The 109,598-nt window shown below is 38.5% G+C and overlaps 1 protein-coding gene across 1 annotated transcript; it reads left to right on the plus strand.

Moving 5' to 3' along the window:
* Positions 1-4,311: 4,311 nt before the first annotated feature.
* Positions 4,312-106,836, plus strand: LAMA1 (laminin subunit alpha 1). The gene is made up of 63 exons (XM_065668024.1): positions 4,312-4,404; positions 25,428-25,598; positions 25,982-26,094; positions 35,308-35,550; positions 40,195-40,374; positions 42,065-42,154; positions 42,600-42,717; positions 43,866-44,044; positions 45,548-45,653; positions 46,148-46,308; positions 48,273-48,413; positions 48,827-49,000; positions 50,579-50,680; positions 51,411-51,622; positions 52,899-53,010; positions 53,905-54,015; positions 54,825-54,952; positions 55,543-55,629; positions 55,875-56,086; positions 56,587-56,693; positions 57,687-57,867; positions 59,136-59,272; positions 61,869-62,105; positions 62,652-62,795; positions 63,170-63,349; positions 63,904-64,089; positions 64,367-64,494; positions 65,564-65,684; positions 65,823-65,960; positions 67,654-67,775; positions 68,657-68,743; positions 69,208-69,401; positions 70,363-70,505; positions 71,796-71,894; positions 72,614-72,725; positions 72,892-73,054; positions 75,305-75,515; positions 75,736-75,852; positions 75,950-76,113; positions 77,249-77,387; positions 80,814-80,907; positions 82,072-82,188; positions 84,055-84,237; positions 84,553-84,707; positions 87,196-87,339; positions 88,135-88,268; positions 88,400-88,550; positions 89,120-89,244; positions 90,189-90,339; positions 91,220-91,364; positions 92,611-92,752; positions 94,018-94,132; positions 94,309-94,479; positions 95,123-95,274; positions 95,786-95,971; positions 96,430-96,589; positions 97,702-97,814; positions 98,866-99,055; positions 101,006-101,164; positions 102,331-102,484; positions 103,078-103,211; positions 104,306-104,528; positions 106,325-106,836. Exons 1-63 carry the CDS (start codon positions 4,323-4,325, stop codon positions 106,483-106,485), a joined length of 9,291 nt encoding a protein of 3,096 aa, XP_065524096.1. The 5' UTR covers positions 4,312-4,322; the 3' UTR covers positions 106,486-106,836.
* Positions 106,837-109,598: the final 2,762 nt, after the last annotated feature.

A 109,598-nucleotide genomic window follows, 5' to 3' on the forward strand; every position in this document is an offset into this window, starting at 1 on the left:
CATGGAAATGCATGAAGGTGGAGACATATACCAGGTATGGGCAATAGCCCAAGGAGTAGGAATTCAGTTTTCCATTTTCTTCTGCTCACACATTTTTGCGTACAAACTGTCCTAAAGTGCCCGCTTCTCCCCAGAACCTGCCCTCCTCTTTGGTGAGCACTTAAGTCCGGGCAGCTTCTGAGGTCAGCCAAACTTGTACCATGAAGCAGGCAAACCCTTGAGGGACCTAACACATCCAGGGGCACCTCACGCGGTGCTTTTGCCAGCCTGGCAGGAGGGATTAAATCAGCTTCTGCCTTTTCTCTACTCCGTGACATCTCCGTGCAGTCTCCTGGAGCAGCTGTTTCCCAGGTTCCTCCAAAACATCAGATTGTCTTTAATACTCCTGGAAGCCTTTCTCATCTAACAGCCAAGCTGCCATAACATATATTCCAAGTTACAGCTGGAAATTACTTTCACGATTAGAAAGGGCAAAGACTTTTGCTGCTGATGCTGAGTGTTAGGCTACCAGCTGAGGAATACCAAGAGGGACCTGGAAGATGCCCTTGTATACACCTCTTTCCTTGGGTTGAATTTCCAGTCCATCAAGCTGTGGAGATGGTGTCTCTGCTGAGAGGAAGTTGTGCACAGGTTGTGCTGTGAAGGGGCTTTTGCTTTGAATTTACTCCTCTCTTCGGTCTGTCACAGCTCAGATTTAGGAATTTCTGGACATACTTCTCCGAGGGAGGGAGAAAAGCACTTGAAAGGTTCTGGGGAACAACTGAAGAGTTACCTAAACCAGCTTTTAGTAGCGGCTGAATGTTTATTAGAAGCAGACCAGCAGTTTATTGTATTGTTTTTTTCCTCCCATTACAAGAGATAATTATTTCCAGAATGCTTTTTCAGAACACTTTGGTGGTGCTCATGAGATAATGGGATAGAAAGGAAGACTGGATAACAGGTGTGTGTAAAAGAGCCCAAAAAAAATCAGCTAAAAATTAGAGACCCTCTGTTGTGCAGTATAACTATGGATAAAAAAAACCCCTCACTTTGCCATTAAATGTAGTTCTGGGTGGGATTAGTAACTGGTTGCATCAGTGTGCCTTCTTCTGCAAACTGTTTCAAATTCCCTACCCAAATTCCAGCACATATTGTGTCAATGTATTGTGTTGCTGGTGTTCGCAGTGTAGACATCATGGAACCATAGAATGGTTTGGGTTGGAATACACCTTAAAGCTCATCCAGTTTCAACTCCTCTGTCATGGGCAGGGACACATTCCACTAGACCAGGTTGCTGAAAGCCATGTCCAACCTGGCCTGAACACTGCCAGAGATGGGGCAGCCACAGCTTCTCTGGGCAACCTGTGCCAGTGCCTGACCACTGGAATTTTTCCCCCAGTATACCCCGATATCTGGTGAGGAGAAAGGATTAGTTGAGAGTGGGCTGGGTGGTAAGGTGGGATAGCGGAATGTGAGGTTATTAAATACTATGGATGAGGAAAAGCCCAGCACTGCTGACAGCTACGGGTGCCCCCACTGCCCTCTGGGGTCAGGAGGTGACCTCATGCTCCTGAGGGGCCTGAAGGGAACCTGCCATTAACACAATAGTTCAGCCTTAAGCTCAGCAACATAGACAAAAGCTGAAAAAACATATTTGGTGTTCACTTCGAGTTTACTTAGGTGCAGGATAGCAGAGCAGTTCCATTCAGACTCTGTGTATTTGGGCTTTCTCTAGTTTAAATTTTCCCAAATCTCCTCTTTTTGCCAAAGGCAACTCTTTTATCCATAGGTTGCTATCCACAGATAGCTAGATTAACATACTCATTTTGTGCTACATCAGCCTAAATATTAGGATTTTCCATTCCTTTGTAACTGAAACACTTAACCCTTTCCTAATTCATGAAAATTGGTGAGAGAGAAAACAAGATTTTAAGAAGTTCCTTATAACTGCTTCTCCAAGTATTCTCTGCATATTTACAAATAGCTTTTTCCTTGTCTTAGCAGTGCTCAGTTTTTGTTTATGCAGATGGTTTTCGGGGACTTTATAAACATGCACGAAAGTGCAGTGCCCTAAAATGCTTCCATTCTCACACATATTTCTTGACTCAAGGTCTTGATTCAAGGTCTTACCTGTACCATGGCATTCTATTTTTTCATTGGATATGTTTGTAACAGACTAAGAAATTTCTAATCTTCAATTTGTAATACCCAGTGCACCTATGCTTGGTGCAAATGTGTAGTGGAGTTATACTTAAGAAGCTGAGATTCTCATCTAATGTCATAATCATTCATTAGAAACGCGGGTTAGGAAAGAATTACATTAATAGTGCCATGTCATGAACCAGGGGACATTATGATTGCCTGATACATTGTAATTCCAACAGTGAACTGTGGAAAAGGGACCACAGTAATCCTCTTCTCCAAGAAGGTATGTACTCGAAATTTGATAAGAGCCTGTTTTCTCTGGGAATGATTATAATGAACATTGAAAAACAACGATGTAGTCCTGCAGAGTAATTCAATGTGTATATTTGAGTTACGAGTTGTACACAGAGATGTTTAGTTAAACTGTAATAATTGAGTCAGGCAATAAAGTCCAGAGCTGGATCTCAAGATTTGTTCTCTAGCTCTTGTGGAATATTCTGATAGGCATAAATGAATGTAATAATAAACTGGCACTTATCACTGCATGGATGTCAGCATTCTTCAGCATGCTGCAATTTGAAGAAATGGTTAAATGCTGTTATAAAGCTGGAAGCTGGCAGGATTTTATGTTGCACAGATGCTCCCTCTTTGCCTTTCCTTTGTACTTGGCTCCCAACTGGTACTTGTAATCCTGCACAGAGGATTCCTTAACCTGACCTCTACGATTTTAGAACAAATGACACTCTTGCTCTTGAAATTTGTTGACTTTTCCCTCCACAGATGTTTTGCTTTCCTCCTCCTTGCCTGTCCTGAAATTTAAGAAGTGCCTGGTGTGAGCAAACGACAGATCTGTTGGAAGGTACAGATGTGGAATGTTATTTATTTGCAGTCTCGAAGGCCTTTGATAAGGTTTTATGGCAGAAATTACTCATTTTTTTTATCTTCTTGACCCACAGTTTTTTCCTGTTTGCCTATGTTTTGAATATAAATTGCTATGCCTTCTCAAGTATAACTCGTAACTCTGAGTTATACGATAAGAAATAACTTTATATGAGTATGGAAATTTCTATTATTTCCCTGCATTTCTTTACCCCAATCTACAGAAGCAACCAGCCAATCAAGCTGAAGTCTGAACTCGGCAAGCAGCTGCCTCAGATTTGAAGAACATACTTGCAGCTTAACTCTGCTCATGCAACTCACAGCTACTACTGTATCTTAAAACACAGTTTCACATGCAATTCAATGCAGAGAAGCACGTTTTCCTAAAACATAAGCAGCGTGCCTTGCAAGCGGGGAATTTGCATTTGAGAGACACTTCTGACTGAAATTTCCCCACCTCAACCAACTTATTTTGGTTCTTTTCCCAGGAAAACCCTGTTCCTTGCTGCAACCTACTTGAAATATTCGTTAAGGAGCATTGTAGATAGGAGCTCTGCAACCTGACAAACTTTGAAACAGGAAAGCCCAATGGGGATGCACTTTCCTGAGGTATTAAAGAAACGTTTTTATCTTGAGGAATTTCTACAACCCATTTGTTGTAGTTTAAGCTAGTTTCAAGAGGTAGCTGAGCATTAAAAAGGTGGAAAGGCTTCCTGCAGGACAAAAGTAGTCAATCTCTTAGTTTACCTTCCAAGGAGGGAACTCGTTTCATTTACAGACATGGCTGATTTGCTGTGTTTATGTGGAGTGGAAGCTCGAAAAACATCAGCACGGGCATGAAGTTTCAAAGTTGGGGATGACGAATGCCCAAGGAAAGCCTCAGCAGCCGATTTTTTTTTTTAAAGCACATGAAAATATCAACCGCACAGGAAAGCTGCGTGTTGAATTAGCTTAGTAACACTTTCTCCCCCACGCACTTTTACCTTGTTATTTCGGACACTCACCTTTCCCTTCTCCCTTTCCTTACAAGTCTCAGTTCACTAATTACACCTTTACATAACGTTTTAAGACACTGGAGTGGGGGCTCGCCGAGCGCTGCGCACCAAGCGCAACGCGCGGCCGGGGCCGCCGGTGCTTCGCGGCCGGCTTTGCAGGAACGGACACGTGTGACTGAGGTCCCCAAGCGTAAGTGTGCGAGGGGGGTGTGTGCCTGCGACCGAGCCCCGGCGGTGCGGACGCGGGGCGGGGCGGGCGGGCAGGCTATAAGGCGGGCGCGCTCGGCGGGGCTGGCAGCGTCCCTCCCGGCGGCAGCGGTAACGATGGGCAGCGGCGACGGGCTGCTGCTGACGGTGCTGGCGGCGGCTTCACTGCTCTGGGTGTCGGGGCAGGGCCAGCCCCGAGGTGAGCGGGCGGGAGTGCGCGGCTCTCGGGGTACTTAGTGCGGTGCAGTGCAATGCAATGGAGTGCAGTGCAGTGCCGTGCCGTGCGTACAGAGTTTGCCTGCAGTCCCGAGGCAGGCTTTCGTCCCCGCGGGGCAGGGGGAGCTTTGGCGGCGTGTCCTGGGTAGAGCCAGTACGGGCGGCTGTACTGTGCGGCCAGGGGAGACCCACGAGAGGAGGCGGGCTTGGGTCCTGCGGTGCTGGCCGCCTCGCTGCCACGCTCTTTCCCCTCTTTTATCCCTCCTCTCCCCCTATCTCCGCACTTCGCAGCCGCCCTCCCCCCCCTTCCTGGAGCCCTTTCTTCTCCCTCGGCGGCGGGGACCACTGCGCCCTGCCGCCTCCGGGGCCGCCCACTCCCTTTGTGGGAGCCGAGGGCCGCTGCGGAGCAGCAGGAGCCCGGGGAAGGGGCGGCCCGGCGGGGAACCGGCGGCAGGACCTGTTCCCCACAGCAGCGCGTCCCAGCCAGCCGGACCCCCCAGCACAGCCCCTCTCCTGGCGGGAGACGGGGCCGCAGCCGCGGGGATCCCGCTCCGGGGAGGGAGAGGGCAGGCAGGCACGAAGGAAACCTCACGCTGCCGCTAATGTAACCCAGATCAAGCTTTGATGGAAGGAGTGAGAGGATCAAAACCACTTTGCAAGCGTGAGGCAGGGATAGCGTGAGGATGCGATGGCGATAATTCAGGAAAGTTTTCTCTGCTTTTGCACGTGGGGCGGGGCGGTGCATTGCCTCCGGGATGCCTGAGCGCTCCGCGGCGAGGTCTTGGTTTGCGAGTAACTTCATCGGAGGCATCCTCTTTGTTCAGAGTGCAGTAGCCTGTATTTTCTTACCGAGGCTGAAGGCAGGGAGCAACAGCAGTTCGCTCCCTGTTCCTGGGTAACAGTTGACTTCGGTATGCTCGGTTAGGAGAGGAAGCGCTGGTAGGCAGCAGATGCTTTTACCTTTGGCTTGATTCAGCTCCTGCTAGAGTCAACATCAGAATTTCTGCCGATCTCTACTCCCTGCACACTACTTCCCAGCTGCATTTGTTCTCTATTAAAAAAAAAAAAGAGTGGAAAATGGTTGGAAGGCATATGTTGTGCAGATGCATGACTTAGACTTCTTTATGGTGAAGCGTGGTGTTCAAGATGGATACAGTGTGGGAGATTAGCATCTGGAAGGTTACACACTGCAGTATGTTTATTAGTATCATTGTGTGTACAAACCGTCATCATCCAGGTAAGGACACGAAATCAAGCCCAAGTAATTTGCACAGTCTGTATATTTCAGCTGGTAAATACATACACCTCGGTTATGAAAATTCAATCTTAGAAACAAATGAAATGCCAGACAAAACGATGCACAACTTACTTTTGGTGGTTTTTTTTTTTTTTTGGTTTTTTTTTGGAAGGTACCATTATGCACACCAAAATATCTTTTACTATTAACTCATGTTTGAATATGCATGTTAGCACACAGTTTTAAGAGGTAAGAATTTTCTTAAAGCTTGTCAAAGACAATTAAGAAGAGTCCATACCTTTTTTGCAGAAATTTAGTGATCTTCTGCAGCTTTCGCAAATAGTTTAGTGCTGATATTCCAGCTTTTAAGTAGCAGGTCACATTGTTAGAGGCATCTTGATAAAATGCATATTTTTATATTAGTGATGGAAGATGCCAGTATCTTTGATTGCTCCTAAGCCACCAACCTGGGGCTATTTAAGTTCATAATTACATTTTTGAAGTTGAAAGATCAGGTCAGGAGACCATTATTCCCATTTGATTAGGTTGATAGAATTTTTTCTTTCTCAGCATGAGAGCACAGATCATCCAGGGAAGCAGTGAGTATCAAACCCTGCTGGTGGATAATTGCCTTACAAAGACCAGAATTCAAGATAACTGATCCTAAAACAATGTGAAGAATGCAATGCAGATTAGAATAACCCTGTTGCTTCTACAGAAAGTAAACAACTGAAGCTCAAACTTGTAAGCATTGTAGTGATGTGAAAATACAGTTTGTGGTGAGGCTGGAAAAATTTCTCAGAGCAATTGTAAGAGCATTGGAGAAGTTTTGGGGAAAGGCATTTTGGCATGACCATGGAGAGTACCTTGATAGCACTTCCAGCATTTCTTGGGATTTTTTGCCCAGTCAGCAGATGAGGAAACGAGTGTACGATGGTTGCAGGAGTCTGTTAGAAAGTTCTGAAGTCCAATCTAACAGAGAGTATTGCAGAATAGTAGTTACTGCACTGAACGGCTCTGAAGATTAATAGTTGGTTCTTACAGCCTAAAGATGAATATCTACATACCTGTAAAATGTAGTTGGTGTTTTAATTGCAGGTGTTTTGTTAAAGTGGCCCTATCATGTTGAAAAGTTGAATTTGTATTTTCAGTTATGTCTTTTGTTTCCACTTACTGAGTAACTGTTCCTGAAGCATTTATCACTATGATTTGGATCTAGATGAGAGTAATTTTACAACCTCAGAAGCAAACAGCTATTTCAGAGGCTTATGTGCAGCTTTGCTCTGCTGGAATGCATTCTTAATTATACTGGAGGTAGCAGTTACACAGACCTACGAAGTAGAAAGGGAAATCAGTTAATGGTTTTGCACACTATTGCCTATATTTCAATAAATTTGATTCTGTCCCTGTTGGGTGATTTTTCTATAATTAAGAAAAACATCCTACTGTAAATGTGTAGAAAGGGTAACTTTCAAGGCTGTAGCGTTAGACTAAACATTTCCTCAGCTGCACTCATCTCAGCTTGTTTTTGTTAACAGGTATGCTGTAGTAGCCTGCCCAGTTGTTCCTGCCTGGAGGTTTGGAAACAATAGTCTTTAAGTGCTGATGCTGAGGGGATTGAATGGCCCCAGGAAGATGTCTCGGGTGTCATCTGGACAGAGCTGGACACATGTATTTCTCATACTTCTCATCATTTGGGTTTTAAACCTACCTTGCTTACAGAATCTGGTTTGGTAGTTTAAGTATGCTTAGGCTATGACTAATACACAAATAATGACATTATAGTCAGCAGACACATTTTTTTGATGAAACAAGTGATATGGTTTGCATGTAAATCAGATTGTTGGAGCGCTTGCCCAGGAAGTGGGAGATTCAGGTTAATCTCCTTAGTTTGAGATAGTTTGAACCCACATCTCCAATTTCTGAATATACGCCCAAGTTGGTATAACAGGTAATGAAGGGGAGGAGGAAGCGTGTATGAAATCCCTCCAAACTGAGCTACTGTGCAGCCAAGAATGCAAGTTTAATGTGTGCAGAGAATGGGCAAGGAAAAAAACTGATGCTGTAGTTGGATCATAAGGGCACTGAAAGGGTGGAAGGAGAATCCAATTGCAGGCCCTACTTTCTTTTGTTTACTCGCTGCAAGCAGTAATCAATCAGATGTCTGAATTCAGGATAAGAACTTTTTTTATTGTACCCGTGTCTGCTGTATGTTTACTGGGTCACTCAAGCCTGGCACCACTCAGCAGGATGACTGTGCATCCCACCTGGTGGAGAAAGACCTAATGGAGGATGGCGAATTAGTTCCTCAGAGGTGATGTGCCTAGGCAGGTAGATCTTGGTTGTCTTGCTACAGCCTTCTACAGTCAAAGATGTTCTGTACATTGATATGGTTTCCTCTGACACTTCCAAAACCAGAAGTCAGACTTCCAGAGTGTATTTGGATGGCCATAAAACTCTGAAGAAAAGTCTTCTTCCACTTTCAAAATGAGCTGGATTTTGCATTCCTAAATGTTTTTTGTATGAGATGAAAAAAATATGCCACAGGTACTTTATGGTATTGCAGGTTTGCGTATGCTAATGGCCTGAATAGAGCTTGTTTCCATCAGTCTTAAATACCATTTTCTTCATGAAATCTGCAGCAGAAACATGAAGTACCTTGAGACTTGTAGGAAACTTCAAGGCTCTGCTGTTTGTAACTGCAGTGTGAGGCAGGAGCTAAAAATATGATGGGAGTCTGAGGCAGAATCACTTAACATTGTGGTAAGCCAAAACCTTTTATTTTTTGCAAAATTGGGCAGAATGATATACTTGGGTTAAGTTCTCACTTTTTCCTTCTGTCAGAAACCTCAGATACAGAGAACCTACACACCCCTTGTGTCTTCATGCGGGTTAAGTAGTAGAACCACAAGATATTTATTAACTGTCCACGCTCTATTTAACCTGTTAGATTATTTGATAAGTTCCATATCCACACACACAAAGGAGCACAGAGGAGCAAGGTGGGGCAACCTAGTAGTGAGCCTACAGAAATGAGCTACTGGAGGGAACATTAGATCCAAGGCAACTGCTGGCTAGACCATGGGATCTAGGAGCCAACCAAGAGACCCATCTGCATGTTTGTATCTGCCTCAGACAACTGGAGATGAGAAGATCCAGGGCCAGCTGCAAGGCAGACTGAACATATTGGCCAGTAACTAGAGGGATCTGTAGTGAGTGTGTTTTGGTGTGTTGGCTGTGATGAGGTGATGGTGCTGTGTGTGAGGAAGTCTATGAATCAGTGGCTGGAGTGGGGCTACAGGCATCAGGGGCTTACATGTGCAGATATCAGCAACGGGAGAGACCCCTAGCATACTAAGAAGGGGCAGCTACTGGCCAGACTGAGAGTCCAAGTCAGGCTACTGAAGGAATCCGCATTGCATATATATCTTTACATGAATATATGTTTTCTGCTTTCCTCCAACCTGATCAGTGGGAGCAGTGAACAGGATGAGACTTGTTGATGGTTGCATTTGTGTGTTTATGTTTTGTCTTTGCTTATCTTTGTGGCTGGGCATATGTATATACATGCATGTGTTGCATTATGTGTGTGCCTGCTGGGAATACATGTTCAGCTTTGCTACTGGCTGGATCTGGGAGCATGTAGCTGCAGCATCTGCCTCTGTGCTCTGTTTGCACATCACAGCAAAACTTTGTAGAAGAAGAGATGTAATTCTGGAGCTTATGTTTTCTCTGATGCATTTTAGATGTTGAAGCCTTTGTGTAGTGGACTTCATTCTACATAGTACTCTACAGAAATCAATTTTAGATGAGCTGTCTATGAAGTCACCTCCAAGGCCACGTTGCACATCCCCAGGAATGATGAATTTGGGGGTACCATTGCATTAAAATGATAAGGTTCCCTATATTCATAGAAAGCAGCACAAATATATTTTCAAACTTTTATTAAATAGAAATGGAGCTCAATCATATTAAAAGGAATCTCTAGTGTAAAAAGAGTAATGTAAAGGGTAATGGATCTCAACTAAGTGCACACTTCGCTAACTGGGGTAGGAGAAAGCATCAGCAAGCCACAGACTTTCTTCTTTTCTCAGGGTACAAAGGTATGTGACAGAAAAATCCCATGAAAGCATTCTAAGTAGACTGAAGATTAAGATAAAAATAAAAAATTGTCTGTCATAAATATTTTCTCCATTCCCTGAGGGCCTAGAGAATGCATCTCTGGAAATTCAGGACTATCAGTGTGTGTTGATCAGTTGTTGGTATTTACAGCAGTCTCACACAGGATCTTCAAGTGGGGTTTGCTGCCTTCTCCTAGATATATTTTTTCTGTCCTTCAGGTATCCTTTTCTGACCAAATGGAGGAATGGTGCATCGGAGAAGTTTTGCAAGATGAGATTGGTTGGGTCAGCTTGCAGGAATTGTGATTTGTTAATTGGCATAAACCTTATATGCACATCAATCAAACTTCCCATTTATATATGCTTTTAGGTACTTGAATGATATCTCGGAGGCTGTTTAACTGCCTCTGCAAACTAGGATATAGGTACAGCTCTCTCTGACTTCGACATTTGAGGCAGCTGCTTCATCTGCTTGTGGGTCAGAGGAAAAGATTAGGTGTAGCTGCGCTCCTTTTTTCTTAGTTACTTCTGATATTTAAGGGCTTTAATGATTTGTCAGTCATTCTGCTTTTTACAGGGGAAAAAAACCTGCTTTTTTCCTGAGATGTAATTATTTTATACCCATTTTTTTGAGTATTAAAAGCTGTATACATCACAGTTTTACAGGAAAACTAGAGGACTTATTTTGTGGGTACAGTACCTAAAAATAACACTCTAAAAATTAGAAAGCATAGAAGTGTAAGACTAAAAATACTTTCAAAGTGTAAACCTTCAGTATCCTCATTACAAAGACAGGTAGATGCACATAATTTAGATTTCCCCTGCTGATTGTGAAACAGCAGTGACCGTTCCTTAGTTTTCCCTTGTGTTTCCAGCAGAGCAAAATGGGTTTATAGGATTCTTTGGTTTTACCCCAAAACGTGATTATTTTATTTTATTTTATTTTATTTTATTTTATTTTATTTTATTTTATTTTATTTTATTTTATTTTATTTTATTTTATTTTATTTTATTTTATTTTATTTTAAGATCTCCCTGGAAAATTGCTGTGAGCATGTGAGCTCAGAAGGCTGTTGGAAGGGTGTGGAATACATGGCAGACAGTCTCACCTGCTGTGCCCTTTCCACAAATGGTCCAACCTTGCAGGCTGTTTAAAGCACCAGTTAGTGGGGATTGATGCACTGAGTTGTTTCTTCTTGTCTTTTCTGGTCTTTTCCTACCAGGCAAGGCCATGAAGATCCCACTGCTGCTTTGTGTAGGCAGAGTAGATTTCAGCCTTCAGCAATTCTTTCTGTTTTATCATCTTTAACTTGTTAGCTTTTGATGATTTTTTTCTAAACTGTCATTTAATACAGTACCAACTCCACCAGAGATATTCCCTAACCAATTCTTTTAGGTTGAAGTTTCAGATTTGAAAGTTGTTTTGGAAACAGAATGTAATTCCTTTCTGTGAACTCACTTATTGTGCACTGAGATCCAGCCAACTCTCTTAACTCCCGCATGAGAATAAAGGTTAAAAAGCTGTTTAAGAAATGGTCTTCCCAAAGTGGAATCTTTTTACTGCTATTTTGTTCCAAAATGACCATAAAGATAGGTCCATGTCCATTGCTTCTTTTATCATATACCTATAAGCTTTTATTTGCTGAAAGACTTGAGAGGACAGTTCACAAAAACAATTTCTATAGCTTTGATTTGATCACCGGATTTTATTTCCTTGTGGATCTGATGAAGCAGAAGTTTTCAATAGCAAATTACTAGCTCTTCACAAATCAGTGGCACAAGTCATAATAAACCTTGGAATTCAACCACTGAACATAAATGCAGACTGGTGCTTGCTTAGGTTCGTATTGATAGCTTATTCAGTTTTCTGAAAGCACAACTGGCATTTTGCCTTCTGTCACAAAACTCATCTGATCATAGAAGCATGTAAAGAAATGCTTGTGTGTGACAAAGAGAAGAAAACCTAGTAGTGACTGGTGCTTCCAGTGCAGTTTGATTTTGGCTGGGTGCTGCCCTTCCAGGGAGGCCTGGAGGAGGGTCTAGGTTGTCCCCCTCACTTTATATCCATGGGTGCCAGCAGAATGAGCTCTGCAGCCATGGCAAGTGGTTGTGGGCAGGCTGGATGCCTGGGAGGATGTCAAGCTGGGGAGCCTGGTTGCACCTAGTGCTCCTCCTGGCCAGTCACTGCTGACTTCTCAGGGCTGTTCCAGATCCATCAGGGTGTATCTAGGCAGTTATTGAATCCATTTGAGTCTAGCACCAGCGGCAGGCTTGTGCTTGAAAAACCTATTAATCAAATTATGCCCTCCCCATTTCTGGTTGTTGCTTTACAGAAGTGAGAAAACCAGCTCCTGAAGGTGCTTTGCTACTAATAGAACTGCATAAGGAAGTCCAGTGTGTTTTCTTGTCTAGTTTTCTCTTACAAACATAGAGCCAATTTCTCATTCAAATGCATGAATAGCTAATACGTGTTTTGTTATTCTCCATGCCACACCATTGATTTATTTCACTTGCCTTTGCAGTGCTGCCTTTTGTGTCTTATCTTGTACTGTTGTAAGAGGGGGACAGCAAGATAGGCTTATAAGTGTGTGCTAATGCCTCTGATGATTAGATTGTTTCTATTTTATTGGCTGAGAAGGGCTAGTTAACAGAAGCTTGAAGTGAAATTCCTTTGAATAGTCAGGATCTATGTAAACCCTGGTTAAATTAGGGTTGTGAAATGCATGCTGTTGAAATTTTTAGGATTCCTTTTATTTACTCTAACTTGAAAAGCCTCTAAAATATGTACTCAATTACTTCTACTAGAAAGCACCCTTTAAAATATTCTGAAGAGATAAAAATTTGGATGGGAAAATGAAGGCTCAAATAAACTCCACTCACTTTGGGAGAACTGCTGTAAATTTAAATTTATCTACTCACAATTGTTCATTTATTCCTTCAGTAGTTGCTAACTAATGCATTGGTTTGGCAAGGGCCTTATTTAATTGCTCGACTAATCCAATTTGCTTTTATGGGGTAATATTTCTCATTTGCAGAACTAAGAAAAACATTTTTACAAATAGAAAGCAAAGCTAACTTAAAAAAACCCCAAACAAAACCAAAACAACCCAACCTAACAAAACCAACCAACCCTGGGTATTTTTTAGGGTTATTTTGGATATTAATGATTAATCTGTCTAAAAGTTGATCAGAATTTTAGGAGCCATAATTTTTTTTGCTAATGTAAGAATGTGAGCTTGTTACTGAAATGGTCTTTGGAAGTAAGCTGAATTTTAAGCTAAAACTTAAAGGAATAAGGCATTGCAAGCCTTATCCCAATTTAGCTTCCTTGAAGAAGGTTTAGAGTGTGTTTGCCAGCATTGTACAGAGCAAGTTTATGATAGCTAAAGGATTCCAGCAGATGCTAATACTAGAGTCAAATGGATGACCACTCTTTACTTGAGTGGTTACACAAGGGACAGCTTAGTTCCTTGCATTTTTGATAATACTGTAATGGGGACTTTTCTAACTGAAGAAATGATTCTACAGAGTACAGCACAGGTTTTCTATGAGGTGGAGGAGGCTGCTTTTTGCAAATAATGAGAAGGGGATGTATGTAGCAGGGCAGGGAACTTCAAGATTAATTGTATGATGAATAAGGGAGAATAGATCTTTCCAATGTGATGAGTGATAGTATATGGTGTGAAGGCAGCAATGAAGCAGTAGGTACAAAGCATGACTGCTAGTGGACAGCTGTGTTCAGTGTGTATCTTAATTTGGGTCAGAGATTGCCACACTGATCTTTAGCTCCAGGGACATGTGAAGTTGCTCAGGCTTTTTACTGTGAGCTCTTGGTATAAGGATCTGCTGTTGCTGTGCTGCCATAGCTAATAGTGGCAACGGATAAATCCAAGTTTGGGTATCTCTGGTAAGCTGAAAATCCTGCTGTATTGATAGGAAAAGAGGGCAAGAAGGGGCTTCTCAGTGGTGCAGTGGCATGGAAGATGTCAGGATATTTGTCCCAAAGAAGTACTGTGTACCACATAGCACCAACTGATGATACAATCGCTCTCTAACTTGAGCAGTCTTCCTCAGCTTTTCTATTCTTAAGGACAACAAGAAACAAGGTGCCCAACCTGCAGCCCTACCTATATGATCACTGCATTTCCCACAGTAATCAGCAAAACTATGTGTTTCAGGGTAGGATCTAAAATATGCTTTGCAACTTTTTTTAGCGTCAGTGTAGCATTGCTGAATTTTAAATGGAACTGCTTGAACACTCAGTTGTGGTCTTCAGGTTTTTAGAATTTTCTATAAAAATTGCCCTGTGGGTTGAAATGCATCATTCTTGTTTTCAGGCCAAAGGCAAAATGCTTTCAGGACACTTGATTAAAATTCCATGTGGCTGGCTGAGTTATCAAGCATTGATGGCAGTACAGAAGAGAACTTTTTAAGAAGTTTGCAATATTAATTGTTATTTTCCCCTTTTTATTTTTGTGTCCTTAAAATCACACTTTTTCCAGGATTTATCCTGTGTGACACAAATGCCTTTGGTTTTCATGAAGGCATTTACTGTAAAAACAATAAAATGAGGGTTTGAATGTGGTGAGGGTTTGAAACACAGAAAATGTGCAACAGATGACTTGCTATTCATATTTTTAAAAGAGTTGCAGTATGTGCCCTGTACATTTGTTAACCTGTGTGCCTGGAGACCAGCAGATGTAAGAAGGCATTGTGATTTAGAGTTTTACTTTATTGCTTGGACTAAAATACCTAGGAAAAAAGTGGCAGGATATGGTTTTTTTGCAAAAAGTAGAATGTGTTCTGCAGCATACTGAACAGCTGGTTATAACTGAAAAAAACCAAAACCCAAACCCAAAACAAACCCTACCGAAGTTATTTTCCAATTAACTATTTAAATCAGAGATTGCAAAATCTCATCAGTAGAGATAAGGGAATGATCAAGTTTTGCATGCCTTCAGTGCTTCTCAGTTGCAAATCCTTTCAGTTCCTTTTAACCTGGAGGAACTGTGCTTCCTTCTACCCAAGAAGATCTGGCAGTGATAGAGATCTTATGTGCCTGGGTAATGGCTTTGTGCCTGCTGGAGTGAAAACATTTTTCTTCCATGTCTAAAAAAACATGTCCTTGTAAAACCGGAGTGCTGGTAGTTCTGAAGTGCTGAAAACTCTTCTACTTGAAATAGCTTTTGTTCATTAATGTAAAAATTTCACTTATTTTAAATAGAAATTTAACTTCATCTAAGGCAGCTGCAATTCATAATATTAAGATAATGCATTCATATTGAATGCACTAATGAAAAAAAGTGAAATAAATTTTGTTTTTACATATGGCTGGTGAATAACAAGCTTAAATGAACTAAGTGAAAAATACATTTCAGAGTTCCTTTGTAGTGCACCTTCTTACTGTAATACTTAATTTATGATCACAAGAAGCCAGCTGCCTCAAGGGGTCCTTTATGTTTACATGGGAAAAGAAGTAGTAACATTTTGTTTGGTTGTGATACTGAGTCACTGTACAAAAGTGACTGGGATCACCAAACCTTTAAAATTCTTCTCAAGCTCAGATCTCTTAGGCTTTGCAAAGTCTAAATATAAATTCAGAATCAGGAAAGAGCTAATACACACTTGGGTCATAACTTTCTATTTATTATAATAAATGATTCAGTGTGAAGCCTAAAGCTGCACATTTAAGCATGCAGATTTAATTTGGATTAAACACAGACAAGATTTCCATTTACGAGGAAGACTGTTGCCTCAGGTTGAAAACAGGTTATAGGAAAGAAGTGCAGGGTGAGCATCTATGGAGGTAGTCATAGTAAAAGGTGGGAGGGGTGGAAAAAGGCTGCTTTAGACCCAATGTTAGAAAGACTAGAAATATTCTGTCTTGTTGATACTAGGGCATATGAATGACAAATGACTAAGGTCCCTAGTCTTTGACATGCCAAGCACACTGCCAGTACTACTGTCACATTGATCTAAGCTAATACTGTGTCTTAGGCTGCATGTAAGCAAAGCTGACAAGACACTGAAGTATTTAGTAGCTGTGGTTTGTATTTACTTCAGGTTTGGGTGAAAATTATTCCCAGGATTAAAGGTGACTTCAGGAAAAAAAGCTAGTGTAATGTTAAAAGAAATAACAACCCCCAAAACAACAAACACAGCGATGTAGATTCCTCAGTGTGTGGAAAAAGCTTTGCATGAACAAGAAAGAACTAATTTCATGGTCTAGCAGGTTTGTTGTTCCCTGGCAGCCTGCCCATCTCTCAACTTTTGCCTCTTTTGCTTTGGTTTAAATGCTGTGACAATTTCTAGGCAGATTCTTGAACAGGTCAACACCATACAAAAAAGAGTACTTGCAAGACGTGACTTGATGGAAGAAATATTGATTATGCTTTGAAAAAGCTTGATAGTGCTCAGAAATTACCCACCTTTTATATCAAAAAGTTTACTGTCTGATGCTGAAAACTAACATGAAAGCTAGCTTTCTTCGCTTTTCCGACTGCCCCTTAGTTGTTCTGTTTGAAAGAAAGCAGCAAGTTACTGCCAATATTGAAGGCATTAGAAATTGCTCTGATAAAATTTTTTGATGTTCTTATTCTTTATCCCTAAGAACTGTAACTTTTTCTTTTTTGCCTCAGATCCCTGACATTTGTGAAGGTCTGATCCATACTACTAGAAACCACATTCAGAACTGTAATGTGAGCTATTAAACCTATTGTATTTACCAATGTTTTTCTGTTCTTTTAAAACATTCAGCTGAAGGCTGTCAAGGGTGAGGTGCACTCCTTTGGGAAACAAGGTAGCTCATTTGGAGTAATCTCAGGATGGGACTGAAAACCAGTTGCTCAAACTCCTTCAGTGTTAAGCATTTGCACACTGACCCATGTCTTTGCATCCTTATCCTCTCTACTTCCAATCTGAGTACATGTGTTGTGAAATAGTCTATATACATTCTACACCTACATTTGCAAGCTCTGGGCATGAGAGGGACTGAGAAGGTAGGACATTGTAAAGTTTGCATTAGTTAACTTATTAACACTTAGCTTCATAATCTAAAGGATTAGATTTAGTATCAGTAGTCAGTCTAAACTAGTACTTACCTAGTATCTAAACTAGTGGTATTAAAAACCTTAATATTTTGTGTAAGAAAATATTACTGTGTAACTAACAGAGGTGACAAGCTTCAGTTTATTGTACAGATGTATTTTTTTTTACCTTATTTTCCTGCTAAATATTTAATCTGGGTTTTTCTTTATAGATATCTTTCAGTGAGTTTGAGAATTCCCTGCTTTTAACTCTATCTTTCCAGTACTGCATATTGGGAAACTTAGCATTTTGCAGTTAAGTCTTACTTGGTATGTAATGTTTTCCTCCCTTAGTTTTGTAATGTTTTCCTTGATTACTTTTCCATTGCCTTTTACATATAGCATTCTGTTCCTTACACTCTGAAATTTAAAATCCTATTAGGGTTCAGTTTTTCTATCCCTTTTCTGGAAAAAACATTTTGCCTTGCTCAGATTCTCTGCTACATTCTGGCTAGCAACCTGGCTGTATGTGCTAGTGTTTGAAACTTTCAAGAAGTCATGCAAGTTATCCCAGACTTTTGCTCTTTAACCCTCAAAAACTACATGGAGGAAACTAGTGGGGGGAGAATAGTACAGCTGATGCTCATTACTGAGTGAGCAAACTTTTGCCTTCTATGTATGCAGTCTGAATTTAACAGAATGTTATTAATTTAGTGTTATACTTCTTTCCAATACATTTCTGAGTACTGAATGTTAATTAGCACATCACCTAGCCCAAGCAGACCACAGTAGGGAGATGCCTGTTGCTGCAGTACCCTGTCACCATCAAAGCTCTCATTAATAATGCTGAATGCACATAAGCAACAGCAGAAAATGTTTGGCAGAGAAACCTTTTGCCGTTTGGATGGCGAAAGGGGAAGGGTTTGGTTTTCTCCAGCTTGTTTGTGCTCTAACAGCTTGCAGGGTTCAAGCAGAATATTTTGGTTCATATTGACCGCTGTAATGGATTTTTTTGTTGTTCTTTCTTCTGGTCTCCAGTTGGATTATTTAAGTATGATTTCCAAAAGTTTGGCAGAATCAGAGCTGTAAAATAATCAGCAAATTGTTCTGAAAGGAAGTATTTATAAATGTTCAGCATAGCAATCCATTTTTACAGATAACCTGAGCTCGTTCCAGGGCCTGATGTGGCGTGTGATTCTCTTTCATGACTAAAAGAGAAGGAGACTGATAGGAGGCTGGAAAGGATGTTTTATTTACCTTGGTGCGCAAAGCAAACTAAACTGTAGTACCTCAAAAAGAAAGCGAAACTTATTCTTGGATGTGTTAAAACTGACAAGAATTTAAGAAATTAGTCTACTCCAGTTGGTGCTGATGGGGTCTGAGGAGCTGCACTGTTGGAGAGATGCAAACTGCCAAGAGTTCAGAAGGGTAAGAGATTTAAAAGATCGACTGTACAAAGATTGAAAGGGTTGTTTACTTAGTCTGGAAAAGAGAAAAGAGTGTGTGATAACAGCCTTTCAGGTAATCAAAAGCTGTAATCAAGATAATGAAAGATCATGCATGCAGCAAAGAGGACTAAAAAGTAACTGATAAAACACTAGAGTAGACTTGTCAGGGATGTTGAGGAAAAACCCTCACTGAAAGCTCTTGAGAATAGACAAACTTAGTATGTTATATGGAAAACTGGTCAAGTTAAATAAATGTAATCTTCCCCAGCTAGTGTTTCTATGATTGACTGATTAATTAGTTTTGCTCTACAGTATGAGAAGACATAGGAAACAGGTTTTAGGAGAAGATATTGGTCTGTCATGGTGGTGAGGTTTCACTTTAATCTGAAGTGGTTTGATCTAAACATAGCAAATTAAAGTTTGCAGGGATTCTGGTAATAAAACTATACCCATTAGTTAGCTCCTGTAAACTTTGTATTGTGCTAACAAATTCTCCTCTCCACAGGGCTACAGGAAAACAAGTGATCAGTTTTTGAATTAACTTCTAAGAAGTGCCTTTCTACCTAAGCCTATTGTCTAAGTTGTAGTGAAGCTTTCAGCTTTTCGAATGCATCAATGCTGCAACTAATGCATGTTTTTAGGAAAGCTTTCCACAAAATGGATTATAAGGCATGTTGAATGTTACACCCCAGATTTCTTGCTGACTAAGAACCAGGAATAGTGCCTTAATCCCTGCAATTAGAAGTTAGCTATTTCAGCCCTTTTGTTTTAAGGAAATCAGCCTGGATTTTTCATTATGATTACAGGATAGGATTCTGATGAAAGTGTATAGAAAAGGTTAAGGGGACATTAAGGGACATTTGCTAGTAGAATATAATGAGGGTAAATCTATTGAGCAGGCAAGGAATGTGAACCCAAGCCAGATAGTTCCAGGGCTTTTATTTAGTAAACTCATTTAATTCAAAACTTGAATAAGACAGAAAAACTAAATCAAATCTGTGGTATTGAAAACTGTCTGAGATTGTTATAAAAAAATGTGATCTCAACTTCTGGAGTATAACACTATTACATACTTTAGACATTCTAATACTCTGTGACATTCTATTACATTTTGTCCTTACCCCTTTGTTTTCCAGAAGTGCATCAAACTATTCTGAACAACTGTCACTGTGTCCTCTATAAATGTTTTCAGCAATCTTCAACATTGCCTGCTTGTTATGACCCACTGATTGCTTTAACATTTTTAAAAATGCTAACTTGCAAATGAGAGTAGACCCCTTCAAGTATTTCTGTGTTCTGAGAAATTACACAAAAGGCTTATTGTTACCACACACATCAGCTCTTTATGTTTTTTAAATCACATCTACTTTGTTCACTTGCAGATTACTGCTTTATTATGCTCAGCACAGAAAACCCAAAATACTTGGGGAAAAATCGGGCTGTTGCTTTGCTGAGTGCCCTTAAGAGGTGCTCACTGAAGTCTAGTTGGGAGTCTTCATTGCATACACTGATGAACAATCCAGGAAATATTATGTTGTTTTCTGGACTCAGTTCTTTGCTTCCTTCAGATAATCTTTTGCCTTCATTTCCCATCGTTTTTGTCTTCTGATTTCTTAAAAAGAACCTCGACAGACACCACCCTACTTTATTCAGCTTTCAGGTGATATCAGGCAGATTAGCAAATCTGGATTCAAAGGGAAGCTGTCTTTAATGTGGCCTTCCTGTAAGTTCTGCCATCCTCAATGTGTTAATCAGGATAGCAAAAAGTATTATCTTCTTTATTGAGTTTATTGAACATGTTTCCTGACACAAGGAAGCCTATGTAAAGCAGAACACTTATAGGTATCCTTCTGTTTGTACAACTGTGTTTGTAACAGAAAGAATTTAATAGCTCTGCCTCTGTTAAGAAGATTGTTGTCTGGTGACTCTATCTCCATGTGCCACTGTTAAAAGTGAAGAAGTACTGTTTTACCCTGTATGTCAGTCAAATTGTGAGAATCCATACAGTCAAGCATGTTCAAAAACACAGAGAGAGTGTGGATTTTTCCAAAATGCACAAATCCACTTTCTTTCCACCTGTAACAGAACACTGATTAAATATTATTAATTTCCTGAGTGAAAAAAAACCCCAAACATTAGTCAGCAGTGGAACTGGGATTTCATTCAGATCTAGCTATACAGAATACAGCCAAGGGTCCTGCGAGTACTTTTTAAAGAGAAGGAAGGGAATAAGTATGTCCAAAATGCCTTTGATAAATGGCACACGACTGCATGTGGTTTCCATGTTTCCATTAACAATGCGTATGGGCTGTGTTCTAAGCATGGCGAATGAGCCTAATGTCTTTGAAGTGCTTTAGTGCTTCTGTATGTGGGCAGGCTGGCTGAACTAGGCAAAAGATTCAAGTCTAGGATACATCAGATCCACTGTGCAAATACTATGAAATTGATCTACTCGTGCAGTAAATCACGCATATCCAGAATGTATCAACAGATATGCATTGGTCACAATTGGAGTTGCCGGAAGCTTGGAAATGCTCCAAATCCCCCAAATTCTTTTCTGTAAAAACTCCCAGGGTGCTTGGTAGTCTAGATCTGTAACAAAATCAAAATTTATAAAACCACAAAGAATTAAATTGAGTCTCGAGGGAAGATGATGGTACTTATATCTGCAACAAGGAGCTTGTGAGGACTTCTGCAGACCCTGGTTTCAGGTAGAATAATTCCCAAGGAAATGTAGGCCACATGATTCATCTGTTATTCTTTCTTAATGTCAAATTAGCATTTATACACTACTCATTTTCTAGTATTGGGTGGTGTGTGGTTCTCTGGTTTGGGGAAAATGGGTAGCTGACTAGCATGAAAAAAATCAAGGTAAAGAGTTTTCCTTACAATGAAGAGAGCTGGGAAGCAGTTAGAAGTAAATGAGCTGAATCTGAAAGTTCTTCCAGCTTTTCTCAGAGCCACTGTAGCCTCTTCTAAAATGCTGAGCAGTTATTCCCAAACAAAGATGGGCTTGATGGTGAAAAGATGAAGGAGCAAGTACTTAACGTGCAAAGCTGACTGCAAGGTATTTGAAGGAGCAAGTACTTAACGTGCAAAGCTGACTGCAAGGTATTTTAACAAATAGGTATAGTCAACCAAACTAGATTAGCAAGCTGAGAAATCTACTACCGAATTCTGTCAAGTCCATATGGATCTGCTGGCATCCATACAGAGATCTCTCAAGGCTAGTTCAAAAATATGATTGTCTAATGGTATAATGGAGCCTGACAGCTCTGCAATGAAACAGTGAGGATTTTGTATGTAACATTTGCCTTCCTTTCTAGTGGGAATAAGTATGATAAATAAAATTTGATCAGTCATTTGTGTTTGACTTTAGGTGGTGAACTGTAAAAGTCTCATCAATGTCTTCAAGAATGCACAAATCATGTGCTAAAATTTCAGTTTAATGAAACGTGGCATTTTCTATTGGTTTTATATTTGTTATGGCCACTGTCATCCCTTATATCAGGGTGTGGTGACAGTCACCTGCTTATCTGTAACCGGCTCATTTAAGTGACTGATTTTGTGCTCATCTTAATCATACCTACTTTTTACATATATTTAAATATATTTTACCAGATGGTTTTATTAGTCTCTTCTTTCATTATTATTATTATTTTTTGCGGGGGTGAGGGGAAGGGAGGATGACAGAGGAGCATCTAAGAGCTCTTCACAATTCTGGGTACCCACATTTTCTTGAAAGAGTGAATAGGATCAATATTGTTTAAAGGTACAATTCATTTGTCTTTTCCACATACCTATTGTTTCTTAATAAATCAGCTCCTGTGCTAGTCTCATTGTCCTGTGAAATCTATGGCTTCACCTTTGCAGATTGCCTTAAAATATGATTGCGTTGAGGAGAATCAAATTAAGTGAATATAATCAGCTAGGATCACAGAGTTTAGAGCTGGAAGGGACTTTAAACATAGAATCATAGAACAGTTAGGGTTGGAAAGGACCTTAAGATCATCATGTTCCAACCCCCAGGGACACCTCCCACTAGACCACATTGATCAAAGCCCTGTCCCTGGCCTTCAACACTGCCAAGGATGAGGCATCCACAGCTTCTTTGGGCAACCTGTTTCAGTGTCTCATTGAGCTCAAATAATTTCTTCCTAATGTCTGATCTAAATCTCCTCTCTTTCAGTTTGAAACCGTTTCCCCTTGTCCTATTTGTATCTGCCCTTGCAAAAAGTCCCTCACCAGATTTCTTGTAGGCCCCACTTAGGTATTGGAAGGCTGCTATAAGGTTTCCCCTGATCCCTTTCTTCTCCAGCCTGTCTATAGGAGAGATGCTCCAGCCTTCTGATCACCTTTATGGCCCTCCTCTAGACTCGCTCAAGCAGGTCCACATCCCTCTTGTCTCCCCCAGTTAGGATATCATCTATATATTGATATATGTGGACACCTGCTGGCACCTCCGCAGTATCGAGGCGCTTAGCTAAAGAGCTGTGGGCAGTAGTGGGTGAGTGTTTATAACCTGCAGGAGTTGGTTAGAGGTATACTGCATCCCCTCCCAAGTGAAAGCAAACTGAGGTTTGTCTTCTTTCTTTAGGGGACCATAAAAAGCATATCCAGTGCCTGTTGTTTTTTATTTGGATCCTGGGGCAAAATTCCAGTGCAGCTCAGATGGGTTGAAGCGTTCATTCTTCTTATTTCTGTGGGACCCAGAAAACTCATCATGAGACCTTAATGTTGCCATACACTTATTCACTTCATTTTCAGTTGACAAATATATTAGAAGTCAGTGAGGTCCTTGATGTTGAGCAGACAAAAGGGCTGAGTCCAGGGTGAATGTTACAGTGGCTTGAGCTTGGGGTTTTGGAATGAAGCTTGGGTAGCACAGCACTTGTCATCATCACTTTTTCTTCAGAGCTTTGGCACAAGTCCGGTGACTGAAGGTTACTATAGGCAAATTATGTCACTGTAACAAATGACTCTTGAAAGAAATGGCAGGGCTGCTGTGTAACATGAGTGAGGGTAATGAATGGCCTGGGAAGTAATGGGTAGCTCTGAAGACTAGCTGATAGACACATGCATGAAGAGTAGTGAATATTGAATAAGGAAGATTTTTATATCATTAAAGAGTAATGTAAAAAAAGGACACCCTCTTCAACCACTGAGCTTTATTGTTTGTTAGAAAAATGGAGGGCAGCCTTTCTACTTTGATTTCAGCTTTAGGTCTGGAGCAATAGTGCACCCATACTGCATGAGATGAGAGAAGACTGTGCAGAAAGCATGTTACTGGCAGAAGAGCCTCACCAAAGTGGCCAGTAGGATGTCTTCAGCATCCTCATCTGAATCAGATTTGGGTATAATGAGAATAAGGCAGCTGACTAGGTCTGGAAATGAGTTCAAAATAAAAAAACCCAAACCAACAAAAAAACAACTCCATCTCCTTTATGTTTTGAGTACAGCACAATTGAAAACACACAGTTATTCATACTCTGGTGCAGAGGGTTAATATTTATCCACATTTTCAATAGCTGAAGTCAAGGTTTAAATAACACTAAAACTTTTCTCCAGGATTTCCAGTGCAATGCAATTACTGGGCAGGCAAAGAAAATTGAAAGGAATATGTAAAGTTGCCTTGTTGAGATAAACATCTAGTTGAGCTGTTGAGATGAACCCTCTATGTTCAGAGACTTTTTAAGAAACGAAAAATGTTGATGATAAAATCTTATTTGATGTATGTTTTAGATTAATGAAGCAAAATAATTCATATAGCTTTAGTGGTGAAAAGGCATATATTTTCACAAATATGACTGGATTTTTTTTCCCACAGTATTCCTTTCAATGGAAGAAAATACTTCAGTAGCAATTCTTGCAGCACTGTTAATATGCCATACCAAGGCTCTAGCTTTGATTTCAGCCCTTTGTGTTTAATCTCTAAAGACAGGACTCTCTTTTCCCACTATAGTTTCTCTTTTTTGTAATTGCTTCTGAGTGAAAATGGAGTATCTCTCTTATACCATAAACATGAAAGAATAAAAGATTTTAGCTCAGGACAGAAGGCTGGAAACTGATAACAATGTTGCTGAAAAGCTGTCCTTAACTTCTTTCTGTGGCATGCAGTAGTCTTTAAATTTTGTAAGTAGATTTCAAGCCAAAGTACAACTTTATTCCTTTTATAAAGTACTAAGGATTCCCAGTCTGGTAGCAGTAATCTTGAAATGCTTAGTCTGTCGTTTCATTATTCCAGTGCACAAGAGCGCTTTAACTGCAGTGCACTTAACTACAGTAAAGTGTTTGGGTAAAGATTAATAAGTGGCAAGCAAAAAATCCCTTAGACTTTACACAGGCTGCAGAAAAGCCTGGAGCAAAAGTTTAAAGTGCAGTCTTTAAAACTTGTGAGCCCAGAGTGTGTTGTTTGGGGCGGTCGTATTACTGCTGTGGAGAGCTCCTGTTAAATGCCTTTTTCTACACTGGCCAAGTGTGTGCTGCACAGCTCCTCCTTGCTTCTGGCAGTGGGCCAGTTGTCCTGTTTTTGATCAATGCAAAGACAAGGTTTAGTAACTGGAGGAGTTAATTTACTAACTAACTCTTGTGTTATTCAGCAATAAAACATCCAAAGTTGGAGTGAAATAACAAGGTTATTGAGGTCAGGGTGCCATGAGGACCAGGGGCTCCTTGAGGGCCATGGGGACTCTCTGTAGGGTCTGTCAAGGCAGGACAACCAGTGCCCATCCCACCACCCCATCCAGGAGCAGAGCAGCTGGGGTCACTGGGGACAGGCTGTAACGGGGTTGGGATGTGGGCCCCTGGCTAATCCCAGCTTGACAGGCTCCATGGCTGGGCTTTGGGGTGCTGAAGGCTGGTTTTGCTGCAGTTTTGCTTGGGCAGCGGTTGATGGCCCTGCAGAGGCTGAAATGGAGGCATAAGCAGGGTGAGAGGAGCCCTGTGAAGCTGAAACTGGGCTGTAGGCCCTAGGTGTATGATGACTGATGTGCTGGTGTCAGTGCGGTGTGATAATATTTTGACAAAATTAATTGTTTTCATTGTATTTTTCTGTATCGCTGAACTCTAAGCTAGAAGTTTGTTATGAAACCCTCTATGTTCAGAGGCTTTTCCCATACCCATGTCTGTATCATGCTTGCCTTATGGTGTGGCTGGTAACTATTACTTCTTTCCAGGCCTGTTCCCTGCCATCTTGAACCTGGCCAGCAATGCTCACATATCCACCAATGCTACCTGTGGGGAGAAGGGACCAGAGATGTTCTGCAAACTGGTGGAGCATGTCCCAGGACGGCCCCTACGCAACGCCCAGTGCCGAGTCTGCGACCACCACAGTACCAATCCCAAAGGCAAATTTCATATGTTTAGGCTTTTTCTGTTTGTTTTTTGTTTTGTTTTTTTTGGGTTTCTATCATTCTTTTCTGTCATTCTTTTTGACTCTTCCCTATGAATGCAGGGTGTATTAGGGTCAAGCACTTTTTACTTTTAGCCTCTCTACTATGTGAGTGAAGCTACCTTTGAGCAAAGGGCTGAGAAGTAGGCTGGAACATCTTAATCACTGTTAAGCACTCTGGAGTCCAACGACAGCCTTTCTGTCAGGGAGTAGTTTTCAGTTTTTACTTGTTTATGACAGAAAGAAGCTGTGCTCCATGTGAAATAAATGTGCTGGTTTGGAGAAAATGCAGCGACATGTAGTTTCAAGAGATGTTCAAATTTTTTTGCCTTAAAACAGAACAGCACCCAATTTCCAGTGCAATCGATGGTACCAATAACTGGTGGCAAAGTCCAAGCATTCAGAATGGGAGGCAATACCACTGGGTCACTATCACCTTGGATTTAAGACAGGTGAGTAATATTTAGGTAAGCATCATTTATTGTATGTAGGATATAAGCCAGTGCAACTGATTGTGTTTTCCCATGTTTAGATTATGGGTTATTTAGCAATTGGTCATTTAGTAGCACATAGCTAAAGCTCACATGAACTGAGTTTAAGATTTACCAATTATTGTTCTAGAGCACCTTGGAGATTTCATTCCTGTCAGACTGGAGTGGAAGTGACTATGTTTGTAAGCGTATAGGTCACAGTTTGTTGTAATTTGTGACACAGTAACAACTGTGTATGTGTGGATGGGAGTGCTTATACAGGCCTTCCTTCTGCCTTGGTAACCTTCTTCTACCTGACCTTACTGTATTTTCCCCAACATTCCTCTAATTTTTTTCCCCCACTTTTGATTTCATGCAGGTTACTTGAAACTGTGTTATCAAAGGCTGATATTCAAACAGCAAGCAGTGTTTTCAGGGTACTGTCATAAGCACAGATTTTATGTGTGAAGATGTATCTCTTTCTGTTTATTAACTTTATCAATCTGTCACCCGATCACTGTGCAGTTTCTTAGTAAAAAAGTAAATGATTTGGAGTAGGACATGGGAGAAACATTTGATGTTTACTGTAAGAAAACAGAACAACATACTTCCAAATACGAACTCTAGATCCATAGGTGTTGTAACTCAGATACTGAGTTTCAGAGAAAGAGAGAAAGGTGACTTGAGGATTATTGTATTCACATCTATTATCTTACAGTAGATTTCAAGTTAAACTCTTCTGTTTAAATTGCTCAGTATTTTGCATATTTACATTAAATCTGTAAACCTGTTAATGCAATGTAATAGTCAGACTGAAGTGTAAAAATATCAGAAAGTTCAACTGCAGGATCTCCGGAACCCTGGAAATACAAACTCTCCTCAGTTGAGAGATATTCTTCAGGACTAGAAAGTGAAACATGCATAAAATGGGGCAAAGTTAGTGTTGCTGAAAGAAAAGTTGTTTTCTCAGTTTCTGTGCTTCTCTTCTGACTGATTCTCATCACCGTCTTGTTGGAAGAAGCACTGGGAAGGAATGTTCTATGTTATATTTTCTGTGAACTTTTGCTAACAATTGTTCTGAGTTGCTGTGGATTATGTCTCTAAAAAGTGATTTCTGACCCTTGGGAAGCTGTAACTGTCTGGGCAGAATTTGTTTCCTCTTTTTGGCACTTTATGGCAAAACTTGGAGAGATTCATCATTCTTAGGCAGGAGTCTGCTAAACTGGACAGAGCATTTGTTAATTTATTAGTTTGTCTGTTAAATAGGGAAGAATCAGAAGTCTGTCTCCTACCCTGCTCCAAGAAAAGACAAAGTGATTTCTGAAGAACAGGTATTTTTCTTGGATTTTGCTTGTTGTTTTGCTTTGAACAGGTCTGTGCATTGACCTAAGCTGTTTGAAAATCAACAATCCATTATTAATAGGGGGATGCTTCCAAACTCTGGAAGAAGCTTTGCTACTAAGAAATGCATACTTGAGTGTACAGTTGGTAACAAGCTTTTGCAAGATCTGTAGACCTTGCATGAAAGTTATTTTAAAGATTAAAACAAACTTTGATGTTTTAAAATGAAGCGTAGATTAAACAAGTGTCTAGTTTGCTCTTTAATTAGAAAGCAGAACTGTTAAGAAATCCGGGTATCTTTTGTCAGTAACAGGAGGTTTGGATAGGACTTTCTTGTTGTTTGAAGATTTGCCTTTGTGTTTGGTTTGTAAATGGACAAACAGGATGGAAAAATGAAGGAGGAGGGAATGCCTTTTTCCTCATAGAACATTTTTTCCTCATAGAACATTTTCTACTTTGGAAACAGACCAGCTGAACAGCCTTAATGCTGTTGATTTTTCACCAAATACATATCTTCCCTCTCCTGACCCACGCTCAGTTTCACTAATTCGATTTGAAAAGTTTCCCCCAAGGGGCCTTTCTTCTGTGTTTTCCTTAGAGAGTTTGAGAGAGAGAAGGCATCTAAGGCTATGCAAACTGAATGTAAATTACTGCTCTGTGAGAAAGGATTTGGTTAATAGAGATCGCTTGAAGTCAATGAGTTATTAGAGCTGACTTGGTGTGCTTACTTTAAGCAAGTCAGCACAAGCAAAGAAAACAAAAAGAAAAAGAGTTTGAAAAACCTTAGTGATTTTAGTAACTGATTACTTCATAAATTTGCTTGAGAATGAGTTAAAATGCTCTCTTTAAAAGTATTCCTGAAAGTCAGTATCTGTATGTTGCAGTATGTCTTTAGCATTGGTACTTTTTTATACATTTCAAGCTTTGCATTCACCAAGTACTCTTTTCAAGTAATGTATCAAAGTAAAGGTCCTTTAACTTTCCTTACCACAGTATAGAATATGTTCTCACCCTTTTATGATATGAAGAATGACCATCTGGTCATTATTTATGGTTTTTTTAGTAGAAGTTCTAGCAGTAAGAGTACGGATTTTTTCTTGAGATCATTAACAATGTACAGTCTAGAGATATAATCCAAGCAGTCAGGTTGGTAAATGCCGAACATAGCCTTGGCTAGCAGATACGAGGAAGATTCCCTGGTGAAAATTGGCTCCAATCCAGTTTACCCTAGGTGAAGTTCTGGACACAGTCTGTGTTCTGTATTTGACTGCATTCATCTCTCTGCTCAGAGTTGAAGGGAGTAGAGGATATTCTTTCACCTAATAGTCTAGCTTGCACTTAGTTTATTTATTCTAAAAACAGCTGGACTGAAGAGCAGTTCAACGCAATCTTATTAAGAAAAGAGGGCTAATAAAATCAGTATTGAAATTGCTGTTTAGATCTTTTTCCTTTGCAGAGTCTGTGCAATTTGTAACTAATGCTAATAATTTTTTAAGGGTAGTCAGTGGGTACATCATGTTTTTTAGCTCACATGGATCATAACAACTAGGTACCTGTATTCTGATACTCTTCGGTTTTTCCAGGACCCAGATGTATGATAGTCTTGCCTGCCCTTCACCTTCCATTAAATGTGCGGCAGAGGTCCATAACTGGGGAAAGAGTTCTTTGGCAATGAAGTGTAATATTGATACCAAGATTTTATTTATGACTTTGAGCTTCCTAGGCTGGCAATTCTACGGAAACAAAATTTTAGATAAAACCAGCATTTTTGCCTGGGTTTGACTCCTCTGGACAGCTAATTTGTGAAATTTCAATGAATTGAAATGAATGCTGCCTATTCTAAGGGCCAGCAGCATGCTTGGGCCAGCTGTAAAGTATTCCTCAGTCACACCATTAAATGAAGAACACTTCCTCAGTTTTATGACCATGCATCAGACATTTAAAGATATTCAAGGGTATTTTGTATTAGGCATAACAGAAAGGCACAAGTTTGTATATCACAAAGTTCTTGAATTATAAAGCAAGAACAGTTGTTCTTGGAAGACCCATAATATCAAGTTGAGAAAATACCCCCACTCCTGATTAATTCATAGATCATGTATATTTCATGAGTACTGGATTACCTCTTGGGGGCTGATGTAAGACCAATTTGTAGTTTCTGCTATTAAAGAGTGGAAAAGAATGTAAATATCCTAATATGATTTGTACAGAGCTTTTATCTTGAAATCAGTTGGCAAGAAAGTATTTCTCTGAGGACAAATTTTTTGCTGATGCAAAAAGTTATTATTCTGTTGACTTCACTGAACCAATGATAATTTATTGTATGTGGCAAGCTTCCTTAAACGCTTTTTGTGGCTTTGCAAAACTGATGGTGGAAGATTCAGGGTGCTCATCTGTACATTCTTACAATGCAGTTCTTAAGTAAAATGAATTTTTCTTCTATTCCAAAACAACAGTTGCAAATAATGAATCAATATCAACTAGAATGTAATTTAGGAGACGAGAAATTCTGCTGGATTTAGTTTATTTTGCACTTTTAACATCACAGACCCCTCAGAGCAAAGTGTCACAAGGAATTGCTAGGCCTCACAGTCTCTGTTAAGAACCTGGAGCCATCTTTGTCCCTTAAGAAGGTATTTCTGTGAACAGTATAGGCTGACACTCAGAATGTCATTGAGTTGTTTAGGGTAGAAAAGACCTTTGGGATCATCGAATCCAGCCACTTCCTTAGCAATGCTAAGTCCACCACTAAACCATGTCCCTATGTGCCACTTCTACGTATATTTTAAATACCTCCAGGGATAGTAACTGTACCACTTCCCTGGGCAGCCTGTTCCAATACTTGACAACCCTTTTGGCAGAGAAATTTTTCCTAATATCCAATGTAAACCTCCCCTGGTACAACTTGAGGCTGTTTCCTCTTTTGCTATTGTTATGTGGAGAAGAAACCAGCACCCACCTCTCTGCAACCTCTTTTCACCTAGTTGTAGAGGCCCCATTTCATGAAACTTGTTCTCTAGGTCTTTCACTAGCTTTGTTGCACTCTAGCACCTCAATGTCTTTCTTGTACTGAGGGGCCCAGAACTGAACACAGGATTTTAGGCACAGCCTCACCCTCACCAGTGTCAAGTACAGGTGGGTTATTACTTCCCTAGTCCTGTTGGCCACCTGCTACTGGCCTTCTTGGCCCCCTGGGCATGCCACTGGCTCATGTTCAGCTGTTGTTGACCAACACTGCCCAGGTCCTGTTCCTCTCTTCATGTAGTCTTCTATTCTTTGAGAGTTTGCACAGATTAATTTTAGACTTTTCGGACTGTAAATCAAAATCTGAGATAAAGAGGCTTTTCTGGTAACCAGGTTTGTATGTATTCACAGCACTGAACAGAATGGATTTTGCAGTTCCACTTAAAATGTGGAGTAATGTTAGCTGTAATAAACATTTTCACCACAAGACTTGTCGTGCTATTTTGACAAACGGCTGTTTTGTAGATTCCCTTTCTGCACTTATCTTTAAGGAAAGATTTAGCTGAATTTATGAAACTTCAGGAACCAGTCTGCCAAGAGCCTTGCATTCCTCCATGGTTGTTCATTTTTTGGTCTTCTGCATCACGTGGTTTATGTTATACCAGTGTGATTTCAGTAAGGTATGCAGTAGGACACTAAAAGTGATCCCGAGGTCCTAAAATTGTATCCTTCTCTCAGGTAGCGTTTGGATTTGAACTGGGGTGTAGATTTGAAGTAGCAGTTGGTGCCTCTATTCTCAAGAGGTTAAATATTTCTGCAATGTGGAGGGAGGAAAAAATGTGTTTGGACTCATCTTTCCCTTTAATTTTCACTTCTGGAGTCTGGGGCTCAAATACTCATAGCTATGATCATAAAGGCAGAATCTTCCCTTATTGTTGCCTGCATTTGTGTAAATTGAAAATTACAACTGGGAGTCTGTATCCAAAAAGACTACCAAGAAAACTGCTTAACAGGGCATGTACCTGTGTGGGTTGTAGAGCACTGGCCATATCCTTGGAAATGGGGGCTTTTGGCTAGTATCTGCTGTATGGCCACTGCTGGCTGAGTTTACAGTCTTGAGAATAAAAATGTGGAAAATTTGCTGATGAATGGGCAGAAGGTTTCATTCATAAATGTGCTTAAAGAACAATGCACTTGTTGTTGCTGGATCTGCATTCAGGGAAACAAGGTCGTTACAAAAGCTAAATGAAGCAGGAATGACTTGCTGTGTTGGTATTGCTGGTGCAAAGAAGAAGTTTTTCAGTGCTAGTTTATTTGGCTGGTCTTGACAGTGAGGTCTGAAATGCCTGTAAAATGACATTTTTAATCTATGGCCGCTTGGGAATTGGTAACTTGCTTAGGCTTGCCCTTTTTTACCCTTGTAGCTCAGTAAGGAAATGAGTTCTGGGAAAGCTATACAGTCAAATTAAAGCATACAAATCATTAGCTCTTGGCACACAGGTCAAGATTGTCACATGGCTGGTTGGGGGCACTGGGTGTGCAAAATGGTAAGAAACTTCCTTTGGTGATGTTGAAACCTGAAAAACTTATAAAAATAAAATATGCGAAGAAGTGCTTTAAGGATGTTGGAAAATCAACTTGCATTACATGGAATTCCTGCCTCAGATTCATTTGGGGTTGAAGAAGCTGTGGGATATGAGGCCTGCGAAACCGCTACCTGCTGACATTCCCTAAAACAACTTCATCTGCAAATACTGGGAACACCTTAATCCCTTCTGCCAGTGTAATTCCCTTGCTAGGGAACAGAATCCCTGAGAATGTTACTCCTACTAATAGTTTTTCTTATGATTTCTTGGCTGCGGGAGCATTTATACAAAATCCTTTGATTTCTATTTAACCTATATTACTTCAAGGACTTACTAATTTTCCTGGTGTTTCTGGTATTCATTATATTGTGAACTTACCTATGAAATATTTTTGGGAACCCATGGGCTATGTGTGTAAATGGGCAAGAGTTGAGAGGACTGGGGGAAAGGAAGGCAGTGGTTTGCTACATTTTGCATATGCAAATGTTTATGTGGAACCATTTGCTGATTTTTGAATAAGTCTTTTGGGTTTATAGTGTCAAATACCTTCATTTCAGCTGTTGATAAACTATAGGAATGTGGGAAAAGTCAATTCCTAGATGTATTGAGTACCAAACATGGCTGTATGTTTTCTGGGAAAGCATTGACTTGAAGAGATTTAACTTAGTGAACTGTGCATTGAATATGTGCACAGTTGCTGTGGAAGTTTTTATCTTTAACTGGCTTTTCCCTTCACTCCCCGCCCACCAAGCAAATTGATATTTAAAATAAATTTAACTTGCATACTCTTGTGAATATCTTTTATTTCTGTAGCAGTGGCTGCAGTTAGTTTCTGATGAAGCATAGCTCATTGTTACTGGTTGGAACTGGATTTAAAACTAGCTACATCAGCTGCAGACTATAATGGGTCTTGAAAAATCTCACTGTAATCAAAAGTTGATCATTTGTTGTTCAGCCGACTGTGTAATAAGTAGGGAAGTAGTTTAATTGATGACAGCAAGCAGAGAGGAATAGTAAATAAATAAAAGATGTCACAGAAGAGTTTTTCAGGAAAAATTTCTACCATAGCACTGGAAAAAAATGCGACTCCAGTCTTGCATCTTTTATGCAGTTGAGAGAAATGATTGACTTCAAAGGAGCTCAGCCAAAGAAAGTTTCCTAGTTTTAATAGTTTTTGGCAGTTCTCTGCTGTGATGGAGAAAATACCCGTACAAGTGACTTGTGTCACACACAAGTGTCTTCAGGTTAGGTGTACCAAAATGATAATATGACTCAGTGTGAAACAAGTGTATAACTCAACTGTCACTGACTGAATCAAGGAATATATGTAAGGAATACTGTTGCTTGACTTGGAGTCTGCCTGAGTTCTGTTCTTTTCCCTTTAAAAGCATCTACTTTAGATTTATTTTTTTTTTTTAGTTGGAGCTTGTTAGCATGATGTAAGTTTTATGTAAAAGACACTCTTTCCATGGCAGCTGGATTATCATTCTTGGTATTCACTTAACCTTGAAATTTTAAGGTTGTGCTGGACAGCAGAGGATTCACAGACCTCAGAGAAATTTTATTTCTAAGACTGTGAGGCTGTGACTAAACAGTGAGCAGACTTATTTTTTTTTTCTCTTCTTGCATTGTTGAAATGTCATAAAAGTCAGGGGACAAAATCCTCAGTTTGTGTAAATTTTTTTTGGTTTTATTGAAACAACTGGAAATGTTCTGTTTGTATATGCTTGTTGTCTCAAAGGATAAAACTGGAGTGCCTGAAAGGAAAAGCAGACTAAGTGAATATCACGTTTTAAGTTACATCTGATTTTAATCAGAACTGAGATGATTTAATTTTTTTTAAGGTATTAAAGCTAATAAGTCATTCGAAGATAAGTATCACCATTTTTTTTTCCCTTCTCATGTCTGCAAGATCTCCTAAGCAAATTTCTGTTCACTTAAAGAATGTTTTGTTTCAGAAGTAGTTTCCTGAATTGCATACACAATGAAGTTACTACTTACCTCTGTGTGTTTATTTCCCCTTTGACAAAATCAAAATCTGCTCTTATGTGGCAAGTGCTGTTCTTGCTCTGGTTTTAATCAGTATTGCAAAAAGTAAGAAAACTCTAAAAAAAATTAAATTTAAAATGTCTCAGATTGCTGATTGTGTCCAAATTGGAGCTCAACATAGTATTAATACTGCACATGCACACAGGAGTTATGATTATACCAGCTGACCAGGCAGTCTGCTCAATGGTGGGAATACATACCTCTGAGATGGTTGAATGATACAGCATTTTTCAATCACGTAAATATGCCCTGATACTATAATGTACGTAAGACATTAAAGTCCTCAAATAGAAGACACAGCCTTTTTAAATGAGGGGATGTCATAGGTATTGGGTAAAGAAGAAGATACAGCTTTGCAGTAAGTGCACTTCAGTGTGAGTGTCTAATGCTGTGGCTGGCTGAAGGCCAGTGTGGGTTATCTGTCTGCCATGACAAGGTCATTTAAAAGGTGATATAAACATAATTACTGCCCTGGCTACTCACACGAGTGCTGAACAGTGCTGTTCACTTTGGACTCAGGATTGTTAAAAAAGTAGTTGATACCTGTATAGCTTAGAAAGTACACATCTTAAAGAAGCTACTATTCATAAATAAGGTTATCATGCTTATACTTGTCACATTAATCTTATTTGTCTCTGCGTGTTTTCAGCAGTGTCTGTAAATAGTCTTCTGCTTAAATAACTTTAACACAAAATGAAAATGGAATGCACAGAGAGCTTTAATATAGGGTATAAAAATCTTATCAGAAATGCTATTACTGAGAGGATTAAACTCCCAGCTAAAATCTGAAACAAAGAGCTGTTTGGGTTGCAGCTGTTCTGAAAATAAAAAAAAACAACCCCAACAACCTAGCTCTTTGAAGCCCTCAGTGGTGCAGTGAAGCTAAATAGCAATTTCCCATAGAAAGAATGTTAGACCCAAGTAGTGCTGAAATGTACAGTGTACATGCAGATTTCAGCTGTTACACAGAATGTTGTACGGAATACATTGTCTTTTTTAGTCACATAAACAAATGTTTTGGTGTAATGTTCAGAATTTGGGCAAAAAAATGATAGATGTTTCTGTTAATAAAAGATTAGACTGGCCTTTTGTCAAAACTTTGTGCAAAAATTCATCCAGTCACTGCACCAAATTTTACCCACTTCCCAGGCAAACTATATACTGCTTCTAATATTAGAATTTATTACCCACTTGGCTTCTAGCAGTCTTCTACAGCATAATGAAGTGTTAAAATTTCCTTCTTGCATTTTTTTAGGTCTTTCAAGTTGCATATGTCATTATCAAAGCTGCTAATGCTCCACGACCTGGAAACTGGATTTTGGAACGCTCCATAGATGGCACAGAGTTCAGACCATGGCAGTACTATGCAATTAGTGATACTGAATGTTTAACTCGTTATAATATTACACCAAGAATTGGGCCACCAACTTATAAGAGAGATGATGAAGTGATCTGCACTTCCTATTACTCCAGACTAGTTCCTCTGGAACATGGAGAGGTATGTTTGTTTTTGAGCTTGCTATTTGTGAGTAAAAACACGGACTGATAGCAGTTTGAAGGTATTTGGGTTACAGCTACAGAGTTCATTGCCTTCCGCACTACCAGATAGCCTGTTATACTTCTTTAATAATACTGTGTTTACACCATACACCAGTATAGCGAACTTTCAATTGTCAGGATGAAACATGTCTCTGGCTCTGCGTATTCCCATTACTAAACATTTTTGTTCTCCCCAGATGATTTAATGGTAGCTATTATCTGTGAATTATTAGTTGCTTTATCCTGAAAGACTATAACAGAAGTTCTATGTTTTGTCAGGTTTTTCATTTAATAAAGAAAACCCCTGTGTTAGGAGCACCTGGTTGTGTGAGATAAAGCTGCAGACACTGTTGAAGTGCTTGGCACAGCTGGAACTCCTAAACAAGTGTTGGCATTGTTTCAGGGATGTAGCATAATTAAAAGAGCTACGAGTTGTGCAACCTCGCTGTTGATTGTTCTTGCTTTTAGCAAACTATTCATCGTACTTGTGTAATTTATTACATGGTGTCAGCCACATAATGAAATGATACATTAAGCCCAGCGGTTACTCCATTGTGTATGCTATAATATAAGGCCGCGATAATAAATGCAGTGTTATCCCATGGAGAATGCTAGTAACTCTTAGCATAACAGAAGCAAAAATGTTTTGATTTCTTGGTTAAAAAAAGGAGTGTATTCAGCTAAAGGCTAAAGTGTGTCAAACTTTCACATAAACTTAAAACGATGTTTCAGCAAGAAAAAAAAAGAAACCAAAACAATGAAATTTGGTTACATCAAGTCCCATTCACTTTAATCAAATGTTTATTGCAATGATGTAAGCATATACCCCATAGATCAGAAGGATCTAAATATCTAAGTGTAGATGTCACTTACTAATAGCATTTTTTTGCCATATCAGACATTTTGTTAGTTTGGCTGCTAGATTTTTCACAGATTTGAAGAGGCATAGCTGCTCTACTGTAAGCTCTCCTGTCTACATCATTTATACTGCTTGGTGATCTGCTTCTAGAACTCCATGTAATGAAGTCAGTGCTCATGATGAATTCCAAGGCTTAAAGTACAGTTGTTTGGAAATGGTCTCGAATTATGGAGGACAAGTAAGCCAAAAATATACAGTGCAAATATATCCATATATGTAAGCCATATGTAAGCAATATATTAGAGTGCAGCAGTGTACATGGAGAAAAAGTATTTTTCTTCCTTAGTGTCTTAGTTCCTATACCAACTGTTTCTTTCTTTTCCTGCTGGGAAAGATTCCTTTTTTGTCTCTGTAGAATTATAGTGCAGTATTACAGAATTTACCCTGATCAAGCCAGTAGATAACTTTGAAGTTAAAATGTAAATAATGTTTCATATTTCATCATTTGAAGGCACTACTCATGAGTAGAGAGAATATATATTACCAGAGAATTGGAGGTTTAGTTAGGCAAGACTAAGGAAAATGCAATGGCATATGTCACACAGGAGGTAAGGCCAGCTGGTTTTAAGAGGCCTTTCTGGATCTTTAAATCTCTAGAGTCTAAGTGATAAAGAGGAAGCACAACATGCTAGAACTCCCAACGCTGTGGCTAGGTCCTCCACTTTTTTGTTGTAAAAATAGCACTCAGCCCAGAAAATTCTACATCTGTAGTTAAGGTTTAATAAGACCAGGATGTGGTGTTCTGTAATAAAGTTGCATTTGTCTATAGTGAGTGTATATATATATATAATATTTTTCCAGTAGAAGTAGTGTGGTGATACTTGAATATTTGGCCAACAATTCTGTCTTGTAGTTCCCAGCAGAATATGACTTCTGAATGAATATTTTGTACCTGGTATGCCTAGAGAGGACAGATTGAGACAGCGTATGCATGTTCAATCTTCAGTTGGATAAAACATGGGTAGAAGGAGGAATAATCTGTTCTGAATGTCTGATGGGATGGAAGAAGTGGTCTGAAATTGCAACAAGGAAAACATTGTTTAGAGGTTAGGAGATTTCTGACAATAAAGCCAGAAAGGACTAGGATAGATTGCCTTGGAGGACTGTAGATTCACCACCAACAGTGGTCTTCAAGAACAGATTGGTCAAACATCTAACAAAAGCCTACTAAATTCTGCTTTAAAGTAGGAAATGGACTAGAATAATTCCCTTTGTTTTTATGAGAGCTGAAAATTACATAAGGTGGTGTTAATTTGTAGGTTCAGACCTGGAAAAAGTTGTGTGTCTCATAACTATTATTCTGCAGTTGGAAAATTGGTGATGGGTAGTTTCTGAATGGACCATTAGAGAAGTGGCATTCTTTGAACACGGTATAGAATACTTTGAACACAATATTAGAATAGTTAGAAGGAATGGTAATAGCCCATAAATGGCAAAATTATAATGTTGGGAGTGTGCACACCATTACTACTCTCTGTATGTCTTTGAAACAACACAGTTACTGTCTAGGAAGCGCCTAGTTCCACTACAAAATTAAGATTTAAAATAATAATAAAATTATGTAATATTTAGAAACATTTTCAGAGGAACAATTTAGAAACAATTTCAGAGGAACAACTGAACAAAGTTGAAACTATAAAGAGTAGCATATGAGACAAAATTACTCTTCATAACTGAAGGTATGTCATGCACTCTAAAACACGGCTGACAAGCCAAAAGCATGATTCCTTATTTGCTGTGATACCGAGTGAACTGTCTTAACATTTGTGTGAGTCCTTTATGGTCTTATTTTTCAGTTTCTTCCATTAAGCAGTGCAGGAACTGCATGGTCATGTAAGACTAAATCCTTGTGTGTTCCTAAGTTGCTTTGGAGAGAAGAAAGGCAAAAGCATTTTGACACTGCAAAGCGTTTGACTGTCCCACACGACATCCTTGTCTCTAAATTGGAGAGGTATCAGTTTGATGGATGGACCACTCGGTGGATAAAGAACTGGCTGGATGGCCACACACAAAGAGTTGTGGTCAATAGCTCCATGTCCGGCTGGAGACCAGTAACGAGTGGTGACCCTCAGGGATTGGTGTTGAGACCGGTCTTGTTTAACATCTTCATCGCTGACATGGACAGTGGGATTGAGTTCGCCCTCAGCAAGTTTGCCGATGACACCAAGCTGTCTGGTCCGGTTGATACGCTGGAGGGAAGGGATGCCATCCAGAGGGACCTTGACACGCTTGTGAGGTGGGCTGATGCCAACCTTATGAAGTTCAACCATGCCAAGTGCAAGGTCCTACACCTGTGTCAGAGCAATCCCAGGCATGGCTACAGATTGGGCAAAGAAGAGATTCAGAGCGGCCCTGCAGAGAAGGACTTGGGGGTGTTGGTCGATGAGAAAATGAACATGAGCTGGCTTCAGTGTCCGCTCGCAGCCCAGAAAGCCAACCGTATCCTGGGCTGCATCAAAAGGAGTGTGACCAACAGGTCGAAGGAGGTGATCCTGCCCCTCTACTCTGCTCTTGTGAGACCTCACCTGGAGTATTGTGTGCAGTTCTGGTGTCCTCAATATAAAAAGGACATGATACTGCTGGAACAAGTCCAGAGGAGGGCCATGAGGATGATCATGGGATCGGAGCACCTCCTGTATGAAGATAGGTTGAGGAAGTTGGAGCTGTTCAGCCTGGAGAAGAGAAGGCTGCGTGGAGACCTCACAGCAGCCTTCCAGTACCTGAAGGGGGCCTATAGGGATGCTGGGGAGGGACTCTTCGTCAGGGACTGTAGTGACAGAACAAGGGGTAATGGGTTAAAACTTAAACAGGGGAAGTTTAGATTGGATATAAGGAGGAAATTCTTTCCTGTTAGAGTGGTGAGGCACTGGAATGGGTTGCCCAGGGATGCTGTGAGTGCTCCATCCCTGGCAGTGTTCAAGGCCAGGTTGGATGAAGCCTTGGGTGAGATGGTTTAGTGTGAGGTGTCCCTGCCCATGGCAGGGGGGTTGGAACTAGATGATCTTGAGGTCCTTTCCAACCCTAACTCTTCTATGATTCTATTCTATGATAAGGAGCTGTTGCCAGAATAAGTTGTGCAGATCGATACCAGAAGTCATCACACTGGGACCAGTTAGGACTGTGGGAGAAATATGGAGGCTAGATGGGTTGGTTTGTGATGGCAACACTTTGATTTCAGTTATCTGTGTTGTGTTTCCCACTGTGCGCTCATATCACTTGTGTAGTCCTTGATGATTGGGCAGCCCTGTCCCCACAAAGCAGAGGATTAATGACCCAGATTGGGCATGTGCACCTTACCAGGTTTTGTGATGTGATCTTTACAAATTGCAGAGGAGAAATCTGGAAAGACAGAACTGCTTATGACCAGAGGTACATGTTCCATCTCAATAAGGAAGAAGAAGGAAACCCATGGACTAGTTTTTACCTTTATGCTATCTCCATGAAAGTCCAGGAGACTTGAGGCTGTGATCAGCTGAGAGCAGTGGTTTTGGAACTACATGAGTTAGGAAGCAGGAATTCTACCTGCGAGTAGAGGGTAGGGAAAAAAAAAAGAATTCCAGGTAGCTTAACATCACACCATCTTGAGTTGCTGGAAAACAAGCTTACATTCTGTGTTTTTAATTCTCACACTAAGATGTTCATTGTTGCAGTTATGTTTATGATTGAGCCAGTCTCTCTTTCTAGATTCACACGTCACTGATCAACGGTAGGCCTAGTGCTGATGATCCTTCACAAAAGCTTTTGGAGTTTACTTCTGCACGATACATTCGCCTGCGACTGCAGCGCATTCGAACTCTTAATGCTGATCTCATGACTCTCAGCCATAATGATCCTAAAGAACTAGACCCCATTGTTACCAGAAGGGTAAGCTGATTCTTCATAAATGGTATTCGGTATGACTTGATGGGAAAGCCTTTTCTGCTCTATTTGAGCTGGAGACAGTACTTGAGCCTTGACATTCACAGAGCTGTTTTGATAGGTTATTAAATAATTCTTGCCTTCCCTTTGACATTATTAACAACAATACTTCGTCAGTTTTTGGAACAACAACAGCTTTCGAAATATGCTTTTTAGAGATGGTTTTTTATTTGTTTGCTTTTTGGTTTATTTGCTTGTGTATCTGATTTATGCTAGGAACATTTTTATAATGCTTTATCATTAAAATAAAAAGTTGGTTTGGCTGATGGAAATGTCACTTGAGGTTGCTTTTGATGCAAATGCAGTACCTTTTCTTCTTCAATTGTGTTTAGTTTCTTCTACATAGTTTTGTAAAAGGGCTGATGCAGCTCTTTTCTAAGTGCTCAGCAGCACCTTTATTTTGTATTACATTTAGATGTTTATTTCTGTCTGTAGCATTTGGTTAGCATTGGTCTCATTCAACTTCAAGCTGAACACAGCTGCTGTGAGCCATACACTGTGAGTTTTAAGAAAACAGACATAAAAGCAGATGAAGCAGGGAATTCAGTGAGAAACACAGTTATGCTTTTGTCATCCTACTTTTCTCAGCCTCGACCTTCTTCTCTTCTGTGAAGTTAAAGACTTCACAATTCATGATGAGTCCCTGAATGTTTTTTTTGCAATTCAAGCCCATAACATGAAAAAAACCAACCATAAAATACTAAACATAATAAAAAATTTAAAAGCATAAAAAATTAAGTATGAAATCAAAGAAGCTAGTTTGCTCCAGCTTCAAGATCCTTCAAAGAAATAACAGTCCAGGAGTCAGCATGTATGACCACCCAGGGCTGCCTTTTCTTCCTGAAGCAGATGACTGTAGGGTTGTTAGGTCTGGGAGTCTTGAACTCTTTCCTTAGAAGTATCCTCAAAAAGTGTTTCTTTTTCATTCCCCGTGAGTACATGTTTCCCAGGATATAAACTGGCCAGTCATGCTGATACTGCAGCTGTAACTGAACCCAGATGGTCATTTCCTGCCTCTTCTTTGCCTTGAAAATTAAATCCTTTCCTTATGTATGTTGCTTTTGCTCACCACCTGGCAATATTGACGGACTGTACTCTGCTGTATCACCGATTTTTAAGCTAAGAATTTGGATAGAGTAATACTCTGCCTACACACTAGTAGCAAAGAGCTGGTCAGGAAGTGAGTGCACAGACTGGTTTTAAGGGAAGTCAAAAGTTCCCATTTTAAGAAAGCATACTCCACAGATTAAATTAAAATATAGCAATTTGTTATGCTTTGTGGCTTCTTACAGGGTGAAAAATGTTGGGTTTTTTTACAAGTAAATTTTTGCTGAGGTTATATTTGGTGGCCTTCCCTGAAGCTGAGGAATTGTGCATATTTATTTAAAGTTAAAAGTCAGTTAGTGTTTTGTACCAATGAGGAAAAATAATAGTGTGTGTGGCGATGAATCACAAAATGTCAGATTTTCAAAACTGGCAAAAATTCAAAACTTCTATAATTTTCAAGGATTTCTTTGATTTTTCGAGTTGCAGAATAGTCGAATGCTGGTATTTTGTTTTCCAGAGTAGGGTGGAAGATGCAAATACAAACAAATGTCTTTTATTCATCCCTTTTTCAACTTTTTTTTTTTTTTAGTACTACTATTCAATAAAGGACATCTCTGTTGGTGGTATGTGTATTTGTTATGGCCATGCTCGGAGCTGCCCTCTGGATGAAATCACAAAGGTATTCTTTAATCTCATTAATTTATTTTCAAAAAACAACTTTTCCAATTTTTTAAAAAAAGGACTTTGCCTAAGGAAACCGAGAAAGGGGAAGCTAAAAGAGATCTTACGATATGGTGTACACAAATTATTTGCTGTAATTTTCTTCATGTTCTGTGCAAACATATCTGGGTTTCTGGTGATGTAACTTTCTCAAAATAAGCTCTTTGGCATTAAATTTAAACAGTTTAAGGGGCACAACAGGAAATAATCTCTCTTGCAACACAGGAGATTTGTCCTTCCTGTTCTAGAAAGACTATTCCTGGCTAGATGATACAGCATGGTCCAATGTTAATTCTGGGTCTTGACATTTTTTTGGTAAATCTGATATTAGACAGACTTTTGGCACCATTGATTAAATTATCAATTAGAAAAATATTTCAAGAAAGCAAACTTTTTATTCTTAGAAATTGCAGTGCCAGTGTGAACACAACACATGTGGAGAGAGCTGTAACAAGTGTTGTCCGGGCTATCATCAGAAACCGTGGAGACCAGGAACCATTTCTGCTGGGAACAAATGTGAGAGTAAGTATGCACAGAGATTTAGATTGCTTCATCAAGGTTTATTATTTTCTCGCTTGAGGTTGCTTTTCATACATATTCATACTAATTCACAAGAAAAATCCAAAACTATTAACTGCTTTCATGGGATCATTTAAAAGTAGAGAACCTACTTCTAATTTTAACTGTTAAGATTGTTTTAAATATTCTGTCCAGTGTGAGTCCCTGTCTAGTGAAGTTGCCATGTAGTAAAGGTTTCAAAATCTCTTTCTTTTAAAGAGACTTGGGAATTTATTGCGTTCCTGTAAAAATGAGCAGATTTACATGATTTTGCTAGGCGCTTGAAATGCACATTATGTTGGTCATAATTTTGTCAGATAAACAACTTTGTTCTGATAACAGATGTTTTGAAAGAAATTGCTTATCGGCCAATTGCATTTCAGGTTGTCTGATGGATTGACTTAAGTTGTACCAGTGTGACTGAACGTGTTGCTAGTTAGTGCATCTTCTCTTTTCACATAGCTAACACACAGTATGAGCTGCAGACAGTTAAGAACCTATTAGATAAAATTTACAGTTGCATATGGAAAAGTGGTCTCTTGAGGAAGTAACTTTTTTGTAAAGTAAGTGTTTATGACTGGACTGAAGTATCTGCTAACCTAAGTTGAGTTTATACTTGTTTACTGGCAGTGTTGACTTCTCAGACTTTTGTCTGCAATGCAAATAAGAGAAAAATTAGGCACATTTTCTTCTGTAATGCAGAGGATAGAAAATGAAAAAAAATAGTTATAACTATATAATTACTAATAGTTATTATGTAACTATAAATAGTATATATAAATAGTTATAACTATATAGTAACTATAGCTATTAGCACACATCACTATAGACATCAGTCCTGACAGGATTGTCTTAATGGGATCTACAGAATATTGTTAAAAACAGTGCTATTAAAGCAGTGACAGTGGTTTTGAAATGTGCTTACTTGCTACGAAAGACAGTGTATCAAGACAGCTGAAGCTTATACCATGGTTAAGCAGAAAAAAACCCCACATTTTTGACATGGATTGATATGCTTTTGTGCTTATACTTTCCCCTTTGTAAATGTCAGTTATAGGAACTGTTATATAATGTAAATAAACCCCCCATATTTCTTTTCCATTCTTTCTCAGAGTGTAACTGCCATAACAAAGCAGAAGACTGTTATTACAGTCAGAGTATTGCAGATCAGAAAAGAAGCATGAATGTTCATGGCCAATACATAGGAGGTGGCGTATGTTTAAACTGTACTCAACATACTACTGGAATCAACTGTGAAATGTGTGCTGATGGATATTTTAGACCAAACAAAGTAAGATTTGGAAAAGTACCATTCTAATGTTTTGGTGAATTACAGCATGACATGATGATGTGCATTTTTTCTGATTGTAAATAATATATATATTTTTATCAGTTGCAGAACAGCAAAGAAATATAGAGGTTGGTTGGGGTTTTATATCTGATATGCCACCAAAACCTTCAGAGCGAAACAAAATGCTTGAAAAAATGTGTGGGAGGGCAAGGTCAAACTGTTGGAGAAGAGAAGAATAAGTGAAGATAAAACTTGAAGTCCTAGTGTGGAAATGTAGATGTTTTGATAGTAAACCCATTTCTCCTGTGGATAAAGCTCTAAAAAGTGACAGTATTGGAGTTTCAGTGTCTTAAGAAGTGCCAAAATTGTGTACCATCCTATATTAACCACTTTCAAACAGTATTAAAAAGGACCATTACATGGTACTAAGATCAGACTTGTCTCATGAGATGTAACAAATACTCTTCTTGATATGATTATTGTAGAGTATGTGCTTCCTGAGCCTGTGTACTTTCCATTTTATTGACAAGTGTCATTCTTTGGAAAAATGACCTAAACTCCACAAAAGACATTTGTTAAGGTGTGACTAACAGAGATAAACATATGAACTTCTTGCAATTTTAGAGGTCTCCGTATAACAAGACATGCTGAACTATATTTCTGCTCCACAAGGTCTTGCTTTTTCAGGTTCATGCATATTTTAAAAACCCATGCTTTAGAAATCCAGTATAAATTGGTGCAGAGAGCAAGGCTGAGTCTGTAGGTGTATGGTTAGACAGCAGGTACAGATCATCCAAAGAAGTAAACCGGAGCTGAGGATTCTCTGATTCACTAGCTGTAAGAAGCATTGAAGAAAAGTCTTGAATCAGGTAGACAATAAATGTGTATCTAGAGGTCATTACTGATTTGCTTTACATCTGAAGCACCTCAAAGGAAATTTTTCCCTGAAAGAAAATTCAAAAAACTTCCCTTGTCATATGAGTTGTATTGTCTTGTATTTCAAAACCTATAGATCATGAATCAGAATGAATCTTCATGAGTAGATGATCTGTCCTCCTATTGAACACAGAGCCAAGGATTTCTTTCATTTCCTTCCTCTTTGAACCAGAGTATCTTTGCAAAAGGCATCCATTCTTGTCTTAAACATTTCCATAATCTTTGGCAAACCATCACAGAGGTTAATTGCTGTTACATTTAAAAAAATATATGCTGAATGTGTTAGGCTTCATCTTCCAACCAGTAGCAGTTACTATACTTCTGTGCTATTGAAGACCAAATTTTGTTCTCACATTTTAAGTTTTCTTTAGGCTGCAATCCCTTGATTTTCTGTTTACTAAAATTAAATTAGTCCCTTGATCTGCTGCTGCATATTAGGTTTTCCAGTCTTTGTTCATACTAGTTCCAGTGATCTAGTTCCAGACTAGTACCAGACAAGAAACAGATGTAACTTTACTTTTCCCAGTGAATATTGTGAGAATTTGACAGAGAACGTTCGTTTTGTAGGTTTCTCCTTATGAGGATCACCCCTGCTATCCCTGTAATTGCGACCCCTTTGGCTCTCTGAGTTCTGACTGCATTAAAGATGAGCACCATTCTGACTCACAGCGTGGTAAGGAAGCAGGGAGCGCCTTTTCTCTGAACTTTAAATCTGGCTATGTTCCTGGATGTTGAAGTTTGAGGAAACACTAATTACTTGTGAAGGGCTGCCAGTTAGGTACAAATTCAAAACAATAGCAAATATTCAGGAAGGAGAGGTGAGGCATAACATCGTCCCTTTAGGATTTATGGTATGTCAGGTCCTTGAACGTGTTCTTTTGTGGGGATGGCAGCCTCTCACTGTGTAAGACAATGTGACGGTCTGTGATCTAACACTGTTCATGAATGCTGTTATAGCTGTCACAAAATCCATTTTGCTGCATTTTCTATGCATCTGGTATTCTAAATATGAAAAGTAGATGGTGAGACGGAGTTTATATCAAGTCTGAAATGTAATATAGAGTGTAATAAAAAAGAAATGTTAAGTTACTTGCACCCTCTGAAACATCTTGAATGCAATCTACTTCCTGCTCTTATTTGTTTGTTTCTCCACTTTTGCTTTTCAAGGCACTTGGCCAGGTCAGTGTCAATGCAGAGAAGGTTACACAGGAGAAAAATGTGATCATTGTGCATTCGGGTATCGGGGATATCCAAACTGCCAGCGTTGTAACTGCAGCCTGATTGGTAGCATTAACGAAGATCCATGCACAGAACCTTGTCTTTGCAAAGTGAGTATTAAACTGTCATTTTTGTTTCAAAGAGAATCTGTGGATTGACTTGTTTTTTAATAAGGAAAATTATAAGGAAAATTACTTAATTAACTGGGAAGATCACTGTTTATAAGAAGCAACCTGGTGTAACTGTACACCTGACAACCTAAAACTTAATTACTAACTATTGTATGGGCTGAAAAATGTGATAACTTATGTTGAATAGTTATGTATATTGCTGATAAACCATCTATAATAACAGGCTAAATGGATGTTAAAATCAAATAACTGCACATGTGAGTGTGCACAGAATGATTGCATGCCTAGCTGGGTTTGATTTAGGGATGAGGTGGTATTTCTTTGCAAAGTCACAGATTTCTTGTAAAGAAAGAACATGTTCATAACATCTGGTTTATGTGAAGAAACAGCATGCATTTGGAAAGAACTATTGGAACAATTACAATAGGTGTATGCATGAAATATGATTTAATTATTTGATTACAAAATATAAACCATAAAAAAGGCTAAAAAAAAAAAAATCCAAAACAAAACCAGAGAGCAGTTTTGCAGCCTTCTTTAGTTTTTGGTAAATATCCAAACCCCTTGAATATCCTGCAGCTGTAGATTCTGCTGAACCTTATTACAAAGCTGTGTGTCAATATTTACAGAAGTTACACTTAATTTTCTGAATCAAATGTTAGCTAGTAGTTTATGTATTTGTTGCCAAGTATGACAGTGAAGAGGAGCCAAATACTCGTGGTTTGTTTGACAATTTTTCTGAAACTTCTTACTCCTTTTGCATAATACATCTGATCCAAAATGTTGAACATATAAATAGCCAGAGTCTGGAACAAAGAAATAGCTCCATCAGCCAATTAAAATATGAAGAAGGAAATACAGCCATTTGACTAATTTTGACCTAGAGTAACGCTACATCAGCTAATGCAGCTAACTGGTGAAGCTTTTGTAGAAACTGGATGAGAAACTGACCCCTTTAAGTGCTGTCATGGGCATGAGCCTGATGTCCAGGATGTTTAGGTCAGATCACAGAGAGTGTCACCAGCTAGCAGCCCACCTATAGAGGTAAAAGGAAAGAAGAAAAGTTGTGTACTCAAATATCAAATCAAGGAGACAAGACTTCTAAGCCTATGCAGCCTTTGTGAACATAGTAGTACTAGCTATTCCTTTTTATACTCTAGTTTCATATTATTTGATCTTTAGTGAAACGTAGTTCTTGAGGTCTAGTCATTGAATAAGGTTTTCAGTTTTCATTAAGGAATGCAAAATAATTTGTCTAATAATGTTACTAACAAAGTGAAATGTGTGATCCAAGTGCATCTTGAAGACTGAGAAATAAAAGTTTGAGAAGAGCATACAAATATTATTTCTGTAAAAATACAAGATTTAAAAATGTCTTTATGTCAGGAGGCTCTTTCCTGAGATTTTTCCCCAAGTTTGGATATTAACAAGTAGAAAGCAGTCACCTTCAGCCTTTGAATTGGAGCTTGGACCATACATTTCTTCGCATGGTTTGAAAAAAAGCAGTTTGTACTCTGCTGACAAAAGCACATAGCCTACCTCTTTAGAGAAGTCTTATGTAAACCTGACATTCCAAACACTGGTCCAGAAGAAGAGACAGTTAGTAGTGTTGCCACCAAAGGTCTCAGATTTCTTTCTGGTGGAATTTGCTCGATAAGTAGTCTGGCAAACTGGCAGAAGCTTTACAAACCCTTCTATGTGCTGAAATTTCACCACAATAGAGCCCTTCCCAGGGCATGTTTAGATTTTGATGAACTGTCAAATTCTGATTAATTTTTCAAATCAGTTTTAGTTTTAATCTCTGAGTCTTATTCAATAATCCTGCTGTGCTGAAATCTCTTTTCTTTTACAACCTTCTGAATGCTGTTATGCCTGAATCCCATCTAATTCACTGTGTTTGTTCCAATAATATTGCTGATGTGAAACAAATATGCCATTTACAGGAAAATGTAGAAGGTGAAAACTGTGATCTCTGTAAACCAGGATTCTACAATCTGCAAGAAAGAAATCCTCAGGGCTGCACAGAGTGTTTCTGCTTTGGGGTTTCTGATGTCTGCGACAGCCTAACATGGCCTATCAGTCAGGTATTTATATCTTATGTCCATGACCTAATATTCTTTCCTCAGGCAGGTGCAAAATGTGCTGTATTTCTCTTTGACATGTGCCCAAGTTAACTCCAAATTCTGGCATGTGTCTCCTTACAGAGGAATGGATCTTCAGTGTCATTTGGCAGCTGAGGTAATCAGCATCTCTCAAGGAATTACATAAGTATAATGATAATTTCATTAAGAGGATGAAAATCACACTCATTCAGTATTTGTTCCTGTGTAATAGAGAGGTAGAGACAATCCTCATCTGAAGCGGCATATTTGCGTGTATTGGATGTCATCCTGGGCTAATGAAAGCATTAGAGATCTGTCAGTTTGGTTGGCTTTAGTGACTGCATTCTCAGTGATACCAAGCCTGACTCCATTAACGTCACTATTCTTTCTTTCAGATATCAGACATGACTGGATGGCTTGTTACTGATCTGTATAACACAATGAGAGTGCAACCTCAGCGAAGCCAATTTGATGGACCCCGTCAAATAAGTATTAACAATACTGAGGTTGTGAAAGTACTGAAACACACTTATTATTGGTCAGCACCTGAGGCATATCTAGGAAATAAAGTAAGTTCTCAGAGTCAAAACTCCTTCATAGTTTCTGCCTTTTAATCATAACCTATTGATCTAACTATATAGGTTTTGTAACTAAAAATTACACATAAACCACAATATTACCAGACTTCTCAATCTATCTTTGCTCTTCAAATCATAGTGTTCCTAGCCAGACATTCCCAGTACTCTCTTCTTGCTCTTTGAGCTTTTTATGTCGCCCCTTTCCTCTCTGCCTGTTCTTGATACAATATAATCTTTCTTTTTTCTCTTGACTGTTACTAACTTACATGCTCACATTCTCCATACTCTTGGTTCTTATCCAAAGCTTACACCCTTCACAACTTGTCTAAAACGGTAGACAAGACCGTTAAATTCTTCTTACCTGCCTCTTAGCCACCTTTCATTTCACGTTTATTAGTTTCTAACAAGCTAGTCTTTAATTTTTTCCCTGGTTACTACTTAAAGCTCTGGGTCTGGCATTTTTGCAGCAGAATCACAGAATAGTAGAGTTTGGAAGGGAATTCTGGAGGTCATCTTGCCCGACCTCTCTGCTCAAGCAGTGTCACTGAGAGCAGGTTGCTCAGCACTATGTCCAGAGACCTGCTCCCGAGTATCTGCAAGAGCATAGTCTCCACAACCTTCCAGGACAGCATGTGCTGGTGTTTGATCGCAATCACAATAAAAAACTGTTAACTGGATGTTCAGAGGGAATCTCCTGTGTTTCCATTTGTGTCTGTTTCCTCTTGTCCTGTCACTGGGCACCACTGAAAAGTGCCTGTGTCTGTGCTATTTTCATCTTCCTCTCAGGTTTTTTTACACTTTGGTGAGATCTCCCTGAGACTTCTCTAAGCTGGTCAGTCCTGTAACTCTCAGTCCTCATATGAAAAATGCTTTGGGCTCTTACATTGTCTTAGTGGCCCTTTGCTGGGCTCTTTCCAGGATGAGAAGCCTATAACTGGATTCAGAACTCTAGCTGTGGCCTCACCGGTGCTAAGTGCAGGGAACCTTGCAACCTCATCTTTAATTTAGTCCAGCATCTTTGCCTGTGCAGCCCCATTTCTTAGTGTGGTGACACAGTAATTGAAAACAAGTCTCAGAAATGTATCATTAAGTGTTAGTTTTGCACAGGGCAACATTCACTCAAGTTCTGATCTCTTTTTCATTTCATATAGGTCTAGCTGTTGGTACTACTCTTTATCTTACTTTGAAGTAGTCACCAGCAGTTGTGGGACTAAGAAGCCTGAAAGGTGGAATATGGAATGTGAATAATTCCGACATGCTGTGCCCTGTGGCTAGGACGGTAGCTTAAACCTCTGCTGTTTGTCGAAAGTACTGTAGGTGTTTCACTGAATGAGGACACTTATCTGAATTATCTCTAGAGCCTTCAGCTACCTTTCCCCACCTGCACAGCAACAAGCCAGTGCTTGTCCTTGTGCTGATACATACAGCATGTTAAATTTTCCCTGGAAAGTGGTGTTTGGAAGCCATGTACTCCTATAATTAGGAGCTGTACTCTCCCAGGTCACTTCTTTGTGTTGGTTGAGGGTTATGTTTCTAAGACTTTGCTTTTTTTTTTTTTTTTTATTTCAGCTCACAGCTTTTGGTGGAGACTTGAAGTATACGGTATCTTATGACATTCCAATGGAAAGTGTGGACAGTGATATAGTCTCTAGTGTGGATGTCATCATTCAGGTGGGGTTTTTTTTTCACCTTGTTGCTATTCAGACATTATTAAGACTCTATGAAGGGGTTAAAAAAAGACAAATAAAATAATGTTTTTTATAGTAGTAGTTTTGTCAGTTTTAATTTTACTACTCATTTTTCCAGTTTTGATCCATTTGTCTGAAACTGTAGGTATACAATACTAGTTTAAATGATGAATACCTAGATTTTAGTTTACGTGCAAACAAGTAAGGTGTTCATTAACAAATGTACAAGCTCTGTTTAGAAAAGGAACTACAATAAGCTGGAAGCACTTGTATTTATGAAACAGATGACTGCTCTTAGTGATTGCTTACTTTTCTAGATTTATGTTGCAGTAAAAAATAAGGCTCTATATTGAATCCTGGCACCTCCATAAAAGCATAATTTTGTAAAATATATACTTAACAGTAAGACAAAGGAGAAAAGACATTCTGTTTTGTAGAGGAGGGCTGTGTTTTATTGTGGTTTTTTGTATTTTTTTTAATAATCTAATTATTTTTCCAAAAGAACATCAAGTATTTCTGAAGTCTCTGAGCCAAAACGGAATGGGACTGTAGTCTTCCTGAAGCTATAGAAAAATGCAGACCTTTTGGAGTATTTTTCCAGTGCAAGAAATCTAGTTTGCCTCTTTTCAATGATACCCGGATGTGTATCTGACACTTGCTTAATATTATTTGTATACAAATACAGAAAATTTTTCTCTGTCTTTCAATTTCAGGGTAATGGGCAGATTTTGAGTACAAGAGCAGCAGGCTTGTCATTACAGCCATATGAGGAATACTCTAATGCAGTGAGATTTGTAGCAGAGAATTTCATAGAGTTCAATACAAAAAAAGCTATAGACCGGGAAAAGTTGATGACTGTGCTGGTAAACATGACCCATCTTCTGATTAGGGCCAACTACAACATTGCCAAAAAAGCTGTGTACAGGTGAGGGAGAGAAAATATTCAAGTTCATCTATGTACTTGTACTGGTTTTGTGCATCTGTATAGTCATAGTGGCAGTATTCCTAAAGTTTTACATTAATAATTTCTGGGAAAAAAAAATTCTATTGAATTTTCTCAAAACAGATCTTGTCCCAAAAATATATTCATGTGGAATGTGTGGAAAAGGGCATTTAGTCGTTTTAAAGATATCTGATAACAGAAACATTGTTTTCTACTTAAAAGGAATACTGCATAAAAGTCCTGTTACAATGACTGCTTTGTTAGAGGGAAATACCTCTGAAACTCTCAACAGTATGCTTATTTTGGTATGTGGCAAGTTAATCCATCACTGGCTATTGAAAACCTTCCAGTAAAGATGCTGGCTGTAGTTTCTTTTAATGTCTGTTTGTAGATGTTACAGGCACTCATGTCTAAGGCGGTGTGTAATGGGAAAATTGGGCTGGAATTGATTAACTGGTCACTGTACAGTCTCAAGCCAGCTTTAGCAGTATCTACATCAGACCTTACAGGTCTTAAGATAAAGGGAAAAAGTCTCATCACTTTCAAGGGAATCGATTCCAGTGCTTCGTCACTATTTACTTTCTTAGCCTTACTTCATTTCCTAATTCCTTCTTCCTCATTTCCTGATTTGGTAGCATTTCATGTCAGTAACATTGGACTCGATACCAGGTTTGCCTTGTGCCCTGTTTTGCCCTTGAGTATCGATGATATTTATGTCCATTTAGAGATAGTGTGTCCATCTTTCACAAATATTTTTAAAGATTTGATTAAATTATTTTACCTGTGGCTGAGAAGATCATCTGTGCTGCAAAATGCCATTGCTTATAGTAAAAGGGTTTGCTTTGTTCTGTTGTGCGTAGCAACAATGAACTGGTGCTGTTTCTCACAACTAACTCATCTGAAATATGTGTCTATTTTACACATGGTACAGTTAAGCTATCTTATTTCAGGACAGCAATAAAAGGCTGCCCTACTGTATGTCTAATACCATGACAGAGCGGACAGATTTTGTTTAAACTTCTCTGTGGGAGAAGAGAAAATGGTAGTAAAACCAATGGTAACAGCAGGAGCGCACATCTACTCCTCAAATTGCAAATACAGTTGATAAAACACTATGATCACAGTCCTTTCACGGCAGGGATCTATGCGTATTCCTTAGCTGTCCCTGCCAGGGAGCAGCTCTCAGCAGTATTACTGCCCTAGAAGCAAACTATCCTGTTCAAACTCAAGTGATGTGATGTTTTCATGCTTGATCTAGGCTGGACTCTGTGACCCTGGATACTGCAAATGAAAATGTTATAGATCTTTCTTCAGCACCAGATGTGGAATTCTGTGAATGTCCTCAAAGTTACACAGGAATATCCTGTGAGGTAACCTCTTACGGTGTTTTATGTATGCAAAATTATCTCCTACCTGAAAGGAGCTAGGTTTCAAAGGCTGCCTTTAATTATATTGCCATAAAAGTATATGTTCTGTGGTAAAGTGCTGTCTACTATACTGTACACAGTGTTGTAGATATTTCTTTCAGATAAAAAGGGGATTTTAACTTATTTCTTGAATTCTATTTGGTGGCATTAAAATATGATGATACACTTTAGAACATCAGTGTTGCAGAGGGAACAGCTGTAAAAGCTCTGTAAAGTTGTTTTGATCTTACCTTACTCAGTAAAAGCACTTTTTCTGGATCTGAATTTTGTGCAGTTTATTTCTGTTTTATGTCATTAAGTTTATGGAAGCAATAAGGGATCTTAGCAGGGAGGAAGGCTAGCCTTTGGAAGATCCCACAAGGGTCAAATGTGTCACACCAGGTGGTGTCTTATATATCTGTGAATAGAAGATTAGGGAGGCAGAACACCATCTGCAGAGAAGCAGAAATTATTTTTACAAATAATTTTAGTATGAAACCTTGTGCCATAGTGTCATTAATGATTCTGCAGAGGAGGTAGAACATCTGGTTTTTATTGTCCCATAATAAAGAACTTTGCATATTCAACTGCACAAAACTTAGCTCACATGCCTTTAGGGGACAAAGGGCTGAATCAAAGTTTCATGGAGTTGATTGTTATACCCTTTATTCAGTGCAAGTGAAAAACAACCACCAGAAAAAAGCTGCAGTGACATCAATAGTGTTGAAAGAGCATTCAGGTACCACAATGTGAATGAGTCAGATGGTGGGTGGTCGGAAGCGGGCTCTTCGAAAATGTTTTCATGTGTACTTTTAACATACATATTGCTACTGCTTTTTCCTCCTGGTTTCTTTTCAGTCCTGCCTCCCTGGGTACTATCGTGTAGACGGAATACTCTTTGGAGGTATCTGTCAACCCTGCAAATGCAATGGGCATGCAACTGAGTGTGATATTCATGGTGTTTGCTTTGTAAGTCGTCCTTCAAAGTGTTTTGTGTTTTAAGCACCTATTTAGGATAGCATTTTGGCTGTGGGAGACAAGTTTAGAGTGTATGTAAATTTCAATCTATGGGTACCAAGTGTTTCATTTTTTTGGTTTGTTTTTTATTGTTTATTTCAGAATATGTTCAGGGGGGTCGATTAAAGTGTTCTCCAGTAAAGAGTTTCTTTCAGTTTATCATCTCACGTGGCGAATAATCAGAACTAAAATAAACATGTCACCATATACTGGCTGATAAAAATCTTAACTCTGCTTGCTGCATGTAACAATAAAACCTTTCCTGCAAGGAATGAAACTAAGCAGTGTTTTGGGGGAATACTGGTTTTGTGATATATGTTCATCCTCCATGACTGACATCAGTGGAAATTACACATTAGCTTCTGAAGAGAGAATTTAGCTCTCAAGATCTCTTCTGAAATTTAAAGGACACAGAAATAAAGTAGCTAAATACTAGTAAGAAATATATAAGAAGTTTGTTACTCTAAATGTGTGCAATATGCAAAATATATTTAAGCTTGTGTATAAGTAATGTGGCTGATTTCATAGCTTAAAGTTTATTCTAAGCAATTCAGATTTACTGTTACAACTCAAAAAAAAAAAAAAAACCAAACCAAAAAAACCCCACTTAATTTCAAAGTTCTACTCCATTCTTCATGTCTTGAAGAATGGCTTCCTCGAACATTATACTGCATGCAGAAGCAGACTCCTGCAGGAATCCCTCAGGGGGTGGAAAAACATCAAGGGTAAGTAAGAGAAGATTTTTTTTCCATGTCTCACAGGCTTGTCAACACAACACGACAGGACCTTTCTGTGATCAGTGCTTGCCTGGCTTCTATGGAAATCCATCTCAAGGAACTTCTGAGGACTGCCATCCCTGTGCGTGTCCTCTGAGTTCTGCTGCGAACAAGTAAGCTGCTTATGTGAGATTTTCTTTCGCATCTTCAGCAAAATCAGAAAGTGAGATAAAGAAAAAACGGCATGAATTCTGATGGAGAGAAGACTTTTCCTCTCTTCATTTGAGCATACCTTCTTGAAAGAGCTTTTTCCAGGTAGACAAATGTATAGACTAAGCTAAGACGGGCTGAGTGAACTTGTGCAATTTGTACAAGAAATAATACTTTGAGCTATCCTTGAGCCTGGCAGAAAAATTGCTGTTATCTTTCATGTTGTTTCTGAAAACAACAGGACAGAAGTGTTGCATGTGAAAAAGAGTTGATTACAGAAATTGGACAGATTTGCTAGAAAGAGGGACAGGTTTTTAGGAAATTTTCAAGTCTTGCTTTCCTTTAAAAGAAAAAGCCCTCAAGAATCTTGAGGTTTTAAAATGATAAATTTATTTTTACATATTCTGATGTTTATAGCATTCATGTTAATTTAGAAAAATCTGCAGTTACATGGTTAAATAGGTAGGTGCATGGACTCGAATTGTGGATAGTGAATGTTTGTGGAAGTCTTGTGATTCTGTGTATTGATATTGACTGCCATAACTGTTGATAGTTTCAGTCCTACTTGCCAACTGAGTGAAGGAGGCGGAATTGTCTGTGACAACTGTCTTCCAGGTTATACTGGTTCTCAGTGTGAAAGGTAGGTACACTAGCTTAGGGTAAAATATCTCTATTATTAACATCACTAACTGTTCATCATCCTACTTGCCTTGAGCTGTTCATACCACATGTACAGAATATTCCTAATAAAATTTTCCTTCCGTTTTGTCTTTGCTTGTAATACAGAGGTATTTTAGATAAAAATTTGTTAGGAAATGCTCCATTGGGTGGGCAGTGTTTTGCATGACTTCGTTACAGCTGATAAAGTTTTTAATCTCGGTGCAGGTGTGCTAATGGTTACTATGGAAATCCACTCATGCCTGGACAATTGTGTGCTCCTTGTGAATGCAATGGCAATGTAAACCCTCAGGAAGATGGCCACTGTGATACCTTCACAGGGCAATGCTTGAAATGTCTGGGGAACACAGCAGGTCACCACTGTGAAAAGTGTGCTGATGGGTATTATGGGGATGCAGTGATTGAGAAAAACTGTCATGGTAAGCTATTATTATTATTACTCTCAAAATTTAAAGAAAACAAAAATGGGATGTACATGTAGAATAGATGAGGTGATATGCAGCTTTACTGAAAACATTAACATTCAAGTTGTGAGTTGCAAGTGCAGGTTGAAAACGGGTTAGGTTAGCCTCAGGAAGGAATATTTTGTGCTAGAGACTGACACTTCATATTCCTCAAACATACTGGCTTGCTTGACACTGCCTTTCCAGTGACCTGTAGACAATTCCTACTACTGAATGCTACCTATAGGGCTGGAAGAAACAAACTTCTCAAATGTATCTATTCACACAGGTTTGGGGATTTTTTTGTGTTTTAGCCGAAGTATATAATAGAGATATTACTGTAGTATATTAACATCTGTGGGATATAAACAGGTGAAACACATATTGTATACCAAATTCAGAATTCTGTATAATAATGCACATAGATAGACATTAATAAAGTTTTTTAACTTGGTTTCTTTTTGTCTAAACATAAGCCTGTGCATGCCATGTGAATGGTTCCCTTTCCACCACTTGTCATCATGAAACAGGCTTCTGTCAGTGCAAATCAAATGTGATTGGAGAAAGATGTGATAAGTGCTTGGTAAGCATATATTTACCTCTTCCTCATCACTACTTTTTTTGTATCTTGGCCTTCCTGTTTATCTATAGATATCGATTAGAGCAGGTATTCTCGAGAGAATAGTGTCAAATGTATTCAGGGGAGAGGGGACCTGTTACTGGAGTGGAGACCAAAGGTTTGTCTGCACTGGCTTTTATAGTTGCGAATTGCTCTGCCTGTGCTCTTTGCAGATGTAAAGCTATGTAGTTGACTCAGCATCCTTCCGAATAGGGCTGTTCAGGCTAGTCTTGCATTCACTGACAATGTTGGCTTACAAAAAAACATGGGCTGCCATGTTGGCTTACAAAAAAACAAAACTGAATGCTGCTAACAAACCCGAAGGGATCCTAGCACTGTGCTTCTGCAAAATGAAGTCTCAGTGGGAATATCTGGAGAATGTGATTGATGATAATCAATGCATCATGGCTGAATGCCAAAAAAGGATTCAGTTAAAAGACAGGCCTGTTATAAGAACAAGTAGATATTTACTGGGTGATGCAAACCAGCAGTTTCCAGCCTTTGCTAAGTGTAGAACTGTCTCAGAGACCAGAGCAGGAAATCTGTGCCCAGTTACAGCCTTTGTGCCAGCCCAGCTGAATGCCTTTCAATCCACATGTACCATGGGTTACTGACCTTGCTCTATTCTGGTCTTTCATTCACATTCACAGAAATCTCTGCTTGGTCAGTACAGTAAAATATCCTGGAACTTTAAAACATAAATCTCACTAATGAGATTAGAGGACCATGAGAGCATTTCAATGTTCACATCTTTACTCAAATACATACTTGCATATGGCTGGGAACAGTGAAGAGATAAGGCCAGGGAATCCTCCCACAGCAGTCACACACTGCTGGTGAATATTCATGCATGTCAGACAGCAGAGAAAGTAAACAAGAGAAAATAAGAGTATACATTGCATTGTTTTCAAAAAATTATGAAATATAGTTCAAATGTATTTACCTCCTGTCCAACAGAATGGTTATTATGGCCTGCTTACTGGGCTTGGCTGCATTCCCTGCAACTGTAGTCAATTTGGCTCTGTCTCCGAGGACTGCAATCATGAAGGGCAGTGCCACTGTGTACCAGGAGTAGCTGGAGAAAAGTGTGACCGTTGTGCTCATGGCTTTCATATGTTCCAGGATGGTGGCTGCACACGTAAGCTCTTATACATGATCCTGTCAGGGTTTGTCTGGAATTTCTTTCATCAATGCATTTTATGTTAAACTATGTCAAAGGTCAGTTCTGATGACTATATGGAAAAATCTGTAGAATAGTCTCCTAATACTTTGATTGAGCTAGGGAACAAAACGTTTCTTTGCTTATTGTGTGGTTCCTTGTAAAAGGTTGTGACTATGAAGTAACGACTCATAAAGGTTGTATGAGAAGAATTACATCCTCAGTAGCTCCTTTATCTCTTTTTTTGGTACAAAACATTTTCTTCCTTTAGACTGTATAACACCTTCTTTTTTTCTGCAATCATAAAAGCTACGAGCTATTACTCTTACATATTTTCACCTTGGTTTTTTCGTGTATTTCTTAAAAATATGTATTATAGTTTTATAAGATGTCATTGACACTATTTTCCCATCATCATGCGTACAATTTTTCATCATGGTACAGGGGAAAATGTTAATTCAAATGGAGACTGTGCCATCAAAAACCCCAATTTATCGTGTTAATAAGATGCCCTTTTCAAGAGTATAGCTAAAGGAATGCCTACCTTTTCTGCAACCTGACAGAAACATTTTTCTCATGCCTCAAATAGTACAGGAATATGAAATCTGCAGTGAGATTACGTGAAAGGATTATGTTTTGTAACGTATGTACTGTGTCTTTGTTAAGAATCAAAGATCCCTTAAATAGTTTTAGCTATTTAAGTCTTGAAAATTTTGTGAATGTTATTATAGCAATCAATAAAACCACTTTTCTGAGTTTCTGATTTTTAGCAAGAATTGCATTGGATTCTGTAAAGACAAGTGCTTCATGCAAAAAATAGTTATCCATCCCTAGTATTCACTAATTGGTTCTTGAAAAGTAGTAATTCCTGTGATTAATCGTTGCACCGGCTTGAGAACATTATCATATCTCCTGATGAGTTTTGTATCCTTAATAATAGATTTTTTTCTTACAAAGTTATTCTTCCCCACAATAATTTCATTTAGCTTTATTGATTCACCTGTGGAAATGCCACATTGCTTTGTAAACCACCAAAGAGGCTATGTTAAGAAGAAATAATGGGCTCTCAATAAAAAGATGAGATGCCATTGTGGTCATAATTTGTTTCTCAGTGACTAGGGGTGACAAGGAGTTTGTAGCAGAATGGATAAACTGTACTGTGTGCTTAAAAAAAAAGTAAGAATAGCAGTGGTCTCTGTAGCTAAAGCAAAGATAAAGTTAATTACTTGGTCCTGCTTCTCTTGCAGCCTGTGACTGTGCTCATACTCAGAACAACTGTAATGCTGATTCTGGCCAATGCATTTGTCCCCCTCACACTCAGGGACCAAAATGTGAACTCTGTGAAGAATATCACTGGGGACTCTCTCCTAAATTTGGCTGCAAGGTATGTTAGGCTGGCCAAAAAGCCATGGTTGTTCAAAACAATTTTCCTTACGCTAATGTCAGAATTGGAGTTTTGTTCTGAGAACCTTCATGTTTATTCTCTGTCTCAAAGTGTTAGGGCAAGATGCTTACGTTAAAAAAATCAGACCGTAAAGTGTTTATTGAGGAACCTTTCAAGGAAGCTGTCTTTGAAAATAATGATCAGAGTGTCTATTCTGGATAAGTATGTAGATCATATTAAAATTTTGAAGTGTGTATTCTTATTTTCAAGTGCTTAGTGGTACTAAACCAGATTCATAGCAACAATTGGCAACAGGGAACATAGTTTCCATGCTAATCAAGGAGTGATATTATGGTCTCAAGAACAATGAAATTTAGCTTATCTGGAAAGTCACTGCGTGTTTTTGTTCTAAATATTTAAAATTAAAATAGTACTAGGTAACTCCCATTACATCAGCTTAATATTTGTGATTAAGCAGTAAAATGCCAACTCAGTGCAGATCTAAGGAGTAGCAACCATTTATGCAATTAGGTTGATGCACTAAATTCCTGACAGATAATGGCATCGGGCCAATCTTCATTTTATAACTTGTGAGATTTTAAAAAGCCTCAGAATTACAAGAATGTAATGGCTAATTTCAATTGAGAAACCACAAATACAATAAACTTGACAAGGTCTGTCATTATATGCAGTAAGTACTTGACAAGTACAAGTATCAGCCAAATTGTTTTTTCTCTCTTTAATTTTTTAAACTAAGGATGATAAAACAGTCCTATAATATCTCTTCAGGGTTTACATTCTTAGTGATTTAAAGAAACTTACTTGGCAGCTATTCTTTAATTCACTGCTTTGTCAGCTACCAGCTACTCTCTTTCTTATCCTGGTGTTCTGCAAATTCAGTATGCTGGTACCTGTGCATTTCCATTTAAGTATTCCTTTCATGGGGTGATTCCCCAGCACTTGTCAATGGTCAAATTGAAATAAGTATGTAACTGCTCACTTCCACTAAGTTGTTTAGCATTCCTGTTGATTACAGCATTGTGGTAATAAACATAAATTACTCTAAGGTGTTTTAGTTACTTTCTTGATGCAATAAACGGTACTGTGATCTGCAGGTAACGTCTCAACAGAGGCTCTTCTGGGCTGCATAGTCAGCTGTGGAAGGTTGAGAGCCAGTGCAATGTCTACTGGCAAACCCTAGAAAGGTTCTTGCATGCTCTTTACATGGGTGAAATGGGATTGATGCTATCAGAAACCCACCTAGTTTGGTTTTGAAACACACTGCATTTGTGGGATACTTCGTCTGGCTCCATTTCTTACTGTTTTCTTGGTATTTAGCAGCAAATCTGGGTGTGTTGGTGGAGCAGAGCTATAGTCATGTTTTGCTTACTACCTTTTTCAAGTATGCTGCAACGCAGTTAATTGTACCATGGAGTCCTTATTTATCTTTATCACATATAAGTAGAGATTGAAGTACAAGTAAATTATTTCTATTATTATGATTCCTAAAATAGGGTTTAATATTCAGAACTGCAGACCTTTAGCCAAGTTGTCAACTTGTTTGGTCATGAAGTGTATTAGACTAGGCAATGTAGTACCTAGTGTTTGCTGCTAGAGTAAAATCTGCTTAATACAAGGAATACTAACAGTGAACAGCAAACTTGTGAAGAATGATAAAGGATACATAGCAATGCTAATAGATTTTGTGGGTCTTTGTGTAGAGGGCTTTACAAAGTAAGGTTTTGCATCTCAAATTATGAGATTATGAGGAAAGAAGACTGGGGGAAAATGCTCATAGTCAGATGATGATAGATGGAATGTACTTTCTGCCTGCACTGTTAGAAATAACTACAAAGCAAAACTGGACTTGTTAGGTAATGACAGATATGAAATTAAGACTGAAGATTAGATCCAGTCTACTTCAAAAAAGAATGACAAATTAGATACATCCATTTTGTGTATTTGTAGTAACAGGTACATATTACTGATTACATAACGGATGTTGGGCTCTGCTAGAGAAAGTTATTCCTTTAGTAGTGAGCTGCAATGTGTGCTGAGCTTCCCACCTTTAGATAGAATGAGATTCTTGGTTCTTTATCAAATAGTAAATGAAGTTTGAGCAGGATGTACAGAATATCAATGCTTCTGGGAATCTTGAAAGAATGTCAGTATTAAGATTTTTCTATTATATTAATAAACTTATTGTACTTATAGATTTATTTCATGCAACAATTATACAACATTATTTTAATTTACTTACTGTACTTAATAAATATAATTTTAAATAAAATCTTCAGATTTCTTTTTTTTTTCTGGAGCAGGTTCCTTCAACTCCTTTGATTCCCAACCCAGATTTGGATCAGCAATGCTTCTTACTTTTAGCCATCCACTTTTTAGTGGAAATGAAGTTCTTTGCTCAAATACAAACCAAACAACCCCATTTCTATGTGGAAGTTCTTCCCTTTTATTATTGTATATTAATTGTTGACAAACATAGAGTTTTAAGAGCTGCTCTAATTTTACTGTGCTGTTTCTGTTGTAACAAAATTGTTTTTAAAGATCTGCTATTTATGAACAATTATTCTCTTCATCTAAGGCTTGCAACTGCAGCACCAGTGGTTCAGCCAATCTGCAGTGTGATGTCTTGACGGGTCAATGCCAGTGCAAAGTTGAATATGGAGGACGAGACTGTTCCAGGTGTGCATTAGGCTACAGGGACTACCCAGACTGTGTTGCCTGTGACTGTGATTTGAGTGGAACCAAAGCAGAGATGTGTGATGACACTGAAGGACTTTGTGGTTGTGAAGAAGAAACGGGCATCTGTACCTGCAAGGTACTAAAGTATTTAGACCCTTTTGAAATAGCACTGGGGTTTTCTGGACATTTAGTACATAAAAGTCATGGAGGTTATAGAGCTGAAAGGGCTTCAGAAGGCGATCTGCATCCTTTTCTTTGAGATGTTTATGAGCACACCTATATCACCCCTAAAGGGTTTTCTGTGCCAGTGCTGAACAGGTCATATGTTTCTACATTGAGCTATGAAAAACTATTCCTTGATAGAGTCTAGAAACATATTGCTGCAGGAGTTTTTCTGTCTTGAATGGAAAGGCTTAGCTGCTAATTTTTGATAGAAATTCAAATAGTTTAGTTTCAATGTTCTGTGTTTGTTTTTTGTTTGTTTGGGTTTATATTTTTTTAACAGCATTGGCAAATAATTGAAAAAATAATGCATTACATAGTAAAACAAAATAGATGCAATAATTGACTTCCTGATTATGTAATTTACATAACAACTAATTTTTCTTCCAAAAAGAACAGTCTTTTATTCAGCTAGCAAAGTAACATGAGTGCACTGTTATGTTCTTTTTATTTACTCCAGGAAAATGTATTTGGTCTACAATGCAGTGAGTGTAAACCTGGAACTTTTGCTTTGTCTGCCAACAATGCACTAGGTTGTACTCCGTGCTTCTGTTTTGGGATGTCCACATTTTGTTCAGAACTAGAAGATCATGTGAGAATTCCTGTAAGTAAAGTGACATAAATATACAGACACTAGTGTTATCCTCCTATTAGGTACCACGCTGGTGTGCCTGAGGTTGCATAGATTTCATGAATTGGGATGAATGTGATTGGCTACTTTATGGAGGCAGTGGCGTATGGCAGAACAAAAAAAGAAAGTAAATGATGAATGATCATAGTCTTATTCCTGAAATCTGTGTTTCACTCTTTGCTCTAAACAAAAATAAATATCAAACACGTTTCCTGAGTTTTTTGTTGGAGAATTCATTACTGTAAGATGGACTATTGACTATCTCAGAGCAGAGTGTTAACAGCATATTACATGGAGATAGATTTATTATATTTTTGTTAACAAATCTATTGCTCCTTGTGTTGCAGATAACCTTAACTCCGGATCAGTCCATTCTGCGTGTAGTAGCTCAAAGTAACCTGACTGGAACAGTCGAAGGAGTATTTTCACAATTTCCTGATGTTTTACTGGATGCTGCCATAGTCAGAAAATACTTAAATACAGAAACGTTTTACTGGAAGCTACCAGAGCAGTTTCAGGGAGACCAAGTAAGATGACAATTTCTTTATTGTCTAATAGTCACTTCTTTATTGTATAATAGCCACTTTTCCTGCCTTAGTTCTATTCATGTAGCTCCTAATATTATGAATGTTCAGTGGCTGAACTTATTTATAGCAAGCACAAACAATAAGTTTACATTACCCTTTCCTAATGAGATTTTTCTTGACCCTGTAAATGAGTAACACCCATATTTAATTAACATATTATTCTTCAGAGATTGTATAGGGGAAAGAGTGATGTATTCAAATTTGTTTTAGAAACCTGAGTTTTCAACCTTGATGCTAGATATATTATTTTGGAATCTCTATTGCTTAGGAATTAAATGAATGTTGAGTGACACTTTGAAAGGGCCTAAAAGGAGAAACTATGAAATATACATTTAACCTTGGTGCAGAAACTGCTGAGTTGAAGTCAATTTTCATGTTTTATTGCTAATTTCTCAAAGAACTGTCAGTTTTCAAGTCTTCTGATGATAAAATATTTTCAGCTAGTAGCTCTAACCTTGGAGTAAAAAAATAGTAACCATTTTTTATCAAAACAGCTCATGGCCTATGGAGGGATGCTGAGATACACTGTTGCTTTTTATGCTTTGGATGGCTTTGGAACCTCAAATTTTGAGCCACAGATTCTAATGAAAGGAGGTCACACCAGCAAGCTGGTCATCTATGTAGACATCCCTTCTCCAGAAAATGGAGTAAGAACTGATAAGGAGGTAGAAATGAAGGAGGTAAGACAAAACATTGGCATGGAAATATTTCCTTCTGTGAGCTTCCTATAAAAATTGTGTGTGGAAGCTGAGTGCATTGAAGGAGAGAAGAAATGATATAAGACCAGGTCTTGTTCTAACACAGAGCAAGATTTTTGATTTTCTGGGACCTACAGTTTAGATAGAATCACTGTGACTGCATTTCTGAAAGAACACATAAGGAGGAACCTTTTGTGTAACATCATTACCTTAAAGTGAGCTTGAACAGTCATGGGTTTAATGAGTTATTTTTCCCTAGGATTCTTGGAAGTATTTTAACTCTGTGTCTGATGAGCCTGTCTTACGTTCTGACTTCATATCTGTGCTAAGCAATGTTGAATACATCCTTATCAAGGCAGCTTATGGCCAAGGATTACAGCAAAGCAGGTAAAGCAATCTCTGATTGCATTTACTTATTCTATTGCATTTACTGTAATTTAACCTAGAAGTAGTCCTAACTGAGCTATACAGTAAAGATTCAACTCATATTAGAAATGTCTAATTTCCTATTTACAACTTTCGTTCTTCCTCTGATTGGAAAACATTTGTGACTTTTAATGTCAGCAAAATCCCTCTTCAGTTCTTTCTGTGAAACAGTAATTGTCTCTGCTGCTTACTTTGTTAGAAAGCTCATAAAGAAGCACAGAGCCTTACAGGCTGATGCAGTGTTCTGCAGGATGTGTGTTATAGTTAGATATTTTCTAAATTATTTATTTCCCATCTTATTTTTATGAACATTGAATTTTTTTTAGTACTGATTTATATATATATATATATATTTAATTAAGCACATGTTCCCCTGAGTTTTAGGGTTTGTACCAATCTAGGTCTCTCCTGTAGCTTTATGCACTCTGGGCAGTGGTAGTAAAATATTTCCGCCACAGAAAGGTAGCATTTTATCTGCCTTTTTAAACAGAACTAGGTTACTAATGAGAAGGAGGAGATGGGATATGGTCATCGCATCTGTCAATGTGGCAACTAGCAAGACAAGCAGAGATGCATCCAATGAAAACCCAGTATCTGAATTGTCTTCACAACTGTGAAGAAGTGTGATTCCACCTCAAGATTTGGGATTATTTTTGATTCACATGCCCTCAACTATGTTTTTGTTAGCTGTCCAAAAATATGTAGGACAAATCAGAAGTATTTCTTTCTCTCTAGTGTTTCTGAGGCGGAAATATGTATTCTTGTGTGGTAGGCTTGTTAAGTTATACAGACCACTGGGAATCAACCTATATTATTTTGAAATACTTCTAATTTGTTCATTATAGGTCCTGAAATTTCATACATAAGTCAAGAACCTTCAGATTTTATTGAGATATTTGCATGTGAAAAAGGGGACCATGAGGGATTATGTATGGCAGCTCTGACCTTGAAACATAAAAATGCTTGAATCTCAGTTTTGGTGCTAGAACTTCTCTAGATACTTACACTCTCTTCTGCATGTGTCTTGTAGAATTGCAAATATATCAATGGAAATTGCAGTGAAGTTTGAAGAAATGCATCTAGGCAGAGCTAGAGCTCGTCTTGTAGAACAATGTAGATGTCCTGCTGGTTATGCTGGATTGTCCTGTCAGGTACAGAATCCTTGATTCCTTTTTGTGTGTCTAATAGTGAGATAATTCAAACATTTAGTTAAATGGCTTCTGAAATTGTTTGTAACTGTTGGTAGGTGTGATCATATATTTGTTTTATTTTGCTCCCCTTACAAATAGAACTGTGCTCCAGGATACTATAGGGGAAAGCATACAGAACTTGGTGTAAAAGAGCTTCACACTCTGATAGCACCGTGTGTGCCATGTCAGTGCCATAACCACAGTGATACTTGTGATCCTGAAACTGGAAAGTGCTTGGTATGTAAAATTTATACGTTATTCTGTTGGCTTCACCTCAGCGCACAGTAGTGGCAACCTATGGGAGGAGTTTCTGGGACAGCTATTTGGCTATAGTATTTGTTATGGGATTTTCCCTCCAACTCTGAAAACAGGAAAATCTGAGTAGTATTTCCCTTGGGGTCCATTCAGGAAAATTATCAAGCTCTTTGGGCACTAACATCTTCAAAATAATTAAATTATTATAGTTTTAGTTGTACTCCAAAAGTAACTTATATACCAATTCAGTTTATCTGGTTTTCTGTGAGACTTTTTGGGCTAATGTCCTTCATCTGGCCAAGGTCTGCTTAGTCACACAACAGAGAAGTAAAGGAAGCAGTAAGCCATACCACACCATACCGCATTTGACCAAAGTAAAATTCTTTGCTTCTCTGGAAGAGAATCATCTGCACACCTTTAACTGAGGCTTTTTAAACTCCCAGAGACTAAATTTGTATAAGGATATGCTTCAGCCAAGTTATTTTGCTTATTTCTTTCATTTTATCCCAAAGGTTGCAAAAAGGGCATACATCTGACTAACACATTGCTTCTTTCTTGTGGGCTGACAGCCCTGCAAACAGCAAATTTTCAGCTAACCACATAAGGCACATTAAGTCTGTACTCTGTCTGGCTTAATATTCTTTCCTAAAGTGTTTTCAGTTGCTTTGTTTTTCCAATAGTGAGTTGATTAGTTCAGAGTCAGCATCTGGTGAATTTATTCTTGAAGTTAATTTTTAAAGTGAGTTTCCTTTGTCCTTCAGGCTTTTGTAAACCATTCTTTCACTTTCAGATTTGTCCTAAAGTATGTATCTCATGATTAAGAATTGTGGTTCTTATTTCTACAAGGCAAAAACCACATAGGTCTTTCACACTAGTGAACACTAGTCATTCTCAGACAAGTCTACATGTTGAGATTACTACTTAGACATTACTGGCTGAGTAGTGTAGGCAAAAGAAATGGTTCTCACCTCTGATTTCTGATCCCCATACAATAGGAGGCTGTGTTGCTACTGCTAACTAACAACTAACTAGCTGCTAACTTCTTTGCTACTGGTTACTTCAACTAACCTTTAAAATATACACCCTAGCAAGAATAGGAATCAAAAATTAGGAAAAAAGGAGAAACTGAATTTTACTCACTTAGGGGCCTAGTCAGTTAAATTATAATACCAATTTAGTGTTTAAATATCAAAACTAACTGTGGATGGTCCTTGGTTTGTAGTATTCAAATGCATTTTCTGAAACCTTAAAAGCTATATTTTTCATTCAGGTAATCTGTTTAGTTTTTCCATCAGTTGCTTTTTTGTTTTTGTTTTTTGGTTGTGGTTTTTTTTTTTTGGGGGGGGGGGGGAAGGCTGTTTTTTGAGGATTTTTGCTTTGTGTTGTGATTTCCTGGCCTGAATTGGATTAATAGAAGCAGAAATATATAAACTTTAATGAAAATTTAGAAAAGAAATTAGGTCAGCCTGCCTGAGGGGGTGTTCACATAGGAGAAAATATGCTGGCATTCTGCTTATTTTTGCATAAAAGGCTCCTCCACTCGCAGAATGCTGACCAATGGGTAGTGACATTTAGAGTTGATTGTTGGAAACTGTATACATTTATTGATTGGAGGGAAGATAAAGTTCCTCTTGTTTGTTGTTTTAAATTGTCTGAATTCCTTTTTGTGTATCAGAACTGCAGAGATAACACAGTTGGTGATTACTGCAGTGCTTGTGCCCCAGGCTACTATGGGAAAGTAATTGGATCCGTGAAGGACTGCTCTCTTTGTGCCTGTCCCAGAGCCAACCCTGTTAGGTAACCAGAACTTATTAAATCCAATGTACATTTTAGTAGCCTGGATTTCTTGTGCTGTATGTCCCATCTTATACACCTACCATGCTATGACAACAGGAGCTATCATTACGTGTCCTTAATTTTTAGGCATTTGAAAACTCTTGAGTTGTTCACAGCTAGTGCTAAATCTGTGCAGTTTTAGAATAAAAAGATTAACTGATGAGTTGGGGTTTTTTTTTGTTTGTTTTCTTTTCTCTAAGTGTAGATCAGCCACATAGAATGTTTTACAGGTAGTGAAGTTGCTCTGACATGTGTTAAGTTCAAATGTGGGTCTCTGTCTTCATGCAGAAAACAATGCTTTTGTGTTTACAAAGTTTCAGGTCATCTCCAGTCAATGCAGGAACTTCTCATGAGATCAGCCATAGGGGAAGAACAAGTACTCTTCTGTTTGAAATTTCTGTCTCTGTTTGTTTGGCAGAGGAACAGTTAACCTCATATTTTGAAAATAAAAATGCTGTTCAGGCTGATTTTTTTTATATATATATATGTATTTTTTTTCTCCAGATGTTGTTTGCTTTTGGATAATTGAATTAGAGTCTAGCAACTCTGTTCTCATGCAAGTCTCAGTTAGATGCATGCTATAGCATAGATCATGCAGCATCCATTTTTCATTGTCTTATCTTTTAAAAGGAAGAGCATAAGGTGCTTTAGCATGTTGTACAGTAATGGAGTCACTTTGGGAAAGCAAACTTAATAAATAAAGTACATATTCTAGAGCACTGCATCAGATTGAGCAGAGGATGCTGTTGCTTACAGTGTTTAACCTGTGGCTGAAGGTGTTCTCTGTCTTTGTATGGTCTTCCATTCATATACTAACAGGCATTTGTTTATCCTTCCTCCAGTTTTAGTCCCACTTGTGTCCTGAAAGGTGTTCAGGATTACCACTGTGATGCTTGTCTCCCCGGATATGAAGGACAGTATTGTGAAAGGTAAGTTACGTGTGATGTCCCCATTTATTCCCAGCTTCCAAGGACAGTTTGATTAATATGAGTCACAAATTCATGGTCCCCAATGGGATGCATCCAAGAGTGCTGAAGAAGCTGGCAGATGTGATGGAGAGTGGTTTAGCAATAACGTTTGAAGGGTCATGGAGAACAAGAGAGGTGCCCAAGGACTGGAGGAAAGGCAGTGTCACTCCAGTCTTCAAAAACAGCAAGAAGGAGGATGCAAGAAACTTTGGGGGATGGGAGGAGGTGGTCTCTAATTTTCCCTATTTCCCCCCAGTGTTCATAAGTAAATATATGAATGAGTGCTCAAGGACTTAGAATGATTTGTTAGTTACTTTTACAGAAGCCATTAATTAAAAAGCTATCAGTGATTCTCAAAGATAAATGTAACATCTAATTTCATAATGAATATCCTGATGTTCTGTGTCCTTTTGTTCCGTGTGTAGATGCTCCCTTGGCTATTATGGTGACCCTCAGCTTCCTGGTGGCAGCTGCCATCCATGTCAGTGCAATCCAAGTGGCTCTGTTCATGCTAATTGTGATAGAGTGACTGGCCAGTGCCTCTGTAAACAAGGTGTGACAGGACAGCTGTGTGAGGAGTGTGAACCAAGACATCTTCTTGTGGAAGACAAGTGCGTTTGTAAGTGGTTTTTAAGCTGTTTACTTTCCCAGCGGACTTTGGTCTGTCCAAGTGATATTTATGTGCACATGATTATTCATTGAATGCTTTTATGGTGTCAGGCCCTATTCTTTCTATAAAAAGAAAGATACCTTGACAACCTATATTTCTGTAAAACAGGGGGTTTGGGCTATATAATCTCCAGAAGTCCCTTCCAACCTCAACCATACTGTGAACACAGAGAAAACTACAATAGAGGTCATAACATCGCGCAAGCAGTTAATCCTTAAAATTACTTATTTGGTGTTACAGACAAGTTTAAGGAAAGATAGTTTTAATACTTTTTTCTGTCTGTAACATACCTTTATTTATTTGAAAATGTTGAATTCCTATGTCACTGACCCTTTGGATCATGTTGCTATAATAATACTTTTGGAGTTATCCCAGGTATGTAGGCATTCTCCACCACTAATTAGTCATGTATTCCCTTATCAGAGTGTGGAGAGCAGAAGGACAGTAAGTACAGCAATTTGCTTTTACAGTGAAATAGGAGCTATGACTCAGGTTTTGCTTTGCGTAAAAAAGCCAAAAATAAACAAGCAAGGAATAAATGGAATGACACCATATAGGCTCGAATTTCTTCTCTTCCTAACCTGTTTGAGTGTCAGTGGCATCATTCTGGTTTATAGAAATACAGCTAAATAGGCTCAGTAAGCTTATAATACAGCCAGTACCTCAGTAGCAAGCATCATCAATAAGGCTTGAATGTGGGCTAACCTAAGGAGAGTATGTTTGGAATAGGTTCCCTCTTGGGGCCAGAAGGGAAGGGCAGTACTACAGATCTGTATGCTCAAAATTATTATACTTAATCACTCTTAAAAGGTGAAGGCGCATACTGCATTAGTCAAGATGACAAATTTCAGTACTTGGTGCTTCTTTTTAGTACTAACATTGCTTCCTACTCTTAAAATTGTTTCTTTAGCTTGTGATGACAACTGCACAGGAGTTTTGTTAAACACTTTGGATGATCTTAACAAGGACATGCTTTCACTGAACCTCACTGGTATTGCCCATGTGCCTTATGGGGCATTGTCACAAGTGGAGAATGCAACAAAACATCTGAAGGTAAAATAAACACGCAAATAGTAGAAATACTTAGTCACAGCTTTCAAGCAAAACTTGCAGCCAACTCGTGTATGCCTGTAAGTTAACAGAAGCCGTTCTGAAGTTTATGGCTTGAATGTGTGTATGTGTAAGTGTTGCAAGATTAAGACCATCATGTTTGGTGTAGAAATACACCTTAAGTTATTTATAATTATATTGTTTATATATTACTTTATTTTCATTAGTTGAGCTAGCATTTAAATAAATGTATGAATGTATTTTTCTGTCTGCACTGTGATTATTGAATGCACTATCTATATGTGCTTTGCCTCTTCCTGGTATACCCAGACATACTTGCTGTCCCATTCTGGGTTCTTGAACTGGGCTTTCAGAGAAACCTTGCTGTGCTTTATCCCCAGAGGCTCAAGAGCTTCAACTTCTGTTTCTCTTCATTTGCTCTTTCCTCATGCTGAGGAAAAGACTTTGAAATATCCATTTGACACCAGGTTGTTCTGTACAAGTAATACCCTGTGTATTACTTCTTTAAAAAGTTGGGAAAATTATACTTATTATGGTATTTACAATGGTTGGCTCTGAAACATCTGAAATCTAAAAATAACCTTTCCCAGACTTGCTGTCTTTGTAAAAAATGCCTAAAGTTTCTTTGCATCTTTAGAGAAATGATACTTTGTATCAAATATAATACAGTTAGATACAATGGCTTGTTTACTGCCATCTGGAGCAGTTTTGAGGTGACCTTGAAGACAAATACAGCTTATTCTTCTCACTTATTGGTGAGAAGATCCGCAGGGCTGCTTCTGTTACCTTACTGTATCTGGAGGACCAAAATCCTGAACTCCTAAGTGCCATGCACTGTGTTTTGAGATGGAAACATCTCCAGGGTCATCCTCACAGATGTACTCTGGATGCAGCTGTTTGACCAGACCAGCTGCTGAAACAGTAGCAGGTGTGAGACTGGATAGAACCGTTTAATTAGAAAGGCCTTGGACCTTCTCAAAGCAGCTTATTTGGGCAGCTCAGACTGTGGTGAAACTAAGAATCCAGAAAGCAGAAATTGTTCTTCCTTTCTTGTTACCTGATTGAAAGCATGACATGGCTGGACTCTTGCTTTCTTATTTAAAGAAACACACTGTTGCATGAGCTGTAATTACTTTATGTTATCTTACATGATTTTGCAAATCATTAATTTAAAACATAAATCTTCTAAATAGTGTGAATATTTATTTTCTTCCCATAACTTTTCTGGACACACTACAAAGCCATTAAATTCCCGTGTGCTGTTTCTTATAGGGGTCTATAGTCATTAGAGAAGATCCAACTTACTCAGTAGCTACAGCAGAAGAAAGTCTTCAGAGTTTATCAAGAGGAGTTGATCAGCTGCACAAAGAGGTAGGTGCTGGCTTCTTTATTCTTAGCCTTTCTAGAGAAATCCTTTGAGATTTCATAGCATGGTACATGAATGCCAGAGAGCTGTTCAGAAATTATTTTAAACCTATAGAGTTCAGTGACCTAAAACTGGGAAAAGTGAGATATTTCTCACTGGTCTTAATATGTGGAGCTTTTTCAAAATTACTTCATAGCTGAATATTCACAAAAAAGTCTTTGATACCTATAGTATGATTTTAGCAGGAATAAATATGTTGAAAATGCACCTGAAAAGCAGACAAGATTTGTGTTCTTTATTCAGCTTCAACATACACGCACAAATATGGTAGGAAATTGATGATAGTACTTCAGCTGTTAGATCTCTTGCTGACCATGTATACCTGACATTGTAACTATAATCTAACTAGGTACTTGCACTAACAGTGTTGCTACTGCTAATTGTGATATGTTCAGAGTTAAGAAATAGCTCTGGTAATTATGATCTTACTGATTGTAAAAATAATTGATAACTGATATCAGAGGCTGGAACCTTCAATGTGATTAAGACATCTGCAAGCATGGGAGCATCAGAGATGTATGAATCGTATAGATATATCTTATCAAAAACCTTTTTCCTCTCACAAAGTATTCTTGGTATTGGGGGAAGAAGTGTAAAAACATAGACAAATTGTATGTATTGATCAACAGTTTAGAACTGTCAAATATCTCCAATTTTATTCTAGTCATCCAGGTTTTTGAAAAAAGCTTGGCAACTTAACACAATAACTCAAGCAACGAGGAATAAAAGTCAAGAACTGACTGGATTTATTGACACAGTGCATACAACCATCAAAGGTATCCTGCTTTTAAGATATTTCGACTTCTTTAAAGCATTTAGAAGGGTATTTCCTTCACAACTCTTAAAGAACTATTTACACAGAAACTGCTGCAGTTTGCATAAAGGATTCACATACAGACTTCTTTTTAATAGTATGACTAAATTGTTTACTCTCCTACTTAGTGCTTGCTGAAATTGCCATGTCACTAAATGAAACACTGGGCCTGGATCTCCCACTGTCCAATGCTACATCACAGAGCCTGCAGGATGATATTTCTGCCCTTTCGGATGCATTGCGCAGGAAAGATTTTGCTCAACAGCACCATAATGCTACTAGAGTCTTAAAGTAAGCCTGTTCTACTGAAAACTGTTTCACCTATGTTTAAAATATGCAGTACTGCTTTCTGGAGAGATATCTGGAGAAGTATTATGCCATAATAAGAGGCAGTGTGATAGAAAACAAGCCCAGGTGGAGCTATATGAACTCTGAATTTGGAGGTACATGAGTTGATTATATTTGGGCATCCCACATGATACTAATATAACCAAAGCCTGTTCATTTGAATGTGATACAGAATTCCTTTGCAATAGTGGAAAAATTCCCTTGCGAAAAAGGCTTATTGGTTTCAGTTTGTTTCAGACCTGGCCCTAGTACACATCTCATTGTTGATTTTGGCCAAGAGGCATCATAGAACTGCCTCAGTCAATTGCAAGCCCAGGAAATGTCAGATCTGCTGAAGGACATGATGATTTATTGTCACTGAAATATGTATCACATAGATTTGCAATTGAAACCAAGGCATTTGTTTCAGCATTCTTAGCCACAGTTCAGGATTGTATCCTGTTGTCTTGATTTGTCCCCAGTTAAAGACTATTTTAAAGTGGATTTTCTATTCATTATGAGTGCTTATAACTAGACTTTGCAACATGAAACATTGACTGCTTCAACAGTCAGCAAAATTGTTATTCCAGCTTCAGAAATACTAAGTATTGCTTTAGCTCACCAAAAGCTGTTAAGAATGGTAACATTGGCTTTAAGGGCAAAGATTTAGACGAGTGGAATATTTCTGAAAATTTTACTTTTCTTATTAAATGCTTTGGATCAGGCAGAATAGAATGTTTATGTCGGTAGCGTGTCTGATTTTGTTCAACAGAGCTTGTCCTGTGCTTGTCCTCATGCAAGTATTAAATTGTATAGAAGCTAAATGGACTAGAAATGTATTATTTAACCTGATACTTATTAGGAACTTGAAGTATCAGTGTTTTTTCACTTATCAAAATGTCTCAAAATGTCCTGTTGCATAGTAACAGAATGTTCTGATTTTCAACATTTTTCACAAGCTTTTGAGTTGTTATACAATGCATTTGTAAATTAATCTTTTCAACTATAGGCTCTGTTGAAAGTTCTGAAAGTTCTCTGATAAGAGTCCTTTGGCAGATTGAAGAAGAGAGTTAATAAGATTTGTAAGACTGCTTACTCTGCAGAATTTATCGTGCAATGCAGCTGTAAGCTCAAAACAGATTTAAATAAGCAGTTTGCCAGTCCATTTTTGATGGAGCAGAAGTTAACCACATGGCTCACAGCGGATAAGGTACTGCTAAGCAACATTTGTAACAGGTCTCCGTGCATTTACCACCTAAGGCTAAGATCCCAAGCTATTAGGAATGTAGCCTTCTTACACTATGCTGATAGAAGCCCTTAACATCTTGTAAAATAGTTTCATTCTCGTAACTTTTTTAAGGCTATGGCTTCTGAGTGTAAAGACCCTGAATTATTAGGTTTTCCAAATGCACATCTGCTATTCAGTAAGAAAGATGGAATGTGTTATAATAGTGAAAGAAATAAGTTTTCTTTTGCTTTGGCTGAAGATCTATATGTTTTGAAAACAGATTAGAAGGGACAAACATTTATGTAAAAGTATAGTTACAGGAGTTTCAGTGTGCAGTGTATGTGCTGAAATAAACAGAGGAAGAATTTCAGGATCATTTTCAGTTCAATTCCTTCAATACTGGAAAGTATTCAAACAGAGATGCAAATATTCTCCAGTAAAACAGCTGAAGTGATTAACAGCTGACAAACGATTGCTTATTTCAGTGTTCATTTTAATAAGGCTATTATTTTTATTTGCCATTTAAACTTTTCAGAACTCTTGGGTATATGTCCTTCACTTCTGGTTCCATATTTCTTTCCAGTATCAAACCTAATAATTGATGCTTTGATCCCACATTCAAAATATGAATCACTACAATTAATATAGAATTTTGCCAGTGGAATGTTTCACAGAGGTTTGTATGTAGGGGGATGTCCCTAATTAAGTCCAGGCAAATATGATTTATACTAATGCCTTTCCCCTTTAGACACCACATACAAATTTTATGAACTGCATTACTGCCTTCTCCCTCAGGCGGTCATCTTTTTTTGTGGTAAGATGAGTAACTAAGCTACCATGTGTTTGTATTCAATTATAGAAAAGAATTTCAGACTTGAGAAGATGCATTTAAATTAATTTCACATGACCCCATTTTCTGCTCAAGAATTCCATGCCTAAGTTTCTCCTTCACTGTTCATTTATTTTCTGATTTCTCTTTCTGTCAGAGCTGCAGAAAATTTGTTGATCCAGGTTCAGAGAGAGTATCATAAACCCCAGCAGGAGCTTGCTGACCTAAAGAGTGATGCACACCAGCTCTTATCAAAGCACAACAGCAGACTGCAAGATGCCCAGGACCTGGTGAATGAGGCACTTGCTAACATCAACGAGACCAATCGCTTGTTTCCCCTTATGTCTAGCAACCTGGCAGAGCTAAATGTAAGACTCAACAATCAGTGTTGTTGCATAAGAAATATCAAATACAAAATAATGTTTGAAAGTTTCTTTTTAGACTTTAATAAGCATATATATGATACCTTAAAAACTCAAAGGAAATGAGACCCCTGTTTGAAAACCAAAAAATGATAGTCTTATGTGAACTCATCTGCACTATAGCTGACTTTACAGACTATTACAAAATACTTGATTTATGCTGTAGGACAAAAAGCTAAATATAAAGGAAGGTGAAGAAATATCAGCCATACTCATTAACGAAGGGAAGGTCCTAGTGAACAGTGCTGCTACTCTTGCCCAAGATATGAAGAACTCTACATCTGTAAGTTCTTAAGTTTTAACATCCTCTTTGACACTATCAGGTGTATTTTGCTGCTGAAAAAAAAGATTTAAAAAGAGGAAACCATTTTGTTGTGCAGAACCTGGAGGTCCACCAGGATGGGTTAGTCTTATGGAGCACCAAACTGCGACACCACGTGGATGACCTGGTGATGCAGATGTCTGTGAGAGGAGTGCTTGACCTGGTATACAGAGCTGAGGACCATGCTACCCAGATTCAAAGACTTGCAGATGCACTGGAAAGGTGATAAACTCAAGAAGTATGAAATTGGGAGAGATTTAGAGTAGTGTCAGATTTAATTTCAATAGGTAGTATCTTAATCCACTGAAAGAATTCCCTGCCCATGGAAGGGGAGTTGATTTTTAAAGGTCCCTTCCAACTTGAACAATTCTGTGATCAATTTTTATTCTCCATTTAAAATATTTTTTTACTTTTAATGTAATGTACCTTTATTAAATGATATGGAAGTGGTTGATTATTCTTTCATTTCATGTGGCTGACTTACACAGTAACTAGTGAATTATTGAATGCCCAGAAAGTATATCACCTTGAAAAGCTTTTGGTCTGTGTATGAATACTTCTTGACAATATACCTCTGAATCTCACCAAGAAGCTATTACTACTGTGCCTCCATTGTTGCTTTCAAAGCGTCTTGCAGAAATGAGTGGGTTGCAGTCTGAAATCTGTTCAAATGCACTCTTAAAATCTGAAAGTTGGGGAGTCATTCCAGTTAGTTCAGTGGAAATCCTATCCCAGCATAGAAGATTATATATGTAGAATATCCTAGAAGATTATTCTAGGATTCTTGCTGTGTTGTCCTTTAAAGTCAGCAAATATGGGTTAAAAGTTGAATCATATCAGACTGGAAAATTTGAATGTAAGTTTAAGAACAGAAAATTTTGCTCTGTGCAACACTGAGCAACTGTGCTGGCTTCACCAGAACCAGATAAATTCAATAAAGCAAAATGTAGTAAGAGTTTTAAGATGCTTGTAATTTCCTCCTAGGTTCTGTATTTCTCTACTTTGTTTTTAAGCTAGTAACCAGTTTCTGTTCTGTTTAGATGATGCAAATTTGTTCTAAGTGACTAAGTGGCTTTACAAATTGAAAAACTGACCATAAACAAAGAGAAACAAACCAAACCAAACCAACAAACAAAAAAAAATAAAACCTTTGAGCTAGTTTGGTTTTGGTCGTTTGGTTTTTTTCCAGTTCAAAATAATAAATTTAAATCCCCTTACACAAAATAGGGCAAGCTGCGCTCAGTTTTTCAGAGTGCATCATGTATTCTAGAAAGATGTGAATGTTGTAACTGAAAATGTTAGTCCTTAATTAAGGTACTCTGATGAAAACAGAATTACTTGTTACTTTTCTAATTAGTGGCCTCTCAAAAGTAAGAAATGTGACTCTGAACACAACTGCTGCTGTCTACACCCACTCCAGCGTTAAAAGTGTGATTGAAATAACAGAGAGTTTGGCAGATGATGCATCTCGAGTTGTGAATGCCCCCTTGGATTTTGTAAGTATAGATATTAGTATTTTGGTTAACCTCTTTCCCTTTCTCATTTGGAATATTTGTTCTAGTTGGTTTTGCAGATGCTGAAATTGGAGTATGGCAGCCTGTCCCACCAACTAGTATATATAGTATCTTGAATCTGTACTCAAGGCGGTAATGGTACCAGATTTTATGTTCTGTTTACCTTGCTTTTCTCTCTGCCACAGTACTATTTTACCTTTTCTTGGGGGGGGGGGGGGGGGAGGGGGAGTGGGGGGATGGTTTTTTTGTTTGCTTTTAATGTCTAAAGCATGGCTGACTGGACGTGAGCCTCTGAATGCTTATATTAATCATCTGACATGCATTCCTATAGTTCCCAAACCTCTGGTGCTCCCTTCCACCTTCGGAATTATTCAACCATCTTTTTCTTTGACCTGTCCCACTTCCATTTCTAGCTATGTATTCCCAGCCAAAACTATTTTGCTTAGTTAAGGACATTTCATAACTAAATGTATGTATGTCTGTATCTCCTCTGCTATCCCTCTACCTTGCAAGATTATGGGGTTGTTGTTGAAACAGTAGATTAAAAAGACCTGACCACTTCCCAGTCTGACCTTATTACTTTCCTGTTATCCTCTTTCTTCCCGTTTATTTTTTTTTCTTCTTTTCCTGATTTTAAAGCCATGGAACAGTTCTGGATTTCCGAAGGGCCAACTTTGGCCTCTTCAGTCAACTGCTAAGGGAAGTCTCATGGGAAAGTGTACTAGGCGGTAAAGGGGCTCAAGATAGTTGGTTAGCATTCAAGGACCGCTTCTTCCAAGCTCAGGATCGGAGCGTCCCAATGAGTAGGAAGTCAAGTAAGGGATCTAGGAGACCGGCGTGGTTAAACAAGGAGCTGCTGGGCAAACTCAAGTGGAAAAGGAGAATCTATGGATTATGGAAGGAGGGGCTGGCCGCTTGGGAGGAATATAGGACAGTTGTTAGAGGATGTAGGGAGGCAATTAGGACAGCTAAGGCCTCCTTGGAACTCAATCTTGCTAGTCGGGTTAAAGACAATAGAAAGGGCTTCTTCAAATACATAGCAAATAAAACTAAAACAAGAGGCAATATAGGCCCACTGCTGAACGAAGTGGGTACCCTGGAGACAGAGGATATAAAGAAGGCAGAGGTGCTGAATGCCTTCTTTGCCTCTGTCTTTACTCCTGCAGACTCTCCCCGAGGGCCCCGGATTTCTATAGCCCCAGAAGGAGTCAGGACAAAGGAGGAGTTTGCTTTGGTAGATGAGGATTGGGTTAGGGATCAGCTATGCAAACTGGACATCTGTAAATCGATGGGTCCGGATGGAATGCACCCACGGGTGCTGAGGGAGCTGGCGGAGGTCATTGCTAGGCCACTTTCCATCATCTTTGGTAAGTCGTGGGAAATGGGCGAGGTGCCTGAGGATTGGCGGATGGCAAAGGTCACACCAATCTATAAGAAGGGCAAGAAGGAGGACCCGGGTAATTATAGACCGGTCAGCCTTACCTCCATCCCTGGAAAGATGATGGAACAACTTATTCTTGACTCCATCACTAGGCATATCAAGGATGAGGGGGTCATTAAGAACAGCCAACATGGTTTTATGAGGGGGAAGTCATGTATGACCAACCTTATAGCCTTCTATGAGGAAGTGACTAGGTGGAGGGATGATGGTAGAGCGGTAGATGTGGTTTTTCTTGATTTCAGTAAGGCATTTGATACTGTCTCCCACAGCATCCTCATAGATAAGCTGAGGAAGTGTGGGCTTGACGATCAAGTAGTGAGGTGGATCGAGAACTGGTTGAAAGGAAGAAGGCAGAGAGTTGTGGTCAATGGCGCAGAATCTAGCTGGAGGTCTGTGACTAGTGGAGTTCCTCAGGGGTCAGTGCTGGGACCGGTGCTGTTTAATATTTTCATCAATGACCTGGATGAGGGAACTGAGTGCACCCTCAGCAAGTTTGCTGATGACACAAAACTGGGAGGAGTGGCTGACACACCAGAGGACTGTGCTGCCATTCAGCGAGACCTGGACAGGCTGGAGAGTTGGGCGGGGAGAAACTTGATGAAATTTAACAAGGGCAAGTGTAGAGTCTTGCATCTGGGGAAGAACAACCCCATGTACCAGTACAGGTTGGGGGTTGACCTGCTGGAAAGTAGTGAAGGGGAAAGGGACCTGGGGGTCCTGGTGGATAGGAGGATGACCATGAGCCAGCAATGTGCTCTTGTGGCCAAGAAGGCAAATGGCATCTTAGGGTGCATTAGAAAGGGAGTGGTTAGTAGGTCAAGAGAGGTTCTCCTCCCCCTCTACTCAGCCTTGGTGAGGCCGCATCTGGAATATTGCATCCAGTTCTGGGCCCCTCTGTTCAAGAAGGACAGGGAATTGCTTGAAGGAGTCCAGCGCAGAGCCACAAAGATGATTAAGGGAGTGGAACATCTCCCTTATGAGGAGAGGCTGAGGGAGCTGGGTCTCTTTAGCTTGGAGAAGAGGAGACTGAGGGGTGACCTCATCAATGTTTACAAATATGTGAAGGGTAGGTGTCAGGATGATGGAGCTAGGCTTTTTTCAGTGATATCCAGTGATAGGACAAGGGGCAATGGGTGTAAACTAGAGCATAGGAAGTTCCACGTTAACATCAGGAAGAACTTCTTTACTGTAAGAGTGACAGAGCACTGGAACAGGCTGCCCAGGGGGGTTGTGGAGTCTCCTACACTGGAGATATTCAAGGCCCGCCTGGACAAGTTCCTGTGTGATGTACTGTAGGTTACCCTGCTCTTGCAGGGGGGTTGGACTAGATGATCTTTTTAGGTCCCTTCCAACCCTTGGGATTCTGTGATTCTGTGAAGGAATGGGCTATATTTTAGAAGTGTCATGCATGTTTATAGCTGGAGAAACAAATATGTGACAATGTATTTACAAGATAGAGTTCAAACCAATTGCCATAGTTTTGTAAACTTGTACATTGTTTTATAATGTTCTGTCTTATTAAAGCTTTGTAAGGCATAAATCCTTTAAGGTACTTTTCCAAATTTTTCGTTTGGAGAAATGGATTAAACGAATATTTTAAAGACTGGAATTTTGAGATATGTCACTTTAAAGTGCTCAGTGTTGGGAATTTTGACTTAGGCCTGGAACTGAAATTCCTGATGTTCCAAAAGGCAGCACTGAATCAGAAGCAGTGTTCAAACTAGAATTTGGTAGGTTTTGTTTTATAGCCATCTTTTCTATTAATTCACAGAGAGATTCAATGTCACTTTCTTGGACAAATTATGGCAACATGTATTTTTTTAATTGATGCTTAATAGGTAATAAATAGAATATCTCATAAACAGTGAGAATATTCAGTAACTTGAAGTGGACATCCACAGATACTTAAGTATTTTCAGTTGAATTTGTGTTTTTCATATCTGGCAATTGATGTCTCTTTTTTTCAGCCAGAGGAATCTCTAAGTCTTCTTGGAAAAGAAATTCTACTGCTCAGCTCCAAATTTCAGAATGAAGCTAAAAATCTGAAAAAAAGAAGTGATGGTCAGTACTTTAGAGTTCAGATTTCTGCTTGTATTTCTTTTTCCCTATACTGTTGTGTGTTTGGTTTTTTTTGTAGTTTTGCGTGGGATTAATTTGCATAAGACTAATGTATTATGGAGTTACGTGGTATTTTACTTTTTGTAAGAGTATAATTTTTCTCTGTAAACATTTAATAAATAGCCTTCACTATACCTCAATTACTTCCAAGCAGTGCTTTCTTTAAATGGCAGTTATTCAAAATTTTATGAATTAAAGCATTAGAGATTGTGCAGTAGATGAAGAACAAACATAATTCTAAAAGAAATTCATTCATCCAATTTCATGTAAAAAATCATGAATTTACACAAGTATGTAGGTTGATATATTTAAATCATAATAATTTTTACTTGTTTTCTCTATATAGCTGAAATACAGTAAGAAACTGAACTTTGTCTGTAGAAGTGGCCTTTTGGCTGGGAATTCCTCTATAAATTCCAAGATTTGTTTGTTTTGTTATCACTCTAAAGCAGTGAAGTCTGCACCATGGAAATCCAAAAGCATTTTCAACAGAGTTGTGTAGGAGCAGAGGCTGGCTGTAAGGGAAATTTTGCACAGAATTGGACAAGAAGTGAATGTTTCACAGAGAGAAGTTGTACTTGTAAAATGGTCTTGCTTTTAATATCAATGGCTTCGCAAATATATATATGCTTTATGTAATTCAGATGGACAGAATGCATCCCTGTTTTTGTTCCTCTGCTCTACATATTTTTATTTCTAGTGAGAGGATTCTGCAAGCAAATCACAAACAAATATAAGAAAAAAATACTTGGGGTTCCTGACAGCTATCACAAAAACTGAAGGACATAATCTAAATTATTAGAGTTCCCACTCATGGAAATATTTTAATTTATAACCTTTCCCTAACTGTATTTCTTCTAATTCAGTCTGATAGAATTGGCCAAAAAGGATAACTTTGGATAGAAGAGCACCCATGGGAGCTTATCTGTGCATACTGCATTCATTTTGATTTCCTATTTGTAACATGCTCTGTTGGGAAAAACAAGACCAAAAAAGTTCAATTAATTAAATAACTGAATGCTTGTTGTTATCCCTATACTTAGGGTTTGTGTGTGTTGTATGGTATTTTTTTATGCATAGAAAAATCGCAGTTATTTCTTCCAACAGGCCTTTTATTTGGATTGAATGGGTTGAACAAAAAGGTAGAAAAGATTCAGGAAAATACTAGTAAAATTGTCAACCAGCTTAATGATTCCCTGGTGACACTAAGAGCATTGCCTAATGGTAAGTGAAATTTATATTGACATTCTTATTACAGAACCATCTAGTATGATTGAAATAAAATCCTGCTTATTCTCTGATTGCAGAGACCTAGCAATAGACTATACTCATTTAGCCTTCTCTCTTACAAAGAATATTTACTTTTTTGGTAAACACTGAAACGTAACTGAATTATCAAAAGATCTGTACTCTGATTCGCATTTCATACTGCTGTAAACCAGGAGGGTCTCTGATAGCCATACAATTATATTGATGTGAGAAGAGAGTGAAGTCCTAGAATGTTTAATCCCACATGGAGAGAAACTTTTATACAGAATTGTGAGGTTTTGCTTTCTTTGGATAGCTTGTCTCAAAATTGTTTATACTGCACTGTGAATCTTATCATCTGCATCTAAATGTTTTCGCGTAAATTCTGACTTCATTTAACCAGTTAAAATGTTCTTTCTGTGTTTTTTCCAAAACAAAAGAGTTCCCTTAAAAAAAAAACCAAAACAAACCTATTTTGGATAAAGGTAAGGTCTAGAGTTCATGGAAACTAACAGCAAATGTCTTTGAAGTTGTAACAGGGTCTGAAATACTTTGCCAACCTTAATAACATTTTTTAAAGATAGAAAAACACTCATAAAGAAATCCTGCCACAGTTGTTGGGTTGTACTGTGTGTCTGGATTAGAATGTTAAATCCAAAGCTTTTTTAAAATACCTATTTTACAACTCAGGCTCTTAATTCACACTAAAGGGTGATAGTGATTAAGTTACAATGGATATTAATTGCAGCATAAAGCTACACATGGAAAATTAAGGCATTATGAAAATCATCCTCTTTAACTCACAGCATTGTTTGGTTTCATTTTTGCTGTTACACTTCTAGAAGTTTTCTTTCTCTTGTTATTTTAATCTGGGCAGAGATTAATGGTGGCATTGCCTTCTGTATAAGGTACTAGCGATGAAGAAGGAGTCCTGTAGACCTAAACCAGTCCTTTTGTGCCAGCTGCAGCATCTTATCACTATTCTGGGCATAGGGAGTGTAAGGGGTAGGCCAAGATTGGAATAAAATTAGCACTTATATGTAGTACACCCACTATATATAGGTGATCATAGCCCAAAGCAAAGGGTGTAATAGACTTCTGTGCTAGTGACTGTGCGTGCCAACACTCATTCAGGGAACTTATACACTATAAGCTTGATGTATTCATATAATCTTCCTTTTAGGATAGGCAGAACTAAGTTCTCCATCACTGCATTCTGTGTCTGTATTGTATTCAGAGCTGCTCATGAAAAATAGAAAATAGTTCCTAGAATTCAAAACTTGGATTAATCAAGTGTTTTGATCAAAAGTCTTGAAAATCTAAACCAATGGGCCTTAATTAAAATTGCTGAAAATCCTATTATTTATATTTGTGTGTAATGTATTTTATTACTATATATCTCTGTGTGTGTGTGTACCAGAAAAAGTAACTACATCTACAGCTATATCCACGTGTGTATCACCTGCTGGGGAACATTTATCATTATTTTTGTTCAGGGCCATAGCTGTGGCTATTTTCAAATTTAATAACTGGACAAGAGGAGTTGCAGCAGCCTCCTGGCACTCCAGTTTCATAGAACATAAACTTTTCACTCTGTAAGCCATGACACATTCAAGTTAAGCTAAGTTGGATTACATTAAGTCTTGATTTTGTGCTCCCCTCACAGACTGAAAAATACAGAAACCCCAAACCAGAACTCTTACTATGAAAAGAACATAGATGACAGCATTTCTTGTGTTTTGACTATGTTTGTAATTATGTTGTTATGAAGTCAGGCATTTATTACTCCCAAATATGTATGAAAGCTGTGAATTTTTTTTTAACCTGTGAACTGTGTTTCAGCTACAAGGAAATACATGCTTGAGGTGAAAGAGCTAGCTGTGTCTGCAAACACCAGTGCTGTGGTGGATTTAAATCACTTTGGGGATTTCAGTCAAAAGCTGCTGAATACTTCTTCTGCATTGTCCCGAGTTAATGACACGTTGAGGAAAACTACTGAACTTATAACTGATTCATCAAAAGCTGGTAAGTTTGCTGCTTCATTGCTCTTCAGAAATGTCACTGCTTGCAGAAGCAGTACTAATATTCAATTTTAATAGGCACTAAATATGAGTCTGATGGACTGAAAATTTCTTCCTAATTCAATAAAAATGTTCTAACTTTTTAAAAGACTTCTAGAGGATTCACATGGGATACCCTTAACTAGGCATATTCCTTACTAATGCTTAAAATTGCTGAATACAGCATGATCAGAAACAGGCCACCATGGCTACGTCTTTTAGCAATCAACACTACATTTCTCTTTCAACCTGCCTCAACATTTCATTTATCTTTTGGCAGCAATCACAGCTGAAAAGCAAGTTAAAGAAGTTGAAACACAAGCAAGTCTTTTATTGGATAGGCTGAAACCTTTGAAAATGTTAGAGGAGAACCTGAACAGAAACTTGTCTGAAATTAAAGAGCTCATCAGCCAGGCCCGCAAACAGGCAGCATCTGTAAGTTGGGTTATCCCAGACTTAACTGGCTTCACTTTCACTTTTAGCAGGGAAGTTCGGTGACATAAAGATCCTAAAATTTACAGTCGAAGTACCTGGTTGTTCTGGGGTCTCAATGAAGTCCAAGAGTGCTGACTGATCCTAAAATCATACTGGCAGGGCTGTTAGAATGTTTTATATTTTTCATGTAAAGTTTCTTATTGCATTTGTGAGTTTGTCTGAACAACAAGGCAGTAATTTAATTACTATTTCCTTTTGTTCCCTATAAAAATAATTAATAAACACAATATGTCAGAAAGCAATTGGAAGAAATATTCTGGTGAGAAAGAAATAAAACAGGGGATGGTGCTGCCATTCTTTTTAGGGCAAGATGTTAACTTCTGAACTTATTTTAGAGATTGATGTGGGGTGTTCCATATATCAGTATCATTACAAATTTCTTAACAACAAAGTTGATTTTATCAATAAATTTGCCATCTACACCCTGGCATGTACATATGTTCTATGCAAGAAGCTGCCATGCATCCAGAATACTTTTAAGACAAACAATATACTTGGTTTTAAATTTCTGCTCTCCTCCTTAATGACAACAAAAGTGTATCAGCTGTATTATGGACCTCATTAAATTGTGAGGGGAATATGAAAATGAGTTTGCGCTCAATAATTTTCTGTATGCCTTTGGCTTTAGTATGGGAATATTATTGTAAGATTTAGGGAGGGTTTGTTTTAAAAAATAAAAGGCTTTCAGTTCTCTCTGCAAATCTCCTTAATTATATGGTTATTGCTTCTCTGTCACAGTCTGCTGAAGCTTAATGAAGCCACTAGTAGCATTTTTCGAAGTGTCATAAACCACAGAGGTTCCTAGCAGGGTGGAAAGAAGTATTGGCAAAATCCCCTATTCCATTTTTGAGAGTTTGTTCTGTTGTTTTGTAAACTTCTTCTAGAGGAAAGAAACTTCATATATCTGTGTCCATACTCATGCACACGTGTGCTTTATGTATTTAGTTGTTAGAGGCATAGTCAAGGATGCTGATGTAGTTAAGGTTTTTCTGTTGTTAAAATGGGTCATTACACTACCAAGTTCCATGCAGTTTCATGCATTTAGCTTGAACTGATGTCCTGTCAGTATGCTGGACAGTGTTCAAAGGAGTTACAGAATCATAGAATAGTTAGGGTTGGAAAGGACCTTACGATCATCTAGTTCCAACCCCCCTGCCATGGACAGGGACACCTTACATACGATCTTGGCACCCAAGGCTCCATGCAACCTGGCCTTGAACACCACCAGGGATGAAGCATTTCCCACTTCTTTGGGCAACCTGTTCCAGTTCCTCACCACCCTCACAGTAAAGAATGTCTTCCTTATATCTAACCTGGACCTCCCCTGTTTAAGTTTAAACCCATTATTTGTTCTACTATCACTACAGTCCCTGATGAAGAGTCCCTCTCCAGCACCCTTGTAGGCTCCCTTCAGGTACTAGAAGGCTGCTGTGACACCTCCATGCAGCCTTCTCTTCTCCAGGCTGAACAGCCCCAACTTTCTCAGCCTGTCTTCATACGGGAGGTGCTCCAGTCCCCTGATCATCCTCGTGGCCCTCCTCTGGACTTGTTCCAGCAGTTCCATGTCCTTTTTATGTTGAGGACACCAGAAATGCACACAATACTCCAGGTGAGGTCTCACAAGAGCAGAGTAGAGTGGCAGGATCACCTCCTTTGACCTGCTGGTCACGCTCCTTTTGATGCAGCCCAGGATACGGTTGGCTTTCTGGGCTGCGAGCGCACACTGAAGCCGGCTCATGTTCATTTTCTCATCGACCAGCACCCCCAAGTCCTTCTCTGCAGGGCTGCTCTGAATCTCTTCTCTGCCCAACCTATAGCTGTGCCTGGGATTGTCCTGAGTTAGTGGCCATAACAGGAATCTGAATGTGTCTACTTAATATTTAAAAAGCTTAACTTGTAATGTATTCACAAATGTGTTTTGTGAATAATCACGTAAGCTGTGTTATAAAACTTTGACATAACCAGAATTATCACAGACTGTCTGACTTTTATATATATATTTTTTTACTCTCAACGTAGAGTAGAAATTGTTGTGGGGTTGTTTTTTGGTTTCTTTTTCTCTTTCAGATTTTGAATTTCAGTATCTTTATTTTCTGATATTATTACAGTGGCCTGTTCTGATATATGGGCTTCTGACCCAAGTTTTAATTGTTCTGTTATGAGGTATTTGAGTAGTTTGATTTACTGTCTTTTAATATCCTAATTGAATGAGTGAATTATGACAGATTTAATTCTTTTCTATTTGTGAATCATTTTGTCAAGTGATACCAAGAAGATTGCTAAGATCAGGTAGCAATACTTACATTGCATGAAAGTATCTCAGCAAAAGGCTTGCATTTGTGGGTAGAAGCTAAGTACATATTCCAGAATATATGGGCTGTGTACACTGAGACTTGATTAGATTCCATTTCCCTCTTCCCCCTCCCAGATTAAAGTTGCAGTATCAGCAGACAGAGATTGCATTCGTGCCTACCAACCCCAGATTTCATCTACGAATTACAATACCTTAACACTCAATGTGAAAACTGCTGAACCGGATAACCTCCTTTTCTACCTGGGTAGTAATGGAAAGGTAAGTTTCTGGCATACGTTTACTGAAGGTGATGGTAGTCAAGTATTTTAAATCACCATATATGTCTTTTCCCACTTGACTTCAAACTAAGTATCAAAGTGAGGCCCTTTGAAGACAAATGTGTTCACTAAGGGTTGAAATGTTTTTGTGCCTTAAATGATTCCAGAGATCCTCAAAGGCAGAGAATAAAAGCACTGATTCCTTAGCATTGCCTCTCAGCCATGTCGTGAAACTCCGCTTCCTATTTCCGTGCTGTGCATTAACCTCATGGAGTGTAACACAATATGTGATCCTTTCATGTAGCATGTTGGAGTCTATGAAGCGATTTGCTTGGTATCAGAAAGTACTTGAATTTGGCCCTCATGATCAAGGTGCACCCACCAACTTCAAAGGGAGATGGTAGCTCTCTGTCACATTGACTTCCTCTTCATTCCCTCTGTAATCCTACTAAATGCACAGCTGATAGCTCCTTGTGGCATGCTATCATGTGACAGTACTATTTTATAAGCTGGTAGGTCACTTCACATGCACTTAAAAGGGCACATTTCTATATGTCTGTGTGTGTGTACATCTCATGTTTGTATATAACTATAAAGAAAACATTCACCTTGTATATAAGCTGAGGGTTTTTTTGGTTTGTTAAAAGTTAGAATGAGTAAAAACTTACTGGGCCTGATTTTGTTAAAAGTCAGCTCCTGTAATACGGGATTTAAACGTATGAACCTGGAAAGACTTTTTCAATATTACATGTTAAAATACATATTTGATACTATATATTAGAATAATGTTTTTCAGGCAGACTTCCTTGCAGTGGAGATGCGACGTGGTAAAGTAGCTCTTCTTTGGGATTTGGGCTCTGGATCAACAAGAGTGGAATACCCTGATTTTCAAATTGACAACAACAAATGGCACAGGATACATGCAACCAGGTAACTAAAATGAGAATGACATAAATGTTGAACACAAACCATCTTCTGAGTTTTCCAGTGACAAGGTTTTTCTTGTCCTTAAAAAAAAGAAGCCAATAGCATGTGTATTTATTAGTATTTTTACTTTACAGGTTTGGAAAAACAGGTACACTTAGCATAGAGGAAATAAGCTCCACTCAGAAGCCTTCAACTAAATCTGCAACCTCTCCGGGGGCAGCCAGCATACTGGATGTTAACAAATCAACACTAATGTTTATTGGAGGACTTGGAGGGCAAATTAAGGTTAAATTTTAATGTCAGCATTCTGTAAAATGATTTTATATGTTTGAGATATACTTTTGACTTAGAAATAATTGCATGAATAGGTTACTTCATGCCAGGTACTCTGAACATAAAGCAAAGATTCTATAAGGATGTTCTAGTATCCTGAAGTTAATTTTCCCCAGAAACTTTCTGCACAAAGTGTTAACCAAGGCAGGTTGTGTGTACATGCATGATGCATGGCCATTACACAACACAATGTAATGGTGTCCATGGATGCATGGACATTACACAATGAATTAGTTTCTAATTTCCTTTTTCCGTGGCTTCTTTCAGTTTGCCATTGTTATTCATGCCATAAGATGTCAAAGTCAGTCAAGGACATAGTTATTTTGCTTTTTACTTGCTGCAAAACTAATTATTATGATGTAAACCATAACTGTTAATAGTTACGCTAAAACATGTTGTTCCTTGATTATGATTTGTATCTAAGAAAGAGGTCAAGCAAAACAACCAAGCAAAAATTTGGCTGCATAATTTTCAGAGTACTTAACATTAATTGTATTCATGATGTATTTCTTGTATTTTAGAAATCGCCTGCTGTTAAGGTGACTCATTTTAAAGGGTGCATGGGAGAGGCATCCTTGAATGGCAAATCTATTGGTCTTTGGAACTACATGGAAAAAGAGGGCAAGTGCAATGGCTGTTTTGGAAGGTATTTTGTCTCACTCCCCTTTTTTGTAACACACTGAGTAATTTACATAGGTAATATATTTCTGTGTTAGGTAAAAATAATGAGCTTGGACAAATTGCGGTTTTTCACTGATGATTAACTGGCACTGAATGTGCCAGCGGTGTCAAATAATTTCATTATATGGGATTTTATCACTTATTAATTACTTTTTCAGATGATTTCTACTGCTGTGGTCTATTTTGTGCATTGAAAGTAGGGACTGCCAGTGAACCCAACTATTTTGGAATGTTTGCTTTCCAGTAATTTCCAGAGCAAGATAGATTCATTCTCTCCTAGGATAAAAAACAGTATAAAGCATTCTTACTAAAACAATCCATAGCAAAACTGTAGCCACTGAGATTACTGCCCTTCTTGTAATTAATTGCAGACTGCACTATTTTTATGTTTAAGGAATTGAAAAGAAAGAGGCTTGACCATATTCTCTTTTGCAGAATGTTTCATTTAGAAACAGCAGAGGGTGCTGCTTGATTGTATGAGAATTTTTTTACAAGTACTATGTTGCAGGAAAAGGGGCTAATAGAACATTATTATAAGTGCGGTTACACAAAGCATTTTGATAAATGGATGACATGTATTAATTAAGAAGGTGTATGTTGTAACAATTATGCTTTCCCTTAAGAAATGTTTTTTTTTTCCTTACATCAGGGAAAAACATTTTTTATCTTGTATACATCCTTCCTTATGGTTAAATTCTGTATTGTGAGACTCTATAATGAAAACAGCCTTTGGCTGGAATCCTTTAGTTATTCATAACATCAAGATTTAAGTCTTTTTCTACACTTTCTAGTCATACTGCTTGGGGGCTGCACCAACTGATCTAACGTTTCATATGTTTTATATAAAAATTACTGGAAAAATAGAAATCTTCAGCTAACATTTTTAATTCTGTTTTTTAACTTCCATAGCCCACAAGATGAGGACACTTCATTCCATTTTGATGGCAGTGGATACTCAGTTGTGGAGAAGGCACTCCGCTCAACAGTGACTCAGATAATAATATTTTTCAGTACCTTTTCACCTAATGGGCTTCTTCTATATCTTGCTTCAAATGGCACTGTAAGAAAATGGATCGGATTCTTAAGCTGTCAAAACTTGTTCAGATAACTTGATGGTTTCTTGCTATCTTTGTTATTTTTCAATTTATGTGTATTAAACCAAGTTATTATCTTTCTATAGATTATTACATGTGATTGATATCATAAGACATAAAAGTAAAGACAGGAACCCTAGAGATGGCTCTCTAGAGCAGTCATGTATACTAAGGACAAAGTTAAGCAATAAAAAGAATTATCTGTGATTTGTTTTAATCCTAGACTAAAATTAATGGTCTCAAGACCTTCAGCATCATGTTATGCAGTTTAGCTGGTGGTTTTCCTGAAGGAGGACAAATCTTTGCTTAGATACAGATTGTTTCACAGTCCCTGCATTATTCATTTGCTTTGTTATATACTCACTGCCTGTGATGTCTGACTTAAGTTTTACAGTGCAGAGGAGGCACTTTTAATACAATTCAGAAAGTTTTTTTACTGCGTGAAGAAGCTGTTTGTTTCTGGCTGAGCAACCATTGTAGTGTTTGATCACTATGCTAACAGTCAAATCAAATTACTGTCAATTTCATCCAAAAAAGGCAAATATGGCCTTTTATATTTAAACCTTCTGCTAGAATAATCAGGCCTCATAATACATATAAGTACAAATAGCAACAAAACAAAACAAAAAAAAGACATCCTTGTGAGGTATACATTAAATAATTTCCCTAAACATAGCGAAGATAAGTATCTTGGGCCTAACAAATAGTCTAGGTACCAGAGTTCCCAAACCTTTTTCATGCAGTAACCCAAACCTGCCAAGAATGCATCCTTTTGGAAGATTTTATTTCCAGGAACTTAATCTATTTGGTTTTTGTCATTGGTTTGTTTGTTTGTTTCCCCCACAGAGAGATTTTTTGTCCCTTGAGCTTGTTGATGGCAAAGTGAGACTAACTGTTGATCTAGGTTCAGGACCTCTTGCTCTGACAACAGAAAATCGTTACAACAATGGAACGTGGTACAAAATTTCATTCAGTCGGAACAAGAAACAAGGTAGGCTGCATTCTAAAAGAAACAGTTGTCTGCACATTTACAAATATCTAAGATATCCACAGGCAACATCACTGCAACCAAATTTGGTCACTTGCAATACAGTTTCTTAAGCAACCAGACCTATGTTACTTTGCTTTATGAAGGACAGCTGTGCAAATCTTGCACTTGGTTTGGCGTGTTTCATAAAGAGCAAGCAGTGCAGAAGCTGCCAGACACAAATATATCAATATTCTTAAAAGAGTGAAAGATCTTTGTCCAAGTCTGTATATGAGGGATCACAGTTTTTTATTCTGTGCTTTAATAGTACCTAGTACAGCAGTATTTTGGGACCCATGTTTGGGAAGTAATGCATGCAATACAAATAATACATGTGTCATGGTTTAAGCCCAGACAATAACTCAGAACCATGCAGCCACTCGTTCACTGCCCCCTTTCCCTTCTTCCCCTCTGTGCAGGATGGGGAAAAGAATCAAAAGAATGTAAACCCCATGGGTTGAGATGAGAACAGTCCAATAACTAAAGTTTAATATAAAATTGCTACTACTACTACTAATAATAATTATAATGGAAATAACAAGAGGAGAGAATATAAAACTAAAAATGAAAGATAAAAAAACAAACCAATAAACACAAATGATGCACAATACAACTGCTCACCACCGGCTGACCAATACCCATTCTGACCTGAGCAGCAATCTGGGCCTTCTGGGTAACTCCCCCCAGTTTATACACTGGGCAGACGTGCTGTGGTCTGGAATACCCCTTTGGCTAGTCTGGGTCAGGTGTCCTGTCCCTGCTTCCTCCCAGCTTCCTGTGACCCCCCTCACTGGCAGAGCATGAGACTGAAAAGTCCTTGATTGGAGTAAGCATTACTTCGCAACAACTAAAACATCAGTGTGTTATCAGCATTGTTCTCAGACTAAAGCTGAAACACAGCACTGCACCAGCTACTAGGAAGGAGAAAATTAACTGTTACAGCTGAACCCAGGACAACATGTTAGTATCTATAACATTATTCTTGTGTATATTTTTTTCTGTAGACTTTCCCAGATTTGGTTTTAGCAGAGAGAATGAATGAGATTAACAGAATAGCTGGAAGTACAAGTTATTCATTCTAAAAATAAGAAGATTGTCTGTACATGTTTTAGTCAATGAATACATTTTCCCCTATTAGAGACAGGATTGCCAAAGTGAAAAAATATGTATTTGTGTCCTTCTCCAGATCTTTACTTTCTTTTCTTTGCAGGAATTTTGGCAGTCATGGATGCATATAACCTTAATTATAAGGAAACCAAGCAAGGAGAATCTCCAGGGGTTGCCTCAGACCTGAACCGCTCTGATAAGGACCCAATCTTCATTGGTGGGCTGCCAAGATCAAGGATTGTGAGGTAAAATGTTCTCTTGCTTTCCCCCCTTTGCTAAGACTCATGTCAGTAGAGGAAAAGACTTCAACAAACTCTGCCATCTCCACTGAAATTAGTGAAAATCAGTGACATCTGAAGTCTTGTCTATGGCCATGTATACCACCACATTATCTGTCCTTTGCCTTCAAACCCTAATACAGTGCTTCTTGCTGATAGGTCTGGCAGTGCAGTTCAGACCAGAGCGCTCCATCCCTGGCGGTGTTCAAGGCCAGGCTGGATGAAGCCTTGGATGGGATGGTTTAGTGTGAGGTGTCCCTGTCCATGACAGGGGGGTTGGAACTAGGTGATCTTGAGGTCCTTTCCAATCCTAACTATTCTATGATTCTATGATTCCTTTCCATGGGTGATTTCCACAACAGTAGCAACTATTTTTTGTGTCAAATTGCAGCAAGCATTCTGTTCTGCTGCCTGGAACGATGCTCCTTTGATGTCTACCTGTGTGAGCCTTGTGTTTTCCAGATGGCATTTATGGGCAAAACTGCAGTTTGGGATAAAAATTCTACTTCGGAAAGGAGTATTGTAATTCAGTTTTGAAACTTGGAAAAGAGGAGAAATAATTGTGAACAGATCAACAAAATATGTTACAAATACATGTTTTATTAGCATGTCTTTTGTTTATCTATTGCACATCCCTGCTGAACTTGTAAAATCACATTTCTTCTACTAGCTTCACTTTGCAAGGAAAAACATGACAAAAGAAATCTAATTAAGCTCTTGACAATAAGGTAAATTCCAGGACAATATTAGTCTCTGTGCAGTTATTGCAGAGGTGCAGACTTGTTAATCTTAGGTGGCATACCAGCCATAAAGGGACTATGGTAGGATTTCTCTGACTTAAACCTTGACCCAAATTAAGCATCTTCCAGATTCAAGAAATGCAAAAGAATTACTAGGTAGCAGAGAGCTACAGTTACCCTCTCACACAACAGCCATTACATTTTGGCTGAATATTCATCTTAAAGTTTTGGAAAATGACCTGGCCTGGCAACACAGCACTACACACTTGTATACATTTCCATTTGGGGACAATGTTGGCTGACTCTTTTTAAGATCAGAATTAATGTCCGCTAATAGTAAACCACAATTTACCTCTGTTTCCACTTAAACTGGGTTGACTACGTTCTTCTAAATAGGTCTGCCTTTTTCTGATTGAAGAGAACTTAATCTTTTCTCCCAGGAGATTCCAAATACTACTCCTTGGAAAAAAAACACCATGTTTTGTGTTTCAGGAAAGGTCTTAATAGTAGAAGGTATATAGGATGCATCAAGAATCTGGAAATATCCCGTTCAACCTTTGACTTGCTTAGAAATTCATATGGAGTAAGGAAAGGCTGTGTATTGGAGGTAGGAGACTTTGCGTTTTGTGGTTTGATCTTTATCGTTACTGAACAATGAATAGTGATGTTTATAATGATGAATCTAGGGATTTTAAGATAATCTGATTTCTGCTTGAATTTTTTTGTTCTTCTTACAAAGTCAGAGGACAAAGTCAGTAATTATTTCTCTTCCTCATAAAATAGCCTATTCGTACTGTGAACATCTTAAACAATGGATATATTGAGTTGGTGCCTAAGTCCTTAAGCCCAGAATCAGAACTGATGGCAACTTTTGCTACAAAGAACAGCAGTGGCATCATCCTTGCTGGACTCAGCAGGGGACTGGAAAAGCGACGACGTAGACAAGCACATTTGGCAAGTACTAAAAGATTTTTTTGTTTTGTTTTTGTCATTTTTATTTTGCAATATCATCAGGTTTTTATGGCTGTAACTTGCAAAGAACAAGAAAGAAAAAGATATTTGGCTTAGGAAGGTCCAAATACAGAGTCATGGTTAGGGAACAGAGGATGTTCATTGTAGCAGAGGAGATGTGAAGGATCAGTTGAGACCTGGTATGGTTACTAGGTCCTAGAATGCTTTTGCAACAAGGAATAAAACTGCACATGAAATACAGAGAAGTTACTTTCTGCTTCTGTTAGTCAGAAGTAGTTAATGAAGGATTTGAGATAAACCGCTACCTCATATCTTGTGGGCTGTTTTGGAGCTCCTGGAATGGAAGGACAGCATCTTAGCAGGCATACCTGCCCCTTTCTTACTCTTTTCCTCTAAGAGGATGAGCAGGGTGGTGGACCAAAGAAACTTCCAGCTCTGAGGTTTTCCATTAGAAGGCTTGCAGTCTAAGAGGTACCAGTACAATGCCTTCTAGTCTTTGAGCTTCATTAAAAAGTTTGTTTACAACGAAGTTGGTGGTACTTTTTTTCCAAATGTTCTATTTAGACACTGAATGAGTGACAGGAAATTGAACTGTAGTTAAAAACTAATCTGATTAAATCCACAGCCCTTCTTTTCCATCATGCTGATGGATGGTCATCTTGTAGTGCATGTTAATGCTGGTGATAGAGCAAGTACTAGGAAAGTAGTTCTTCAGTCTGCTCATGGGACATACAGTGATGGACAAGAACACTCTGTCATCCTAATCCGGAATAAGAGGTACGTGTGACTGGGAAGTGTACTACCTGTTTAATTGTTACATGCTGTTGTCAGTTCACTGCACTCTCTGAGGAACTGCCTTTGCTAACTCATTATGTGGAATAATCAGGACTGTTTTTATGCTGTTAATGCAGGTGTTCTGATTTACATGGTAATTGTTTACAGCATACAGCCACGGATGAAGTTGTAGTTAAAAGCTCTCAAAATCTCTAGATGGCTTGGGCCACTTGTGTAAAGTATACTAAATAATATCAGAAAAAATACAACTATCAAAATAATTTTGAGAGATACCTATCAAAATAATTTAGAAAGAAATCTGAAAAACTCCACGTGTTAAAAACTGTGTAAAGAGGAAGGTCTTTTAGTTTTAAGACATTGAAAGGATTAGCAAAGTAATGGAATCTCTATTTCTTAGAGCAGGACATTTCTTATGCTGAAAGGAATATTTTTTCATTTGAAAATGAATGTCTAGAGCCCTTGTTGAATGTTTTTCCTGCTTTATCTTTTTCAGGATCATAACTGTACAGGTGGATGAAAGTAACCCTGCAGAACTGAGGCTTGGTGGATCAGCAGAAATGACACCCATTAATATTTCCAACTTCTATGCTGGTGGCATTCCAGCAGGAGAGGGCATCTTAGGGCTAAAAATGGCTGGCTCCTTTTATGGCTGTATCAGCAATATAATTTTTAACAAGGAGTAAGTCAGAGGGGTAACTGCCCTGTTTTTGAAAATGTCATATAGTAATTATTGATTGTAGTTTGTAATTTCCTGCATGATGTCCATTTGCCTGGTTTTTAACCTAAGACAAGCACTGGGTATTGTAACAGGCAGAAAATGGAAATTGCCAGCTACATACATACCCAAATAGCATTGAAAATGTCTTTAATGTGTATAGAGACACAGCACAAAATGTAACTGTCTCCATGATAGTTTCATCTGCATTTACAGACAGAATAGTTTTCCAAGAATGTTGTCCATTAATATTGTTCTGTGGCTGGATTATTTGCAAATTCTCAGTCTTTTTGTTCCAGTATGCCAGTTCTTTCCCTTTCTCCCATGACTAGTCAAAGACCCTGTGAAATACTCTCCTTGTGCTTGGGAAATGTAGGGAGTTTGAATTTCACCTCTTAAAATGTAGGGTTTTTTAAACACAGGTTTTTGTATTTCACCACTTCCATGAAGTATGAACATGTGGATATGGACAGCTGCTTTTTGTCAGAGAAGCCTAAAAAAGCCATACCAGAAGACATTGAGATTCAGCCTGAACTTCGAGCTTTGCCAGTTCCCCTGAGGCCTCTTACAGACATAAAAAAAGTATGTATTACAGCAAAGCTTTATTACTTCTTCTAGGAAAGTGTTCAACAACAAGATGTGTTTTAGCTTTGCGGAGAATTCTCAAAGTATGGACAGTGTATATTTATTTCCTCTGTGGTATGGAACGTATGGTTCAAGGAATGTGAATTTGAAATTATTATTTCTCATAGAAACACTGTGATAGAAACCTTTGTAACAGCCTGATGACCTTTTGGAAGGGAAATGTAGTTAGGTTTGTCAATGTTCAGGCAGCAACACTAAAAAAGAAAAGGAAAAGTGGAGTGATAGTTCTCCAGCAGAAAGACTTGGAAGCAATTATTACATCTCATGTGTTCCTACCAAAGTGGCTCTGTGCTGAGTTTTGTATTAGCTGTGCAGTTCAGCATTCACGTTTTCCTGGTCACGCATGCTTTGTGTCAAAAGAGGAGGTAGAAACCATTCTAGAGACACACAGTGTCTGAATGCAGCTTGCATGGCACCTGTTTCCTCTCACACAGACCCTGTTCCCAGGAGAGATGGAAGCATTACTTCTCTCCTTCTGCAGCTGCACATCTTTGTAATGAAGTGTTTCCAAAGCATCCTGAAATAATTTTTTTCTGTGGCAACAGAAAGCAGGATTTTATACATTTCATACAACTGTGGCTATAAAAAGAACTAAGTTGTCCTTCTTACAGCTTAAGTATAGCTTTGGCTCATACTCTGTTACTCAGCTCTCCATCTTCCAAATCATAACAAAAATGTGCATCTTCACTAAATCAAAAAATATTTCTACCGAGTCCATGAGATTTTCACTCTGAAATTGTACTCTTGTCTTCCATCATTTGTTATCAAAAGGGCTATCAATTGAGACAAATGGTAAATGAGTACTTCTCAAACTGCAAACATTTCTCAAAAAAGACAAGTGCTGTCTATGAAGCATAGCTTAATCATTAGGACTAGTTCTTTTTGAGCCTAAAGACAGCTCAGAATGATTGGAGTTTAGCTAATTGATGCTGCTCTATACTTTGTTGTTACCATGTGGCTCAGTTTTGCTCCTTACAAAGCTCTGTTATTCAGCACTTGCTGGTCAGCACCTGATACTATTGCTTTTAATAAAATCCTTTCATTAACAGGTTATTTGTGCAAAAGATGAGTTACCTGATCGTGTTCAAGGTGCCCATCAGTTTGGACTTGCTAAAGGCAGCCATATGACACTACTCTTCAATCAGTCTATTGTCAGGAAGAAGTGAGTATATCCTGAATCACACATGCCACAGTGTACTACTTTGTATTGAGTTGCAAGAAGTGCAGTGATGGCTTTCATGAATGATCACTGCATTACCAGCTTTAAATGTGGCCCTCAGTTCAGGCTTTTTTGGATTCCTCATTGTAGAAGGCATCACAACAACTGCAGTGTAATTAATGTCTTTCCCAGGTTTGGTCATGAGTTTAACTCATGGTCAAAGTTCTGCATTTTTTTCACCCCTCAGACTTAAAAGCCTCACTGTACCACCTTCTGTATTTTTCCACATACAATACTCAGCTGGTCCCTGCTCTTGAAACTGATGCAGATAACATCTCACCCTCTGCTCACCAGGTTTTCTGCAATTGCACCTTCCATGTCTGCTTCACTCCCCAGGTCACTGAAGGAGATAAGACTGCTGAGACTAATTCTGTTGAGACTTAATAGGTGATAGCCCCTCTGCCACTCAACAGAGGCTCTCAACAAGGTCCCCAAAACACAGCCTACATATGCTTCTTTCAACTCAGGAAGCCTCTGCAGGCACTGAGAAAAGAGTTGTTTTTCCTCTCTAGCTTTTATGTTCTAATTACTGAACATAAGGACGTTGCAGAGAATTGATGCTATGTAGTCTGAACCTAGTGTCTCCATAATAAATGGCTTAATCAACTCCTCTACCTTTTAAGCTGCCTCCTGTTCTCAGTCTGCCCGTTATATCCCAGCAAACCTAATAGTTATGGATGCCATACCATTATCCTGGAATTCATTCCTTTCTTGGGGCAATATGCAAGCCTGCAGTCACGAACAGTTGAGCCTGTCCCTCTTAAAGCCCAGCTTACTCTGGCAAGCGCTTTTTCTGTCTCTGACAGGTACAGCACTGATTTCTATTATCAAATACATTATGGGTCATACTTGCGTAGAATCAATGCAAATTCTTCTTTTCTGACCTTTGTAATGATAAATTTTGTTTCCTAAGAAGGCTGTTCTCTGCCTCGAGAAAAGCTTTGTATCACTGCAGAAGAAATACTTTCAGTAACATTAAATTTTTATTGTTTAGACTTTCCGTCCAGCTGAATCTCAGAACCTTTACCTCCAGTGGCCTGATTTACTACATGGCTCACCAAAACCAAGTTGATTATGCAGCCCTACAGCTTCATGGGGGACAGCTCTATTTCTCATTTGATCTAGGCAAAGGAAAAGCGGTAGCTTTTCACCCTGCTGTTATCAGTGATGGAAAATGGCATACGGTAGGTAGTCACCAATCTGGTACTCCATTTCCTCTTCCCTAGAGTTACTGGGATGGTTTCTTTCTGCCTTTCCTTATGCTTTCTGTTTTACAACAGCAAGCAGGTTTTAACCCAGTCATGAAACCATTCTGATAACTTGTGTTTGAATGTAATTATTTCCTTTTTAAGTTCTCATTGATTTTGCATCAATTTCAGCATCCAACTGTCGTAAAATATCTCAGCTAATTTAGAAATCCAACTGTGTAATAAGTCATCTTCAGCAGAGAAGAACCCAACACAGAGGTCTAGAAATTCTGACTTTTTCCATGCAGAGAGCTTTCTGTGTGCTATGCCACCAAAGACCTGCAACTGTGTGAGAGGGTGAAATTGATTTATGGGTGCAGATTTTCTCCTTTCTCCCACATACTGCTTAATACATGACCGTGTCATAGCAGCTAGCACTAGCAAGGAAGCACTTTTTCCTTTCCTTTGTTAGTGCAACATGGAAAAGGTAAGCATTTGGAATTTGGAGGCTGGAGGGGGAGTACTTGGCATAAGACAAGTTTGAGGAGAAATTATGGCTACAGCTTTCAGGTGTCATATCCAGGTGCCACATAGCATTCAGGGTCTCCTGTACAAAGACTCTGTGTCAGCCTCTATTGACTCAGTTCCTCAGAGCAGCTCACCTGCTGCTGTCTCTGGCTTGATTCGTGAAAAATAACTGATGTCTGAGTGAATTTTAAAAGCAATTCTGGCCACATTACTTTTCTTTAAGGCAGTTGAGGATGCTAAGCTTGCCTTCCCTTGTCCATATCTGAAGCCTTAACTCTAGGAATTGGCTTCTGTGGGACAAAGTGATTGATGACACAAAGCTACTATCTCTCTTAGGTGCCCAAGGCATCAGCATAGTGTTTTTTTGCATTTTGTATATAATCAGCAGAAGAAAAAGCAGCAAAAACTAACATGTAGAAAACAGATGTGAACTTCTGTCAGAGAGAGATATCACAGTTAAGCTCTGCTGCCTTTCCTGAAGAAAAGTATGCTCCAGGATTTACAGCTGCATGTTTAAAATTAAATATACTCATGTAAAACTCATACTCACACTATCAGCTCTTTAAGAGATGAACAGATTCCATAAAATAGCTGACCTGCCTTTACTACTCAGGACATAAAAGCATGAGCTCGAACCATTTTTTGAGATTAAGGCTGAGTCACACCATTTCACAGCTGGGGGTGATTATTGCGATAGTTCTACAGTCAATTTAAGATAGTATGCATTGCTGCTGAAAGAAGCACTTCTTTCTGTTCTCAGCCATCTGCTTCTATCACCCTGCTTGTACTACTTTATCCCCTTACCAATGCAAGCATTCATGAAACCTCATGTTGAATCTGGTCAGAATTCTGAATGAGGCTAAAAGTAGCCAGGGAAGAATAAATGGCTAGCTGACTTAAAATAAAGACCCTCATCTGCATGTGAGTAATCGTTTTAGTGTAAGGAAGGCATAGGAGCATGAAACCGGAAAGCTTGTTGATCATAGCAAATTCAGCACTGCCCATCATAAAATTACAGCATAGGAGTGTGTGCTTCAGAGAGGTGAGATGGCTTTGCTGGTGGGCAGCACAATAATTGCAGAAGACCAGCCCAGTACTTCCCTCTTCAAACTCATGTACTCGTATCCTAAGGCAATAAACTGGTGGCTTTAAATAATGTTTGTTAAAACATTGAAAAAACTTATGCAGGACAGCATGCAGTCATTGTCAGCCCTTGGGGAGGCAAGGAAGCAGTTCAGCTGCTCAGCTGCATTCTGAAACGGCCTCAGCCTCACCAAGAATTTCAAGAGGATGCCTTAGTACAGCATGTCAAAGCAATCTAAGCATTAAAAATTGTCTTGCTTATTTCTATGGCAAGTGATGACTAGGTAACAGATTCAGCTTACTGATTTATGTCTGCGTGCTCTCATTTTTTTCCAGATAAAGACAGAATATGTTAAAAGAAAAGGTATAATCGTTGTGGATGGACAGGAATTAGCAGCAGTCAGTGCTCTGGGAGATGGTAGCACCTTGGATGTGGAGGGGAAGCTCTACGTGGGTGGACTTCCCTTAGACTATGTGCCGAAGAATCTTGGGAATGTAAGAAGGCTTGGGGTGTTGGGGTGTCTGATATTTTGCAATACTGGAATAAGTATACTGCATCAAACCCATCTAATTCAGTGTCCTGCCTCTGATGGGCATAAAAGAAGTACTTAGGAGAGAAACAGCAAAGAAAGTAATGACCCTTTACCAGATAAATCTTTCCAGCCTTCTATGGCTTAGTGATTCTAACTAGATCTTGTATCCTTGTGGTATAGTAATAGCCCTTAATAGATCTTTTTTCTCTCAATCTCTGTTAAAAATGAACAAAGAATACAAATTCCTGTGTTTCATTATACAAAATAAAATATGACCTAGAATCTCAGGCATTTTGGTACCTAAGTCCTACTGCATTCAAATAGGAATTAGGTGCCTTAAATATCTCTGAAAGTCCGGGTTTAGCTGTCTGAGATTAAAACATACTTTTTTTTACACATGCTTTTAAAGGGTAGGTTTCTGTGGCCTTACTCCTTGTGCAGCCCATTATCTCAGAGAGGATTCTGGTGATGATACCAATGTTTCTTAATTCCTGGGCATACTTTTTTCACCTATGCTTTTTAACTGGATAATGGGGCTAACAAATATTTTAATGCTTTGAATCGGCAATTGCTGGAAATAGTAAAAGGGGAGACATTCTAGTGAATCTTTTTCCTGAATAGAATTCTGGTGATGTGTATTTGTAAAATGTACAATTTTTTTATTTACTTGTTAATTTGATAAAGCATGTTTGGAATGCCTTGTTGGGTGTATCCCTGCTCACTGTGAGGGTGGTAAGGCACTGAATGGGTTGCCCAAGGAAGTGGTAAATGCTCCATCCCTGGAAGTGTTCAAGGCCAAGTTGCACAGAGCCTTGGGTGACATGGTCTAGTGTGAGGCGTCCCTATCCATGGCAGGGGGGTTGGAACTAGATGATCTTAAGGTCCTTTCCAACCTTGTAGAGAGTATTGTAGAGAGTGTTTTTAAACAATATTTATTTTAAGACATTATACACATTTGTAACCTTATATAAGTGTAGGTAATAGTAGAAATTGAATTACGTAAATGTTTTAGATCCTGCTGTGTTTGGTTCAGAGACTTTTTTATTTACGGTAACATCAGGTGAATCACTAAGAGATCACTGCAGCAGTTTGTATTGCACATTAACTCTTATATTTCAATATGCTTAGGTGACTCACAGTATTCCTGCCTGCATTGGTAACATGACTATTAATAGCAAACAACTGGACAACGAGAGCCCTGTCTCTGTCTTTGCTGTGAATAAGTGCTATGTGACAGTGCAGGATGGTACTTTTTTTGATGGGAGTGGCTTTGTTGCTTTTGGTAAGTGTCATTAAATGAAAACAATATCTTACTGAATTAATGTTAATGAAAACGTACTCTTTTTAGGTCTTTCTGGAACTATGTGTATTTAATTGACTCACACAAAGAGTGTGTGCCCTGCATATGTATTTCTGAGTCCCTTTACTCCATATGTGCAAAAGTGGTCATTTCTGCAAATGGTTATATTCCACCAGTGAAAGAGCTAATGATTCTAGCACTCAGAAGGAAATCAATTGTCTCTTTCTTCAGCTAAGTATATCCATGTTCATGATGCTAAGGTCTGTTAAAAGGCCATGGAGACAAAAGACGTAGGGCTTTTGAAGTAACATGAATGATTACGTTTGTGCTTCTTATTGTTTATTATAAATGAGATAAAATCTATTAAATCTACATGAATGAAAGAAAGTTTATTTGGAAATTTACCTTTTCAAGTACAAAATGTGAATTAATGCTCTGGAAAATGTACTTTCCACAAGGTTGTATCCCACAAAAGTAATTAGCAAGCTTTTTAGGTCTTTTAGTGATGACGAATGTATTCTATCTTGTACTGTGGGTTACAAGACTTCTATTAAAGGCTCATAACTTCTTTTCAGTTAGAGAAGGTTACAGAGTGCGGTCTGATGTGAACATCACACTGGAGTTTCGTACAACAGCAGTACATGGCATTCTCCTTGGAGTCAGCAGTGCTAAGGTTGATGCCATTGGACTGGAGATTGTAAATGGCAAGGTAGGCTGCCCTGGGCTGGCACACTAATTTCACAAGGCTTGCTTAAAACTGAGAGGCTAAAACTGTTTGGTAGCGCTAAATAGGCACCAGTGGAAATGTGGTAGAGGGAAAATGTCTGAACCAAATCCCCACAGAAGTAGTCTGGGACAGACTTTCCGTCTCAGTGTTTCTCATTACCTTCATATGATAAAATGTGAGATTAGCAGAAGTCACTGGAACTTTTTTCTTTTTTAATTGGTGTAATTTATGTTGGCCTGTAGCCACTGTGACCTCCTGTACTACACACCTTAGATGTTAGACCAAATATATCCTCCTTATAGCTTAATACTTTTTCTACCATAGAGCTACCCTTGTTCTTGATAAACACATTGCATGTACAAAGCACACTGTTTTGTAGTTGCTTCTTCAGTATTCATGAGCAATTAACTCACTCTCTATTTCTACTGGCCATTATGTGCCATAGACCATTTAACAATCAATACATAGTTCTCCACTCATCTCCTGCATAAAAAATGTATACTTTATTGCTCTAAGTATTTCCTTTTCTCAGAAATGGCTCATTTTTTATTCAAAACTTCCTAGCTAGAGACAATGTTAAATGTCACTGTTTCTGTGGGACATGCTTTTTCAGTTAATATTTACATATTAATCCTCACCACAGAGTTGAGGAAATGTCTACTGCTTTGAAAAATATATACATGAAGTAAATCAATACATGTATTAACAACGAGAAATGCTTTCAGTCTGTTCTCTTCCTCTTCAATTAGATATTAGTGGATGTTCTTTCATATGTGAAGTCACAGCTTCTGTGAGAAAACTGCTTGATTTTTATTTGTAAGAAACATTGAAGTCCCAAGGGAAGTATATCCAAGCTGACCCCATGGAACATTGCATGGATAGATTTAAATCTTTGATTTTAAAGATACTTCAATAAGGGCACACTCTATCCATCAAAGTAAACATTAACTTTGCATAATTACCAAACATCTATTCAGAAGGAAGTCTCTGCACCAGCATGATTGTGCTTTTATCTACGCAAATTAGTTCATGCATTCTTACTTTATATCTTTATTGGCATCTGGTTGTTTATACAGGTTTTATTCCATGTCAACAATGGAGCTGGCAGAATAACAGCTACATATGAACCAAGAGGCACAAATAGTTTGTGTGATGGAAAATGGCACAAGCTTCAAGCAAACAAAAGCAAACATCGCATTTCACTGATAATTGATGGGAATTTAGTCCAAACTGATAATCCCTACACCCAGTCAACATCTGCAGATACAAACAATCCCATTTATATTGGAGGCTATCCTGGTAGGTACAATAATATTTCTCTTCCTTTCCCTTCCTCCTGGTCTTGCTCTCGTAAAAATGGCTCTTAATGCAAGCACTCTCTTCCCGCTTTCGCTCCTTCTCTCCTCTCTCTTCCTTTCTTCCTCTTCCCCTCTCCCCCTCTTCTCTTCTACTTCTCTTTTCTCTCCTCCTCTCCTTCTATATTTCCCTCCTCCCCTCCTTCTATCTTTCCCTCCTCCTCTTCTCTCCTCTTCTCCTCCTTCTGTCGTTCCATCCTCCACCCCTCATTCATGAAGTTCTTGATGGAGTTATAAATCATAGTTGCCATTTCCCACACTGTCACTGACATCATGGTGTATTATTTGTGTATACCGTCTTTCTGGAGGACTTCATTTATCTGTTGAGTGTGTTGGCAAGATCAGCTGAACTCGTATCACTTTCCTACACAAACCTGCTCCTTAGTTTCTGAGAAGGATTTACTCTGCATGGTTTGTCTTTCACACTCTCTCTCAGACTTTACAATGTCCCTGCATGTGTATGTTGAGGTATGGTTCTTTCGCAGTCAAGTTAATATCAAGGCTTTTCTTCACATTCGTCTAAGTAAGGTTTCCATAGTGGTCTTCTCTGCTTTATTTTTGCTGATGTTTCAAGTCAGGGGCTGGGCAGGCACAAGTCAAGCTGCTGCAGGTGAACATGTATTCCCTATGTTCTGTGTAAATTCCCTTCTGTCTGTCAATTGTACTAGGATGATGAGTAAAAAAAAATTGTAACACAAAACATATAATTGAATTACTTTTCAATTAAGTTGTGCTACTCATTAGTTGATAATTTGAACTGAGACAATGTATTCATTAAGAGGATTGAGTCTGAACGTCATGAGTTTGGCCTTTTTGCAGGCATACTTTTTAATGAACACATCAGTACTGAGTAAATAGGCTTTGTATGGCTTTGAATATGTTCACTTTTACACATAGCATAGAATGCCCATATCCATTTGTCTCTGAAGCAGCCATTGCAGTTTATCAGTTCAGATATTTCCATTTGTGTGAAAGCAGAGTGATGAGGTTTTAAGAGCAAACTCAGGTTTTAAATATTTGGAAAGATTTAGGGATAATAGCTTAAAATGCTACAGAACCTTCTATTGGACAAGGTTTTAGTGCTTTATGAAAAATAAATTAATGCTAATTAGGCAGATTTTGATCGATATTTGGTCTTCCTTGAATAAAAAAGTGGCCTTATCATCATCTTGTGAATTTTTTTTTTCAAGTAAAGTATTGTAATACTAATTGTTCCTTCAGTGCTTTGTCTGTAAAGGTTAGGGTTCATAGAGAAAGGAGAAATTGTTCAGTTCAGTGAGTACTGCAGAAGTTGAATGAATTGTTTGGCAGGTTGTATGGAAGAAGAGTTGGACTGTCTTGCAACTTCATGTTTTGGATTGCTGATGCAGTCCATTACTGTGTACAGCTCAGCTGTTGCTTTGTATTCTGCCAGTTTCATTTTTAACTTGAAAGATACCTATGTAGAATGCCTTTCTCCTCTCTTTTCCCCTCTCTCATCTCTCATTTTCCCCTGGGACAAATTATTCCTGCAACCTCTGCCCAGGTTATCCTAGTCCATGGCTTATGCTTGAAGGCAGCAGTGACTGCCCGTGGAAGGATGTCCCAGATAACCAAACATGCATGGAACATGGTGCTACTCAGGCATTGCTTTTATCTCTTGTTGGGGAAGGAGGGGAAGCAAGTGAATAATAACCCAAGTCTTTGTATTGTTTCTTTTTACTGGAAATACAGTCTACATATTTCACATTTGTTTTTCAGCTGATGTGAAGCAAAACTGCCTCACAAGCAAGAGCTCATTCCGTGGCTGTTTGAGGAACCTCGTGTTGACCAAGGGCCAACAGGCAGAATTGTTTGACTTCAGCAGAGCTTTTGACCTGCGTGGAGCCTTTCCTCATTCCTGCCCTGGGGCTGAGCACTGAAATGCATCAAAGCCTGTCTGGACTGAGAAAGGGGGGGTTTTGTTGATCTGTGATTTTTCATTCTCATTTCGTAATGAAGAGAAGAATTGGTGAGAGTCTGCAACTCTTCGATTTTCTGGTTGTTTTCCAACTCAGGTCATTTATTTTTTTTAGTCAGAAGCTTTATGTCTGCATTTTAACTAAATGGTTTTAAACAACAGATACCTCTAGTACACTGTTAATGGCATTAATTGGGTATTTTTCTTTTGGGATTTTTTATTAATCAGTGTTGATTACTTGACAGTATTTCATTTTATTGTGTGTTGGCCTTTTTAGAAAAAGGTAATAATTTTGGAGCACATAATAAAAATATAATAAACTGTTCATTATTTCATGTAGTTCAATTGTCCATACATTTCAGTTAGATAGAGACAGAAGGCTAAGTGAAAAGTAAAAGTGGATGTAGTCCAGCAGAGGGTGCAGGAGACTGAAGCATAATTTTGAAGGTCTCTGATTCATAGTCTAGTTAATAGACTATTTTTATTTATACTTTCTGTGGTAGCTCCAGTCCCTTTTACTTCTGCCTTTAATATCCAGTGTTTCTGACCACCCTTATAGCCACATTGTCTAGAAGGATTATGGTCCTGTTTATGCTTTCATGTAATCAGTTGCAGGACAGGCAGCAACTCCACAGCACAGAGATGTATATGAAATGTTGTCTTGGCGAAGAAACTATTTGGGCCTCGTTTGGGAACAAATACGTATTTTGGAAATGAGAACTAATGCATCTTTCCTGGGAAACAGTATTTCTTACAGGATACAGGAAAGCACCTTTGGTCCTCTGAAATTCTTAGTTCACAATGTATTCCATGCTAGTTTGAAAAATACCAGTTCAAATGAAAGCAGTTTGTCGCTCATTTCAATGAGGCAGGATCCAAAAAAAATGTAATTTTGTACCTCTACCTGAGCAAGGATGACAGAAAGTAGTCCTTGGTGTAGCTAGCTATTCAGGTGCTGTAACAACAGAGTTGCTTTTAAGACAGATTCACCACTGCTTTTTGCAATTCCTGTCACCTGCTTCTATCCCAAAACCACCTGCTTAGATTTGAAGAGCTTTCTTTGTTGGTACTGTTTTTATTTTTGACATGGATACAATACAATGGACACATTCTGCTGTACAAATACACTTACATGTGGGTTTACTTCAACAACACATAACATGAGGTTTGTAAGGGAAATGTACATACAAACATTTTGCTTTGATTAGTGGCATCGTATTATTTTCCAGAGAAGATGCACATTGATGGAAAGCCATTGAAAGATAAAAACTGAAACACAGTATATATTTTGTCTATTAACCTCAAGATCTGATCTCATAAGGTTCATATTACAAGCAGTAATTGAGGCAACATGTTTTGGATAAAATTTCATCTATATCCTTGAAATATGTCTTTCTTTGTGGTTTCCAAATCTTGTCTCATAGAAGGAGAAACATTTTATCAATGTATAGGTCTAGTGGAGTGGTGAACTTAATAATAGAAAGTTTTGGAATAGTAAACCTCTATGCCAAAATATTTTTCCTGGAAAATGTAGAGTGAGGTAGTTAATATTATACGCAGACACAGACACATTTGCACACACACAGACATTCTAATGACATTAGCTGCATAAACAGGTTAGAGCATTCCAGTCTTTTTCCAACACCTACTCCTTGCAATATATTCTCTCTCTCTCTCTCTCTCTCTCTCTCTCTCTGTTGGTATGCAAAATGCTGTCTTTGCAGAACCATGGAGTACATAAGTGATTGAGGCATATTTGGAGTTTGCTGAAAAAGTTTCTCCTTGCTTACTACCACTTTCTTATTAATATGCATGTGTGTTGCTTTTTGTTAGATGACAATCCTATTATAACTTTGTTTTGACTTCAGCTGCTGTTAAGAGGAACAAAATTCCCACTGCCTCCACTAGCATTTTGAAACATAAGGCCTGAATTTGAGACCTCATATTTAGAAGTGTCACAGAGATTGTTCAGTTTGTCCATGATATATTAAATCAAGTTAGTGTACCACAAAAACACAAAACAACTTAATGTGTAACAGTATTAACCATAGTACACATGGGTCATTAGGTCCATTTGTATCAAAAGAGAATTTTGCCATTCTGTTTCAAAGACAGCAGGTATTTGACCGTGCTGTAGTATTCAGGGCATTGTACGTAGAATCTAGTTCATCTGCTAATATGCATGTCTTATAAAGTTATAGGCAATTTTACTATAAAACAAATGTTCACGGGATGGATTCCATGTCATCAGATTTGGCTTTCCTAAGTTGCAAAGTGGTAAAAGATGGAAGTCTTCCAAAAGCCCCTTGTATCCCGCACAGAATACAGTGAGATCTACTTCAGAAATAATTCTGAAGTCCTAATTTCAGGGTCCAGAACATGCTGAGCAAGTTATGGTGTGAACACATGGGTGCATTTTACTTTCCCTTGCACAGCCATTGTGAACATGGAGTGAAGTGAGTGGGCAAGACTGCAGAGGTCAACATATCTGTCTGAAAGTATTGTAGAAGGTTCTCATTTGCTATGACACTTCAAATTTTTTAGTTAATGTTTAGGCTTTCTGTATAGTCATAGAAGCTCTTTTGTTGGCTATAGATACAATTATGCTTAGCATTTATATGATGCTCGCCATATTCAAAGCACTTTCCACATAAAGTCCCTTTTCTGAGTTTGTCCTTCTTGGATGTATAACTTCTGATCTGCTGAGGGAATTGTTTGGCTGTACCTGAGAGCAGAATTTAACTCAACTAATTCTCATTTTATCTTTATAAGGAAAGTACTAGTCCCGTTTTACACCTAAGAGTAAAGGGCAGCATAGTAGAAAGAGTTGTTCATTTCCCCAGAGGGTACTAAAGGGAATCAAGAACAAAGCACTCGACAAAGCCTTTATGCTTAGCTCTGTGAGCAAACCACAGATCTACTGTTTCTCATACACTTAGAATAAATAGTTGCCAAAGTAAGCAGTGTATTTTATAATGCCACTGCCCCAGTGTTTTCCTGGCTGCAGATATGCCTCCATTAGTGTTAAAGAAAAAAAAAAAAAAAGTTAAAAATTACAGTATTTTAAAGAAAATG

Source organism: Lathamus discolor, chromosome 2, assembly GCF_037157495.1.
Source record: "Lathamus discolor isolate bLatDis1 chromosome 2, bLatDis1.hap1, whole genome shotgun sequence".
Taxonomy (NCBI): domain Eukaryota; kingdom Metazoa; phylum Chordata; class Aves; order Psittaciformes; family Psittacidae; genus Lathamus; species Lathamus discolor.

Excerpts from the sequence above, each read along its gene's own strand:
- LAMA1 (XM_065668024.1), top strand. The coding sequence starts at position 4,323 with ATGGGCAGCGGCGACGGGCTGCTGCTGACGGTGCTGGCGGCGGCTTCA. Across the intron at positions 75,516-75,735 it reads GCAACCTGGCAGAGCTAAAT|GACAAAAAGCTAAATATAAA; the intron begins GTAAGACTCAAC and ends TTTATGCTGTAG. Across the intron at positions 88,551-89,119 it reads GACTTGGAGGGCAAATTAAG|AAATCGCCTGCTGTTAAGGT; the intron begins GTTAAATTTTAA and ends CTTGTATTTTAG.